Raw genomic sequence first — 144,179 nt, forward strand, 5'->3', positions numbered from 1 at the left:
AAAACGTAGATATGTATGAATGCAACATGTACTCAGCCTTGTAGTGTTCAAGTCATGTTAGTTTCGCTGTATGGATATGTTACTGCCAACTATAACTATTACATACAAAATGTAGGGTGTCTCGAGATGACTGTTACTGCTGAGACAAATTAACACTGTCAATGATGGGCATTCAGCTATATTGTGCATCAATCCAATTCATTCAGCAATATTGTATTCATGAATAATTATTCGTATTCGCTACCTTAATATTCGATACGTATCATATCTGCAGAATATAGTGGCCTGTTGTTACAGCCCTCAGTGATGATACAACCCTAAGTCTTCCAAAGTGCATCTACTTCTAGAAAATCACTAATGATTCAATGTTGATGTCATATTGCAACCTGAGTGGAACCAAGATGGAAAATCATAGCACATGGACGGCAACATTACTTCTTAAAATGCTTATCTAACAAAATTCTCCATTGTTTTTTGGCTTTTAGATTTTACACTTTTAAATTTTCTCTTAGGTTATCACGCTCTATTAGGGCATGTAGTAGGTCACTTCATCAAATGAATATTTTTGCCTTTTCAGTAAAATGTAGCTCCAGCTTTGTAACAATGGGATCAGTTCAACAGTTTGTCCAAGGAAAATCCTTTCATTGAGATGATATTTTGTACAAATATTATGAATTGGGCTCATTATAATACAGCTGCTCTTGTTTAACGTGGTTCAAGATGATTGGTATAGTCCCACGCAGCCAAAAAGCCTTATGTCAAGAAGCTACCGGTTCCTAGAAATATTAGTGGCTTCGGTGCATCTGCAACAGAAGTGCCGCATGTGACACTCTTGTGACTGAGCCTTCAGCGTGGAAGAAAAGATATTGGCATTAAGGTTCTGCAGATTTCACTGATTTTCCAAAGGTCTAGCACCATCTCCCACTTTCCCTGGTAGACAACCAGCTTAGGTGAAGACAGCCTCACTGGCCATGGAGCCAAAATTACATCTAATTATTTTATACAGAATGGTTGAGATCTATGCCGGATTTGTCAGCAGTAAGGTCTTCTGTTTTCGCATGCCTGGTCCGTTCGTCTGAATTCCGACATACATTTCATAAGCTCAATTGTCCTCCATTTTCAAATCAATATGGTTTAGCCACAGTTAACAAAACCCGACAAATCCGAGACATCGCTGTCGAAGGCTGAAAAACGCAGCAACTGAAGCAAAAGATACATAAAGTCATCGGTTGAAGCGGCTTGGGAAAGTCCAAATTAACATTACAGAATTATGTATAGATGAGGTAAGAGCTGAATTTTGCTATTAAACCATTAGCGAAACATAATCAAGAGGAAAACTACAGGGGTTGGTGTAAATAATCGAGCAGAGGCTGATATTTCAATCTGGTCGCAACGTCATTTAAAAATTCCTGATTTGGAATTTATAATTTCCCTATTCAACAATAACGCACCTTAATCTAAATGTTCCTTTTTATTCCTTTATTTAAACATTTATGTTTGGTAATTGTAACCGCCAGGTTTCTTTTGATAGGTGTATCCTATACCGTTAATTTTATTTTCGCATTGTGGTTTATCTTGTAACTTCCATTGATAACAAGACCAACGAATTGCAAGTGCGTTTTTAATACTTTCTCCTTGTTGTAGTATTGATTGAATAAGGGACAGTGGGGTAGCCTAGTGGTTAAAGCGCTCACCTGGCCTCACAACTAGAGACCTGGGTTGACCTTCACATTCTCATGGGTACAATGTGTGAAGCCAATTTCTAGTGTCCCCAGTCAAGATATTGCTGATATATTGCTAAAAGCTAAATTACAAAACTAAACTCACACATTGAATAAATCTCAATATACAATGTTAGCCCAAATTTTTAGCAAAATATGAAATTGCGGAAAAATATCACAATTTTGAACAAAGTATAATCTTCCTTTTCCAAGTTACCTGTCAGGATGTTTCCTTTAACTAGATACAAGATGCATTGTAAGTCATTTACAAATTCTAATTGGACATGTTTTTCTTTTAAAGGGAGGTAATTCTATTTTTCTTGGATTTGAGTAAGTGGTGATCAATAATATTTTGTTTCCTGGTTTGTCTAATTATTTCAGATACCATTATATTGTCTCTAGCATTGTGTGTTCAAGATCAGACATAAAACGATTTAACTATTATATTGTTCTCTGCATTGTGTTTAAGATCAGACAAATTACATTTGTTCCTGTAAGCAGTTAAACCCATGGATGAAACCGCTTAATAAGCATAATTTGGAGTTTGCTTTGCATTATTCTCAGTACAAGATGAGTTCTAATAATGAAGGAAAAGCAAATGGGAGCTCTAGTGCTTTTGCTGGCCGCTTACTAATCGCTGTGATGTGTGAAGCCAATTGTCCTCCAGTGTAAGAACTGCTGGAATATTGCTGAAAGTGTCTTCATAATTGCCCCTTTGTGACACATTCAAGTGCGTTTCCATTCACTCAAATCTTCTGTCTTTCTTCAGTTTGCAGGTGAGGATTCACTTAACCAACAAAAGTTTCATTTCGTGATCGAAGAAGAGAAGGTAGTGCTGGATGGAGAGGAGGTTCAGATTGACATCCTAGACACTGCCGGATTGCGGTTAGACTCACGCGAGCAACGGGATAATTACTTTCGTGAGTGGATAAGGCTTTCTCTGTGTCTCTTTCTATCATGGAAAGCAAGAATCTTTCAAGCCACGGCAGAATTTAGGTAGAAGGCGCTTGAAATACATTGTGCTTTGTCTCAGTGTCACATTGAACGTAGGTTGCCCAGTATCTAAGATGCTGTGCAGTGTTGTGTGTCTCATTTTACTGTTGTTGATGGTTCATCATGTTCATATCCCTCATTTTCAGTAATTATTTTCTGTCAGTCCATGAGCTTGGTTGGCGGTATGTCATACCTTCTTTTATTGTAAGATCTGACCCTCCAGTGTACAAAATAATGGTACACACGGTCAAATCTGGAGGCGACAGTAATTGGATGGATGATTTTGTTCCGGGCATTGCTTCAGAGTTTCAAGGGCTTAAGAGTAACTTGTCTCTCCCGGTAAGGCAAGCTCTCATCCTTCACTAAATGGGTACCCGTAGGATGGGATGATAGTGTGGCTCTTGACTCTGTACCTGCGCACGCCGCAGCTCTGGTTGTATACTTGGAAGAGTTCTTTTGTTTGAAATTGCTGAGAATATTGCTTGCTGCTATGCCTGGTGTGACAAATTCCCTCATTAGCTTCTCTGCAACACTGACCACGTATGTGGAAATATAACTTCATGCTTACACAACATCTTCATTCTCAAACCCTACATGGTATGTCCCCAATTTGAAGGTGTCACAGGTATTAGATGTAAACTTTGTTCATCACACTAGTTCATAAGACATATTACCAGTGACACAGCTTTCATATCAATGTCATCGATAGATGTGATTATTATTATATTTTGAGTATCCCCGATGATTTGTGATACATTTTTAGAAAATGTTTGTGATCACCTTCTAAGTACCACAATATTTTAGCAGATGTCAGTCATGTAACTGAATAAACTTGAATGAATGCTAAATCAAATGACTTGTCTATAAGAAATACCCCAAAATTATAAAAAAAAACACAGTATGAAAGGGCAGTTTAAGATTAATGTTTAAAAGCGACATCGCATTGACACGCATTTGAAGACCGGGTTGATTCCCCACATGGGTACAATGTGTGAAGCCCATTTCTGCATTGTCCTCTGATCGTAATATTGCTAAAAGTGGTGTAAAACCACACTCACTCACTCACTCACTACAGTATAGGAAGCGGTGCTAAGTATAGACATCAAATTTAGGCAAAGTGATGAAAGTAAATGTTTATGGTCTCATGTGAATCCCTTGAAAGTAAAAGGTTGAAAAAATATATTAAAAAGTCTCTCCATGGAATAACAAGAGTTCATGTTCACTCAAATAGAAAATTGTCATTCACACAAACTTTTAAACTGTCAATTTTAACTTCTTCAGGTCAGTGAATTTGTAAAAGCATTTGTTAAACTGTTATTAGTAAACATGGTACACAAGTTCAGTGAGTAAGTCAGAAAAGAATGAGATTGCGTTTCAAGCTGTCAGTTACTCACCAGTGGGCAGTAGACTGTGTAACCTTATCTATTTCCTTGTCCTCCAGCTCATGCTGCAGGTACTTGTACACTTTACTCAGTGGGAAATAATAACTGCTCAGCTCCACGCAATAGATATCCTTGTCGTAGCCTAAGGCGAACCTCTGATGTGCAAGGTCCTGATGAATAAAAAGTCGTTTCTGGTGAGGTGTTACATACTTGAAAATGAAATTAATATTCAATCAATAAAAGCACTACTTGAAGGTATCACTCTTGTGATCTCTGGCTGTTGCTGAAATATAAAAAATTGTTCTTTTAAAAGACTAGTCCAGATTGCTGGGAGTGATTTTTTAGCAGTCTCTGATATTGTAGGTACTTTATGCTTTAACAAGACAAAAAAACCCTAATGATTATACTGTGCGTTGGTTTCGTGAAGTTCCAGTTTCTTGTAGCAAAAATTCTTTAATGCTGGATCTGGACTCAGAAATTGTAGCCTTCAAAATGGTGTTAGTAAGTGAAAACTTCGCATCCATTGCATATTTATCTGTCCTGGAGCACAATTCTAGTAGTTCTGGGCCAGGCTGGACAGATCAGCTTAATGGCTTAATGTGAATATTGAGGGTTGTGTTATAGTCGATAACGTATGCCGACATGACTGCTGTACGAGTCAGGCTGAGTAGAATAGACCTGGCACTTTTTCCATTTGTGACTTGTGACCATTTGTAATCCGTGATTGTTGGACTGTTGTGCCAAAGGTGTTTGGGTACAGCTATATGAGTATAGTTGAGCCCCAGGCCAAAATAATCCACCAATTGATACATTTTGGCGTACAGGAATTTGCATTGATGTGGAAAGAATATTCAATGTTAAAATGAATTACTGTCAAAGCATTAATGTCAAAGATGCTTTGGTCGAATCTCTGGTGCTAAAAGAGATTAAAACATTTGGTGAATTCTTTGGCTGACAGTCAGCGCCTTTTGAAAAATTTGAAGTGCACTCCAGACACCTCTGAACTTTTGACTGTCATGTTGAGGCATATTCTGATGTGATTGATATCACAGACCAGTGGATTCCTAAGCGGCAGACCTAGGACTAACGCACTTTAGTCTCTTGATATATATAATTCAGCAGCATAAACCAAACTCACTCGGCCATGCCCAGGTGCATGCAATTTTGCATTTTAATCCTGTCATTCGGGATCTTCTATAGTGATGTCTAGTGTGCAGTTTAACTCTTTGACAGGATCTTCATAATCATGTGTACTGCATTTCTGCATAATTTATTGCACAGACAACGAGTGAAAACTGATTTCGTGTGGACTGACCCCTACAGAAAAAATTGTGGTGTGTCAGCTTCAAGCAAAAATCCAGAAGTTTAACCCCTCTGGCCATAAGGTCACAGGGTGAATGTGTAATGTGTAACTCTCTACAAGGTCTTCCAGGATGGGATTCAGGTTTGATGCTGGAAAGTCCTTACTACAATAGCTCGTAGCGCCATACATTAACATTAATCTCACTTCATTGTCTTAGCTTCTATGAGAGCTTCGAAAATCTAGGGCCCAGGTGTGTATCACCTCAATGCCTCTGCTGCATGTTTCTGATTACTATTGACATGATGGATGGAGATACTCAAGCTAGAATAGGTCTCCACATGTCGGGTTAAATCTGGCTGGGGATTAGGGAGCCAGTGGGACTCTGTGGGATACCAAGTTAGGAATAGGGTCTCCATATGTCTGTTGTAACCATTGGGGCATTGGGTATGCAGTGGACTTTCTAGAGACACCAGGCCAGAGCAGGTCGCTATGTCGGGTTGTAACTATTGGGGCATTGGGAGGTAGTGGACTTGTGGGAGATACCTCAGGTTAGAATTGTAGGTCTCTAAGGTCGGTTGGAACCATTGGGGCATTGGGAGGTAAGTGGACGGTCAGGAGATACCCATGGCTAGAATAGGTCTGTATTGTCTGCTTGAACCATTGGGGCATTGGGAGTAGTGGACTTGTGGAGATACCTGCCAGCTAGAATAGGTCGCCAGGGGTCGGGTTGGAACCATTGGGGCATTGGGAGGCAGTGGACTTGTGGAGATACCAGGTTAGAGCAGGGTCTCTATGTCGGTTGTGTAACCTATTGGGCATTGGGAGGCAGTGGGATCTGCAGGGAGATACCCAGTTAGAAGCTAGGTCCCCCATGCCTGCTGGATCTATTGTCATCTTGTGGGAGGTAGTGGATCTCAGGAGACACCAGGTTAGGAATAGGTCTGGTATGGGTCGGGTTGGAACCATTGTAAGTATTGGGAGGCATTTTGGACCGGTGGAGATACCTTGTGTTTAGGAATAGGTCCCCTAAAGTGGCTCGGCTTGGAACCATTGGGGCATTGGGAGGTATTGACCTGTGGGAGATACCCAGGTTAGAATGGGGTCTCTATATCTAAGCTTGTAACTATTGGGTATTGGGAGGTAGTGGACTTGTGGAGATACTCAGGTTGTAATAATAGGGTCTCTATGTCGGGTTGTAAATCCATTGGGGTATTGGGGAGGCAGTGGACTTGTGGAGGATACCTACAGGTTAGAATAGGTCTCTATGTCGGTTGGATCTATTGGGGTATTGGGAGGTAGTGGACTTTGTGGATATGCAGAGGTTAGAATGGGTCTCTATGCTCTCGGTTGTAACTACTGGGGGTATTACAAGATAGTGGACTCTGTGGGAGATACCCAAAGTTATAAATAGGTCTTCATGCCGGTTGGAGCCATTGGGGTATTGGGAGGTAGGTGGACTTGTGGAGATACCCAGGTTGCACAGGGTCTCTGTGGGGTTGTAACTATTGGGGTATTGGGAGGTGAGTGGACTAGGTGGAGGATACCAGGGTTAGAATAGGTCTGTATAACGGTTCTGCTGAACCATTGGGGTATTGGGAGGTAGTGGACTTGTGGAGATACCAAGTTAGAATAGGTCTCTATGTCGGTTGGAACCATTGGGAGGTAGTGGACTGTAGGAGATACTCCAGGGTTAAAATAGGTCTCCATGGGGTCGGTTGTAACTATTGGGGTATTGGGAGGCAGTGGACTTGTGGAGATACCAGGTTAAAATAGGTCTCTAATGTCGGGTTGTAACTATTGGGGTGCATGGGAGGTAGTGGACTTGTGGAGATACCAGGTTAGAATAGGTCTCTGTGGTCGGTTGAAACCATTGGGGGTATTGGGAGGTAGTGGACTTGTGGATGATACCCAAGCTAGAATAGGTCTCTATGTCGGGTTGTAACCATTGGGGTATTGGGAGGTGGTGGACTTTGGGTGGAGATACCAGGTTAGAATAGGTCTCTAAGGTCGGGTTGTAACCATTGGGCATTGGGAGGTAGTGGACCTGTGGAGATACCAGGTTAGAATAGGTCTCTGTCGGGTTGAAAAACTATTGGGGTATTGGGAGGTAAGTGGACTTTGGTGGAGATACAAGTTAGAATAGGTCTCTATGCTCTGGTTGTAACTATTGGGGTATTGGGAGGTAGTGGACTTTGTGGAGATACCAGGTTAGGAATCAGGTCTCTATGTCGGGTTGTAACCATTAAAGGGGTATTGGGAGGTAGTGGACTCTTGTGGAGACACCAGGTTAGAATAGGTCTCTATGTCGGGTTGTAACTATTACTTGGGGTATTGGGAGGTAGGTGGACTTCCAGTGGAGATACCCAGGTTAAAATAGGTCTCTGCGTCTGTTGTAACTATTGGGGTATTGGGAGGTAGTGGACTTGTGGAGATATTTCCAGGTTAGGAATAGGTCTCTGTGTCGGTTGAAACCATTGGGGGTATTGGGAGGTAGTGGACTTGTGGAGATACCAAGTTAGAATAGGTCTCCCATGTCGGGGTTGTAACTATTTGGCATTGGGAGGTAGTAGTGGACTTAGTGGAGATACCTACAGGTTAGAATAGGTCTCTATGTCTAGTTGTAGGTATTGGGAGGTAGTGGACTCTGGTGGAGATACCAGGTTAGAATAACAGCTCTGTGTCGGTTGAAACCATTGGGGTATTGGGAGTTAGTGGACTCTGTGGGAGATACCTGCCAGAATAGGTCTCTAATGCTCCATTGTAACTATTGGGGTATTGGGAGGTAGTGGACTAGTGGAGATACCAGGTTAGGAATAGGTCTCATGTCGGTTGTAAACCATTGGGGCATTGGGAGGACTAGTAGGAGATACCAGGTTAAAATAGGTCTCTATGTCGGGTTGTAAACCATTGGGGTATTGGGAGGTAGTGGACTTTGGTGGAGACTACCTAGGTTAGAATAGGTCTCCTATGTCGGGTTGAAACCATTGGGGTATTGGGAGGTAGTGGACTTGGTGGAGATACCAAGTTAGAATAGGTCTCTATGTCGGTTGTAACCATTAAAGTATTGGGAGGCAGTGGACTTGTGGAGATACCCAGGGTTAGAATAGGTCTCTAAAAGGTTGAAACCATTGGGCATTGGGAGGTAGTGGACTTGTGGAGATACCAGGTTAAAATAGGGTCTCTATGTCCAGTTGGATCTATTGGGGTATTGGGAGGTAGTGGACTTGTGGAGATACCTGGTTAGAATAGGTCCTATGTCGGGTTGAAACCATTGGGCTATTGGGAGGCATTGACCTGTGGAGATACCCAGGTTAGAATAGGTCTCTATGTCGGCTGGAACCATTGGGGGCATTGGGAGGCAGTGGACCTGTGGAGATACACCAGGCTAGAATAGGTCCCTATGTCGGTTGTAACTATTGGGCATTGGGAGGTAGTGGACTCTGTGGAGATACCAGGTTAGAATAGGTCTCATGTCGGTTGTAACTATTGGGGTATTGGGAGGTAGTGGACTTGTGGAGATACCAGGTTAGAATAGGTCTCTATAATGTCGGTTGGATCCATTGGGGTATTGGGAGGTAGTGGACTTGTGGAGATACCCAGGTTAGGAATAGGTCTCTAAGGTCGGTTGTAACTATTGGGGTATTGGGAGGTAGTGGACTTGTGGAGATACCTGATTAGAATAGGTCTCTATGTCGGGTTGGAACTATTAGGGGTATTGGGAGGTAGTGGACTTGTGGAGATACCAAGCTAGGAATAGGTCTCTATGTCGGTTGAAACCATTGGGGTATTGGGAGGTAGTGGACCTTGTGGGAGATACCAGGTTAGAATAGGTCTCTATGTCGGGTTGGATCTATTGGGGTATTGGGAGGTAGTGGACTTGTGGGAGATCACTACAGGTTAGAATAGGTCTCTATAGTGTCGTGAAACTATTGTGGGCATTGGGAGGTAGTGGACTCTGTGGAGATACCAGGTTAGAATAGGCCCCTATGTCCTGCTGAAACTATTGGGGCATTGGGAGGTAGTGGACTTGTGTGGAGATACCTGGCTAGAATAGGTCTCTATGTCGGTTGAAACCATTGGGGTATTGGGAGGTAGTGGACTTGTAGGAGATACCTGGTTAGAATAGGTCTCTATGTCGGTTGGAACCATTGGGGTATTGGGGAGGTAGTGGACTGTGGAGATACCTGGTAAAGAATAGGTCTCTATGCGTCGGGTTGAAACTATTGGGGTATTGGGAGGTAGTGGACTTGTGGAGATACTCCAGGCTAGGAATAGGTCTCTATGTCAGAGCTGAAACTATTGGGGTATTGGGAGGTAGTGGACTTGTGGAGATACCTGGTTAGAATAGGTCTCTATGTCGGCTGAAACCATTGGGCATTGGGAGGTAGCGGACTTGGTGGGAGATACAACCTGGTTAGAATAGGTCTCTGCTGCGTGGGTTTGAACTATTGGGGTATTGGGAGGCAGTGGACTTGTGGAGATACCCAGGTTAAAATAGGTCTCTATGTCGGTTGGAACTATTGGGACATTGGGAGGTAGTGGACTTGTGGAGATACCAAGTTAGAATAGGTCTCTATGTCGGGTTTGGAACTATTGGGGCATTGGGAGGTAGTGGACTCTGTGGAGATACCTGGCTAAAATAGGGTCTCTATGTCAGGTTGTAACTATTGGGGTATTGGGAGGTAGTGGACTTGTGGAGATACCAAGTTAGAATAGGGTCTCTGCAGTCGGCTGGAACCATTGGGGTATTGGGAGGTAGTGGACCTTGTGGAGATACCAAGCCAGAATAGGTCTCTATGTCGGCTGGATCTATTGGGGTATTGGGAGGTAGTGGACTTGTGTGGAGATACCAGGTTAGAATAGGTCTCTAATGTCGGGTTGGATCTATTGGGGTATTGGGAGGTAGTGGACTTGTGGAGATACCAGGTTAGAATAGGTCTCTAAGTGTCGGGTTGAAACTATTGGGGCATTGGGAGTGCAGTGGACTTGTGGAGATACCCAGGTTAGAATAGGTCTCTAAGTGTCGGGTTGAAACTATTGGGGTATTGGGAGGTAGTGGACTTGTGGGAGATACCTGGTTAGAATAGGTCTCTATGTGTCGTGGTTGAAACCATTGGGGTATTGGGAGGTAGTGGACTTGTGGAGATACCTGGTTAGAATAGGTCTCTATGTCGGTTGGAACTATTGGGGCATTGGGAGGTAGTGGACTTGTGGAGATACCTGGTTAGAATAGGTCTCTATGTCGGTTGAAACCATTGGGGCATTGGGAGGTAGTGGACTTGTGGAGATACCCAGGTTAGGAATAGGTCTCTATGTCGGTTGAAACTATTGGGGTATTGGGAGGTAGTGGACTTGTGGGAGATACCTTGGTTAGAATAGGTCTCTATGTCGGTTTGAAACTATTGGGGTATTGGGAGGTAGTGGACTTGTGGAGATACCTGGTTAGAATAGGTCTCTATGTCGGTTTGAACTATTGGGGTATTGGGAGGCAGTGGACTTGTGGAGATACCAGGTTAGAATAGGTCTCTATGTCGGTTGGAACCATTGGGGTATTGGGAGGTAGTGGACTTGTGGAGATACCCAGGTTAAAATAGGTCTCTATGTCGGTTGAACCATTGGGATATTGGGAGTGGTAGAAGGACTTGTGGAGCTACCAAGTTAGAATAGGTCTCTATGTCGGTTGGAACTATTGGGGTATTGGGAGGTAGTGGACTTGTGGAGATACCTGGTTAAAATAGGTCTCTATGTCGGTTGTAACTATTGGGGTATTGGGAGGTAGTGGACTCTGGTGGAGATACCAAGCTAGAATATAGGTCTCTATGTCCTGTTGGAACCATTGGGGGTATTGGGAGGTAGTGGACTTGTGGAGATACCAAGCTAGAATAGGTCTCTATGTCGGGTTGGATCTATTGGGGTATTGGGAGGTAGTGGACTTGTGGAGATACCAGGTTAGAATAGGTCTCTATGTCGGGTTGAAACTATTGGGGTATTGGGAGGTAGTGGACTTGTGGAGATACCTGGTTAGAATAGGTCTCTATGTCGGTTGGAACTATTGGGCATTGGGAGGTAGTGGACTTGTGGAGATACCTGGTTAGAATAGGTCTCTCAAGTCGGTTGAAACTATTGGGGTATTGGGAGGTAGTGGACTCTGTGGAGATACCAGGTTAGAATAGGTCTCTATGTCGGCTGAAACTATTGGGGTATTGGGAGGTATTGGACTTGTGGGAGATACCCTGGTTAGAATAGGTCTCTATGTCGGGCTGAAACTATTGGGGTATTGGGAGGTAGTGGACTTGTGGAGATACCAGGTTAGAATAGGTCTCTATGTCGGGTTGAAACTATTGGGGTATTGGGAGGTAGTGGACTTGTGGAGATACCTGGTTTTAGAATAGGTCTCTATGTCTGCTGAAACTATTGGGGTATTGGGAGGTAAAGGACTTGTGGAGATACCTGGTTAGGAATAGGTCTCTATGTCGGGTTTGAACCATTGGGGTATTGGGAGGTAGTGGACTTGTGGAGATACCCAGGTTAGAATAGGTCTCTATGTCTGGTTGTAACTATTGGGGTATTGGGAGGTAGTGGACTCTGTGGAGATACCAGGTTAAAATAGGTCTCTATGTCGGTTGGAACTATTGGGATATTGGGAGGTATGGACTTGTGGAGATACCTGCCAGAATAGGTCTCTATGTCGGTTGGAACTATTGGGGTATTGGGAGGTAGTGGACTTGTGGAGATACCTGGTTAAAATAGGTCTCTATGTGGGTTGTAACTATTGGGGTATTGGGAGGTAGTGGACTTGTGGAGATACAAGTTAGAATAGGTCTCTATGTCGGTTGGAACTATTGGGGTATTGGGAGGTAGTGGACTTGTGGAGATACCAAGTTAGAATAGGTCTCTATGTGGGTTGGATCTATTGGGGTATTGGGAGGTAGTGGACTCTGTGGAGATACCAGGTTAGAATAGGTCTCTATGTCGGTTGAAACTATTGGGGTATTGGGAGGTAGTGGACTTGTGGAGATACCTGGTTAGAATAGGTCTCTATGTCGGGTTGGAACTATTGGGGCATTGGGAGGTAGTGGACTTGTGGAGATACCTGGTTAGAATAGGTCTCTATGTCGTAGGTTGAAACTATTGGGGTATTGGGAGGTAGTGGACTTGTGGAGATACCAGGTTAGAATAGGTCTCTATGTCGGTTGAAACTATTGGGGTATTGGGAGGTATTGGACTTGTGGAGATACCAGGTTAGAATAGGTCTCTATGTCGGGTTGAAACTATTGGGGTATTGGGAGGTAGTGGACTTGTGGAGATACCTGGTTAGAATAGGTCTCTATGTGGGTTGAAACTATTGGGGTATTGGGGGTATGGACTTGTGGGAGATACCTGGTTAGAATAGGTCTCTATGTCGGGTTTGAACTATTGGGGTATTGGGAGGTAGTGGACTTGTGGAGATACCAGGTTAGAATAGGTCTCTATGTCGGTTGTAACTATTGGGGTATTGGGAGGTAGTGGACTTGTGGAGATACCAGGTTAAAATAGGTCTCTATGTCGGTTGGAACTATTGGGATATTGGGAGGTAGCGGACTTGTGGAGATACCAAGCTAGAATAGGTCTCTATGTCGGTTGGAACTATTGGGGTATTGGGAGGTAGTGGACTTTGTGGAGATACCTGGTTAAAATAGGTCTCTATGTCGGTTGTAACTATTGGGGTATTGGGAGGTAGTGGACTTGTGGAGATACCAGGTTAGAATAGGTCTCTATGTCCGGTTGAAACTATTGGGGTATTGGGAGGTAGTGGACTTGTGGAATACCAAGTTAGAATAGGTCTCTATGTCGGGTTGTAACTATTGGGGTATTGGGAGGTAGTGGACTTGTGGAGATACCAGGTTAGAATAGGTCTCTATGTCGGTTGAAACTATTGGGGTATTGGGAGGTAGTGGACTTGTGGAGATACCAGGTTAAAATAGGTCTCTATGTCGGTTGGATCTATTGGGGTATTGGGAGGTAGTGGACTTGTGGAGATACCTGGTTAAAAATAGGTCTCTATGTCGGTTGTAACTATTGGGCATTGGGAGGTATTGGACTTGTGGAGATACCCAGGTTAGAATAGGTCTCTATGTCGGGTTGTAACTATTGGGGTATTGGGAGGTAGTGGACTTGTGGAGATACCAGGTTAGAATAGGTCTCTATGTCGTTTGAACTATTGGGGTATTGGGAGGTAGTGGACTTGTGGAGATACCCAAGTTAGAATAGGTCTCTATGCCGGTTGGAACTATTGGGGTATTGGGAGGTATTGGACTTGTGGAGATACCCAGGTTAGAATAGGTCTCTATGTTGGTTGTAACTATTGGGCATTGGGAGGTAGTGGACTTGTGGAGATACCAGGTTAGAATAGGTCTCTATGTCTGGTTGAAACTATTGGGGTATTGGGAGGTAGTGGACTTGTGGAGATACCTGGTTAGAATAGGTCTCTATGTCGGGTTGAAACTATTGGGGTATTGGGAGGTAGCGGACTTGTGGAGATACCAGGTTAGAATAGGGTCTCTATCTGGCTTTGAACTATTGGGGTATTGGGAGGTAGTGGACTTGTGGAGATACCAGGTTAGAATAGGTCTCTATGTCGGGTTGTAACCATTGGGGTATTGGGAGGTAGTGGACTTGTGGAGATACCAGGTTAAAATAGGTCTCTAAGCGTCGGTTGGAACTATTGGGATATTATTGGGAGGTAGCCGGACTTGTGGAGATACTCAAGTTAGAATAGGTCTCTATGTGGGGTTGGAACTATTGGGGTATTGGGAGGTAGTGGACTTGTGGAGAGCATACCTGGTTAAAATAGGTCTCTCTATGTCGGTTGTAACTCATTGGGCATTGGGAGGTAGTGGACTTGTGGAGATACCAAGTTAGAATAGGGTCTCTCATGTCGGTTGGAACCATTGGGGTATTGGGAGTAGTGGACTTGTGGAGATACTAAGCTAGAATAGGTCTCTAGGCTCTATAGGTTGGATCTATTGGGGTATTGGGAGGTAGTGGACTCTGTGGGAGATACCAGGTTAGAATAGGTCTCTATGTCGGTTGAAACTATTGGGGGTATTGGGAGGTAGTGGACTTGTGGAGATACCGGTTGGTTAGAATAGGTCTCTATGTCGTGTTGGAACTATTGGGTATTGGGAGGTAGTGGACTTGTGGAGATACCTGGTTAGAATAGGTCTCTATGTCGGTTGAAACTATTGGGGTATTGGGAGGTAGTGGACTTGTGGAGATACCAGGTTAGAATAGTCTCTATGTCGGTTGAAACTATTAGGGGTATTGGGAGGTATTGGACTTGTGGAGATACCAGGTTAGAATAGGTCTCTATGTCAGGTTGAAACTATTGGGGTATTGGGAGGTAGTGGACTTGTGGGAGATACCTGGTTAGGAATAGGTCTCTATGTCGGTTGAAACTATTGGGGTATTGGGAGGTAGCTGGACTTGTGGGAGATACCTGGTTAGAATAGAGTCTCTATGTCGGTTTGAACTATTGGGTATTGGGAGGTAGTGGACTGTGGGAGATAAACCAGCTTAGGAATAGGGTCCTATGCTCTGGTTCGTAACCATTGGGTATTGGGAGGTAGTGGACTTGGTGGGAGATACCCAGGTTAAAATAGGTCTCTATGTCGGTTGGAACCATTGGGATATTGGGGAGGTTATGGACTTGTGGGGATACCAAGCTAGAATAGGTCTCTATGCTGGCTTTTGAACTATTGGGGTATCAGGGGTATTGACTCTTGTGGAGATACCTGGTTAAAAAATAGGTCCCCATGCTGTCGGAACTGTAAACCGCTGGGGTATTGAGGTAGTGGACTCTGTGGAGATACCAGGTTAGAATATGGGTTCTACATGGTTGAAACTATTTCAGTACCTGGGAGGTAGTGGACTCTGTGGGATGACAAGTTAGAATAGGTCTCTCATAACGGTTGTAACTCCATTGGGGCATTGGGAGGTAGTGGACCTTGTGGAGATACCAGGTTGTGAATAGGTCTCCTGCTCTAAGTTGAAACCATTTGGGGTATTGGGAGGTAGTGGACTCTGTGGAGATACCAGGTCTGCACAGGGTCTCTATGTCGGGTTGGATCTATTGGGCATTGGGAGGTAGTGGACTCTGTGGAGATACCTGGTTAAAAATAGGTCCTATATGGGGTTGTAACTATTGGGGTATTGGGAGGTATTGGACTTGTGGAGATACCAGGTTAGAATAGGTCCCTATGTCGGTTTGTAACCATTGGGGTATTGGGAGGTAGTGGACTCGTGGAGATACCCAGGTTAAAATAGGTCTCTATGTCGGTTGAACTATTGGGGTATTGGGAGGTAGTGGACTTGTGGAGATACCAAGTTGCCAGAATAGGTCTCTATGCCTATTGAACCATTGGCATTGATAGGCATTAGGACTTGTGCGGAGATACCCAGGCTAGAATAGGGTCCCTATGTTGGTTGTAACTATTGGGGTATTGGGAGGTAGTGGACTCTGTGGAGATACCAGGCTAGAATAGGTCTCTATGTCGGGTTGAAACCATTGGGGTATTGGGAGGTAGTGGACTCTGTGGAGATACCCAGGTTAGAATAGGTCCTCTAATGTCGGTTGGAACCATTGGGGTATTGGGAGGTAGTGGACTTGTGGAGATCTATTCCAGGTTAGAATAGGTCTCTATGGTCGGCTGAAACTATTGGGATATTGGGAGGTAGTGGACTCTGTGGAGATACCAATTTGTTAATAGGTCTCTAATGTCGGTGGTTGAAACCATTGGGGCATTGGGAGGTAGTGGACTTGTGGAGATACCCAGGTTAGAATAGGTCTCTCTATGTCGGTTGGATCTATTGGGGTATTGGGAGGTAGGTGGACTTGGTGGAGATACCAGGTTAGAATAGGGTCTCTATGTCGGGTTGAAACCATTGGGGTATTGGGAGGTAGTGGACTTATAGGAGATACCTGAAGTTAGAAATAGGTCTCTAAGTGTCATAGGTTGAAACTATTGGGGCATTGGGAGGTAGTGGACTTGTGGAGATATTGAATACATCTCTATGGGGGTAGGTAGTGGACTTGTGGAATGGACCTTGGTGGATTGGGGAGGTACCCAGGTTAGAATAGGTCTCTCTATGTCGGTTGAAACCATTGGGGCATTGGGAGGTAGTGGACTTGTGGAGATACCAGGCCAGAATAGGTCTCTATGTCGGGTTGGAACTATTGGGGTATTGGGAGGTAGTGGACCTGTGGAGATACCAGGTTAGAATAGGATCCTCAAGGTGGGGTTGGAACCATTATTGGCATTGGGAGGTAGTGGACTTGTGGAGATACCCAGGTTAGAATAGGTCTCTATGCTGGTTGTAACTATTGTGGGTATTGGGAGGTAGTGGACTCTGTGGAGATACCCTATAGGTTAGATTGGGGTATAGGTGGACCTCTGGGAATGCCCGGTTGATAACCATTGGGAACTATTATTGGGTAGGCAGGACTGGACTTGTGGAGATTACCCAGGTTAGAATAGGTCTCTAGCGTCGGGTTGAAACCATTGGGGTATTGGGAGGTAGTGGACTTGTGGGGATACCTGGTTAGGAATAGGTCTCTATGTCGGCTTGAACCATTGGGGTATTGGGAGGTAGGTGGACTTGTGGATGAATACCAGGTTAAGCATAGGTCTTTATGTCGGTTGAAACCATTGGGGTAATTGGGAGGCAGTGGACTCAGGAGATACCCAGGTTAGAATAGGTCTCTATGCCGGCTTGGAACTATTAGGGTATTGGGAGGTAGTGCAGACTTGTGGAGATACCCAGGTTAGAATAGGTCTCTACGTCGGCTGGAACCATTGAAGGATATTAGGAGGTAATGGACTCCAGTGGATATACCCAGGTTAGAATAGGTCTCTATGCGTCTATTGTAACTATTGGGGTATTGGGAGGTAGTGGACCTGTGGATGATACCTGGTTAATAGAATAGGTCTCTATAGGCTGAAACTATTGGGGCATTGGGAGGTAGTGGACTTGTGGCGATACCAGATTAGAATAGGTCTCTAATGCCGGTTGTAACTATTGTGGGGTATTGGGAGGTAGCGGACTCTGTGGGAGATACCTGGTTAGAATAGATACTCTATGTCGGTTGAAACCAGTATTGTATTGGAAAGTAGGACCTCCAGGAGATACCCAGGCCAGAATAGAATCCCCTATGGTCGGCTGAAACCATTGCACAGATGTACGGACTCAGTGGAATTTGATGACATACTCTGGTTAGTAATAGGTCCCTACGTCGGCTCTGAACCATTGGGGCATTGGGAGGTAGTGGACCTTGTGGAGATTACCCAGGCCAGGAATATATCTCCTAAGTGTCTGTGAATCCATTGGGGTATTGGGAGGTAGGACCTGTGATGATACCTGTCAGAATAGGTCTCTACACGGCTGAAACCATTGGGACATTGGGAGGTAGCCGGACCTGTGGATGATTCCGGTTAGAATAGGTCTCCATGTCGGTTTGAACCATTGGGGCATTGGGAGGCAGTGGACCAGTGGAGACACCCAGGTTAAAACAGGTCCCCATCTATGGGTTGTAACCATTGGGCATTGGGAGGTAGTGGACTCCAGAGAGATACCAGGCCAGAATAGGTCCCTATGCCCATGGAACTATTGAGGTACTGTGATACAGTGGACTGGTGGAGATATCCCATGTCTGGCCAGGTCAGCATAGATGCGGATCCAGGACACCAGGCCAGAATATCCCTGGGTCGAAACCATTGCATTGGGATAAGAAGTGACCTCGAGGACACCCACAGAATATATCCCTATGTCGGTTGGAATCCATTGGGGTATTGGGAGCAGTAGTGGACTCTGTGGAGATACCTGCCAGAATAGGTCTCTATGCCGCGCTGAAACTATTGGGGTATTGGGAGGTAGTTGACCTGTGGAGATACCAGGTTGTGAATAGGTCTCTATGTTGGCTTGAAACCATTGGGCATTGGGAGGTAGTGGACTCTGTGGGAGACACCAGGCTGTGAATAGGTCTCCTATGTCGGTTGAAACCATTAGTATTGGGAGGTAGTGGACCTGTGGAGATACCTGGTTAGAATAGGTCCCTATGTCCTGCTGAAACCATTGGGGCATTGGGAGGTAGCTGGACTTGTGGAGATACCTGGCTTAGGAATAGGTCTCTATGGTCGGTTTGAACTATTGGGCATTGGGAGGCAGTGGACTCTGTGGAGATGTCTTCAGGTTAGAATAGGTCTCTATGTCGTATTGTAAATCTATTGGGTACATTGGGAGGTAGTGGACCTGGTGGAGATACCAGGTTAAAATAGGTCTCTAAGTGTCGGGTTGGAACCATTGGGATATTGGGAGGTAGCTTTGACTTGGTGGAGATACCTAGTTAGAATAGGTCTCTAAGTGTCGGTTGAACTATTGGGGCATTGGGAGGTAGTGGACTCTGTGGAGATACCTGGTTAAAATAGGTCTCTAAGTCGGTTGCAATCTAGCTTGGGCATTGGGAGGTAGTGGACTTGTGGAGATAAATTGCCAGAATATAGGCCCCTATGTCCATTTCGGAACTTATTGGGGCATTGGGAGGTAGTGGACTCTGTGGAGACAAATTCAAGTTAGAATAGGTCTCTACGTCGGCTGTAACTATTGGGGTATTGGGAGGTAGTGGACTTGTGGAGATACCCAGGTTAGAATATCAGGTCTCTGCTGTCCGTTGAAACCATTGGGGCATTGGGAGCAGAAGTGGACTCTATGGAGATACCAGCCAGAACAGGGTCTCTACAAGGCCCGGCTGGATCCATTGGGCATTGGGAGGTAGTGGACTTGTGATACCTGGTGGAAAATAGGGTCTCATGTCGGTTGTAACCATTGGGCAATGGGAGGTCCTACGACCGGTGCCTGTACCCAGGTTAGAATAGGTCTCTATGTCAGTTGTAAATCCATTAAGTATTGGAGCAGTAGTGGACTTGTGGAGATACCAGGTTGCCGAGGTCATGTCTCCAGTTGAAAACCATTGGGGCATTGGGAGGTATGGACCTGTGGAGATACCTTGCCAGAATAGTTTATATCCTGGCGCCGGTTGAACTATTGGGCATTGGGAGGTATTGACTCTGTGGATACCAGGCTAGAACAGGTCTCATGTTGCCAACTATTGGGCATTGGGAGGTAAAGTGGACTGTGACACCAGGCCAGAATAGTCCTATGCTCTGTTGAAACTATTGGGCATTGGGAGGCAGTGGATCAGGATACTTCCGAACAGGTCCTGCGTCTGTTGGTGAACTACTGGGGCGCCAGAGGCAGTGACTGGTGAGACACCAGGCTAGAACAGGTCTCTATGCCTGCCTGTAAATCCATTAAAGTATTGGGAGCAGTGGACCTGTGGACATCTGCTGTGAATAGGTCCTGCTGTCGCAGTTGAACCATTTCGGGATATTGTGATATAGTGGACTCTGTGGAGACAAATTCAATTCCAGCATAGGTCCTCTAAGGCTCCATTGAAACCATTGTGGCACAGATGACTCTGTGATATTTACCAACTTCCAGCACAGGCCTCTACGTCGGCTGGATCTATTGGGTGCATTGGGAGGTAGTGGACTTGTGGAGATGTCTGCGTTAGAATATAATCATGTCGCTGGTTATTGGGCATTGGGGAGGCAGTGGACCGGTGGAGATACCTTGGTACAGAATATGGTCCCTGTCAAGCCGAAACCACTGGGGCATTGGGATGTAGCGGGATCAGGAGATACCTGGTTAGAATAGGTCCCTGCGTCGGCTAAACCATTGGGGCATTGGAGGTAGTGGACTTGCGGAGACACCGCCAGAATAGGTCCTACGTCGGGTTGAACCATTGGGGCATTGGGATGAGTGGACTTGTGACATTTCACCTTGGTAATAGAATAGGTCCGCTGGCCGAAACCACAAGTACTGGGATAGCAGTGGACTCCGTGGAGACATTACCTGTACAGAATATAACTCTACGTCGCCGGAAAACCATTGCATTGGGATATGGACTCTGTGGAGATGTCTGGTGGCCAGAACAGGTCCTGCCGCTGTAACCATTGCATTGGGAGGCAGGACCTGTGGACATGTCTGCGGCTGAATTGTAGTCCTCATGTCGGTCGAAACCATTGTACTGGGAGGCAGCGGACCTTGTGACATTACCCTGGCCAGGAATAGGTCCCTACGCTCCGCTGAAACCATTGGGCATTGAGCAGTGGACTCCAGGACATTTACCCGGTTAGAATATATCCTATGTCGGCTCTGAACCATTGGGGTATTGAGGCAGGACCTGGTGGAGACATTACCTGGTGGCCAGAACAGTCCTACGGCTCTGGCTGTAATCCATTGGGTATTTCGGGAGGCAGCGGACTGGTGGAGATACCATGTCAAAACAGGTCTCTAGCGCCGGTTGAACCATTAGATAGTATTGGGAGGCAGGACTCGGTGGAGATACCATATATTAAAACACAGGTCTCTTGCGTCGGCTGAACTATTGGACATTGGAGGTAGCGGACTCCAGGAGATGGCGGCCAGAATAGGTCCCGCGTCGGCTGAACCATTGGGCATTGGGAGGCAGTGACTCTGTGGAGACACCTATTAAATAGGTCCTATGCTGCTGAACCATTAATAGAGGTAGCGGACCTGTGGGATACCTGCCAGAATAGGTCCCTATACCTATTGAACCATTGCATTGGGAGGTAGTGGACTTGCAGAGACAAATGCCAGGAATAGGTCCCCATGCGCTTCCATTGTAACCATTGGGCATTGGGAGGAAGACCCAGGAGATACCAGGTTAGAATAGGTCCTCCCTAAGGCTCATTGAACCATTGGGCATTGGGATACAGGACCTGGTGGAGATACCCTGCCAGAATATGGTCTCATGCCGGTTGAACCATTGGGGCATTGGGAGAGCTTCCAGGACTCAGGAGATTACCAGGCTGAACAGGTCTCTAAGGCTCTGGTTGTAACCATTGGGCATTGGGAGGTAGCGGACTCAGGAGACACTACAACAGGTCCTCATGCCGGGTTGAACCATTGCGGTCAGATATAGTGGATCCTGCGGATACCAAGCAAGAATAATATAACTTCTATGTCGGTCGGAAACCTATTCGGGGCATTGGGAGGCAGTGGACTCCAGGACACCTGGTTGAATAGGTCCTAAGGTCGGCTTCGAAACCATTGGGGCATTGGGGAGGAAATGACTCAGGAGATTACCCGGTTATAAATAGGGCCCCGTCGGCTCTGAACCATTGGGCATTGGGAGGTGGCGGACTCTGCGGGACACCTGGTGCTAAATTATATCCTTATATCGGGTTCGTAACCATTGGCATTGGGAGGCAGTGGACCTGCGGGAGACACTGGTGTCAGTAACAGGTCCCCTATGCCGGCCGGGAAACCATTGAGGCATTGGGAGGCAGGACTCTGTGACACCAGGTTAAAATATGGTCTGAAGGCTCCGCTTTGAACCATTGGGACATTGGGAGGTAGCCGACCTGGTGGAGATACCATGCCAGAATTATATCCTCTATGTCGGCTGAACCATTGGGCATTTCGAGGACTTGGTGGAGATACCCAAGTTAAAATATATCTCTCATGTCGGCTTGAACCATTGGGGCATTGGGAGGTAGTGTGGACTTGTGGAGGATACCTTGCCAGGAATATATCCTATGCTCCGGTTGAACCATTGTGGGCATTGGGAGGCAGTGGACCTGGTGGAGATACCCTGCCAGAACAGGTCTCTATGTCGGGCTGTAACCATTGGGCATTGCTGGGAGGCAGTGGACTCTGGTGGAGACAACCAGGCCAGAATAGGTCTCTCATGGCGCCTGGTTGAACCATTGGGGCATTGGGATGGCAGTGGACTCCAGGTATACATGCCGGGTTGAACAGGGTCCTCATGCCCAGTTGGAATCCATTGGGGTATTGGGAGTGTGTGGACCTGTGGAGATACCAGGTTAGAATACCAGGTCCTCTGTGTCTCAGTTTGTAACTATTTGGGCATTGGGAGGTAGTGGACTTGTGGAGATACCAAGTTAGAACAGGGCCAGACCTGCGCCGTTGAACCATTGGGTATTGGGAGGTAGTGGACTCTGTGGAGATACCCAAGCAAGAATAGGTCTCTATAGGTCGGGTTGAACCATTGGGTATTGGGAGGTGAGTGGACTTGTGGAGATACCACCAGGTTTCAGAATAGGTCTCTATGTAGGTGCTGGATCTATTGGGCATTGGGAGGTAGTGGACTTGTGGAGATACCAGGAATTCTGAATGTAGGTCCTCTATTGGGAGTGAGGGTTGGATCCAGTTAGAATAGGTCTCTATGTCGGTTGGATCTATTGGGAGGAGGAGTGGACTCGTGGGAGATGCCAGGTTGTGAACCAGGTCTCTATGTCGGTTTGGATCTATTTGGGGTATTTGGAGGTAGTGGACTTGTGGAAGATACCAGGTTAGAATAGGTCTCTATGTCGGTTGGATCTATTGGGGTATTTGGAGGTCTGCAGGTGTAAAGGGGGCATGGTTTGGATGCAGATGCTTGTGCAGTTCCACAGCTGATGCAGCATGCCAGAGGTGTGATTAGTGTAGGTACAGAAAGGGCAAAGTCTCCTGAATGCTTCACTTGCAGCTTACTTCTCACTTGTATGTCAGGTGCATTCATGGGATGTCTTCAGCTGAGTGATGGTAACACATGTGGGTGTGTAATGTGCAGATGGTCAGTGCAAGGTCAGCATCGTGTGGAACCCATTAGGTGTTTGATGGCAGGTGTAGTCAGTAAGGTGGAGGCATTGTTTCAGTTTGGATGAGGGATGCAGATTCAGTACATAACATTGGCGATGAGTCTCTCATTGAGGAATACCTGGTGGTGGTGTCCATGATAATGTTGAAGAAATGGCAGTGACATCATCATGATGTAAACATTGGGACTAATGGGGATGGTGAGTGTGATGATGAGGAAGTTGTCTCATGGTGATGGTGATGGTGGTGATGAGGAAGTTGTCTCACGTGTGATGGTGATGATGGTGATGAGGAAGTTGTCTCGATGATGGTGAGTGATGAGGAAGTTGCCCCTCATGGTGATGTGTGATGGTGATGAGGAAGTTGTCTCACACGGTGATGGTGATGATGGTGATGAGGAAGTTGTCTCATGGTGATGGTGGTGATGGTGATGAAGAAGTTGTCTCATGGGGGATGATGATGATGATGAAGTTGTCTCATGGTGATGGTGGTGATGGTGATGAGGAAGTTGTCTCATGGTGGTGATGGTGATGGTGATGAGGAAGTTGTCTCATGGTGATGGTGATGGTGATGATGAGGAAGTTGTTTCATGGTGATGATGATGGTGATGATGAGGAGGAAGTTGTCTCATGGTGATGGTGATGATGGTGATGAGGGAAGTTGTCTCATGGTGATGGTGATGAGGGAGGAGGAAGTTGTCTCATGGTGATGATGATGATGATGAGGAAGTTGTTTCATGGTGATGATGATGAGGAAGTTGTTTCATGGTGATGATGATGAGGGAAGTTGTCTCATGGTGATGGTGATGATGATGAGGGAAGTTGTTTTCATGGTGATGATGATGAGGAAGTTGTTTCATGGTGATGATGATGAGGAAGTTGTCTCATGGTGATGGTGATGATGATGAGGAAGTTGTTTCATGGTGATGATTATGGTGATGATGATGAAGAAGTCTCATGGTGATGGTGATGGTGATGAGGAGGAAGTTGTCTCATGGTGATGATGATGGTGATGATGAGGAAGTTGTCTCATGGTGATGATGATGATGAGGAAGTTGTCTCATGGTGGTGATGATGTGATGATGATAAGGAAGTTGTTTCATGATGATGGTGATGGTGATGATGATGATGAAGTTGTCTCATGATGATGGTGATGAGGAGGAGGAAGTTGTCTCATGGTGATGATGGTGATGATGAGGAAGTTGTCTCATGGTGATGGTGATGATGATGATGAAGTTGTCTCATGGTGATGATGATGGTGATGATGATGAGGAAGTTGTCTCATGGTGATGATGATGATGAGGAGGAAGTTGTCTCCACAGGTGATGGTGATGAGGAAGTTGTCTCATGGTGATGGTGATGGTGAAGAGAAGCTGTCTCATGGTGATGGTGATGAGGAAGTTGTCTCATATGGTGGTGATGATGATGATGGTGATGATGAGGAAGTTGTCTCATGGTGATGGTGATGATGATGATGAGGAAGTTTGTCTCATGGTGATGGTGATGATGAGGAGGAGGAGGAAGTTGTCTCATGGTGATGATGATGATGATTGTGATGATGAAATTGTCTCCTGATGATTGTGATGGTGATGAAATTGTCTCCTGATGATTGTGATGATGAAATTGTCTCCTGATGATTGTGATGATGAAATTGTCTCCTGATGATTGTGATGGTGATGAAATTGTCTCCTGATGATTGTGATGAGGAAATTGTCTCCTGATGATTGTGATGATGAAATTGTCTCCTGATGATTGTGATGGTGAGGAAATTGTCTCCTGATGATGATGATGATGATGCAGAGTAATTTGGGGAGAATGTAGATCATAGATGCAGTGTGAGACTTCTTTACTTGTTTGCCACCCTAAACGGTTTTGTTGTCCTTTCCTAAAGTCTAGTTATTATGAGATGTGTTATAGTTAGAGAGGACCAAAGGGTCTGAGAAGATCATCAAGTCTGAATCGGTTTGAAGTCACTCAGAAACCATTATGTCTCTTCTCAACAATATCATGTATCTCTTTAATCTGGACTGATGATTGCACTAGCCTTGTTCGGATTCCATTAATCAAATAAATATTGATAGCATTGACCAGATAAGTATGCATATCCAAGGCAATTCAATTTTCTTCAACTATAAAATTCCTCATTGCTTAGTGTCCAAATAAATAGATTGCCTGTATTAACTGTAAATGTACAGCATCACATGATACCTCCATAACTGACCTGAATACACAGTTTTCTCTGACTGGTGTACACAAGCTGATATGCATATTTATAATGTTATTACATCTCTACTTATATGTGTGTGGGCTAATATACCACAGCTATTAATGTTCCTGTGTACATTCTTGAGATTGTCTGTGTGATGTTAACAGCTGGACCGGTATTTCTCATTTTATTTTTTTCACACATCGACATTCAGAGATGAATGTTTTATCTTGATATGTTAAATTCCAACCCACCCTCATACAAATAGTTGAAATATCAAGCTCTGGCGTTGTATATATTGTATTTCTATCTGGCTAAGTATATCGTGTTGCTTGTGTAATGCGTGTGGAAGTTTCTGGGATGAGGGAATAAATTATCCCTGTATCAGCAGTTTCATATCCATTTGAAGGAAGCGGTTAAAGAATTTATGAAATATGCTTCCACGATTTATTCAGGGCTGTGGGGTAGCCTAGTGGTTTAGCGTTAAGCTCACCGCCTTGAACTCGGAGGTGATTCCCCAGATGGGTACAATATGTGAAACCCATTTCTGGTGTTTCGACTAAGAAATTGCTGGAATATTGCTAAATGCAGCAAAAGCTAAAACTCACTCACTCATGATTGATTGATTCTAGTTCGAAATAGCAAAGGGTGTTTATTGGAAAAATATTGTGGCAATATAGACCGGAGTCCTATACATACAGGTCCTGTTTTCTACATGCTGATGTAAATACTCTTGAACAAGAGATATTGATGCTGATTTTATGACAGTTTGTACCTTTTTGTACCAGGTTGCACTTTGTATTTGAAAGTGCAACGGTTGAAAAATTCAATTTTTGTGTTGTCAATGAAGTTGATATGGCCATCTCCCACATTGAAGCCACATAGGGCTTTGATTTAAAGAAATGAAACTTCATCAACCTCGGATAATAACCTCCTTGTATTGGACAGGGAGGGTAGCCTAATAATGGTTAAAGCGTTGCTAATTCGTCATGCTGAAGACCCGGGTTCAATCCCCACATGGGTACAATGTGTGAAGCTCCATTCTGGTGTCCCCTTGCACTGATGTAGCTGGAATATTGCTAAAAGCCGTCAGTAAAACCAAACTCAGTCAGTCAGTTGTATTGGACAAAAACAGGATTCACCTTTGCTTGATATAGAATTATATGTAAGTAACAGTCACTCAATCACTGGCTGTCTTCATCAGAGTCACTGCTCCAAGCCCTATCATTCTGTTTTCCTGCTTAAATCTCTATTCTTTGAACAGGGAAATGTTAGCGTCCGCAATGGTGCAATGTATATATATATGAGGTTGCATTTTTGCACTTTTAGGTTGCACCCAGTGCAAGTTCTACATGTTTAAGCTGAGTTCGGGACATAAGTTCCTCAGAGCTACAGATAACTTTTGGGTCATGGAGTAATGTACTCGATTGTATTCATCTCTATTGGGTATCCTTATTTCCTTTGAGTAACCAAATAAATTGTACTCACCTCACTCAAACCTCAATTGGGTATGTTGTCATTTTCATTAATTTTGCAAAAAATATAATAAAGTTTGAATGTTTGTGTTTGTCATTTATATTTGATCTGTAACATGAGAAACTATAAGAAGGACTTTCATGTCCTGAAATAGAACCTCTGAATATACCTTTTCTCAGTTATTTTATCTATCCACCCCGGTACGCTAAGCTGAGATTTGACAATTTTGTGTAGCACGTAAAGATCACATTTATTGAGTATTTACAAAAATCAAGCATACTTGGTAATGCTTAATAGACCCTAATAGGAATTGAGTTTGCACATAAAATTTGCGTAATTTACGCAGATACGCAGCTTATCTGTACCTCTGAGTTCTGTTGTTTGTACATATGGAGTGAGGTGTGTATAGCGAGAGACAGTGTTGAAAATATAATAAAGTTTGAATGTTTGTGTTTGTCATTTATATTTGATCTGTAACATGAGAAACTATAAGGAAGGACTTTCATGTCCTGAAATAGAACCTCTGAATATACCTTTCTCAGTTATTTTATCTATCCAATCCGTACGCCAAGCTGAGATTTGACAATTTTGTGTACGCATGTAAGATCACATTTATTGAGTATTTACAAAATCAAGCATACTTGTGCACGCAATAGACTTAATAGGAATTGAGTTTGCACATAAAATTTTGCGTAATTTACGCGCAGATACGCAGCTTATCTGTACCTCTGAGTTCTGTTGTTTGTACATATGGAGTGAGGTGTGTATAGCGAGAGACAGTGTTACTGGGTGCAGCAGCAGCAGCCATTGTGATGAGAGATGGTGTAAGACACTGACCCCATTCCACACACCTGATGCTTCTCAGTGGCAGCTTCACTCATGGCCCAGTACAGGGTTGGGTGGAAAGATTATAGTCCTGATCCCTATCCTACACTGGCAACAAGTGTCAAAACCCGGGATACATTCTCACCCACAGCCTAGGATATTACTAGTCGCTTACAGTCCCTGAACCACATTACTTCCCCTACTGCCTTGGCATTCCCGTAATGCTTAGCCCTATATGAAGCAAGTCAGGTTCCCATGTCACTGGGGCTCCTTTTCAATTTCAATTGGTTTATTTGTTACTGTCAAAATTATATATTCAGATACTAAGGGTTTGTCTATCTCACATTGTTACTAGTCTATCTCAGAGTCCTTGAACCACATTATTTCCCCCTCCATGCGTTCCCGCAATGCTTAGCCCTAAATGAAGCAAGTCTAATCTGCCATCTCAGTGTGGCTCCTTTGTAATTTAAATGGGATTATTTGTTACTATCAAAATTCTATATATTCAGAGTGTTAGCCTAAGGATGTTCTATGCACCAGGGTTTGAAGGTAATGATCTGGTACAGTGGCTATCTAAGTAATGGTGAAGTGGTTGTTCACAAGGTCAAGTCTTACTGAGGTTCGATTGCTGAGTTGAGACTTCATGGGTTCTTTGGGTCCTTGACCTCAGGGCCTATATTTTCGAAGCTCTCTTAGCGCTAAGATAGTCATAAGTTAATGTTAATGTATGGCACCTACAACTATCTTAAGCTAAAGAGGCTTTAATCTAGAGCTCAGCTCCAATCATTACTTGACACACAGGACCCTTCAATCTCTAAGCAGGCAGCATTTAAAATTCATGCTGGTCCCTCTAGCCTGTGACTACTAAATTGTAATGAGGACAAGTAATAACTGAATCAAGGCTGCCCTCACTATTTTTAGTAGCATTTGTGACTATTGTTTTCAACCAGTTCTCAATAATTCAATTTTGCTGATGTATACAAACTGCAAAGTAAAAGATTTTTTTCTTGTTCAAAATTGTAGCTAGTGTAGAACTAGTTAAGAATTGTGAAGGCTTTATTCTAGTCCCATTGACATTTCAATTTCGCTGGCCTGTGCTTTGCTTCCTACAGTTCGCGGTGATATTGTTGTAACTGTTGTAATGGTCCTGACAGTCAGTATTAGTGCTAGTGGTCCCCAGTAACCCATGCTTTCAGTGTCCCTGTCCCGTACTTCACTTCCTACAGCTTGTGGTGATATTGTTGTAACTGTTGTTATGGTCTGACAGTCAGTATTAGTGCTAGTGGTCCCCAGTAACCCATGCTTTCAGTGTCCCTGGCCCGTACTTTACTTCCTACAGCTCGCGGTGATATTGTTGTAACTGTTATAATGGTCTGACAGTCAGTATTAGTGCTAGTGGTCCCCAGTAACCCATGCTTTCAGTGTCCTGGCCTGTACTTCACTTCCTACAGCTCGTGGTGATATTGTTGTAACTGTTATAATGGTCTGACAGTCAGTATTAGTGCTAGTGGTCCCCAGTAACCCATGCTTTCAGTGTCCCTGGCCCGTACTTCACTTCCTACAGCAGCTCGTGGTGATATTGTTGGTACTGTTATAATGGTCTGACAGTCAGTATTAGTGCTAGTGGTCCCCAGTAACCCATGCTTTCAGTGTCCCTGGCCCGTACTTCACTTCCTACAGCTCGTGGTGATATTGTTGGTACTGTTATAATGGTCTGACAGTCAGTATTAGTGCTAGTGGTCCCCAGTAACCCATGCTTTCAGTGTCCCTGGCCCGTGACTTCACTTCCTACAGCTCGTGGTGATATTGTTGTAACTGTTGTAATGGCCTGACAGTCAGTATTAGTGCTAGTGGTCCCCAGTAACCCATGCTTTCAGTGTCCCTGTCCTGTACTTTACTTCCTACAGCTCGTGGTGATATTGTTGGTACTGTTGTAATGGTCTGACAGTCAGTATTAGTGCTAGTGGTCCCCAGTAACCCATGCTCTGTGAAAGGCAAGCAGATGGTTCTGTGGTCAGGCTGAGTGAGTTGCTTCATTGCATGTCATTGCTCCCATACACTGTGAAATATTTGGTATAATATCAACCGGGCGGGTAGCCTTGTACTTAAAAGCGTTTGGTTCATCCGCCCGAAGACCAGGGTTCGAATCCCCACATGATACAATGTGTGAATCCATTTCTGGAGTCACTGCTGTCTTATTGGTGGAATATTGCTAAAAATGGCATCATGCCATACTCTTTTCAATTTAAATATTCTATATTATATATATTCAGAGACTAAGCATTAATCTACTCTCTGTATTACATATTCATATCCAGCCTCATGTAAGAATGTCGAGTTTGATTGGTTCACGTGACTCTGATAAAATACCATGTAAACCCGTCACGATCCGCGAGCAGGGAGTACAAACGTCATATTATCCCGCCACGCCTCGGTGACCACGCGAAGTGAGAAAAGCGTGCATCGCCAAGCCTTTAGTTACGTGCGCTGCATTGAGGTCAATTGATCAGCTGTTGTCAACATGGCATCTCACATAAATAAAAACAAGTTGATTCGATGTGTATTGTTTTCTTTTGATTTAGTAAAAACATTCGGCTAGATATATGTGTTATCACATCGTGTCGAGGGAAATACGGGGTTTTATCAGTCCCTCGTAAGTTTGTATACAACCTTACTCGGGACTGATAAACTCTGTATTTCCCTCGACACGATGTGATCACTTATATTAGTCTATGGTTCTCAAATGCCTAACACACCTGTGGTGACATGACTACTGAAATCATTAGTGGTAACTAAATCTGATCTTGTTCCTACACTGCAATAGTTGCTTTTGACTAATTCATGAATCGGCCATAGTCAAAATATTCCCTCATTACCAGCTGGGTTATGAAATATAAATCAGATGTGTTTCAGGTAGGTGTATATTTTTGTCAAATGTCACACTGACCTTACAGTTGGAGGCTGTAGGTATTGTGTCAGCATTGTTTGAATTTATTTGTGAAGTGACCACAAGCCTTTCATATTGTTTTGTACAGGATAAGGACGTTAGTGAAGCGCATGATCTGAAACTAAAATGACACCTAAAAATATCGTTGATCGTAGCATGTCTTTTATGTTGGCTTTATGTAAAAATGCTTAAAAGTCATCATCAAGTGTAACAAGTAGACTTCCAGACCTGAAGTACAAATGTGTTTCAAGTCACTTAGGTTTCACAGGTATCTGAGTATAGTGATTGATAATCACCTCTACTGATGAACAAGGCCAAATGCTAGAATAGTTGTCTTCCAATGAATAAGTATGACTCTATACTGAACTGGACTGCATATACATAATTGGCAAAAATTATTCTTTTAAACAAATCATCTTACATTTACATATTTGTGTTGTTCAGTTACAATGAAGACCCTTTTGCAATACTGGGTTAAAGTATGTCAGCATAAACCTGTGCTATTCTACGAGACCATTAAATGGTTTAGATGGTCCAACTCAATGACTTACTCTAGTGAATATCATCGTACCTTGACAGCAGTGGACATTCCTCTTGTGATCACAGGTTTGTTTGGCTCAGAGTCAGTATTTAGTACTATTTACAGGGGACGGTGGGGTAGTCTAGCGGTTAAGACGTTCACTCATCATGCCGAAGACCTGGTTTGATTCCCCATATAGATACAATATGTGAAGCCCATTTCTGTGTCCCTCCTCTGTGATATTGCTGGAATAAAGCAGCATAAAACCTCACTTACTCACTATTATTTACAGGTCACTGTACCGGCTTATGTTAGCGATAGACATTTGTCCATTAATCCGAGGTGAATAAGATCTTAACGGACCTGTTCATTTCTCCCACATAAAAACATTTACATAAACTTTTTTTTAAATGAGCTGGAGATCTATTTATCTATCTATCTATACAAATATTTGTAGAGCACTAGGATCTGGTAGAATCACTCAAAAGCGCTATACTGAGCTAGGAACTGGCAGTTGAAAGACTTGATGGCACAGATTTGTCCAATAGAGTCTACCCCTGCAAATAGCTATATACTGGTGACATCAAACGAGAAACACAAGAGTTCCAATAGGCTGTAGTCTGTTGCACCATGTTGACATCTAGCTGCAGCAGCATGTATATGTGTCATGAAACTGTACACAGAGTTCCACTGAAGAACTAGGCTGTAGTCTGTTGCACCATGTTGACATCTAGCTGTAGCAGCATGTATATGTGTCATGAAACTGTACACAAACATGTTCCCTGCTAGGACACGTGACAAAGTGTCCGCCAGACTACCATGTGCAGGACCAGGAAAAGATGCCACGGTCAGCAGTGATGAGGCTGTATGATCACTCCCGGCCACTGCAGATCAATGACTGCCCACCACCACCTGCCTGTACCACCAGGTCATTGCAGGTCGCTGTGACATGGCAGGCTAAGTGTCATCCATCATTTGGGGTTTCAAATCAAAATAACCACCTCTGATTGAAATACTCATTTTGACAACTCCACCACTGCATCACTCTCTCTGTCATTGTTGTGAGGCACTTTTCATTTTTTTATAATTATGGCTAGAATTATTCAGAGTTTCAATATTCAAAGTATGTCTAGCAATAGATTGTGGAGAAAAAAAAATCGTCTGAGAAATACTTCAAGGTAATATATTCTATATATGTTTAAACCGGGTTAAATTCCTAAAATCACCACATTTGAAATATATTGATTTGCTCCCTCCATTCACTCTTGGATAAAGTTCTAACCATGCCAAGAACAAATTTGGGGGATTAACTCATTCACCACCGCGAGAGGCCTAATAATTGGCCACAACTTTGTGAGTCCCCAGACACGGAGGCGATTAATCGGTGAGGCAGTAGTCACATCAAAATGAGACATAATTTTAGGAACCTACCTGACTTATGATTCATATATTAAGTCTATCACATTTCACAATGTCTGAAAACACTTATTTAATTACAATTGATCATATATATTTTACAAGCTTATAATTTCCTTCATAAACATAGGCTTCATCTATGACCTTAGAGTATCTGGGAACTTGGTGTCATGGCAGTAAATGCCTCTGGTTGACTGGTGTTGAAAGAGTTAACAGGTTTTAGTGTGTAAATAGTTAACCAATTCAGTAAAATTAACCATGAAGTTGACGGGTATATTTTCGACAATTTCAGTTGCTGGTTAAAATGGAGGGATTGAGATAGTTAAAACAAACCTCATGGACTCCAGAACCCCCATAAGTCTGTACACTAAATGTGAAATAACTTAATCAAGATTCTGAATATTTGTTACAAATAAGGATATTGTCAATTGTGTCAGTTGATATCTGTGTTAAACAGTGGGAGCGGATACACAACTGATGTATGTGTGGGCGTCAATACAAACACTACATCCTGGTTAGAACTGGACTTCATTAACACCATGCTTGTCGCTGTTGGCAGACTGCTGCCATACTATTGCAGCATGTTCCTGAATATTTGTTACAAATAAGGATGTTGTTATTGTGTCAGTAGATATCTGTGTTACACAGTGGGAGCGGATACACAACTGATGTATGTGTGGGCGTCAATACAAACACTACATCCTCGTTAGAACTGGAGGGGCGGTGGGGTAGCCTAATGGTTAAAGCGTTGACTCGTCACGCCGAAGACCCGGGTTTGAATGCCCACATGGGTACAATGTGTGAAGCCAATTTCTGGTGTCCTCCGCCGTGATGTTGCTGGAATATTGCTAAAAGCGGAGTAAAACCAAACTCAGTCAGTCAGTCGTTAGAACTGGACTTCAGCAACGCACTGCCACTGGAATATTGCTGAGTGTGGCATTAAACCGCAAACAAACAAACAAACAAAACAAACGTAATAAGCCAATAGTAGAATCTGGTGGTCAGGCTTGCTGGCTTTGTTGTACATGACATGGTATCCCCAAAAGATAGGTGCTCATTATGTCAATCATGAGATTGGTTGGTCCCGACTTGATTATTTACACACTGCCATCATATAGCTGTGGCATTAAACAACAAAGTAGTTGTTATTGTGTCAGTAGAGATGTATGTTACAGTGTAAGTGTAGTGATGTACAGTTGTTGTAAGTGTGGGCGTGCGGAGGAAAGCCATGTCTACACACAGTACCTCCATTGGTTGGAGGCAGTATTGCTTATTGGATGACTTGGATTGTCACGATGTCAGTGTAGCTTCAAATTAGCGTCAGCAAAAAGCTGACAATCTTGTGGTATGCAAAAATGCATGTTTGAAGGTGTGGGTGAGTTAAGGTCCAGGGTTTGATTGTTTTCAGGGATCCATGTTCATCGTTAAGGTAATGTTTGAAGGTGTGGTTAAATATGTTTAATGCTGAGTCAGCAGTATTCCAGCTGTGTCACTGTGGCCTGTTAATAAAACCAGGGCCTTGTAAACCAGTGACTGAAGTCATGAGCATGTATGTCAGTAATACAGGGGATGTCATAAAGCAATCAGACCTGTCACAGAGCCTGGTCGAGACTAATGCTAGAAATATATGATTTTAACTCAAGCCATCTATATTAAGTCAAAAAGAAACCCAGTGAGATTGGCTTATTCAGAAACTGTGGAAAATCTCGACTTGTTTCATTGAGAGATATAGCATGACAATTAGGGCAGGATGGACGGGGAAATAATGTAGTGGAATGTGTGTAGCCTACCATCCAGTACACATTTTTGTGGATCCTTATAGAGGCGGTGGGTAGCCTAGTGGTTAAAGCGCTGGCTGCCACGCCCGAGGATCCGGTTCGATTCCCCACATGGGCACAATGTGTGAAGCTCATTTCTGGTGTCCCCCGCCATTGATGTTGCTGGAATATTGCTAAAAGCGCGTAAAACTAAACTCAGTCAGTCAGTGGATCCTTATAACAATCATGATGTACTGTTGGCCTACAGTTTGTACTCACCTGGGGGTGAGAATTATGGCAAAAACACTGACAATGGCCCTCCGAGGGTTTGTGTTAGCATTTAGGAAAATACACTGTTTTCTCTAGGATCATCTAAAGGTTTAACACATTCATATACCAAACATATTTCGGCAGTGTCTACAGGCCCTTCAGGAACTACACCAACCTGAGGGCCACTTACAGAATGCAACATTGCCTAGAATACACAACTTGAGTTCAATATGTTCCTGTTTTGTGGAAGCACGGGTTACTGAAGCATTGCCTGCTGGAAACAACAATAATTCCCGCATTTGGTTGCAGGATGCAAAGCGACCTCAGTGGCCTTGTACCAAAATTTGATAGTGCCTCAATGGAGTGAAGCTGTTTGTTTAGCTGGATGATACTGAAGGTTAGGGCTGGGGGTCGGTTTGGAGGAGGAAGAGGGATGTGGTACACGGACAAGAGTAATTCTAGCTACGGAGTCCCTTCCCTACCTCACTGCCCGATAAACAAGTCCTTCTGTTGATAACATAGCCATAAACTGCGTCTAAATACTGGTAACTCCAGCCTCTCTCTCTTCTTAATATTCCAATTGTTAGTGTCATTGTTTGTCTTTGGGACACTCAGGATTTCGGTTGTTGATCTTTTACTCATAAATAGTTTGTATATTGAGATGTATTTGGTAAACTGTGTATGTGTTGAGTATGGCTGAGTTTACTTGTTCGCCTGTAAACCTGGTTAGCTTGGATGGAGATAGGGCTGAAGGATGGTGGTGGTGTTATCTAGCCACTATCTGGTAATTCAGTTTGTGGGAGGGGGTGCAGCATGCACTGAGGAAGGCCTACACACTGCTCCTGTCTGGTCCCAATGAGATTAGTTGTAGCCACGCAGTATGTTGGTGTTATTTGGCATGGCTATGTTGATTAAGGCTTTAAGTAGGAAGTGTAGGTGTATCTTGTTTACAACTATCCTTTGTTTTGTGCACATTCAAAATCCATGGGCAGGGGAAGGCAACGGGTGAGAGGGGTAGATGAGGGGGTGAGAGGGTGAGAGTGGAAGGTGAGGGGTGGTAGGGTGAGAGGGGAGGGAGGGTGGTAGGGTGAGAATGGAAGGCGAGGGGTGGTAGGGTGAAAGTAGAAGGTGAGAGTGGGAAGGCAAGGGGTGAGGGTGGAAGTGAGGGGTGAGGGTGGAATCTCACGAGGGGTGAGGGGTGGAATCTGAGGGGTGAGGGTGGGAGGAGAAGGGTGGTAGGGTGAAAGTAGAAGGTGAGAGTGGAAGGCAAAGGGGGTGAGGGTGGAAGAGGAAGGGTGAGAGCGGAAGGCAAGGTGTGAGAGTGGAAGAGGGAGGGGTGAGAGGCGGAAGGGGAGGGGTGAGGAGTGGAAGGGGAGGGTGAAAGGTGGAGGATGGAAGCACACATGGACCACATGAACACATGACTGACAGGACACCACGAGAAAGAACCACATGACCTGGCTCCCAGTGAACCCCAGGACTGAACCTCACAGGACACATGGATCACATCAGACACAGACACCACAGGACCACATGGAGAGGACACATGGACCCACACAGGACACACCAGACAGCACAGGAAAACACAGAATGGAGACCGACCAGAAAGGAGGCATGACACATGAAAGCCACATGGAGGACACAGACAAGGAAACACAACATGGAGGAACGATGACAGCTGCAGTGGACGAGACCACGAAGGAAGGACCAAACCACATGGACAGACACAGGAAGGACCGGACAGGAAAGAAATGGAGGACCACAGAATGGCTGACAACCCCAGGAAAACAGACTGAGACAGACCACACAGGAGGACAGGGATGGACACAGGAGACACACGATCCCAGACATGGACAGGACATGGAGGCACAAATACAGACACAGAGGCAGGACCAGTGACAGACCAGGAGGAAACCATGGAATGGAGGACCAGACACACGAACACGAGCCGAGACACGAGACAGAGAACCAAGGGAATGTATTAAATAGGGCCTCACTCAAGTTAGGGGTGGAAATAACTTTAAAATTGCTAGTGTACTCCGGTACAGTGGCACATGTAAAATCACTTGCCCTGATAATTTTTCCACTATACCGTCCGTTTTCTTGTTGATTTTTTAAATAAACAACGTAATTAACGTTGGAATATCAACTGGACACCGGTACAGTGTGATATACAAATTTGCTTGCCCGACAGAAAAAACCACTGGACTCGGGCGTCGGGCAATGGGTTATTTCCACCCCTGCAAGTCTAGAATGATCTGGCACGTCAAGTTAACCTCAGCTCTAGAAATTAGGTATTTTTTTGTTTGCTCTATTGGATTTCTTTTGTTCATAAATATTTAACAAATCATTTTTAAATAAGATATCGTTCTGGCACTAAGTGTCAGTCCATCTCTTGTCTATACGTTTCTCGCCAACAATAACCCAACTGAAATTGATGCACCTGCAAGAAGGAAGAAAATCAACTCAAGAAATAAATATACTGTTAAGGGACACTGGATCCGTGAAGATCCTGGTTAGAATTGATCTTCAGTAACCCATGCTTATCGTAAGAGGCGACTGTCTGGATCTGGTGGTCAGGCTCGCTGACTTGGCTGACACATGTCTCAATTGCATAGCTCATGCTGTTAATCACCGGATTGTCTGGTCCAGACTCGATTATTTACAGATCGCTGCCTCATAGCTGGACAATTGTTTAGTGGGGTGTTAAAAAAACAAACAAAACAAATGGAATTTGTGCCTGACTAACACTTACTTGTCACTCAACATCAGTCTGAACAAACTAACTAATTCCTGTGTTGTCTCGGGTTCAATAATACATGACAGTCATCAAAGGTCTATGATTTGACATACTGTTGCATCTGTGTTTGGACCGCCTCCGTGGTGTAGTGGTTAGAGCGTCCGCCCGGAGAGCGGAAGGTCGTGGGTTCGATCCCCGACCGCGTCATACCAAAAGACGTTAAAATATGGTACTTGTTGGTCCCTGCCTGGCGCTCGGCATTAATGGGTACAACAAGGACTGGTCGGCTCGGAGTCAGTATAATGTGTCTGAGTGGGGTATTCATGCTTCACTGCGGCATGGTATCTCAGTGGGCTAGCACTATAAAACCAGCTTAAGTCTGGGCTAGTACAAGCAGCCGCACATACACATGCACATACACATACACACGCATGCACGTCGTCATATGAGCGAAATATTCTCAAGTACGACGTAAAGCCCAATTTCACCTCACCTCACCTGCATCTGTGTTTTAACTTTGATACATCATGTTTGATATATCATATGTGACCAGGGTGCATTCTGCTTTAGTATGGTACAGCTTGGTTTTTACATCAGCATGCAACTGGTGCAGGTTATATCATGTTCCTTACATCCATCCCTGCTGAGTTATCTTGCAGGACTGGTGCTGTCTTTGTTCATGAGTCTTTGAGATTTTAACTAGCCTCGGCAATCAGGCCAGCATGTATCCAACATGTCAAAATGTTTGAGCTGCCTGATCAGACTTGGGTCATGGTATGGCTTTCAGTACATTGTAGTCTTGATATAGGGATTATCATAAGCTCAGCTAACTCGACCCAATAGAATATTGTCAGACTCTGGCTTTGGACTTGTGGCATGGCCACCGAGTGCCCTCATGAGACTCGTTCTGGAGAACTTTGTGGAGAACCTTGTGGAAAACTTGGAGAACTTTCTGGAGAACTTTCCATAGCCCTGATTGACACAAAACTTGAACTTAAAACTAAAGAAACGTATTTCATATACTGGACATTTTCATGTATTCAAACTTGAATTAAAGAAAATTGAAAGATTCAGGAGAGAGGTTGGAATATTTTGATAGGGTTTTACACAATTTAGAAAAGTGCATCCAGTATGCACAAAATATCTTTACAGAATTGATGCTGACAAATGATATATGCTCATATTACAAACTTCATGAACAGATTTATAAAAGTCTTGTAATTATTATAAAATTATTTATTATCCAAACTTTCTGTACAATATTCTACTCAGGATGACCTGTGGCATCATGGAGGGAATTACTTTGCTTCGTCAGTTCTGGGGAGGAGAATCTCTTGACCAGACTAATCAAATATTGCTTATCAACTTTGTCATGAGTGTAACCATGCCAGCATTACAGGAACATTTCCAGAACCTGAATCCCTTGTCATCAGATGAAGATTTGGGATTAATAAAGATGACCGACTGGCTGAATATGGTTTTACGCTGTTTTTAGCAATAATCCAGCAATATCACGGCGGGGGACACCAGAAATGGGCTTCACAAGTTGTACCCTTGTGGGGAATCGAACCCGGGCCTTCGGCGTGACAAGCGAATGCTTTAACCACAAGGCTACCCCACCGCCCCTAATGAAGATGAAGATGGTGACACCACAACATAACACTTGCTTGTTACAGTGGGAATTAGGGTAACATGGTCACTCATTTTCTCATAGTATATAACACATGCGAATATGTGTTCAATTTTCTTTCTTTCTTTCAGAGAACAAATTTTACGAGTGAAAAATGACGAAAACATTCCATTCCTGTTGGTTGGGAACAAGTGTGACTTAGAGGAGAAGCGACAAGTTAGTAATGACGAAGCCACAAAACGGGCCCAGGAATGGAAGGTGGTGTACGTGGAAACCTCAGCAAAGACCAGGACGAACGTAGACAAGGTAAAATAAACCATCAACTCCTGTTTTTCACTGTTTCGTTGGCTGATTTTGGACACTAAATTGTAATCGTTTTAGTTCTGATGGTGTTGCATTCTGGGAAGAATGTCAGCCATATTTGATATTTTTACTTCTTGCATGAATTTTGCTAACATTCTTAATAATTGCATTAATTTGATCCTGTTTTCTTTGAGCATTGTTGTTGTCTTTGTTTTACCACATAAATATCAACATATTCTGTAACAGTGATGGATGAACTTACATGCTTTTCGTTTGAGGGCAGTAACATGTTGGTGTCTGCAATTTCTGAATGACATACATTTGAGATGAATTTTCAGCCCATTTTCAGTAATCATATATACAACCCTGGAAGTGGTAATATCCCAAGTGTCTGGACACGTTGTGTGAAGGCTTCAGGCTGATGAATTATGGTCGAAGCCACTTTTTGTATAATTGATGAGTCGGAACAATTCCCTAAGCTGTGAGTCCAGAGCGTGTGAGGCCCCTTCTCCTTATGTCGTTAAGACAGCGACGTTGCCTACTACTTAATTAACGGGCTAGGTAGTAGGAATACCTATAACGACCCCTGAATACCTATAATGACCCCTGACCACTTTCTGACTGCCTTAGGGTCTGGCATTAATGCTCTTAGTGGGGTAGAGCTTCACAGGGACAATTGGGATTCTTCCACAGATAGGTTACTAGAGTTTTGTCACTGGTAAGATTGATGATGGTTTGAAACATTTCACATGGTCACGGTGGGGGGGAGAGGGAATTTGTGCTTATTTTTGTTTGTTTTTAGTATTGTGAAATGTTTCAATCCATGGGTAATGATGACACAAACAACAAGGTCGTCGAGTCTGAGGTTCTGATCCATTCAGTGCATGACTCCCTGTTTCAATCAGGAAATGTTGGGGATCTTTTAAGACCTATTTTACCTGAAGATGTTGTTGATTGGAAATATTAGTTTTGAGATTGATTAGTAATAAAATTAGTCTTTCTTAATTGATATAGATATACATTACCTATGTAGGTGTTCTATTAATCAATGTTAAATAGGATGACCAATAGGATGTTTCAAGTTGAATTTTGGCCAATTCATAGAATATATTTATTATGCTAATCTAATAATGTAAACATTTCTGAAGCAGTGAATTATTAATTTTTTTATCGATATTCATAAATGTATTTCAGTATGGAATTAGTAACAGTGATATATTGTGATATATGATGCTGTGGCTAGTTTTATCTTCACTGTGGAGATTATAAACTAACTGAGTAGAGTGTTTATAGAAACAGCTGTTGAATATTCAGGACTTGAGTTATAAATATGCTGGTAGTGTTTGACAATTGTAGCGTGTTTCTTATTGTCGTTAATAGCTGCTAAGTTGACATGAAACATCGTTGACTCTCACAGCTTGGACTGAAGTAGTTCCTGGTTAGCTCTCTCAGGATAAGAGAGTGTGACGATGAGGAAGAGAAACATCCGACTGCCTGGTCTGCCTGCATTCACATGCACCATTTCCTGTCAACTGTGCTGGAAGGCGTGTGCTTAAGGCGGTCCGTGGTGCTTCTCATGCAGGCTTTTATCAGAAAAACTCACCAGTTGAAGGTGGCAGCAGAGTCGAGGGATCTGTGTCAAAACCTGAATTTTATAAGGTTAAACATCACGGGTCCTTAACATTCAATTACCACAGTTGAGTGAGTGAGTGAGTTTAGTTTTACGCCGCAATATCCCGGCTATATGGCGGCGGTCTGTAAATAATCGAGTCTGGACCAGACAATCCAGTGATCAACAGCATGAGCATCGATCTGCGCAATTGGGAACCGATGACATGTGTCAACCAAGTCAGCGAAACTGACCACCCGATCCTGTTAGTCACCTCTTACGACAAGCACAGTTGATCTCAAGGAGCACCAGACTGTCCTTGAGGTGGCGGGGTAGCCTAGTGGTTAAAGTGTTCACACCAAAGACCTGGGTTTGATTCCCCACATGGGTACAATGTGTGACACCCATTTATGGTGTCCCCCAATATTGCTGGAATATTGCTTCAAATACTGCAAATTTCTGTGTTGACCAGTTTGTGATACATTCCTGAGACTGCAAGAAACTGTGAGATGAGTTGAGGTGAAACAGTGTCATGGTCAGATTGTGATTTTGCTGGAATATTGCAGAAAGTGGTCTAAAACCAGACTCACTCACTCACTCTATTGATGCATGACATAGCCTGGGGATTGATCCACTGAGCTTCCACTTCAGGAAGAGCCTGTATCTTTCAGGTCGTACGCTTGCATTCATTCCACTGGCAGCATTGTGGTAAAGTGACTGCTTCCCGAACCTGGAGTATTTGACATAGCAGTATGATAGACAGTCCACCTACCCACTAGTCAGTGTAATTAGTCGACTATCAGGAGAGCTGTGGATACCTCTGGCTTATCGCTGATGGTCTGTGTGCTCCTGTGGTGGAGCTTTCAGATCCCAGGTTTTATTGTAATTGTGCCCAGTAATTTCTGATGGACTCATAGATTAGAGAGGAAGGTTGGGATTACAGTTGAAGTAGGACTGTTTGAAGTGATGGAGGTAGTATCAGAGTATGCTCAGATAAGAGTCTGTGATGATGATGTTTTGAAATGAAGATTTGTGTTGCTGCCATGCCATGTTTAGTCAGTCTGAGCACTTTGAGAACATGATGCAAACGTGGCTCTGAGCATCAGTTTTAGTGGAGTTTAATGTCACTGTATGAAGTGTTATCAGCTGAGTTTATTAGATAGGCCAGAATTTTGCTAAGGCATTGGCTTCAGCCTTGGGGCTATAATTCTAAACTGATAATGTATACTCATCAAAAGAAGTTAAGGATCACCTGGAATATTAATATTTGTATTAATATAATTATTAATATCTGTAATAAGTTGAAGGATCAGCAGGTGTTCTGTATCTTCTTTTGACCAGTATATACAGACTCAAGGTTTCAGTTTTGATTCTACCTTAAGGGGTTGGATAGTTTTATGTGCTTTGATAAAGCCTGGTATTAGGATTCTTTTTGTAAAGATCTGAAAATGGTTGATGTCTGTGTAAGCCTTGAATTCAGATTTTTCTCAGAGGCTTTGGATAGGGTTCATGTGCCTGCTCATCTCACCAAAGGGACCCCTCCCCTAGTGTAGTGGACAGAATGTCTGTAGCAGGGCGTGGATTCATCCCACAGTTGACATCCTTACCTTATCAACTTGCTGACGGGGTTAACCTTGGTCATGTGGACAAGGCGTCTGAATTCTGATCAGAAGGTCTGTGGTTCGAATAACAGCACGGGACTCGGAAATTTTATGGCCGCGACAAGTCTACCCAGAGAGCTTGAGGTAGGGGTTTGAACATCAGTCACATCATACCTAAAGTCGTTAGTTGGTACTTTTTGTTTCCCTGTCTGGTAATCAGCATTTATGGGATAAAACGAGGGCTAGTTGGCTGGGTGTCTGTGTACTATAGCTGAATTTGGTTTCCATGTTAAACTGCTCTGTTGTATCTCTACGTAATGGTATAAAAGTGCGATTAGTCCAGATTAGAACATGCAGCTGCACATACACATATACAGTTGTGCATGTATGAGTGCAGTAATCTTGAACTCCATTTCACCTCTCATCTTACTGATGGCCAAGTTTGAAGTTTCTTCAGTGTATATCTGCATTCCCATTTAGATAGGAATAGATATCTTTGGATCCAGAATTTCTTCTAATGAATCCAATAACTGTAAACCTTGGGGATATTTATTTCAAGAGGCAACTGATTATGTCTTTGAGACAAGGATTTATGGATAAAATATTTAGGATAAAAGGTCTGGCAAATGTTCAACTATACCACTCAAATAGAAGCTGTTCTTGTGGTGTAATTACAGATGGGCTTGTGTATGTTGACCGCAGACGCAGGTAATCAGAGTTATTTCAGTGACCACATTACTGGGCGGTCTGACGTACATGGGAGCGGAGACTACATTCCAGACACTGGAAATACACCTGTAGGAATTGGCCTCATGTTTTCATAAATGTAGCCTTGAGTTGTCAGGGTATAGGTCGGTAAGGTCAGCGTGCCAAACTCACTCACCTGTCACAACAAAACAACAGCAGACAATTTGCCCGTCTGCTGCTTTAGCCACTTGTCCAAAACTGAGTATGTAACGCATCCTCTGTTATGAACAACTGATGATTTTCTATACTATGATATGCTTGTGAAGATCAGACTTACTATTGGTATTCATTACCCATGTTTTGCACAAGAGGCAACTTAGAGTGGATTATAAGCTACGGGATTTATCGGAAAGATTTGCTTCAGCTGAAAATGAACCCATGATAACTCTTGCTTCTTGTTTGAGGTGACTTTAGGATCAACCAGGTCACAGTCTTCAGATTGGGCGGATACATTATGAGCTAGGGCTTATCGGAGAGATTTGCTTGAGCTGAAAATGAACCCATGATAACCCTTGTTAAAATTTGTCTTCACCAACCCATGCTTCTTGTATCAAGTGACTTTTGGGATCAACCAGGTCACACTTATAACATATGCTATATTTGGGATTACACTTTCTTAGGAAAGTACAGTTTCTAGCACTTTTGTTGGGTTGGGTCCCATCCGGGATTCAAACCCACACCCTCAGAGTCAGGCACCTAATCGCCAGCACACAACGTGAGATGCCTCATGGCTTCCACTACAGTTTGCAAAAATGGAAGCTGGACAACTGGTAGACCATGGACTTTGTGTACCCCTCCGATAGGTGACTCTTGCTACCTCAACAGTTTGAAAACCTGAGGTGAGGTGAGGTGAAATCGGGTTTAACATAGTGCTTGAGAATATTTCGCTCATATGACGACGTGCATGTGTGTGTATGTGTATGTGCGGCTGCTTGTACTAGCCCAGACTTAAGCTGGTTTTATAGTGCTAGCCCACTGAGATACCATGCGCAGTGAAGCATGAATACCCCACTCGGACACATTATACTCCGAGCCGACCAGTCCTTGTACCCATTAATGCCGAGCACCAGGCAGGGACCAACAAGTACCATATTTTAACGTCTTTTGGTATGACGGTGGTCAGGGATCGAACCCGCGACCTTCCGCTCTCCGGGCGGAAGCTCTAACCACTACACCACGGAGGCGGTCTGAAAACCTGAGAAGATCAGGTAAAAAATCGATCTTCACGAAACGATGCTTGTCCTGAAAGGTGACTTCTGGGATCAAAAGTGAGACTCGCTGACTTGGTTGATGCATGTCACTGTGTCCCAATTGTGTTGATCGATGCTCATAATGTCAATCACTGGATTGTCTGGTCAGCCTTGATTATTGTTAGATGACTTGTATTTTTGGACTAGTCACATTCAAACTCCATGCAAACAAACTACACAACACCAAAATCAAACGAACTGAAACCAAACATTCAATATGGACTAGAGGGCACAGAAGTATTTGGCACAGACAGGTTATTTTGTAAAATATGAGGTCGTCGTGAATAATGTGGACATATATTAACACGTCCAACAATACTGACGCTGTTTATTCCACGCCCGTGGTTCTGGTGGTCTGGAATATTCTACAACTGGGGAAGGGATTTGTGGAAACTATCAACATTCTTCCATTTGCTTTAGTTATTTTGTGTTGGAAGACACTGAGCTGTCAAATTACCTGAGACAAAGGAGAAACGTATCATGCTACTTGCCTGCCGCACGGGATAGCTTCACAGGTAGTGTACAGAAGACATTCAGCAAGCTGAGGAAATATTGCATCATCTGAATTTGTTAGATTGAATATTAATTCAGTTTGTTTCAGTGTAAGTCTCGCCATTTTGTGCTTCTCATAACTAATTTAAGATGGGTTGGGTTTTTCATTATATATTTTTTCAACAAAAATGCAATAATGAGTGAGTGAGTGAGTTTAGTTTTACGCCGCACTCAGCAATATCCCAGCTATATGGCGGCGGTCTGTAAATAATCGAGTCTGGACCAGAGAATCCAGTGATCAACATCATGAGCATCAATCTGTGCAATTGGGAACCGATGACATGTGTCAACCAAGTCAGCGAAACTGACCACCCGATCCCGTTAGTCGCCTCTTACGACAAGCATAGTCGCCTTTTATGGCAAGCACATGGGTTGCTGAAGACCTGTTCTACCCCTGATCTTCACGGGTCCATATAGATATGTAAAAAGCGATGTACAAATATGCAATAAATGTACCGATCGTAATCATATACAGTATATACACACTTTATGGCCAATCATTAATTAGAAGAGAATCTGCATGAACTGGATCTTGAAGAGCTTCTGTCATTATTCCCAGGTTTTTACATCAATATAAACTGTAATGTATTGATACAGGAATTGTAAAGTGATGTATTGTTAGCTTTGTATCGTGATGAAATCGTGAAGCCCATTTCTGGTGTCCCCCGCCGTGATGTTGCTGGAATATTGCTAAAAAAAAGCGGCGTAAAACCATACTCAGTCAGTCAGTCGTGATGAAATACTGCACACAGCCCAGCTTAACAATTTTGACTAACGATTAGTCTCTGAGTATATATAATTTTGACCGAAAGACACACTTCATTTTAAATTGAAAAGAGAACCAGATTGGAGATTCAGAACCTGAAGAAATCCAGACTTGCTTTATTTAGGGCTTGAACATTGCAGAAAGGGTGGGTAGAAGGGAAATGATATTTTTCAGGGACTGTGAGACAGACTAGGTTGCACGGGTGCAAATGGTTATATTTTCTTGAATGGAGCCCTGATTGCCATATCGTTACAGCACTGCTAGTCCCAGTGCCAGCAGAGGCTGTGGGACTAATAGAGATAGTATATGGCAGGCAGCATGTCAGGAATGTCTACTCAGCCGTGACAGGCAAACCACTTTGGTTTCCACTGATCAATCTTTGATGTACTTCCACATGGAGTACTCTGAATGTTAGCATCGATAGTGTATCTGTTAGATGTAGGCCACCGTATCTCGGATGGTCTGTTGCTTCAAGCTGACCCCATAGCCGTCTTCATGGTTTAAGGAGACACTTGATTTAAGCTGTACACCTGAGGTATTTGCTGGGTTGTATTCATGCTGTGTGGGCTTAATAGTAACAGCCTGGCCTGTAAGTTAATGTAACTTCAAACATACCTGAGGTGCATTGGGGTGCATTTTAACACTTGTTACTCTTCGTAAGGGAATTCTTCTGTTTTTGTTGGATGGATATCTGTAAGTTTGGATGTTGATGGGTACTGGGCTGAAAGATTCAGGCTTTGTCAAGAAGTAATATCATCCCTGGACTCATTGAACAGCTTTGACAGTAGACCGTGGAAAAGTTACACATATATTTTGTCAGTTAAGCTTACCTAGTCTGTAGATTCCAACCTGTCTTAGCAAGAGAAATTGTTATTTTGGTCAAGTTTGTCAGTGAAACATAAGTTACTTGTACAAGGCATAAAATATGGTATTAGTCCTATTACTATATGTCATGAAGAGGGAAAATTGAAATGCCAATTTGGGAAGTTTTTCTGACATTTGCAAACTTAGGACTGAAGTGTGATCTGAATATCAGCCTCTGAACAGGTTGTTGTTGGCTGTGTGAAGAGTTTTGAAAACCAATTTTGAATATCAACTTGTCCATGTGAGTGAGTGAGTGAATACTTTTATATTCCTCATCAGCAATTCTGCAGCTATTTGTGATGAAGGGTAAATGTCCAAATTCTCATGTTAAAAGGTGAAGATAAAGTGAGTCCCAATATTGATTTACCACAGACCCTCTTAGTATTGAACACTCACTGGCTGGGGGAGTGATTATTTTTTCAGTTTTCTGAGTAAATATAAAATCAGTTTTCCACTCGAGAACCGTATACACTAAACAATGGTTATGTTGAACACACAGGGACCACTAATTATTGAGTTTGGTTTAATGCACTTTTAACAATATTCCAGGAACATCAGGGGACACCAGAAATGGGCTTCAAAGTAACACAATAGTAACAGGACATGTCCTGTAGTAACAGGATTAAGTACCAGATGTCTGCCTGACCCATTGAAAATTCACAGGACCCATAGAATAAAACTTATAACCACTCAGATTTAACATTTCTTATAATTGGCATTGGTTAACAAACATAAGATTTTGAACACAAACAAGTGACATATCACTATAACAACTTATCAAAGTTGTTGAGACAGTCAGTGCATTTTGGAATGCATTTTGACTGCAATATTCAGATTTGTCAGGGTCAGACACTATTCATGGAGAGAGCTAAAACAGCTCCTATATCTCAGTTCATTATAAGAGTGTTTATTTTAAACATAGTACTGTATTTCAATATCAGCATGATAAGTAGTATTACCACAGTTATTACATGTTTTTGAACAAACTGAAACCATTTTTGAGGATCATATACAAGTTCTGTTGCTATTTTGACCAAGCATTATTTCTTGTAGCAGGGTGACCCGAAGGATCTGGTTCCAGATGAAGAAACTCTTGGGCACATCATGTAATTTGATGTCCCTAGGTTTGAGTTGTGGAAGGGTGGGGACTTCAAGTTGTTTGTTTTATTCTGTAAAAAGCAGGCTTGCACTGCTGGAATGTTTTCACTGAGTTAAAACCAATTACAAAATCTGTGATGCAGCATTTCACTTAGGAGTGATTGAGTGGAATGCCTCTGGACCATTGTTCAACCCTCCTTTATGGTCTTTAAGATGTCACAGAAAGAAGCATACTGCAATGTGCCTTGAGCTTGTTACAAGAGAGTGAGGCCAGTGTTTGGCATTGACAAGAGCCTCAGTCAAGACTCTGAAGAAGATACATGCGCTCAAGACTAACCCTTCATTTATGTATAAAACCAAAATTGATAAAAACAAGCCTCTAAATCTAAATTGAAAAGGGAGCCCACGACAGATGGGATGAAATCTGCAGAAAATCTACACTTTGCATTGCAGTAAGGGCTGGGCGGAAGGGGATGAATCGGGACTGTGAGACAGACAGATGATTCTCCGGTGTAGGAAATTAAGCATGAAAGTCAAGGAGTCCTTGTCAGAACTGATGAAACTTCACAATTAACCGTCCTGAGATTCAAATCCTGGAGCAGAAAAACTCATCACTCCAGCAACCACTTTCATTTTGGAAACATTCATGACACTGTGTTTCAATGATTTATGAAAGTTTCTATGTTAGAGCATGGCTCAACTCCAGTGGTCACTTCCAACCATAGGGCCCCTTGGGTAGCCTTGTAGTTAGGGCTTTCACTTTCACTCTCACTGATCAACCTGAAGGCATGGGTTCGATTCCCCACATGGGTACAGTGTGTGAAGCCCATTTCTGGTGCCCCCGCCAGGATATTGCTGCAATATTTTGCTAAAAGCCTTGTACAACCAGACACACTCACTCACTCCAACCATAGCTATGTTGTAGTGGTGGTAATCATGTTTATAATGTTGATGTTTTCTTCTTCCATGTCCAGGCAGTGGAGTAGCCTAGTGGTTAAAGCGTTTGCTCATCTGGTGTCCCCTGCCGCTGGAATATTGCCGAAGACCCGGGTTCGATTCCCCACATGGGTACAGTGTGTGAAGCCCATTTCTGGTGTCCCCCGCCGTGATATTGCTGGAATATTGCTAAAAGCGTTGTACAACCAGACACACTATCTCATTCACTCTTCCATATTTGAGGGGCGGTGGGGTAGCCTAGTGGTTAAAGCGTTGGCTCATGACGCCGAAGACCCGAGTTTGATTCCCTACATGGGTACAATGTGTGAAGGCCATTTCTGGTGTCCCTGGAATATTGCTAAAAGCATTGTACAACCAGACACACTCTCTCATTCACTCTTCCATGTTTGACTGAATATGTGTCAAAAGAGAACAAATATTTCATTTCATATTTCGCCAGCCCCAACTCTGCATGGATCTGCTGTAAGATCCATCATTATTCTGTCATCTGCTCATCACTTACAATAAGTTTAATCAGTTTCTTCCTTTATATTCATTCTGAAGAAAGAGGTTTCATACATGGTTCATATGCGTTGTGGTTTAGTGCTAACTTGACTGTACACAAATAACCCGCTTCATTGCGGAAAAAACCCAGATTCGCTCCTCATGTAATCTTCATGATTCATTTTATAGCCCAAAAAATGGGCTTCTTTATCGCTGCCATGCAGAAATAAACAGAGAGGCATTTGATGCCTGGAACATCTGATAGCTTTTAGAACAGGGAGGAACCCCACGTGCCAAGCCGCGATGTTGATAAATGTAATGCGTTCACTCAAGCAACTGTTCACTTTCTTTGAATTTCCTATCAACTCTATGTATGTGTCATTGTTCCTCATTAAAATATCAATTTATCTGACTGCAGAATGTCAGAAGTTAGAATACTATTATTGTAAGTAATGCTTGAGCAAACTAGATTTTATCTGATGTAAGTGTCAGGAATATAGAAGCAGTTTGTTGTGGTGTTGCAATGTTGACTACCGCTGGTTTCGGGACATAGACAGGAAATGTGGCGTCTTTTAGAGTGAGAGTGAGTTTGGTTTTATGCCACACTGCAATATTCCAGCTATATCGTGGTGGTCTGTAAATAATCGTGTATGGACCAGCCAATCCAGTGATCAACAGCATAAGCATTGATCTACTCAATTGGGATGCATGGTCTGTGTCAACCCAGTCAGCGAGCTTGACCTCCCAATCCTGTTAGTTACCTCCTACGACAAGCATGGGCTGATGAAGATCAATTCTATCCTGGATCTTCACTTCTCGGAGTCTTTTAGATCAATGACATGGAAGGAGTGTCGTCTTCATCTTCATATCTTGCTCATTTAGGGTATAGGTTGTTTGTTTGGTGTTTAATGCCACACTCAGCAATATTCCAGCTATATGGCGGCAGTCTGTAAATAATTGAGTCTGAACCAGAAAATCCAGTGATCAACAGCATGATCATTTATCTACTCAATTTGAATACATTGTCTGTGTCAACCCAGTCAGCGAGCCTGACCACTCAATGCTGCTAGTTACCTCCTACGACAAGCATGGGCTGCTGAACATCAATTTTCTTTAGATCAATGACATGGAAGGAGTGTCATCTTCGTGTCTTGCTCATTTAGGGTATAGGTTGTTTGTTTGGTGTTTAATGCCGCACTCAGCAATATTCGAGCTATATGCTTGATGACTGTAGATAATGGAACCTGGATCTTCATGGAGTAGGGTATAGATCTGATGGTGATACAGAGCTCCAGATAAGATTTAGCTCATGTTGGTACTGTACCCACTGTAATTTTTGGAGTGGGTATTATGAATGTTGAGTTGGTATTTCATTTTCCGTTACCCACTGCTTTCAAATATGTGCGTATTTCAGTAATTTTACTCACCTAAGTATTATGTCATTGAGTAAGTTTACTAAGCAGGTATGTTCTGCCTTATGTCATACCTAATCAAAACCAACTTTAATATAATGGAAATGATTTCATAAAAAATCACTCATCCTATACTGACAGTACAACACTTGTCCTATACTAACAGTACAACTTGATAGCAATCGATGTCTTTTTCATTACACAAGCGATTTTTATAAATACATTCCGTACGCATTTGTTTTAAACTTTTTGCGTATCTAACATTTTAAATGCATAATTGGTACGCAACAATTATTTTTTCAATGCGTAATTGGAAATTTTCTATGCGTATTTTACCCGGATACGCAGCTTATCTGGGCCTTTGGTGATAGGTTGAAACTGATTGATGACGATTGGGCCAACCTGGTAGTGTCACTCAGTGTTTGAAGTAATAGGTCCTTAGATAAGTTAGAAGTTGTAGGTTCTGACTAAACATTCAAAACCTTCCTGGTGACAGATAAGTCAGATTTACTGCAGGCCATTAGGATCTATACAAATTTTAAACTGCTTGCCCAACCGGAGATCCACCTTGGATAGGCCTGAGGGCAGGCGTTTTTCATCGAACTGGCCAGACTCCATTATTGCTGAGTGCCTCATGAAACAGCAAACAAACATAACATTAGTGTCGCAGTATCCCGATGCTGATGAATGTGCTCATACTATCAACCGCTAGTTTTCCCAACGTTTTTGTAGGTCACTGTTTTTGGTTTTTTCTAAAGACAGCTGCAATGCTTTTATTTGAATTATTATCTAACCCGAATATTCTCAGGCTGAAAATTACTGCAGTGTTCGAAACAAGGGGACTCCTGTATTGTCAACATTCCTTCAGATATGGAGACCAATTCTAACCCGGATCTTCATGGGTTTCGTGACTGAATATTTAACATTTGACTTCAGCGCCATGACAACAGCACAGCGACTGCCATATTCAATTTCAAACACTGACTGACTGGCATAAAACTATTCATGCCATTAACTTGGAAATAGTAGTGGTCGGCAACATCATAGTTTTCTGCATCAAGGCATGTACATGTTTAAGTACATATTTTGTGGTGATGTTGATATCAAGACTAACATAATTTCAGCCTTAAAAAATAAATTGAATTTACTTTTGCTGCATCTGTTCTCCTGCAGAGTGATGGTCTTATTAGAGAAACTTGGCATGAGTGAAGTTGAAGCTGGTTGGAGATCTTCTGCACGCAGTAACACAGGCAGTATTCATCTAATGACTTCCTCATTTGTGGAGGCACAGACAGTATACAATGTAGCATGTGGTGCCTAACTCTGCCTAATTGTTGATACTTTATATAAACTTGGGAGCTGGGATCTTCCCGCTTTGATCAACTGGTGCTGTTGAATGTTGGAGATGACCCAGTTAATTCAAGGATAATCACAGGTGAAACTTGGAGAAAGGTGCTAGATTTTGTCGTTAAGAGTTAAGTCCCTTGACAGTGACAGGATCAGCTGGCTGTGAGCTTGAATTGCCTCTTGTTTTGATTTTTAGTTTGTCATCCCCTTACCATCTCTGACATGTGAAGATCCGGGGTAGAATAGGTCTTCAGCAACCCATTCTTGTCATAAAAGGCGACTATGCTTGTCGTAAAAGTCGACTAACGGGATCGGGTGGTCAGGCTCGCTGACTTGGTTGACACATGTCATCGGTTCCCTATTGCGCAGATCGATGCTCATGCTGTTGATCACTGGATTGTCTGGTCCAGACTCGATTATTTACAGACCGCCGCCATATAGCTGGGATATTGCTGAGTGCGGCGTAAAACTAAACTCACTCACTCACTTACCAACTCTTGAGTGAACATCTGTGATCCACATCTAAACTTAAAAAGTCATATTTTTCTTTGAGCTTAAGCTTTGAGATTCCCTCTCACTTCAAACTGATGTGTTGTTTCAACCTTTTTGAATATAGCTTTGTCTCACTACAACCTACAATGTATGGGGTGCTTGCAACACAAGCACATTCAGTGATGCTGAAGGGGTCGTTTTCGGCACAGGTACTACAGATACGTACCCCAGGTATGTTTCTGTATACAGATATGTACCCTAAACAAAGTCAAAATACAGAAACCCGTACCCTAAAAGGCGGACGAGTCCATATTCCGCAATCCAAAACGGAAACTGTATGTAGTTGTTCCCGTTCAGCTGATTCCGAGTGGCATTATGCATCGCCCGTTACTGTGTATTCTCATTACATACATATAACACAATCAAATGTACCTAATACAACAGTATGACAGTTCCGATCAAGATTACGACACAATGGGAATGGAATCTTCCTAGGGTACGTTTCTGTATTCTCATTATGGCGAGTAGTGGTTAAAGCGTTCGCTCGTCACGCCGAAGACCCAGGTTCGATTCCTCACGTGGGTGCTATGTGTTAAGCCCATTTCTGGTGTCCCCCGCCGTGATATTGCTGGAATATTGCTTAAGCGGCGTAAAACTAAACTCACTCACTCACTCATTATGGCGAGGGTACGTTACTGTATACAGAAACGTACCTGGGATACATATCTGTAGTACCCGTGCGGACGACCCCTTCAGCTTCAGTGATAGTTTCTTACAACTGTTTAGGGACAAATTCTATAAGTGGTAGGTTCCTGAAATCTCATTTGCAGTTTGTAAATAATACTTCCCTACAGCTGTCAAAATGTCAGGCTAGCATAGGATAATGGTTGTATGTTCCTGTACAACAAGATCTGGTGTATGTCACTCAAGATGGCAACAAGTCAGGGCTTATCAAGTAGCTATGGAGGCGGAGTGAGCACACGTGGGGATGAACATTTAGTCAAAATACTGCACATATATGCCAGTGTGTATGTTTGTAGCCACCTGTATAAGTTTTCACTGATAGTTGTCGTGTGCTTGTCTGACCATGAAATGAAATGCCACTGTTTAATAACAGGAATCCCACTCAGGCACAGTATCCCGACTCCAAACCAAGGAGTCCTCATTGTGTCATCGTAATTCTGAACAAGGGTTGTGGGGCTGATTATTGGTTAAACCATTTGCTTGTCACGCAAAAACCTGGGTTCGATTGCCCTCATGGGTACAATATGTGATACCCATTTCTGATGTTTGACTACACTGTTGAATTCATGTTTTGGTATGAACTTGTAAGATATGTCTCTTTTGTTGTCTGTGAGCATCAGGTCAAGGGCATCCGACTTTTTAAAGATCCTAGAAGGGCGGTGGGGTAGCCTAGTGGTTGAAGCGTTCGCTCATCAAGCTGAAGAACTGGGTTCGATTTCCCATATGGGTACAATGTGTGAAGCCCATTTCTGGTGTTCCCTGCCGTGATATTGCTGGAATATTGCTAAAAGCGGCGTAAAACTAAACTCACTCACTCAATAATTCTAAACACCATGGCAACAACCAGGACCACATATGAAAGTCTGTTGGTATCGTGTGAGGATCAAACACAGTCCACTCTCAAGACAAACACAGCCTCCACTGGACCACGAGGAGGTCCATGTTAGTTACAAGACAAATAGCGATCGGGTCTAGTGTAGGATACTAGAGTTTTGTGGAGATAAATCTCTGTGGTTAAGGATGTATTTCATGGTCAAGAGTCATGACTGATTCTGGTTTTACAGTGCCTGCTTAACCATGAGATACCACGCCACAGCTCAAACACGGTATACTGACACAAAGAGAACCAATTCTTGCTTTTCCCATTTGCCGAATACTATCACTCAACTTAAACTGACAAAAAATGTTTTGTGTATAATGTTTTCAGTTGAAGTGATGTTTTATGGGAGGTAGCAAGAAGTACCTGCCACTGTACAGGGATGTTGCTGTCATCATGCCCGTGTTTCGAAAGAAAGGAAGGGGAAGCAGTAAACAACAACCTGACAGAGCAGTTGGTCATGAATGGAATGCTGCACAGGGGAGATATTTAATTTTTGTTGACTATTCATTTTCCCCATGACAGTATGTCACCAGTTGTGTAGAGTTACTGGTTGGCAGAGTTGTGTCTCTTTGGCCTGCCAAACTGTGACAGTCATGGGTTCAAATCCTCATTTTGATCTGATTCTTTTAGCACAAGTGTGTGCTTGAATCTCACCAAGGTCATGGACTTGATGGACTTAGTCCACATCATGGTGATCTGGGAATGGATCTTTACCCTCTCGTGTTGTTAAAGGTGGGTGGTCAGGGTGGTCAGGCTCGCTGACTTGGTTCATGTCAGTTAGAAAGTGGTAAATTTGGGATCAGAGGCCCAGATAAGCTGCGTATCTGGGTAAAATACGCATAGAAAATGTCCAATTACGCATTGAAAAATAATTGTTGCGTACCAATTACGCATTTAAAATGTTAGATACGCAAAATGTTTAAAACAAATGCGTACGGAATATATTTATAAAAATCCCTTGTGTAATGAAAAAAGACATCGATTGCTATCAAGTTGTACTGTTAGTATAGGACTAGTGTTGTACTGTCAGTATAGGATGAGGGATTTTTTATGAAATCATTTCCATTATATTTAAGTTGGTTTTGATTAGGTATGACATAAGGCAGAACATACCTGCTTAGTAAACTTACTCAATGACATAATACTTAGGTGAGTAAAATGACTGAAATACTCACATATTTGAAAGCAGTGGGTAACGGAAAATGAAATACCCACTCAACATTCATAATACCCAATCCAAAACAATACAGAGGGTACGGTACCCACATGAGCTAAATCTTATCTGGAGCTCTGTGGGATTACACTTTCTTTGTAAAGTACAGGTTGAGTCATACCATCAGAGTACCTGGCATTGTGTATCATAGCTTTTGGTCGTTGGAGCTCTGCCAATTTACACTTTTCAGAGGGGTAGACAAAGTCTGTGGTCTGGACTACCAGTTATCTGCCTTCCATTTTGTGGAATCTGCGGTGGCTGAGTGGGTTAGGTGGCTGACTTTGTGTGCTGGTGATTAGGTACATAATCCATTTGTGTCAGACAAGGGTCATAATGCCAATCACTGAATTGTCTGGTCCAGACTTGGTGAGTTAAGGACTGAATACAGCTTTGATATAACAAATAAAATCAGGCTCTCCTCTGCCATATGGTGATATATGCAGATGCATCCTGTAGAGCTCGTGTTAAAGCTAACGTAATCCATGTTAACAACAGGAACATCTCTGTAACAAAATAGAAGGGAAATGATTCCTCTGGAACACACGACCAGCTTCCTTTCCAGGGTGCGGACCGCCTCCGTGGTGTAGTGGTTAGAGTGTCCGCCTGGAGAGCGGTAGGTCGCAGGTTCGATCCCCGACCGCGTCATACCAAAAGACGTTAACATATGGTACTTGTTGGTCCCTGCCTGGCGCTCGGTATTAATGGGTACAACAAGGACTGGTCAGCTTGGAGTCAGTATAATGTGTCTGAGTGGGGTATTCATGCTTCACTGCGGCATGGTATCTCAGTGGGCTAGCACTATACAACCAGCTTAAGTCTGAGCTTGTACAAGCAGCCGCACATACACACACTCACACGCATGCACGTCGTCATATGAGCGAAATATTCTCAAGCACGATGTTAAACCCAATTTCACCTCACCTCACCTTTCCAGGGTGCCGTTGTACAAAGGAACCTTAGCACTATGCCAGTCGTAAGTCTATGTTATGGTATAGGAGTTACGATCACCTTAGTGGTAAGATCATTTTGTACAACGGCACCCTGGGACCTGTGAGTCACAGTACTTAAATCCTCATCTGTGTCAAACTTTTTTCCTGAACAAGATTAACACAGGCCACCTCTCCACTGGCTGGGTTTCCAGTGATGAAGCGCAGACGTATCTCCAGGATGAAGGTTCCCCACTGTTGTGATGACAGCTTGAGCTGCGAGACACACCTGTGACGGAGCCTCATCGGGGGCTGTGGCTTTGTTGCCATAGAATTAACAAGAAATATTGGCAGGTTTAAGGTTGTAGTTTTAATGCCAGGATTTTGTTCTTAACCTGACGGGGCGGTGGGGTAGCCTAATGGTTAAAGCGTTGACTCGTCACGCCGAAGACCCGGGTTCGAATCCCCACATGGGCACCATGTGTGAAGCCCATTTCTGGTGTCCCCCGCCACGATGTTCCTGGAATATTGCTAAAAGCGGCGTAAAACCAAACTCAGTAAGTCAGTCAGCCTGAACCTGACTGGAAAGAGTGATATGGATAGGTAGATGAGTGTTCCATTACTGTGTGCATCAGGGGGCTGTGGGGTAGCCTAGTGGTTAAAGCGTTGGCTCGACACGCCGAAGACCCGGGTTCGAATCCCCACATGGGCACAATGTGTGAAGCCCATTTCTGGTGTCCCCTGCCGCGATGTGGCTGGAATATTGCTAAAAGCGGCGTAAAACCTTAACTCAGTCAGTCAGTGTGCATCAGCGGGATAGCCTAATGGTTAAAGTATCTGCTTGCACACTGAAGACCCGGGTTTGATATCCTGCATGGGTACAATAAGCCCATTTCTGGTGTCCTCCGCCGTGATATTGCTGGAATATTGCTAAAACTAAAATTAGTGTAAAGCCATGCTGACTCATTTACTGACTATTTGAAAATCTCCTGTGACATTTCTGGAATTCTCCTGCTTCAGCATTAAACCAGGAGCCTCAGTAGAGTCCGTCTCCGCGCTGTTCTGCATCATGGGTCAACATGTTCTGTTCGTATCAGAGAAACAACTCAAGGTCAACCTGCTCCTTTCATTAAAAAACAATCTGATAAAGCTGTGTCACTGTTCAGGTTCCGAGGTGTATTGATTGTTCTCTCGACTTGTCTGAGTATCATCCACCAAGACTTTACTTCAGACCTGTCTGATTAATGGAGCCACAGTGGATATTTTCAGCTCACTTGCTGTTTGATACCAGTCTTTTGTGGCATTTCTTTGTCTCTGTAATCAGTAGGTGGATTTGTTGATGAGAAACTGGGTGAGTCAAGAATGATTGGCCCAGTGTGAGTCCTGGTTAGAATCAGTCCACAGCATTGGAATGGCTTGTCAGTCTGGGTGACTTGTTTGATAGCATGTCCGCCTTCCCCGGTGGTGTTGATCGATGCTTACAATATTGATCACTGGGTTGTCTTATCCAGATGCCATCATTTACAGGTTGTTGTCATATAACTGAAAAATTGTATGTGGTTAGTGTACATGCAAATAGATTGATCCCATAGACTGTAGATGTGTTGAGATCAATAATTTTGTTCACACTGTTCTAGATTATTCAAGCATTCCTACACTGGGATAGGGGAGTGGGGTAGCCTTGTGGTTAAAGCGTTCACTCATCATGCTGAAGACCTGGGTTCGATTCCCCACATGGGCACAATGTGTGAATCCCATTTCTGTTGTCCCCCACCATGATATTGCTGGAATATTGCTAAAATCGGCATAGAAAACCAACACGCTCACTCACTCCAACTCTGGGGCAAAACACACGAAGATTTAAGCCTCATTATCGGTCATGGTCTGCTGCCTAATAGTGAGAATCGGTGATGATTCCCGAACCGTACTCATATCATGAAGCAGATTCTATTAAAGACTTTCCACTCAGCCTAATGGACCTGAAGGATCAGTGACCTGGTTCGGGGGCATGTCATTATGTCACAGTGGCATGGAGCCAAGACCACAGAACAAGTAAGATCCGGGTTAGAATTGGTGTTCAGCAACCCATGCTTGTTGTAAGAGGTTGGGCTCGTGGACTTGGTTGATACATGCCATCGTATCCGAATTGCGTAGATCGATGCTCATGATGTTGACCACTGGATTGTCTGGTCCAGACTTGATAACTTACTGCCTGCTGCCATATAGCTGGAATTTGATAAAGCTAAACACCCAAATGAGAATTGTTGGTCAGTGACTATCTGGGACCTGTTGTGTGGTAAATAGTACACTCTGTGATACCCCCCAGTGTACGCATGAGTAAGTAGGGTTGATGCTATGCCCCACTTCTCCGCTCTGCCATTCATTTCCTACGGCTGTTCTGTTTCTGTACCAGCTGTCAACTGCTTGTCGGTCTTCTCCCCAGATTGGCCTCAGCTCCACACTCCAAAGATTGCTGTTAAGATTTTGGCTTTGGATATATTTTCATTCAATTGCTCTACAGTGTCGAGTTGTGATGACAAATTGGAAACTGTTGGAGCTGTTTGTGTAAGGAACTTGTTGTTAGGAGAATATCAGGTGTGAGCTACAATTGTTAACGTTAACGTCGGATTTAATCCCACAACTTACCTATGTTACAAGTGTATGGGTAGATGGGATTAGTTTTGTGGAAGATGTAAGCTAATTTGTCAGCTCTGTTCGCTCAGCCTGCTTGTATGTTTTCATTACCAAACCATCCAGGAAAAATAGGAATGTTTTACATTGCGTTCTGGAAACTGAATTCAGTGAAATGGAAGATGTGATTTTTGTCTGAATCTTTTCAAATATCATACATGAGATGACATACATTAAAAGTTGTCCCTGTTGTTTTGCCTGTGGGCATTCCCTGTGGAGATTCCCTGTGAAAATCTGTCTCCAGCAACTGGGTTATTTGCTGAAGGCAATGTGTCAAAGCTGGTGACTTGTTGCTCATCATATCAATCATTGGTTTGTGTGGTCCTGATTCGGGCAGGTTGCCAAGACACTGCTGGAATATTGCCAGCTTCATCATTGATAATGGATGACAAACTCTTTCAGATAGTGAAATGCTGATTGGATTCCGAGTCTGTTATTGTGTAGAAAGCCAACATGTGATACATCTTGTACACCTTTAGAAGACTGTATCATCCTGACTGCATGCTGCTTGTCTTAAGCTTTTGGTACATACTCGGATAAAAACACATGGATCTTGAACATTTCAGTCATGTTTTTGCCATATTTCTCACTCTGACAGAAAGAAACAAAATGTTTCCATATGTAGTTTTCTGTTGGAGGTATAAAAAAAATGTGACCTAATTTGGGGTGTTTTTTTGGTGGTATTTTGTCAGTTTAAGTGTCTAGGGTGTTAAGGTATCTCATCTACGAAACTGACATTCACCTGGATTAGTACAGTCACAAAGACCCGTGAAGATCCGTGTTAGAATTGGTCTTGAAGATCCGGGTTAGAATTGGTCTTCAGTAACCCATGCTTGTCGTAAGAGGTGACTAACGGGTTCGGGTGGTCAGGCTCGTTGACTTGGTTGACACATGTCACTGTATCCCAATTGCGTAGCTCATAATGTTGATATCTAGATTGTCTGATACAAACTTGCCGCCATATAACTGGAATATCTTACAGCCTTAAACTACAAACCAAACAAGCAGTCACAAAGACAAAACATGCACGTCGCTGTGTGAGTGCAATAATCTTGAAGACCATTTCTCGCCACCTGAACAGCCTGTGTGAGGAATGTTCAGGTCTGTCCACGGATGAAGAAAGAACCAGGCCGATATTACTGGATGTTGACGTCTGCTGGTTTCTCAAGTCATGCATGAAGCAGATCAAACATGTTTACGGTTTTCAAGATCACAGACTGAACAAAGAAAATTGATTTCCGTGCTATCCCTGGTATAGTGAACAATAGACCTGAAGACGTAGGTATGATGGGTCTACACATGGTATCTGAGGTTCGACTGACACCATGACATGTTACAGTAATCTGTCAGTGGTGTCATGTTTCTGGGAAGTTATGTCATGGTTCTCGCCTGTACCTGTCAACTGTTGACTGAGGAAACATTCTCCACATGTTTCTCATGCTTGCTGACTCACTCAATCACTGGCCTGATATTGGAGTGCTCCGATTCATCACGTCCATATTTCCTTGTGGACTCCATTCAGTATAATCTCGTCAGTAGTCTCCTGCTGTTATTGCTTCTGTTCTGTTTATGTTCATTGTTGTCCCTCACCTGAACATAAGTTTAATTAGTTTCCAAGCCCTGTAGCGATGTAGGGTTAGAACAAGTCACCAGCTTCTTATGCTTCTTGTACCTTATAGATTGGGAGGTCAGACAGGGATTTGGTGGATTGGGTGGTCAGACACAGATGTGGTGGATTGGGTGGTCAGACAGGGATTTGGTGGATTGGGTGGTCAGACACGGATTTGGTGGATTGGGTGGTCAGACAGGGATTTGGTGGATTGGGAGGTCAGATAGGGATTTGGTGGATTGGGTGGTCAGACAGGGATTGGTGGATTGGGTGGTCAGACTGATTAGTTGGATTGGGAGGTCAGACTGTGATTAGGTGGTCAGATAGTGATTAGGTGGATTGGAGGGTCAAACAGTGATTAGGTGGATTGGAAGGTCAAACAGTGATTAGGTGGATTGGAAGGTCAAACAGTGATTAGGTGGATTGGGAGGTCAGACAGTCATTAGGTGGTCAGATAGTGATTAGGTGGATTGGAAGGTCAAACAGTGATTAGGTGGATTGGGAGGTCAGACAGTCATTAGGTGGTCAGATAGTGATTAGGTGGATTGGAAGGTCAGACAGTGATTAGGTGGATTGGGAGGTCAGGCGGTGATTAGGTGGATTGGATGGTCAGACAGTGATTAGGTGGATTGGATGGTCGGACAGTGATTAGGTGGATTGGGAGGTCAGACAGTCATTAGGTGGTCAGATAGTGATTAGGTGGATTGGAAGGTCAAACAGTGATTAGGTGGATTGGGAGGTCAGACAGTCATTAGGTGGTCAGATAGTGATTAGGTGGATTGGAAGGTCAGACAGTGATTAGGTGGATTGGGAGGTCAGGCGGTGATTAGGTGGATTGGATGGTCGGACAGTGATTTGGTGGATTGGATGGTGAGACAGTGGTTATGTGGATTAGATGGTGAGACAGTGATTTGTAGGATTAGGTGGTCAGACAGTGATTTGGTGGATTGAGGTTTGGCTGTAGCCTTACAAATACCCCATTGCTCATAAGGTCATCCACTGAGTCCGCTTGTCCATGACTTGATAATAAAACCACTGAGATGGTTTACCTTTCTTTCAGACTGCAGTGTTTAACCACAAACCAGCATGTCAGACAGAAGACATTGTCTATGTTTATCATTTCTGGCAGCACATGCTTAAAATAAAGTTTTCTACAAATGTATTTATTTACAATAACATATGGTTGTAAGCAGATTGTCCATTGCATTCTAATTGAAAATTGTGGCCTAAATATATTTATCTGTCAACTGAAAAACAGAGAAGAGCCGTACTTATAAATATAACCTTCTAAATCGTGCAGAGGGATGGTATAACTTCCTGTTTCTTGACGGTACAAGCCGATACAGTACTGGCACCAGCAGTTACTTAATGTTCCTTGGAATGGAATAATCTGCTTTTTACACTAAAACCCAGCTGAAGTTGGATAAGGTGAGGCGTCAAGACGCAGTACCTCATGAAGACATGCTTTTGGTACATACCAGGGGGATGAACAGGGACTGCACTTTGTGTTGGTTGTTATCTTGTAGATACTCACACCAAACCTGCTGATTTCAAATGGCAAGGTTAGGGAGTGGAGGTCTGCATGCTAGGAATGAGTAATTACATTTACAGCCACTAGCCCCAAGCCATGGTCTTGTCAGATTTCTTTCATTCTAGTAAGCTGGAGAAAATTCCTTATATCAACACGATCTGTGCTGAAAATGATGTCAGGTGATAAGGTCAGGCCACTTGACTGAAAAGATATGGCCTACTTTATATGCCAACCCATATGATGCAGTATGAACATTTTCTCATAGTATTCTATTAGTCTTCAGCAGCCCATGCTTGTCGTAAGAGGTGACTAACAGGATCATGTGGTCAGGCTCACTGACTTTGTTGACACATGTCATCGTATCACAATTCTGTAGATTGACACTCATGCTGTTGATCACTGGATTGAATATAGCTGTTTGCTGTGGTAAACCTCAAACAAACTAAACTAAACTAGTTAGTAGGACCAGCTGAGGCAGTCCTTGTTATACCCATCATGATGAGGTTGTGCGTCGCCTTGTGGTTAGAGCGTTTGCCCGTCACACCGAAGACCCGGGTTCGATTCCCCACATGGGTACAATGTGTGAAGCCCATTTCTGGTGTCCCCCGCCGTGATGTAGCTGGAAAATTGCTAAAAGTGGCGTAAAACTAAACTCACTCACTCACCTTACAGGGTTAGTTTTTTAGGGTTCTGTGGAGGTAAACCAATGAGCACCATGCCGAGCACCAGACAGAGTTACCTAGACTACCATATATCTTTGTGTGTTTCTGTAGGACACTGTGGGGAGAGAACCACTGACCTTACCTTCTCGGGGCAGACAAACTATCCTGTAGACCACAGAGGTGGCAGCTGTCAAACGTTAAAGACCCTTCCTTTACTTTGTTATCTGTGAGGTAACAGATTTCCCAGGTTAATTACTGTCCTTGTGAGCCCTATCTGTTGTGTGTTAGCGGAGGGTCAGCTCCCAAACCTCTCTCCAACTGATAGTGGAGGAAACGTCATTAAATCATAGGTGTGTCAGTGTTGATGTCTGTGGCTTACATCCTCATGAACCTGAACACTTCGAGCCTTTTGAGGGTATGGAAATATACAAATATAACAGATTGTATTCCATCATTGTCATGCAGTCATTGTATAGTGGCATTATTTGATTAATGTATTTTTCAGACATTATTCACTTGATTGTTCAGATAGTAGGTATAAAAACATTGTGTCATTGTGCCAAATATTGTGCAGCAGTGTTTGTGTACAGAAACACTACCTTTGGTGATTTGAGTTAAGATATCTCTTCAGCAACCCATGCTTATCATAAGAGGCGACTTATGGGATCTGGTGGATAAGGCGATGCTCATGATGTCAATCACTGGATTGTGTGGTCCAGATTCAAGTGCCTTGTAAGCTTTTCCAGAGGTGATGAAAAGTCCCAAATGTTCAGAGAACTATTTGTTCGAAAGTCCAGTGCTCATTTCTTGTCAAGATCTGGCCCTAATTTCTCGAAACAAACTTAAGTCTGAATTTTGTGAATTTTGACTTATAGAGTTAGAGTTTTACTAAAATTTGAAAAAATGCATTTCCCAGAATGAACTAAAATTGATATTAAACTCAAACATAGCAGACAATTTGAGTTTGGTGGATAGATTACTCAAGTTGTTTGGGCTTTTTATTTTAAAAATGCAATTGAGTTAAAAATTCAGCTGTTTCAAATTGTCAAACTCAATTTGAAATTTGAGAAAAAACTTGTTTGTTTCGAGAAATCGGGGCCTGGACATATTAACAAGTGTTTTGTGTGAAATATCAATATGGTCAGTATATAATTGAAGGCACAATTGTTACCGCAGTGTCTTCCCTCGACTCACAAACATGGGTGTCCCAGAGACCCTGATTATTAGTTTTAGTGTCCTTGCCAACAGGACCCTCTGATGTACGAGGGTCCTGTTAAGTAACAGTTTAGATATCTGTATATTTGATCATTTCTTTAAAGCCTGGAATGAATCATTGATCATGTGGACTGAGGGATGAAATGATGCAAGTAGCCGCTCTCAAAGAAACAACCAAACATTTAGCAAAATCAGAGATGTGCTGTCCATACAGTGAATGATAATGTGCGTCCCTTTGGATGCAGTTAATTTTTTTCTGCGTCCATTCTCTACATTTGTGTGTACTGGATGCACATTTGCGTGTCGTGTCAAACCCTGGTTAACTGCACGCTCAATGAACAGCAACAGTTTGAAATCGACAAAACCTGTGGTGTTGAGTCAGACCTGCTATGACTGCCAATTCCACCACATCGTCGCCCCCATTCAAGTTTCACCAGCATTGTGTCACAACAATATTGATCGGGCTATTTTGTTTTATTTCCAGTGTAACGTTCCATCCTTGTTGCAGATATATTGTGACAGTTCTCTTGCAGACGTTTTATAACCTACTCCGCACCATGAACAAGTACAAACAAGAAAGGCGCTTCGGTAAAAGTAGTGCTGGGGCCAGTAAACAGAAGGCCGAGAAAAAGACTGCTGACAAAAAGCAAACTAAGCCTAAGAAAAAGAAGAAATCAAAATGTGTTCTTATGTAACACTACCACTTTCGGACAGATGCCATGTAACTCATATTTTGGTATCCCTTAAACTCACCCTTTCCCAAATTCTGCATATCCCCTCACTAGCGGAAATCGGTAACACTTTTCTATCATAACCAACTCTCAATAACTGTAAATTTTTAACTTTAAAGTGTAATTATATTGCTCTAATATTTATGGAATTAAAGAATAATTTAGATAATTTATTTTGATTTTCATGTTAAATTTTTTTTTTCAACTCCTTGATTGAAGTTATTTGAGAACCTGTAATATTTAAATTCCAGACAACGATGATGATAACGAGGCACTTGCCATACCTACTCCTGGAACTGACCTGACCAGTCATAACTCCCACTGCTGTCAGGGTTTCCTTAACAAATCTTACCCTGTTTGACATAACACATCCCACTGGTATACCTTGCACACTAACTGGTGAATGCTACAAGACTTTGTTTTTCAGATGCTCTTCAGAATTTTCAATTTTTCCTATGTGTATTTGAAATATTGATAGAATATTTTACAATGCTTCTTCAAGCAGAATGTTTTAGTATTCTTGTATGCAAGAACTATGCAGACAAGAAATTATGGATAACAATTGATCTGTTTTTCTGTAAGAACAGTGTTTTTGCATTGTTCCTTATACTGTTGTCACAGTGGTCCTTTGTTGACAACTCCCTGCCTGGCAACTATGTAGACTGTTCTTTAATGCAGTGTAATAAGGAAATTGTTCTCCATAATTGTTTTATCTACTTTGTCGTCTTTTAAGTAATGAATATGGAACAATTTATTCTGGAGAAGGAAAGTTTGTCCTTCGGCTTGGCAGTTAGTTGTAGCAATATGGTAGAAGAGGGCATCTTAACTTCTTAGAGGAGTACATGTCGTAAAGATTTTTGAGGATACAGCTATCAGTCACTAGAATTTCCACAATTTGCTGTGAAGAGTTGTGTCCCTTGTGTGATCCAGGATCAAACTTTGACCCAGGTTATGATCCTTGGGCTTGTGTGGCCCAGGTTATGATGCTTGGGCTTGTGTAGTCCAGGATCCAACATTGACCCAGGTTATGATCCTTGGGCTTGTGTAGTCCAGGATCCAACATTGACCCAGGTTATGATCCTTTGGCTTCTGTAGTCCAGGATCCAACATGGACCCAGGTTATGATCCGTGGGCTTGTGTAGTCCAGGATCCAACATTGTCCCAGGTTATGATCATTGGGCTTGTGTAGTCCAGGATCCAACATTGACCCAGGTTATGATCCTTGGGCTTGTGTAGTCCAGGATCCAACATTGACCCAGGTTATGATCCTTTGGCTTGTGTAGTCCAGGATCCAACATTGACCCAGGTTATGATCCTTGGGCTTGTGTAGTCGAGGATCCAACATGGACCCAGGTTATGATCCGTGGGCTTGTGTAGTCCAGGTTATGATGCTTGGGCTTGTGTAGTCCAGGATCCAACATTGACCCAGGTTATGATCCTTTAGCTTGTGTAGTCCAGGATCCAACATTGACCCAGGTTATGATCCTTGGGCTTCTGTAGTCCAGGATCCAACATGGACCCAGGTTATGATGCTTGGGCTTGTGTAGTCCAGGATCCAACATTGACCCAGGTTATGATCCTTGGGCTTGTGTAGTCCAGGATCCAACATTGACCCAGGTTATGATCCTTGGGCTTGTGTAGTCCAGGATCCAAAATTGACCCAGGTTATGATCCTTGGGCTTGTGTAGTCCAGGATCCAACATGGACCCAGGTTATGATCCGTGGGCTTGTGTAGTCCAGGTTATGATCCTTTGGCTTGTGTAGTCCAGGATCCAACATTGACCCAGGTTATGATCCTTTGGCTTGTGTAGTCCAGGATCCAACATTGACCCAGGTTATGATCCTTGGGCTTGTGTAGTCCAGGATCCAACATTGACCCAGGTTATGATCCTTGGGCTTGTGTAGTCCAGGATCCAACATTGACCCAGGTTATGATCCTTGGGCTTGTGTAGTCCAGGATCCAACATTGACCCAGGTTATGATCCTTGGGCTTGTGTAGTCCAGGATCCAACATGGACCCAGGTTATGATCCGTGGGCTTGTGTAGTCCAGGTTATGATCCTTTGGCTAGTGTAGTCCAGGATCCAACACTGGCCCAGGTTATGATCCTTGGGCTTGTGTAGTCCAGGATCCAACATTGACCCAGGTTATGATCCTTTGACTTGTGTAGTCCATGATCCAACACTGGCCCAGGTTATGATCCTTGGGCTTGTGTGGTCCAGGATCCAACATTGACCCAGGTTATGATCCTTGGGCTTGTGTGGTCCAGGATCCAACACTGGCCCAGGTTATGATCCTTGGGCTTGTTTATTTCACTGAAGTGGTAAATGTCTAGGACCTGGATGACATGCTGTTCAAACTGGCATTAAACCACATCATTATGTTTTTTTACTAACACACTTGTTTGTGAAAATATGTACCCTTCAATCATGTATATTTATCAAAAAATTGTTTCATTTTGATTGATAATTCTGATTATAAAAGCATCAAATTATTATTTTTTTCATCTGGCCAAATAATTAACAACCAAATTGCTGGACAAAATATTCCTTTCTCAGTAGATCTGTTTGTGTGGTTCAATAATTTTACTTATAACATGTTCTGGCTGTGGAGGACAAGGTAGTTGTCTCCACACAGCAAAACGGTTATCTATTTGTGCAAGGGGTTGTTTAGTAGGGAATAACCTTATACTGGAAATCTTTTAAACCTGAAGCCTTGAATCTTTATCTTGGTTCTAAAATTATAAGTTCAACTTCGATCTCGATCAGTTGAATAACGGGCAGCCATATTGATTGACGGGTTGGAAATAGCTATTTGTGGTCAATAGCAATTACCCTTGAGCTAACATTTCCAGGTCTTCCAGTGAGGCAGACTGTTTCCGATCCAAGTCAGTGCCCAGTGTCTTCGTATATTGAATTTCAAGGTTCCCATGAAGCCCCACTTAACACTTCCCATGAAAATATGGTCATATTGACCTTCACCTTTGATTCTGGACCTGAACTGGGAAGTCCAAATTGAATTGACTTTTTTCTTTGGGAACCATTGGGTGTTGACTGCTTGGTGTTTGTCTCTAAGATAATGTTAGTCTGTAATTGTGGACATTAGAGGCAAGCAAATGTGGTCCATTAATCTTCTTCTTAGAATAGTTCGTCTTGGCTGAATATATACTCCTCAAAAGAAGGCTGAGGTGATTTAACTACAATGAATCTTACAGATTATCTTGAATTCTGTTATTTATCTTATGTAAATATGTTAATATAACTGTATGAAAAAGTCAGGTCCTCATTGCCATGACAGAGTTATTTAATCATTAAAGAATTGAGTTGTTTTCAACCCTTTTTGATTGGTGTATTTCAGTAAATACATTTGAAACAAACACTATTGATACTTTCGCTATATTTCAAGCTTTTGGGCAAAAGTGTTAAAATTTATTTGGTTCAATATTTTTAATTAAAGGATTAAATTATTAACATTTTTTAGATTCAAATTGAAAAAAGATTTTAGAAAAGAATGTATATAATCTGTAAAACCATTTGAATCATCATTCCTAATTGTTTATACTAACAAAAGGAGCACTGTTTCAGGATATTTCCATTGATTTTATGGAATGAGAATAAACAAAATTGGCATCTGGATACATTTACACTGCCACTTGAATCCAATTTCAGTTAGTCTTATAAAGAAAAGGGGACATCCCCCAAAATAATTCTCAAGTCAAACCAGTGTGTTCATGTGGCAGATCTGACTGTTTGAATGGCAAAATGGACATAACCAACAATTATTTTCCTTTCTTGTCACCTGTATAGTGATTGGTCAGGTTGCATGTCTGTGTGTTCTGTGAGCTGATGTGCTGGAAACAGAAAGGGGAGATAACCAATCATGGCATTCCTCCATCATTGCACCTGTATTGATGTGTTAGGGTTAGACTATCTGTGAGTGATGCTGCTATCACCAGTAGTCGCAGTGTTCACGAATAGCGTCTGACCCTCTGACAAATCCGGCAGATTCGCCAACTGTGCGATAGAAGTCTACAACCTGCCAGCTCCAGTGTCCGACTGTATATTTCACAATGACTTTGACTGAATTTGTTATGTATGTCATGTGCCAATTGTTTGCTGATTATAAATCTTATGTATGTTAATAATTTCAGTGCCAATTATAAGGAATATTAAATCTGAAATGTCTGTTGAATTTTGTTCTATGGGTCCTGTGCATTTTCAATGGGTCAGAACCTAATGTCCTGTTACTTTTAAACACCATTCGTGAACACTGTAGCCTGTACTTCGGAGCCTCAGTTTGAAAGTCCATCGGTGTACTGAAGCCACCATCGGTGTACTGAAGCCACCATCGGTGTACTGAAGCCACCATTGGTGTACTGAAGCCACCATCGGTGTACTGAAGCCACCATCGGTGTACTGAAGCCACCATCGGTGTACTGAAGCCACCATCGGTGTACTGAAGCCACCATTGGTGTAGCCACCATCGGTGTACCATCGGTGTACTGAAACCACCATCGGTATGCTGAACTGAAGCCACCATCGGTGTACTGAAGCCACCATCGGTGTACTGAAGCCACCATCGGTGTACTGAAGCCACCATCGGTGTACTGAAGCCACCATCGGTGTACTGAAGCCACCATCGGTGTACTGAAGCCACCATCGGTGTACTGAAGCCACCATCGGTGTACTGAAGCCACCATCGGTGTACTGAAGCCACCATCGGTGTACTGAAGCTGTACAGCTGTTTTACTTTCCTCCAAGAATCCCCAAACAAAACCCCATCATTTCACCACCTGCCAGCAACACTGGACTTGATCCCCACTTGTTGCACATCTCCCGTTGCACTTACACACAGTTGCAATGTATATAGAACTCTTATGTAATATTCATGCACTAAATTTGGGCCTTGTATCTGTTTCTGCCTACTTTTATATGCTATTTTGGTATGCTTCTGTGGGCTGCTAAAAGGTTGTTCTGTGAAATATTTAAGATGTGATTACTTTGTGTTAATGTTTTCTATGTTGCATTTCTAAAATCAAGAATGTTTAAATAATAAAATAATCGTTATGATATATGTTCATATTGCAATAATAGTACAATATTGTATTTTCTTCACAACTGTTGATTACAAAGTAATTATTTCAGGTCATTTGGAGAAAAATTCCTCTTGAAATGTTTTTGTAATCTCTAGTAGATAGTAGTGATAATGTACATTTTCATCATAGTATGAAGGTAAGGACAGGAAGTGGTTATTAACTTCGGATAATTCACTTCTGTATTGTCTTGACCAGTGCTGGAATTATACTCAAAATAGAAATTGATGTCATGATGTCATGACCAGACAATCCAGTGACTCATTTGTGATACAATGACAAGCATCAACCAAGTCAGCAAGTCTGACCACCCAGTCCTGTTGATGACCTCCTGTGGTAAGCATGGGTGATCTTGCTGGATCTAAGTCTTTGTAATGGTTAATGATGGCTTTTTTATGTTTCAGGTATTCTACGATTTGATGAGGGAGATTCGCTCACGGAAGATGGAAGCAAGTCGACAGAATAATGGCAAACAGAAGAAAAAGAAAGACAGTCGCAAAAAGAAATGTGTCATTTTGTAACAAACACCCCTCGTTATAACTCTCCCCAACTGTGCAAAGACATCTCCACATCAACGCCCAAACTAGGGGCTCGGAAATCAGCCACGCTGTGTCCAGCCAAGTTGACTGGACAGGGTTAGAGAAAGACTTAGGATGGATGTCACCAGTTGGCAGATGTCCCAGGACTCTCCCTAACCAAGGCATCCGTTCACAGACAGCGTCACTTTTTTCAGGAACAGTTTCTGAACATTTGGAAACAACGATGTGTTTCGATATTTAGAGAAAAGCTGTGGGGTCTTTGGAAACAGCATGTCAGGATTCATGCTAACATGTATGTTTTGATAATGTTTCATCAAAATTTGAGTGTAAGATCCAGATTTTCAGGTTTGAAATTGTTACATTTGTTTTTGTGTGTTGATAATTACTGATTAACGAATAGAAAGATGGAAAGGTAAAAAGAAAAACCTGAAGAACATTTTATATGCTTCATTGTATATGATAGGACCAAAAGTGTACTTTTCAATATCCAATGTACGCAACCTATTCAATCATTGTGCTGCTTGCATGGAATGCAATGTATGGCTTGTAGTGTAAGGGAGGTAACTCTTCATGCAGAGCTGCTACCAGTTGCAGCAACAAGGCTTTTGAAATCCTTCAACTCAGAATTTAAATGTTTAAAATCATTTTTGCAAATCAAATGCCATGTGTAAATGTACTTGTACAAATATTCTTGTATTGAATTATGTATGACATTTTGAGATTGAAACTAAAATGATGCACTCTTGCTCTATAATATCGCTATGAAAATTTCGACACCTGTTTCAGCTTCATGGTATTTTGGTTGCATGGACAGCCTCATTGTTTTGAATAAATATGTCACATGTCCGTAGATTGTCACGAGGAATATTCAGAATACCATGTCTTAATGGACCCTTTAAAAAGATTGATTTGACTACACTGTTGAATTCATGTTTTGGTATAAACTTGTAAGATATGCCTCTTTTGTTGTCTGTGAGCATCAGGTCAAGGGCTCCGACTTTTTAAAGATAATAGATGGGACGGTGGTGTAGCCTAGTGGTTAAAGCGTTCGCTCATCAAGCTGAAGAACTGGGTTCGATTTCCAATATGGGTACAATGTGTGAAGCCCATTTCTGGTGTTCCCTGCCTCGATATTGCTGGAATATAAAACTGAACTCACTCACTCACAGATGATAGAGATTTCACACTTTCATCAGCAGTCCTTCCTGAAGTTGTCTGTGATTCTGTAGGAATCAACCATATCAACACACTGAGATAGGTCCTTTTTGTTACTTAAAGTTAAAAGTTTAATATTTTGATGTCCAGAGATTTCTATACAATAGAGGGGCAGTGGGGTAGCCTAATGGTTAAAGCGTTGGCTCGTCACGCCGAAGACCCGGGTTCGAATCCCCACATGGGTACAATGTGTGAAGCTCATTTCTGGTGTCCCCCGCCGTGATGTTGCTGGAATATTGCTAAAAGCGGCGTAAAACCAAACTCAGTCAGTCAGTCAGTCTATACAATAGACGACCTCAACACCCTTTCATGGCAATCACAGCTTCGATACGAACTGACTGATTAGGTTAAATGCTGCTCAAAAGAAGTGAAAGAACAAGAAATTATTTCACAATAGTTAATCTGTCAGTCTCATGGGTAGTGGTGATTTTCTTTCATTTGTTTTGAGTAGTTTATATGTGGTGTTCATCTAAACACAGTTTTATTAACGATCTCTGAACTCGCACTAGATCTCTGTTACAGTAAAACAGCCATAACACATCTGATTGTCAGTAGCAAGTGTTTGCTAGAATTTCAAGCGTAATATCTCTTGCTTTGAGCAGAGCAAGTTTCTCCAATCAGCAATAGCGTTACATTGTAGTATCTCGCTAGTAGGAAGGTATATTTAAGGTGTCTTTTGTAAGAATACATTTATCCTGATAGTTTTGTTAATAATTCCTCTGTAGGAAGTTTTAAAGGGATTTAGTTTTGAAACTGTACTGTAAAAGGGGGCTTAGTGTAGCCTAGTGGTTAAAGAATTGATTCATAATGCTGAAGATGAAGGTTCTATTCCCAGGGGTACAAGACGTCCACTGTTGATGGTTGGCTGTAGGTTGTGGCAGGGGTTTTGTTGATGGGTTTAATGCTGTACACATGTACTCCACTCAACAGAGATGGATGTATGTGGGGAACAATGCAAGTGGGTGGTTTTTTTTTAGATGATGCATTTGAAACTAAAATGTTACAAAACATTTACCCTGTCCAAAAGCTTACAAAGATGTTTCCTCACAGACTGGCTTTCAGTTTCGACAGTTGAGTCATGGTGCAGATTGTTATTGGGCTGAAGCTTTGTGATGATTTGCCATGTCATGCTTTAGGACTTTCCTGTTTACATAATGCAGCCTTGTCCCAAATATAACCCAAGTCGTCCTACATCAATTGTTTATTATTTTTGTTTTTGTGAAATAATACTGCGTAATAAGATTTCATAATGCACACAAGTTGGGAGGACATTTTTTGTCCAAGTTCCAAATCTTCAAAATTCATGATGGTCTGATAGCCCGAGACTACTGAATTGTGCTACAGACAAGTGAAAATCCAGTGATGGGTGTCCTCATTGACTAATTCCAAACGTTTTTGCGAAATGAACATTAAATCAAACCTCACAGCATTTTTCCAGTGCTAACGTTTTGTTCTTTATCCTGAGGCGAAAAAAATAAAAACGTCCATAAGTCACAATAATGAATTGTTTTACACAAATAATAATTAATAATTAATAAGTCTAATGTTTAATATACAGAAGCTCATGGAAGCAGGTCCGGAAACATGACATCACATTGACCTTTGTCTTGTAGGTTCTGTCTTCAGAAGAAAATAGTTCTGAATGGTAACAAATGGGTCGCAGTGACTGTGATTTGGAATATGATCTGCTGAGACTATTTATTAAGTGGACATTTGGCCTTGTATTAAATGTTATTTATTAGTCTGGTGTAAATTTCTCTATTATCAATAGACTAGCATCTTGTACCAAATGTATTTAGACCAATGCTCATTTTGTATGTACTCCTATAGACCTTCCTATTAGCATGCTATTGATAGGAGATGAGCTTTGTTTTACTTGTGTACACAGACAACCATCCTCGACCATGCAGGGTGTTTTAATGGTTGATGTTATCATAAACACCCTGGACGGATTCACCATGGCAGCACCAGCTAAATCTCTCCTGTTTGGAGACTTCAGATGGAATTTCTTTCACCGATGAGAGTAATTTGATTGGATTGCTATTTCTAGTGCTGTGCCATTTCAGTTGGTCTCAATCTGAGCTATGGTAGTGAATGGTCAAGGATATTTTCAGAAGAATGGAGTGTAGAACATGGGAAAATTGAGGGTGGCAAGGAAGTGTTTCATGGGGCTGCTCAGAGTTGTCTCCCCTGGAGCCATAATGTTAGTCAATGCTTAGATAGCACAACCAGGATGTACATTCTGCTAGGAGAATAAAATGACTTCAGAGTTGTACATCCTCAAGTAGAAAACATTCTTAAGTGCTGGATATTATGTTACAAATCAGTATTGTATGTGATGAGGTTTGTGCAGATATTTCAAGCAGTTAGTCAATTATTTGGTTTGAAAGACAAACCCTCATGTTACGATTTTGGACGTAATTCTACCATGTTTGGCATACATGCCCAGGGTATAAAACTATTTTTTTCATTTTCATTTTCAAAGATCACTTGGGCTTTTTTTTAAGAATCAACTTTTGACTAAAAGTATCATGAAATGTAATGAGAATATTATAAAATATAGTTAGATAAAAATATTAAATAAATGTTATAAAATGAAGAATATAAAATTCTCATGCAAATTGACTCTGTACATGCTTCCTTCATAAAGAAGTGAAGTTTTGAAGAGATTAGGTGGTGGACCAGGGCATTTATTATGTTGAATATGGTTTAGTCGAGCATAGAGCTGATGATGAGGCATTTCAATCCTTTACTGAGCATCATCTGAGATTTCAGCATTGTGTGAGGTTTCAGTAAGGTTTCAGCATTGTGTGAGGTTTCAGTGGAGCTGCTGAAGCATTCATCAATCTCTGCACTGAAACCTGGTCCTAGACGACCCACAAATATTGAACAGCGAAGAGCTTGAGTATCTCCGTCGAATCACATGATAAATCAGGGTGACTTTTCTCAAACTTGTGTGAATATGTCAGAACATTCTCTGTAATCAGCATTTTGATATTCCAATTCTCTACAATGGTGCTATGTCATCCTTTTTACCTGATAACAATGTTAATAAAATAAGTTCTAATTGAAGTGAATATCTCAGTCTGGACTTAATATTGCAACTGGTTTCAGTTGTTAAGATTTGTCAGATGCAAGTAGGCAAAGTCTTGCATCCCTGGTTTTGATTCTCATACAAGGGTGTGGGTGGTACAGTACGCTTTGTTTCTTTAATTAATTAGGAACCCAGTATGGCTGCAAGGTCTTTCAAACACACTCAGAAAACATGTCTGTTCTCTTTGAGCAGCTACCAAGGGAGGTAACTCTAATAAAAACAGGGTCTTAATTCCATGGTTTTTGAGTACTGTTTAAGATTTATTCAAATAGGGAGAAAACATGAAAAGCAAACATTTTAGTCAGTTGCTGTTATTATTATTTGCTAATCCATTGTGCTCAGTGTACAGATGAATTGTATGATGCTCTTATACTGTACAGTAAAGCTTTGTGTACCCTGCTTCATGCTTTTGTACACTTGCTTCACCAGCCACTGTTTCAGCCAACATGTCTGTGATGTTTCGGCACTGGTAATCAGTTATTGTGCATGTTTAGACCACGATAAAGTAGTTAGTAGATGTTCATCCCACTATGCTTTACTACCAAAGGGGCAGAGTGGTAGCCTAGTGGTTAAAGGGGTCGCTCGTCACACTCGAAGACCTGTGTTCAATTTCCTACATGGGTACAAATATGAAGCCCATTTGTGCTGCCCCCTGCCGAGATATTGATGGAATATTGCTTAAAAATGGCACAAAACCATACTCACTCACTCACTCACTACCAAACCTACTGCTATACATCTGTTTAATGTCCACAAGTAGATGAAGGAAATAGAAAACAAATCTTGGTATTCACACCACACTTTACCTGAATAAATATATCAGTGCGAAATGATCTTAGCAGTAAGGTGACTATACCTGAACGCAGAACTTCAAGTCGTAGCGCTGTGGTTGTTTTGTACAAGAACTCCTTTACAAATTGTAATACTGAACACTGTGAATCACATTTAAATATTTTGTCAGCTGAAATATTCGAAAAACAAATGGTTCCCTCGTCACATTTTAAGAATTGGGGTGAATACATAAATACCTGTTTATTGTGAGCTATGGCCTCTCTACAGTTTTCTAAACATGCCATTTTTCTGTGCTACAAGGGGCGGTGGGGTAGCCTAGTGGTTGAATACGGGTTCGATTCCCTACATGGGTACAACTGTGAAGCCCATTTCTGGTGTCGTGATATTGCTGGAATATTGCTAAAAGGTAAAACTAAAACTCACTCACTCTGTGCTACAATGAATACTCATGAACTTCCATGTCTTAATAGTAAGGAAACCCGAACTAAGTGAGTCTAGGTGATTCCTGGTATTTTTGGTCTTGGGAAACATTCCTAAATTTGATAGCTCCATGTGTTTTTTTGATGATTTATTTGGTTAGTGGCTAAGAACAATTCTATGTCTGATTTAATGAGTACAACTTGTCTGTTGTATCAATTATGGGATGGACTGATTTTAAATATTGCCAGCCAAGTTGACTCTGTGTCATGGCACTTTGCTCTTAGTATCCACTGTTTGTCTGGCCTTGGCCAGATTAATTAGTTTGACATGAGCTGGAATATTGCTGAACGTTAAAACCCAGCTAACAAATTCAAAACTGTATTTTTCTATATGCTACATTTTAGGGGGCGAAAGTTTGATACTTATGGAAAACCAATAAATTGTTCAGGGGTGAATTAGGGTAGCTGGATGGTTAAAGCATTTGCTCATGAGTACGACCCGGTTCGATTCCCCACATGGGAACACAATTTCTGGTGTCCCCCGAAATGATAATGCTGAAATATTGCTAAAGGCGGCGAAAAACCATACTCAGTTTTGTTTGATCCAGTATATCCAGTGATGATTGTCTGGTCTAGACTAAATTATTCCTAGACTGCCACCATATAGCTGGAATATTGCTGAGAGTGGCGTAAACAACACACAAATAAATATTATCTCCTTCATGTGATGTATAATATGTTGAATTTCATAGGAGCACTAAACAGATTCCATGTCAGTAAATAATTCATTCTAGTAAATAAATCTCATCTCATTCTGGAGGAATGACACCACATTTCTGAATATGTATGCAAATTGTCTTTTCAAATTGAAATTCCAGTACAGATTGCATGATTTCTTTGTCCAGTGCTACTAGAGAGTTCTCATTGAGGAGTTCAGCGAGTGTTGTATTCATGATTAATATCCATAGTCAGTGTAGAATATTTTGTGGAAGGATTTCAGTTTGAAGAGACCGACACGTTGACAAGGAGACCTGGGTTCCTTGTCATGGGGATTAGATGTTACATTTGGTCAATTATGCCATTTGTTTTATACAACTTTTAACATTTGTTTGTCAACTGAAACTGTTTCTATTTAAACATGTATCGATTATTGCCTTTGTCAATGCCCAGTAATTTCATTAAATACTGCATCTTTTTTCACGCTTGTTATGTTCTTTTTGATAATTGTAATGATAATGTATGTACTTCAACTGTGTACAGTTTTCACTAGATTGTTTCAATTCTCAGTGAATAGACACATTATTCTTTCGGTCTGGAAAACATCAGAAATTGTACCAGTTCCTAAAAAGACAACCTAAAGAACTCAACGACTACAGGCCAGTTGCTCTCACATCTATGGCAATGAAGTCGCTGGAACGCATCTTGTTGAGACATCTCCGTCAGGAAGTTTCCGACATACTGGACCCGCTTCAGTTCGCCTACAGGTCAAGGAGAGGAGTTGTTGATGCCACACTGTCTCTCCTGAATAATGTCTATAAACATCTAGAGACACCTAAGTCATACATCAGGATCCTCTTCGTTGACTTTTCATCTACGTTCAACACTATCCAGCCACATATCATGATACAGAAACTGTTAGACATGGGCGTTAACTCATACCTCATCAAGTGGATTGAAAACTTTCTTGTGGACAGACAGCAGTACCTGAAAGTTAACGGGCTGTATCGAGTAAACGGACCACCAACACTGGCGCACCACAAGGCTGTGTAATATCTCCTGTTCTTTTCACCCTCTACACTAATGATTGTGCAAGCTCGAATTCAACCTGTTCAACTGTAAAGTTCGCAGATGATGCAGCAATTGTCGGCAAACTGAACGACACTGATTCTGAAGAACTGTATAAAGAGGACATTAATCATTTTACGACTTGGTGTGCAGAAAACCACCTATTCTTAAATGTCACAAAAACAAAGGAACTGATAATTGACTTTCGGAGTAAACCCACAGAAATGCTTCCAGTGATAATCAACGGTGAACGTGTTGAGACAGTGTCGGAGTATAAGTATCTGGGAACCTTCATTGACTCTAAGGTGAACTGGAACTCTAACACTGAAACCCTATACAAAAAATGTCAACAACGTCTTCATCTCATGCGTAAACTGAGATCTTTTAATGTTAACCCATCTGTGATGTCATCTTTTTATGTAGCATTTATTCAGAGTATTTTAACATTTTCCTTCCATTGTTGGTACGGGTCTCTCTCAGTTCATCTCAAATCTAAAATAGACAAAATTGTTAACACTGCAAGTAAAATCGCTGGAGTCAGATTTGAATGTTTATCATCAATATATGAGCGGCAAATCGTGAATCAAGCTGTCAAAATCATATCTGACCGTACTCACTACTATAATTCGGAATACAACCTTCTCCCTTCAGGCCGCCGCTACAAAGTTCCAATTGTGAAAACTAAGAGAGCCCGTACATCCTTTATTCCAAGTACCATATCTCTCTTAAACAAATGTGAAGATACCTAAATCAATGAATTTGATAAATATGTTTGGTATCTCTCTAATGTGTTAGTAGCTCTGCTGATGTAACACAAATTCCTGAAAAGGCATTAAAGTATTATTCTATTCTATTCTATTCTATTCTATTCTATTCTATTCTATTCTATTCTATTCTATTCTATTCTATTCTATTCTATTCTATTCTATTCTATTCTATTCTATTCTATTCTGCTTGCTTGAAAACAGTTGGCTGAAGATCCGGGTTTGATTTCCCATACGGGTACGTTGGGTGAAGCCCATTAATGGTGTTCCCCCGCCATGATATTGCTGGAATATTTGAAAAAAAGCATGACGTAAAAGTACACTCATTCACTCCAAAGTTGCTTGGTAAGTGCACCTGATTTTAATACTCAGCTCCCTGAGGAGAATCCAAGCTGCTTTGTCAATTGCAAGAAGTAGACACATTCATTTCATTCTTCAAGGTACTCAACTTCTTGGTAAACATTAATATGTTTGACAAAGACATTTGCTAATGGAGAATCATATGCTTCAGTACCGAATCCGTAGAATCCTTTACCAGGATTCTTCAGCTTACATTTATTTGTTACCTCCAAGTACTTCTGGTTAAAGAGTTGGTTCGTCAGGGTTCGAATATACAATGTGTGAAGCCCATTTCTGGTGTCCCCCGCCGTGATGTTGCTGGAATATTGCTAAAAGCGGCGTAAAACCAAACTCAGTCAGTCAGGCAGTCTGGGTCCGAGTTGGTGAGTGTCTATACTTGTGACAAGTGAAACCCATGTTAACAGTTGTAGTAGTGCATGTGTCAACAGGTTACCACACTGGGAAGGATAGGGAACCTTGTGGTTAAGGTGTTGGCTTGTCATGGAAGACCAGGATTTCGAATTCCCACATGCCTGGATATTGCAGAAAACTTGCTGGAAGCACTCTAAAACCATACTCAGTACAGGCAGGACATGCATGAGATATATTTTAATTCATTTGCTCAGGTTCAAACTAAGTCCCACACTGAGCATAACCACTGCCACCATGGATAGAGCGGTTCGTCGGTAGTTTGATCCTGGGTGGAAAAAACCGTTGTTGCTACGCTTTCTGTCACTCATTATTGGGGAAAAGTGGCTGGTAATTTCGTCCGAGTATCAATTTGCTCTACTTTTGTTGCCAATTTCAGAGAGAGATTAATTCAGAATATTGGTTGGAAAGTATGTGAATGTCCAAGAAATCACACGCTTGGTATTCCATTTTGAACACAAACCTTTTCGGGGCGTGGCCCCAGGGAACGCTGCAACATGAGAAACGTTTTCATTGGCTGATATTCGATTCTTAACAGCTACACTCATACTGTTTCTGCATCTTTTGAGGCTTAAGCATATAAAATGTACACAATTGCATACGTTCTTGAAGACCGCCTCCGTGGTGTAGTGGTTAGAGCGTCCGCCCGGAGTGCGGAAGGTCGCGGATTCGATCCCCGACCGCGTCATACCAAAAGACGTTAAAATATGGTACTTGTTGGTCCCTCCCTGGCGCTCGGCATTAATGGGTACAACAAGGACTGGTCGGCTCGGAGTCAGTATAATGTGTCTGAGTAGGGTATTCATGCTTCACTGCGGCATGGTTTCTCAGTGGGCTAGCACTATAAAACCAGCTTAAGTCTGGGCTAGTACAAGCAGCCGCACATACACATACACACGCATGCACGTTGTCATATGAGCCAAATATTCTCCAGCGCGACGTTAAACCCAATTCCACCACCACCACCACGTTCTTGAATGCATGAAACGACATCTTTGATCTTCATATAGTGACTATCTAAATACATAACTAATAGTCTGTCACTAACTCTTGCCTGCAATATAAAGGTTAAAGCGTTTGCTGAAGACCCGGGTTCGATTCCCCACATGGGTACAATGTGTGACGCCCATTTCTGGTGTTCCCCCGCCGTGATATTGCTGGAATATTGCTAAAAGCGGCGTAAAATCATTCTCACTCACTCTAACTCAGGGTTCCTCTGCCCATGTTAATGGGTTTCACTAACGTGGCTAACGCTCGAGGCCTGTATCACGTCAGGCTTTCGTAAATCCATGGCAAAACAGGCTATACGACCACGAGTCATTCCTGTGTATATTTAAAAAAAATATAGGTTCAAATACTCCATTGATACTTAAATGTCATTTCCAATATTATGACGTTTCTTTTGTCTTTCGGGGCGGTGGGTAGCCTAATGGTTAAAGCATTCACTCGTCACGCCGAAGGCCCTGGTTCGATTCCCTACATGGGTACAATGTGTGACGGCCATTTCTGGTGTCCCCCGCCGTGATATTGCTGGAATATTGCTAAAAGCGGCGTAAAACCTTACTCAGTCAGTCTTTTGCCATTCAGTGCATGTAAAACACTATTATAAGTGGAATAATGTTCAAATCACCGTCATGTCCACTCAAACCAGAAAGTGTTACAGGACATGAGAACACTCTACATGTTTTAAGCATTTTATTCAGTTTGCTGCAACTAACGACATGAATATATACTAAAAAGTGATGCCTTTGGGATGAGACTACGATGGACCACAGACAAGGAGGTCTCACAATACTTAATGGCTTGGTTGAGTGGCAATCGGGGGAAACTGAGATGAAAAAAACATCGAAGTGTGGCGACATAAATTTGGAGAAAATCGTCTTTGGCGATTTTATGTGAACAAGTCCTTTACATGATGGACAGTAAACCTATTTAGATATTGGTAAAGTATTGTTATAATGTTTTAGGTATTTATTTTTTATCTTTTTTTGTTTGCTCGCAGAATGAATCATGAAGTTTGAAAAGGAAAGGCTGGTTTTCATTTGATAGTTCTGTGATACAGACACCTTTATGGCTCTTTCTTCACAGCATGATGCTTGAGAGACCAGTCCAGGACAACTCCATTCTTGGAGCACGCTTTCTTGGATTGGTCACACGTGTAACCATTCCGACAACAATGGCGTCCGTCTTGGCAACACGTAGCATTTTGGTACGGACAGCATCCCCAGTCTCCACTCGTCAGCTTACAGCAGGTCTGTTCCTGGGTACAGGAAGCGGTTGCATTGCAGGGTACCAAACCATCTCCAGCTGGTGCTCCAGAATCAGTTTGTGTTCCTGTTCCAAATCCTGATCCAGCTCTCTTTGCCGCTAGAAATCCGGATCTTGCTTTACTTCCGGGTCTGGTTCTTATTCTGACTTGTTGATTGAAGAAGAAGACAGCAGCTGAAGATGTCGCTCCTAGGAGACTGGTTTCTGAGTCGGATGAAGCAGATGTTGGAAATGAAGGTGCTATACACTGGTCATTCACGCAGCCGGACCCTGCTCTGCAGCAGTGGAGGCCGTTCATGCAGCAGGAGGCATTAGGCACTGGGCAGCATCTCAACCCGATAGGGGAACGACAGATTGTCTGTTGAGGAAGACAGAACCCAGCTTCGTCTTGAGTAGCGTATTGTAACGTGGCTTCAACGTTGTCGCCTAACGACGCCAGGCCACCTCTGTCTTGGACGTCACCTGTCATTTGCCCCTTTTTCTGGTCTCCAACTTTGAGAGCTGGTTGAAGAACGTTCTTTCCCGTGGGTCCTCTGTAATCGATTCGTTCCTTGTTAAAGTTTGTCTGTCCCCCAGCAGAAGCCTTTGAGAGTAAAGGCCTCGCAATATGACACGTCATTGGTGGTGTGCCACAGACCATCCCCGGCGGGCAACAATAAAAGCCGATAGAGCTTTTACAGCACTTGAACGTGTCTGGGCAGGAAAATGTTGGACTGCAGTTGACAAAATCTGGAGGGCCGCCTTGAGTGAGGACTTCATTCTGTTTGGATTTCTCAAGACGTTCAAGCAGCGAGAATAACCAGGAAATCTCACCAGATCCTTCTACCACCACGGCCACCGTAACCAGCACCGACAACCACTTCACCTGTGGACAAATACAACGATAGTCAGTCATGCACGCAATACTATGTAATACAGATTATGTTTGTTTCTGAAGAGACGGTAAAAAACTTGATATTTTATTTGTTTGGGGAGGCGGTGGGGTAACCTAGTGGTTAAAACGTCGGCTCGTCACGCTGAAGACCCGGATTCGATTCCCCACATGGGTACAATGTGTGAAGCCCATTTCTGGTGTCCCCCGCCTTGATATTGCTGGAGTATTGCTAAAAGCGGCGTAAAACCTTACTCATCAGTCTTTTGCCTTTCAGTGCATGTATAACACTATTATAAGTGGAATAATGTTCAAAGCACCGTCATGTCCACTCAAACCCGAAAGTGTTACAGGACATGAGAACACTCTACATGTTCCAATATTATGACGTTTCTTTGTCTTTCGGGGCGGCTGGGTAGCCTAGTGGTTAAAGCGTTCGCTCGTCATGCCGAAGGCCCGGGTTCGATTCCCTACTTGGGTACAATGTGTGAAGCCCATTTCTGGTTTCCCCCGCCGTGATATTGCTGGAATATTGCTAAAAGCGGCGTAAAACCACACTTACTCACTCACTCACTTATTTGTTTGGCGTCGGTTTATTGTCGGTCATGTTCGACGATGTATTTGATTTGGTTGTTTCAAACCCTCATTAGCAATAATATTTAAACCCAAATGTTCAATTGAATTTTTAATTTGTCATATGTAAGTGACTCCATTAAAATGGGCTGTAATTACTCAATTTTGCTTTGCGGCACTGAGCGGAACACGAAGCCAGCTGACGTCCAGGTACCATGAGGTTGACAGTAGGTTTAGTTTGTTGTTTAACGCCACGCTCAGCTATATTCCAGCTGTATAACAGCGGTCTAAATGTAATCGAGTCTGGACCAGACAATCCAGTGATCAACGGAATGAACATTCATCTACGCAACTCATAACATGACATATGTCAACCAAGTCAGCGAGCCTGACCACCCGATCCAGTTAGCTGCTTCTTACCACAATCATGGAGTGCTGAAGATCAATTCTTGCCCGGATCTTCATGAGTATGTATACTAACATCAAGTTCTGATACTTCAAGTTCTGATACTTCCAAGTAATGATACTTCAAGTTCTGATAATGATACTTCAAGTTCTGATACTTCAAGTTCTGATACTTCAAGTAATGATACTTCAAGTTCTGATACTTCAAAGTTCTGATACTTCAAGTAATGATACTTCAATAAATGATACTTCAATAAATGATACTTCAAGTAATGATACTTGAAGAAATGATACTTCAAGTGAGAGACTCCATCAACGTGCCATTAAAGTTTGACATCCTTCTTAACTGTTCCATGGTTACGTTTCAGAAAACGATCACTTTCTTCTTCGTGTGATCTGCCCATGATGTGCCTTCAGAAATAGCAGAACCAAATGTTGCAAGTGGTGATTGGAATTGTTGCGAGACAGATCTGCGTTGTTTTAGTATCGGATGATCATTTGACCCATACAGTTATGAAATTAAGCGCAATGATAAATCATGTTTTGTTTGAGTGAGTGAGTTGAGTTTTACGCCGTACTTAGCAATATTCCAGCTATATGGTGGCGGTCTGTAAATAATCGAGTCTGGACCAGACAGTCCAGTGATCAACAGCATGAGCATCGATCTGCGCAATTGGGAACCGATGACATGTGTCAACCAAGTCAGCGAGCCTGACCACCAGATCCCGTTAGTTGCCTCTTACCACAAGCATGGGTTACTGAAGATCAATATTCTAACCCGGATCTTCACGGGTAGTTTTATTTGAATTCACTAGTTTCACTAATCCACGTGACAATCACATTAAATAACACAATCTCGCGGTTGTTGGGGCCCCTTTATTCTTGGTGCTCGATATCAAATTGTATACCAAATATCTATTAACCATCAAGCATAAACTCCTCTACAAAAGTGCATATTATGGGTTATCCTTGAACAAATTACCATGTATGCTCGGTGCACGGCCGTACACCGCCAAAACAGGGTATAGATATTTGCGATTTCTACCCCGCCCCATGGAAAAACATGCATCCACGGCAGTCAGTGAACCGTGAACCAGTGGTTCGGATCGACTTGTCAGTACCATGTTGTAAAATATATGATTTAATTTCAGTTAGTTGTAATGTTATATTTAAATAATGAGAGATTTAAACATTCGGTAAGATAATTTCCTTGTAGCATTCGGGGTATACAGGGTTTTATGCGTCCCTGCGGCTCGGTGCATAAAACCTAACACAGGAAGCATAAAATCCCGTATACCCCCCATCACAATGCTACAACTTATAATATGCGCCCTCGGTGGATAAAAAATCGCTGAAAATCTGTTAATTTCTTTCTCCGAAAAACAGAATGTGCGGCTCCACGTTTTGAGACGAAAAGCTCTAGAGCTGTGACGAGAAAAATAATCTGTCTCTTATGAGAAAAAGAGAGACACACGTCTTAGTAGTTTACCATTAAATGCGAAGGGTACTGTGCGTACAACCCAAGGATCCTGACACGATTAAGGGAGGCAACTCTAAATCTGACCATAGTGTACTGTGAGTTTAGCGCTGGTACAAACCAAGTTATACTCACCATTAGCATCCTGGAGGAACCTTCCTGCCCAGAACCAGAGCCACACAGTGACCCCTGCCACCTTATGGTCCCTTTATACCCGTTGTTATCTTCCTCTCACACTTAAAAAACATCCTGTCAGATCGGATCTTATTCCTTGTTCGGAAATGTTTCCTCACTGAATTGTATTGGTTTATTTTTCCTGCTATTCTTCCATTGTCCTTTGTCGTGCATGGGTACCATTTATTTGATTAAGTATCACTGGCAATGAATGTGATTTGACATTTTCCTTGTGTCTGGAAGTTTGCAAAATATTTTCACAAAGACTGGCGTTTTGGCGCACTTTGTTATCATCAACGAGAGATTGTCATGGGCCAGTGAGTGATTGTGTTTGGTTTTATGTAAACTAACGTTTAGTCCCTGAATGCATATAATTTTGATAGTAGCAAATAAACCCATTTAAATTGAAAAGGAGCCCCAGTGAGACCAGAGATTCAGACTTGCTTCATTTAGGGCTTCAGCACTGCAGGGAGAGCTAAGCATTGGGGAAAATAATGTGGTTCAGGGACTGTGAGACAGACTAGGTTGTATGTTGCCTTTAACCATATTCCAGCAGTATCACGACGGGTCATGAGAAATTTGCTTTACACCTTGTACTCATCTGGGAATAGAGCACCGGTTTTCGGGTGGGGAGCGAATGCTTTAACTACCTAACTACTCTCATGGTTCATTGTCTCTCAACCGTGGAGATCCGAGTTAGAGTGGGTCTTCAGTAACCCATGCTTGTAAGAGGCGTCTAACGGGATCGGGTGGTCAGGCTCGCTGACTTGGTTGGCATATATCACCGGTTCCCAACTGCGCAGATCGATGCTCATGTTGTTGATCACTGGATTGTCTGGTTCAAACTCGGTTATTAACAAACCGCCGCCATATTGCTGGAATATTGCTGAGTGTGGCGTGAAACTAAACTCACTCACTCACTCACTCACACACACAATAGAAAAGTGAACTTTAATATCTGTCGCGTCCTGGTTCAGTTTGTGATGACTTTGTTCGTGACCTACTGTAATTCAACATGTCAACTAACGGGCCTTGTCTCCGAACAATAGTGTGTACAAGATAGAGAGTTAAAGGCACCATGTCACACCACATTTGTCTAAAAATACATAATGCATTTCTCTCAATGATACTAACTATCAGCCCTCAGGGAAGCTACCATATAATTTATTGCCCAAAACATTACGTATTTAGATTACAATTAAATTAAAAAGTTCGAATGAATTAATGCAACGTTGCATTAAATCGACTATCGCGCCCTCAACCGGCCGAACATTATTTCAATCGAACCCCATAGAGTTATGTCCCTTGGATCGCTCTTTACGACTATCCCACGCACAACTTGTGATTGAAACCAGTTCAACAACACCGAGAACACCGCGTGCGACAGGTTTCTATGTACAGAGAAATTGTTTACATTCCATATATGGCAAGTGACTGACTGAGTTTAGTTTTACGCCGCTTTTAGCAATATTCCAGCTACATCAAGGCGGGGGAACACCAGAAATGGGCTTCACACATTGTACCCATGTCGGGATTCGAACCCAGGTCTTCGGCGTGACGAGCCAACGCTTTAACCAATAGGCTACCCCACCGCCCCTATATATATGGCAAGTGTTATCTGTTTGGAAGCTGTTTGTCTCGAAGTTTCAGCTATCGATTTCAGGCAAGTCGTAAGGGATAATAATTCTTTTATTGTATCAGTAGGAAGCTAAAGTGCATATTTCCTTGTTAACAGGAAAGGTTTGGCAACAATGATGGGCCTTGTGCTGCAAATGAAATGTATTCAAGATTCATGTGTCGAATATGCAATCCTTGCATGATGATTCATGCGCCAAAAATGCAATCTGCCAAAGAACCATGTGCAGAAAATACAGCCCATTATGATGAGAAGGCAATCTGTTAATGAAATGAAATCTATTCATAAGAACTCATGTCCCGAAAATGCAATATATTCATCATTAAAATGAAATATATACATAATGATATATTACCGAAAATGCGTGGGTGGGTGAGTGGTTGAGTGAGTGGTTGAGTGAGTGAGTGGGAGAGTGAAAGATTTGGGTTTTACGGGTTTTTTAAGACAACTCTACACACTTCTGAGTAACCCCTGACCTTTGAATACTTGATTAGCGATTGTATATAGCAAACAGTAGACACGTGCCAATCATGAAGACATGCACTCTGAGAGCTCAGAAAGGCCGTGTGTCCACTATCATGTCATGGTCTACCTGGCACCCCCTCTCCTTGGACAAAATGAGATATCCCACATTGGGGAATATTAGGCCAATCATATTGTCAATGGTTTGTGATAACAATGAAGCTTTAAATCATGAATATAGCATGAAAGCTCCTGTAATCACAGGGGCTAGTGGTTAAAGCGTTCGCTCGTCACGCCGAAGACCCGGGTTCGATTCCCCACATGGGTACAATGTGTGAAGCCCATTTCTGATGTCCCCCGTTGTGATATTGCTTGAATAGGCTAAAAGCGGCCTTAAACCAAACACACTCACTCACCGACCCGCATAATCTCACTTTGATGATACCCAGGTGCGCTAACACAGTGTAAACCTCTGAACACCAGTGTATGTTTAACCCAATATTTGATCTTTTATACTTTGAATAATACTGTCAGAATTACTTGTGTTATCTCACTTTAAAGTTAGAAGATGAAATTTACGAAGATACACCTATACGTTTCTTTTTGGGAAGAGTATATATAAATGTCACGTGACCTACATAAATATTGTCACGTGACCTACAGATGCTGTCTCGTGACCACGAAGTTCCTTTGTCGTTTTGAAATTTCCCTTTAACTTAAAACGTATAGCACAAGTTGAGTTTGAAACTAACACATGCAAAGGATGAAACAGCGTGGAATTATTTTATTATAATAGAATATTTTGCGCACATATCCACGAGCTAGTGCATGCTCAAGGCGCTGGTATTTTCCCCCTCGATCATGTGATCAATATGCCCTCGTGATACCTTTGATATGAGGAAAATATTGTTTGCAACAATTAACAAAGGCTGTTTTACGAAAATAAACCGCCACTGTTCGTTAAGATATTTATAGATTTATGGAAATCTGATACCATGCTCGTCGGGATGAAAATACTGTTAACACTGATACACTGACGAGCAAAATAAACTACCCAAAACTAATTTGTTAGAATCTGGATTCAAACACGGTTTTTATCTTCCCGAAACCTGGAGCTAAAAATATTGAGGCCATGTACAGTGACATTCTCTAAAAATGGAACGATTCTTGATGAATGAATGAATACACGTGGAATAATAATGGCACAGTGCACGTGAAGTAAGGACGTCAACTGGATCGTCCCATGTATCGGCATGTATGCGACTATCGTTAAACAGCCAATCATTCGTGAATGTGTGAGTGAGTTTAGTTTTATGCCGCACTCAGCAATACTTCAGCTATATGGCGGCGGTCTGTAAATGATGGAGTCTGGACCAGACAATCCAGTGATCAACAGCATGAGCATCAATCTACGCAATTGAGAACCGATGAAGTACACTGACGATGCAGTGACGATGATCAACCCGGTCAACCCGGTCATTCGTACTTAGGGGAGACCAGGGGCAATTGTAACACGGGTCAATTGTAACAAGGGCGATTACTCTAAAGGTTTTCGTTCCAGCATAGTGTAGGTGAGTGGAGTTACTTCTCTTTGTTTTCTTGCTGTACACGTCCTATCGTTAATTAACTGACCATTCGTACTTGCGATTCTGATAAGCAGTTGATCATTCGTACTTAGGACTACGCTAAATAGCCGACATTGGATTTTCAAAAAAGAAAGAAAGAAAATAGAAAACAGTACCCTGTTGTCAGAAATGCTGGAGAAACGGAGTTTGTCATCAGTTTATAAAATGTAATCGTTCACTCAACGTGATATATGTTCTGAAAAATAATGTGTTATTAGTACCCCTAAAGGGCTTCTTCCAGAAGAAAGTTTCTAACCTGTTGAAGAGCCGAATGTTAGTCCAGGAGTATTGAGGGGCGGTGGGGTAGCCGGGTGGATAACGCGTTGGTCATCACTTCGGAGACCCGAGTTCGATTCACCACATGGTGTCAAGCACAATCAAAGTGTCCACCACCGCGATATTCCTGGAATATTGTTAAAATTGGCGTAAAACCACACTCACTTACTCACTCCCTGAACATTCAACGGCCTCATGCTAAACGGTAAATACGGGAGTAGATTGTCGGTTCAGATACACGTTCAATTCAAAGCAAGAGATAAAAAAAATGGATTTTTACTAAAATATAAAACTAAATATACTCATGCCAATAATGGTTGTCACCCCCCTCCCCACCCCAACCCCACATACACCTCAAACACACACCCCACACCCCCTCTCCAATTAACAAAATTGAAGGGGGTGACAATCATTATTGGCATGAGTATATGTAAATAAAAGCGACAAAACCCAGCAATAAGCCTCAACACAACGGAGATCTTCCGTGACACCAAGAGTTTCCTACGTACTAAAATATACTGAGAGAAACAAATAAAGGAACACAGGAAAATTCTAATAATTAATATTTTCCTGTTTTCATCACAGCTATGAACAGCACTGTGGGAGGAAATCTGAGAATAGACAAAAGAACACTGCCATGAAGTGGTGTTCCCTTATTTGTTTCCCTCAGTATATACATGTCAACTTCGTCTAATTGATTCTCAAGATTATGGAAGTCAGTTTAACCTGACAATTAGCCTAGATGGTCAGCCTTCGATAATGTAACCGATAAGCTGCATTGTCAGTTTGTCTAGCCTCACAAAGCAAACTGACTCAAAGGGTGAGGTGAGGTGAAATTGGGTTTAACGTCGTGCTTGAGAATATTTCGCTCATATGACGACGTGCTTGCGTGTGTATGTGTATGTGCGGCTGCTTGTACTAGCCCAGACTGAAGCTGGTTTTATAGTGCTAGCCCACTGAGATACCATGCCGCAGTGATGCATGAATACCCCACTCAGACACATTATACTGACTCCGAGCCGACCAGTCCTTGTTGTACCCATTAATGCCGAGCGCCAGGCAGGGACCAACAAGTACCATATTTTAACGTCTTTTGGTATGACGCGGTCGGGGATCGAACCCGCGACCTTCCGTTCTCGACTCAAGGGAGTAAATCGTTAGTTACAATGACTAGTCATATGATCCCACATACAAAGTTTGACTAGTTTCATAAGTCTAAGTTAAAAATCAAAGTTTTCATAATTGCAATGAAATAATCAAAGTGAATCATCTGTTCTGACAAAGAGACTCTTTACTTGGGTTAGGTTGAGTTAAACACTGAATCGTTGCATTAGTTACTAGCCGTATTAGTTGGTAACAAAACTGATTTGTCATAATGAAAATCGTCACTGGTCATATTATTCAAACAGACTTGACTCTTAGTCCATTTAACTCGTTCTGTCAGTCGAAGTGACAAGTCTCATTGCTCGAACTAGCCAATCCCATCTGTCAAACAGACTTGTTCCACTATTACACCACTCAAACTGATTTGTCCCTTTGTAAGTGAGAATTCCCATGTGACTGTGAGATTGACATGTGACTGTGAGACCGACATGTGACTGTGAGATCGACATGTGACTGTGTGACCGACATGTGACTGTGTGACCGACATGTGACTTCGAGGCCGACATGTGACTGTGTGACCGACATGTGACTGTGTGACTCACATGTGACTGTGAGATCGACATGCGACTGAGACTCACATGACACTGTGAGGCGGACATGTGACTGTGTGACGGACATGTGACTGTGAGGCGGACATGTGACTGTGTGACCGACGCGTGACTGTGTGACGGACATGTGACTGTGAGACTCACATGTGACTCTGTGACAGACATGTGACTGAGTGATCGACATGTGACTGTGTGATCGACATGTGACTGAGTGACCGACATGTGACTGTGTAACGGACATGTGACTGTGTGGCCGACATGTGACTGTGTGACCGACATGTGACTGTGTGACCGACATGTGACTGTGTGACTCACATGTGACTGTGTGACCGACATGTGACTGAGTGACCGACATGTGACTGTGTGACAGACATGTGGCTGAGTGACCGACATGTGACTGTGCAACGGACATTTCACTGAGTGACCGACATGTGACTGTGTGATCGACATGTGACTTTGTTACCGACATGTGACTGTGTGACCGATATGTGACTGTGTGGTGGACATGTGACTGTGTGGTGGACATGTGACTGTGTGACCGACATGTGAATGAGTGACCGATATGTGACTGTGTGACCGACATGTGACTGAGTGACCGACATGTGACTGAGTGACCGACATATGACTGTGTAACGGACATGTGACTGTGTGACCGACATGTGACTGTGTAACGGACATGTGACTGAGTGACCGACATGTGACTGTGTAACGGACATGTGACTGTGTGACGGACATGTGACTGTGTGACGGACATGTGACTGAGTGACCGACATGTGACTGTGTGACCGACATGTGACTGTGTGACCGACATGTGACTGTGTGACCGACATGTGACTGTGTGACCGACATGTGACTGTGTGACCGACATGTGACTGTGTAACGGACATGTGACTGTGTGACCGACATGTGACTGTGTGACCGACATGTGAGTGTGTAACAGACATGTGACTGAGTGACCGACATGTGACTGAGTGACCGACATGTGAGTGTGTAACAGACATGTGACTGAGTGACCGACATGTTACTGTATAACTGACATTTGACTGTCTGACCGACATGTGACTGTTATGTTATTCACATAACATAGGGGCGGTGGGGTAGCCTAGTGGTCAAGCGTTAGCTCGTCACGTCTAGGTTCGACTCACACATGGGTACACTGTGTGGAGCCCATTTCTGGTGTCCCTTGCTGTGATGTTGTTGGAATATTGCTAAAGGCGGCCTAAAATCCAACTCACTCACATAACGTGATAACAACACCTTACATAACATGACGCCATCTCCGGCTCAAGCAGCCAACTGTGCTTCTTTTTACAGCAGGGAGTGCAAATGTGTTCCTTTGGCTTTTGCGAGGGAGGTTCGCAGGGGTGGCGAGTGTGGTGTGAGCATGCATGTGTGTGTCTGCATGCGGTAGAGTGTTCATACGTGTATGATATATGACTGTGAGGCCGACATGTGACTGTGTGACCGACATGTGACTGAGAGGCCGACATGTGACTGTGAGACTCACAGGTGACTGTGAGGCTCACATGTGACTGTGTGACCGACATGTGACTGTGATCGACATGTGACTGAGTGACCGACATGTGACTGTGTGACCGACATGTGAATGTGTGGTGGACATGCGACTGTGAGACTCACATGTGACAGTGAGATCGACATGCGACTGTGAGACTCACATGTGACTGTGTTGCGGACATGCGACTGTGAGACTCACATGAGACTGTGAGATCGACATGCGACTATGAGACTCACATGACACTGTGAGATCGACATGTGATTGTGAGACTCACATGACACTGTGAGATCGACATGAGACTGTGATCGAGATGTGACTGAGTGACCGACATGTGACTGTGTGACCGACATGTGAATGTGTGGTGGACATGCGACTGTGAGACTCACATGTGACAGTGAGATCGACATGCGACTGTGAGACTCACATGTGACTGTGTGGCGGACATGCGACTGTGAGACTCACATGAGACTGTGAGATCGACATGCGACTGTGAGATCACATGACACTGTGAGATCGACATGTGATTGTGAGACTCACATGACACTGTGAGATCGACATGAGACTGTGAGGCCGACATGTGACTGTGTGGCAGACATGCGACTGTGAGACTCACATGACACTGTGAGATCGACATGTGATTGTGAGACTCACATGACACTGTGAGATCGACATGTGATTGTGAGACTCACATGACACTGTGAGATCGACATGAGACTGTGAGGCCGACATGTGACTGTGAGATCGACATGCGACTGTGAGACTCACATGACACTGTGAGATCGACATGAGACTGTGAGACTCACATGACACTGTGAGATTGACACGAGACTGTGAGGCCGACACGTGACTGTGATACTGACATGCGACTGTGAGACTCACATGACACTGTGAGATCGATATGTGACTGTGATACCAACATATAACTGTGTAGTGGACATGTGACTGTGATACTGACATGTGACTGTGAGACTCACATGTGAGTGTGAGACCGACATGTTACTGTGGGACTCACATGTGACTGTGTTGCGGACATGTAACTGTAATATGACTGTGAAGCCCAATATGCTTGCTGCCCTACCAGCTCGTGAAAATGTGACCATAGTCTTCGAAATATTGTGTGGAACACGTATTTCACATGTGCTTGTCAGTATGCTAGGGTTTGATGGCCTGTTTGGACCGACTGTTGAAATTTGCTCTTGAATTCAGGTGGTGCTTAATTCATGCTCATGTGTATACATTTGGTCATAAGGAAAAGATTACATTACATAGGCGGAACCAGAGTATTGAAAGTTTATTGCACGACCATTGATACATTGAAAATGAAGCGTGCAAACCAATACCACCCCCTACATCCCCACCCACCTCCTCAAAGAGCTGTCATTAGGTAATAATATGACTACAAAATCTACTATCTCAAATAAGCGCCCTTTACAATCTAGGATCTGTAATCTTCATGAGGAAATTATTTTGATTAATGAGGAAATAATATAATGATAATCCGGAATATCTGTAATATTCACATAACATAGGGGCGGTGGGGTGGCCTAGTGGTCAAGCGTTCGCTCGTCACGTCTAGGTTCGACTCCCACATGGGTACAATGTGTGAAGCCCATTTCTGGTGTCCCTTGCTGTGATGTTGCTGGAATATTGCTAAAGGCGGCCTAAAATCCAACTCACTCACATAACGTGATAACAACACCTTACATAACATGACGCCATCTCCGGCTCAAGCCGCCAACTGTGCTTCTTTTTACAGCAGGGAGTGCAAATGTGTTCCTTTGGCTTTTGCGAGAGAGGTTCGCAGGGGTGACCAGTGTGCGTGCGAGCATGCGTGTGTGTGTCTGCATGCGGTAGAGTGTTCATACGTGTATGATATAATCTTGAGTGAGTAAAATGGACCTCACACATTGTACCCAGATGGAGAATCCACGAAACTACCCCATCACCCGATGTAATCTTTAACTCGTTGTTACACCCCACCTCACTCCCAAATTACAAAATGTTTGATGAAAATCACGCCCTTCTCATGCTGTAACGTGATTCAACTATGAAATATGATCTCCTCGAGGTCTTCTGCTTGCCAGGTCGTAAGTTTTCCTTGACATTTAACTCTTTTTAAAATTAAAGCTTCCGTACAGTTTCCTGCCGATGCGCGCTCCAGCGGTTTTATTAGACATCGAGAGGTTGTAAGTCACTCACACAGAATCTTGGGTTTCCCTCGGCTGATAACACCACGAGATATGACGGGGGTGGGGCATCGGGTTGTCTCGTAAGTCTTCTCCCCAGCAGGAAGTGCTCACATTTTAATGTTTTTTAAAAAAAGCTATTTGTTTGCACTCACTAAATGTAATGCGACAGTTTGTTTCAATCAGTCCTATGTAGACAAGCAGTGACAGTGATGATTGCGTGCCATTCAGTCGACGTTGATCATTGCTCAGAATTATGATGATGATGGTGATGATTATGCTGGTTGCAAGCTCCTCGAACAAAATGGTAGACAGGCAGTGACAGTGATGACTGCATGCAATCCAGTCGACGTTGACCATTGATCAGAAATCCAAAGATTAGGGAAAAATAGTCCTCAGGGAAATGTCGGGTGTGTGCGTGTGGGGTGTGGGGTTGGTGGGGTGGGGGTGGGGGAGAGATATCAAACCCCTCTGGATCCGCCACTGAGAAAGAAGACTAACTGACTGAGTTTAGTTTTACGCCGCTTTTAGCAATATTCCAGCAACATCACGGCGGGGGCTTCACACATTGTACCCATGTGGGGATTCGAACCCGGGTCTTCGGCGTGACGAGCGAACGCTTTAACCACTAGGCTACCCCACCGCCCCTGAGAAAGAAGAAGAGTACATACAGAGTAAACATAATCACGATCAAGAGCATTATTCCAGCTTTGATAGCCATGCTACCTAATGCATTTGTCATTTACTTCGTGTTACAACCATCAACGTTACAGCATGCGTGTTATGATGGAATTAACAATATTTGACAAACATAGGTTCATGCGTAACGCACGTAGCCTGAAACCCTGTGAAGCGCCTGGAAAATATATCAGTGACCCTGCCTTCAGCCGTAGTGAATTCTCCCACCTTCTGCGCAATCAGTGTGCACGCATTGCGCTGATAAGAATTATTTGTCAACAGTTTGTAAACAAACTTTGTTGATTTGTTGTTTAACGCCCAGCAATATTCTCCAGCAAGCTATTCTATATATTCTATATAGCTATTCTATATATTCTATATAGCTATTCTAAATATTCTATATAGCTATTCTATATATTCTATATAGCTATTCTATATATTCTATATAGCTATATGGCGTAAGCCTCGGTCTACGCAACTCGGACACGATGGAGTACATGGTCAACGAGCCCTGACCGCCCGATACCTTAAGTCGTCTACAGCCATGTATATATCTGATTCTGTTGAATATCTATCGATGTCTACCGAAAATAAAACCACCAGTCCTGCCTAAACTGATCTATGGTTTTCACGAGAGATGAATATTTTATGTACACAGGTGAAAACAAGAGCGACTATAGTTTGAAGCGTTCAATCCGCACGTCAACACGCCGGTCATTTCATTTTACGTACATGGCTGCCTTTTGTCCATCTTGATGTTGGAAGAAGCAAGTTCTGTCGCTACGATTCTGACAAATTTGAAGAATGAAATTTCAAATATTTTTGTTAAAAATATTTACTAACAGGAGAAATTAATGAAATTAGTACTGATTTCATACATGTCTAGATTGAAGAATGAGGACTATTTTTAAGGATATACAACTGTATAAGTGACGTTTCGACACAGATAATAATGTCGTTGTCAAGCAAGTGGTCACTAAAACAACCACCTGCTTGGCAACGACATTAGAATCTATGTCGAAACGTCGCCTATACAGAATACAGAAGTTGTACATCCTTAAAACTAGTCCTCGTTCTTCATCTACTCAACTTCAAGAATGCCAATCAAAGAAGTCATGCCGAGAATGATAATTTCCAACTCGACATCAGTAAACAATCCGGACTTAAATATGTTAGTATTGGCTTGTTTGGTATTTAATTCCACTCTCCACAATGTTTACCACCACTCCACCACCCGATCCCGTTAGTCTGACAAGCGTGAGCTGCTGAAGATCAATTCTAACCCTGATCTTCACGGGTATATCGTTGAGGAGACTGACTACCTATACCTACGAAGAGGCCACCCAATACACTTGAGGAGACTGGCAGGCCACCCAATATCCAGGAGGAAAACTTTCACTGAAATATAGGTCTAATGTGACACATTACTCTGAAAAGGAATAGGAATGTTCTGACTGAAGACTAATGTTAATTGTATTCACTATATTTATAGTGGATTTCTACTAGTGTTGCACACACAAAAATAAAGAAAAAACATGTAGTAATTTGGTTTTCTTGCAAATTGCATAAAGTCCATTTGCAAAGTTTGCATATTTAAATGATCATTAGTATGTTAGGAACACACATTTCCTTGATTCTTTAAGATAAATTCAATCATGACGTGGAACGAGCTTGTAGTGCTTATGAAATGTAAATTTAAGGACACAGACAAAACCATCCTTGTGAAAAATATTGTTAATGCAAACAAGTGTTCCAAGATCGGTCGTGTTCGATTACGAGAAAGCATGTTCGATTGCGAGCAATCTTCGATTATTTCAGTTAATCGGACCACCACTAATTTCTACAAAGTAGAAATATTTAGGGTGATTTCATGAATATATATATATATTCAGCGATGTGCGACTATATATATATGTATATAAAAATTAAGAATCAAAACATTGATCTGAAGCAATCCGACACTTAACTTCATCACCCGTTAAGGTCCGGGTTAGAATGAACCTTCAGTAACCCATGCTTGTCGTACGAGGCGACTAACGGGTTCGGGTGGTCAGGCTCACTGGCTTGTTTGACACATGTCATCGGTTCCCTATTGCGCAAATCGATGCTCATGCTGTTGACCACTGGATTGTGTGGTCCAGACTCGATTATTTACAGACTGCCGCCATATAGCTGAGATATTTCTGAGTCCGGCGTAAAACTAAACTCACTCACTCACTTAACTTCATGGGTGCACAAGATTAGGTCATGCCTGAGTTATGTCCCTTGTGGGTTGCCAGTGTTTTCATTGATCACAAGGAATTATTACTGAAATCGATGAAACTTGGCACGGGTTTTTTCGTGACTCGAATGTATTATTAGATGTTTGGTCACATGGGACTTTATGTGTTTTGGGGGGTCCCAGTTCCCTTCCTGATTGGATCAGTCAAGTCTAATTGAATAATCCTCCCGAAAAACAATGTACTGCAAGATGCGCTCATAAATATCTTACTGCGGCTCAGCATGTGACGTGTCCTGCACAACTCTAGTTTGCTGATGTGGGGCAGTCATATGAAAAGTTGATCGTAGATGTTGATGGCTATTGCGTAATTCTGGAATACAAAACAACTATGAAGGAATGAATGAACGAACGAACAACGAACGAACGGGCTCCGGGCTGTCCACCCATATTAAACTCAGATTAAACTGTTCAGTACGTCGTTAAATCTAACTCACTCACTCACTCACTCAAAGCAGTGCTGGGCCATTGCGTCAGCCAGTGAACTCGTTTTGTGTGTTTGTTTGTTGCTTAACGACGCACTCAGCGGTCTGTAATTAATTGAGTCTGGAGCAAACAATCTAGTGACCAACAGCATGAGCATCGATCTCCGCAACTCGGATACGGTGACATGTGTCAACCAAGTCAGCGAGCTTAGTTAACTCTATGATCAGCAACATCCAGCTGTAGGCTGTAGCTAAACTTCATATAACAGAGTCAGCAAAAACCAGTGGTTGATACTATGAGTACCGTGGGTGAACGTTTTGAACGCGAATCCTTCGGAGTAATGTACCATCTGATCCTTTATGATATGTTTCTCTGAGCGATCTGATTGTTAAGCTGAGTATTATGAAGATATTTTGTTGTCAACCAAGTCCAAGAAGAAAAGGGAAATCGGGAATACACCATTGTCCAAAATCAAAAAGGGACGAATTAAAACTAAATTTTTGGATTCCAGGTAAGACTATAATATGTCCACCAAAATCTATTCCTGTCGTAAGAAACAACTAACCTACCAAATGATCATATGTCTAGTAGTTGCATGTCATCATCTATAGGGGCAGTGGGGTAGCCTAATGGTTAAAGCGTTGGTTCGTCACGCCGAAGACCCTGGTTCGAATCCCCACATGGGTACTATGTGTGAAGCCCATTTCTGGTGTCCCCCACCGTGATGTTGCTGGAATATTGCTAAAAGCGGCGTAAAACCAAACTCAGTCAGTAAGTCAGTCATTATCTATACATCTCCTCGATCGATGCTCCTTATTGATTACGTATAGTCCCTCATCATATAGGTGAAACATAGCTGGGTAGGGCGTTTAAACAAAACGAATGAAAGAAACAAATCATCAATCGTGATTTCTTAACCTTGAAATATTCACCTTCCGATTTCCGTTGCAATAGTGTATATGGGAGACTATATGTGTAGTTCTGGAACTTTTGACCACGAGTACATTTGCATCACGTTAATCCCATCAGTCGATACCACAGAAACAATACAGAAATGGTAACATGAGTAAACACGACGGGCAATCGCTCATACCAAGCAAACTGAATTATATTCCAACAGAGACTGTCAACGTATCCAATTTGGGAGGGCCGGAGTGTCTGTAGCTGTCATGCTGGTAACAAATGCCTGTTTAAAGAGGTATGTTTTCTCACTTGTGAGCTCCATGTTAATTCCATGTCGCGACAGATTAAGTTTGTGCAACACATACAGTCTGTTTGGCTCAAAAGCGGACCGATGAATTGCAATCTAACTCGATAACTAATACACATAACATACTCAATGAAACGCTGATCATAACCAAAACATCATACCCACTCTGTGAGTTTTTTTGCAGAATTTTTGTCCTAAAAATAATAAAGTTGTTTAACAAACTATCATTAAAATATTGACACAGTTCACTGTTTGTTACGAGTGAGGAGGAGGTGCAGAGAAAGGGACAGCCAGGTGTTCGAGAAGCACGTTCACAGACAAAGTTATTTATTCATTAACCTGTGCTGTGCCGTCTCCATCCGTTCACGAACACCTGGCTGTCCCTTTCTCTGCACTCCTCCCTCGTAACAAATACGACTATAGACGGCAACAGAAGATGCAGATCCTGAGTGAGAACTGGATCTTCCTTCATGGCACGTGTCACATACGTTTGGTACATGGAACGTTGTGGCGCATGGAACATTGTGGCGCCATGATGTCTAATTACAGCGTATATGTGTATGTACGACTATCCACCAGCGTTGGTGCATTCGAGAATATGCTGAGATTTCTTAAGATCGATTGTCCAATTGATGGACACTTGTGGGTGAGATTTGTTTAATGTTCTTGTACGTCCAATTGTTTCCCCTGCGAAAGTTTAATGTTTTGCGCCTCGTTATGTTGTTTTGAATGTTTAATTGTTTCCTGTGCCAATGTAGAAAGTTTTAGTTACGCCATGGTTCTTGATACTTGTATTGGACGTTCAGTTGTTTCCATTCTAATGTTGAATGTTTTGATTTGATAGAGGTGAGGTGAAATTGGGTTTAACGTCGTGCTTGAGAATATTTCGCTCATATGACGACGTGCATGCGTGTGTATGTGTATGTGCGGCTGCTTGTACTAGCCCAGACTGAAGCTGGTTTTATAGTGCTAGCCCACTGAGATACCATGCCGCAGTGAAGCACGAATACCCCACTCAGACACATTATACTGACTCCGAGCCGACCAGTCCTTGTTGTACCCATTAATGCCGAGCGCCAGGCAGGGATCAACAAGTACCATATTTTAACGTCTTTTGGTATGACGCTCTCGGGGATCGAACCCGCGACCTTCCGCTCTCCTGGCGGACGCTCTAACCACTACACCACAGAGGCGGTATGATTTGATAGAAGGTGAGAGAGAGATGTTTAGTCAGTAAACGAGGCCAGAACCCATGTTACAATACATTCGTTCTTGCAGGTGAGTCCCGTGAAGATCCGGGTTAGAATTGATCTTCAGCAACCCATGCTTGTCGTAAGAGGCGACTAACGGAATCGGGTGGTCAGGCTCGCTGACTTGGTTGACACGTCATCGGTTCCCAGTTGCGTAGATCGATGCTCATGCTGTTGATCACTGGATTATCTGGTCCACACACGATTATTTACATATCGCCGCCATATATAGCTGGAATATTGCCGAGTGTGGCGTAAAATTAAACTCATTTATTCTTGCAGGTGATAAGCTGCGCCATATGGATATATGAGAATACAGCATACATCAGTAATATTCTGGGACAATGATATTATATAAATCACACAGACAAGAAGTTAATTCTTTTCTTAAGGGCTAGTAAAGAAAACTTGGCCACGCAATTTAGACTAAAACTGTTATTAGAAGTAAGCAGAAAAAAAATACATATTTTTTTAGGGATATTCCGAAAAAAGATGTGGGAGAATATTACTTCTCGGGAGGGATTGAATCCCCAAATTTGATGCGCAGTGTTACTCGATACTTGTGTTGAATGTTCAATTGTTCCCCATGGCAGTGTTGAATGTATCCCGTACACGATGCTTAACGACTCGTGTCCAGTGGCCTCTCGTTCCAATACGACTCGTAGAGCGGAATAGCTGATGGCCGTTTTTCTTCAACATCTCCTAAACTCGTACAAAGGTCATTCTAGGCAGCTACTCTCTTTGGCTTCAAGAGAAGACGGTTAATTGAGGCAGTGAACATACCCGACCCTAAAATAACGAACACCATATCTCACCCATCTCCAGCCAAAGGAAAGGGTAGGATTCTTCAGAGCATTCCAAGATATATTCGCACACGCGCGCACGCATGATCGAAAACAGGCCTATCATACACGATCGCTTTAATACAAGGACGTATAGTTTATAAAAGTAATACTTGGTCCTTGTGTGTTCGTTATATTTTAACATGCTGTCATACGAACCACAACCTTTCGATGTAAAACTGATATTAGCCATACATTACGAGAAATGATAGATTATTTCAGTCTATTCGTGCAATCATTGTATGAATAAAACAACAGCCATTCCTCTTCGTGACATTTAAAAACCAGTATTAATAACACAGATAACCCGCAACGTGATAGAGAGATTCACAGTGTGTGCTGTGGCGGAGGAAATTAGATAACTAGCGAGACGCCACCTACTGCCTGTGGCTGTGAAGTATCCACGACACTGGGTGTTAAATATTTAATGGATCAACATGAACCTATCTAGATTAAAATGGAAATATCATCGATGGTGTAGATATGAATAAAACAGGTCAGATGAAGGTTTTGACGACAAATATCGGTTGCTATGTATTTCCGAAGCTGGTATAGGGTCAGCCTGACATATCCAATTTCTCACAGCGCCATCATGTCACTATTTGCCGTAAATAGATTTCATAGATGTGTCGGTAAAATCATCTCCAGGATTGCGAGACTGCTTTGAAAGTCATTCAGAGCTTTAGAAATGGTGAGAGTCATTGCGCGACAAGCACGGTGTAGGAGTAAGTGAGTGACTGTAGTTTTACGCCGCACTCAGCAATACTCCAGCTATATGGCGGCGGTCTGTAAATAATCGAGTCTGGACCAGACAATCTAGTGATCAACAGCATGAGCATCAATCTACGCAATTAAGAACCGATGAAGTACACTGACGATGCCATGTAGTGTAGGTAGAGTCTGTGTCTAGATGTTAAGATACAAGAGGTCATTTAGAAAACAATTATCATATTCAAATCATGAAAAAACCCAACATATTTTCATTACACAACCAAGGAGCAGAACATATGCTAGTGATATTACATCTGCTGTAACCAAGAGGCAAGTTGACATGCTCCACATCTGTCACACAGTGAGGGAGTGAGTTAGTTTGGTTTTATGCCGCTTTTTGCAATATTCCAGCAATATCACGGCGGGGGACACCAGAGATGGGCTTCACACATTGTACCCATGTGGGGATTCGAACCCGGGTCTTCGATGTGACGAGCGAACGCTTTAACCACTAGGCTACCCCGCCGCTCCTCTGTCTCACAGACATAAGAGAATACGTATAAAGAGGAATGCAAATCTGCATAAATTTGCATTTAATCATGCATTATTATAGGCTCTGCTGGAACTGTATTTTCTACTGTGTAGATATATTTTCCAAAAAAGTTAATATGTTTTGGGAACTAGATGTTAATCTAAATCATGATGAGTTCCACTCTGGTCGTGTTTGTAGTCAGCGTACAAGCGCCATTCATCTGATCAGAGGTTTGAATCAAGCCCACACCACCGTCTTAAAGTCACATGAATGACGTTTCAACCCTTTGACTCTCCTTGCTGTTTATATCTATAAGCGGTCTTTCCTAATGGGTTCTCGGTACTGTTGACGGCCCTTCCCTTTCAAAGCAGTGCAGTCACTTTCGACCATGTGCTTCAAAGAACCTGCATGTTTTTGTCACTGAGGTCATCCGTCATCCTTAGCGACGTTCCATTATGTAACAGAGACAGGAACCCATTTGTTATGTATTGGATCCTGACGCCAAAGACCGGGTTCGATTCCCACGGGGGAAATATGTTGAGCCCATTACTGGAGACCCATGCTCCTATAATGCCGAATCGGAGAAAACATCTTTGTAATCACTCACATTGAAATAAACGGACATTGAAATAAACGGCTTACGTGATGTTTTCTATCTCTGATTTTGTTTGTTGATTTGTTTGCAACGGTGCGGTGAGAGAGTCGGACTAGGTGACGGCGGCCTGTACAGAATCGAATCTGGACCAGACAATCAAATGATTGGCACCATGAGCATCACCATGGTTACTTGTGTACAATGACATGCATCTACCAAGACAACGGTTTCCATTTACTAACAACATGGGTTGTAGAGGCACAATTCTAACCTGGATCTTTGTCGTTTGAGATCATGATGAACCATCGGTCATTTTTATCTTTCGACTGAAGTGGCTTGTTCTGTTCCAACCATCACTACAACAAAGTTTCGATCATGGAATATAGCTAAATATCAAGGTAATGGGTAACGTAGTAAAATATCATTCGTTTATTTCTTCTTTTGTCTTATTCTGGCAGTTATTGCACCTGTTCTATTCTTGAAGTCAAAGGGTATGGCTGATCCAATAATAGGCGCCACACTTGCATGTGCAGGGTTGCGTCCCCAGTGTGTGCCAGGATCCTGTGATAGTGACTTATTATAACCGTGAGTGTGTTTTAGGTGTGCCAGGATCCGGTGATAGTGACTTATAATCACCGTGAGTTTTAGGTGTGCCAGGATCCGTCGATACTGGCTTATAATCACCGTGAGTGTGTTTTATGTGTGCCAGGATCCGTCGATACTGGCTTATAATCAGCGTGAGTGTGTTTTAGGTGTGCCAGGATCCTGTGATAGTAACTTATAATCAGCGTGAGTGTGTTTTAGGTGTGCCAGGATCCTGTGATAGTGACTTATAATCACCGTGAGTGTATCTTAGGTGTGCCAGGATCCGGTGATAGTAAACTTATAATCACCGTGAGTTTATCTTAGGTGTGCCAGGATCCGGTGATAGTAACTTATAATCACCGTGAGTTTATCTTAGGTGTGCCAGGATCCTGTGATAGTGACTTATTATCACCGTGAGTGAGTGTGCCAGGATCCGGTGATAGTGATTTATAATCACCGTGAGTTTTAGGTGTGTCAGGATCCGGTGTGGCTTATAATGAGCGTGAGGTTTTATGTGTCAGGATCCGGTGATAGTAATTGTAATCACCGTGAGTTTATCTTAGGTGTGCCAGGATCCGGTGATAGTAACTTATAATCACCGTGAGTTTATTTAGGTGTGCCAGGATCCGGTGATAGTGACTTATAATCACCGTGAGTGTGTTTTAGGTGTGCCAGGATCCGGTGATAGTGATTTATAATCACCGTGAGATTTAGGTGTGTCAGGATCCGGTGATACTGGCTTATAATGAGCGTGTGTTTTATGTGTCAGGATCCGGTGATAGTAATTGTAATCACCGTGAGTTTATCTTAGGTGTGCCAGGATCCTGTGATAGTGACTTATAATCACCGTGAGTGTGTTTTAGGTGTGCCAGGATCCTGTGATAGTGACTTATAATCACCGTGAGTGTGTTTTAGGTGTGCCAGGATCCGGTGATAGTAACTTATAATCACCGTGAGTTTTAGGTGTGCCAGGATCCGGTGATACTGACTTATAATCAGCGTGAGTGTGTTTTATGTGTGCGAGGATCCGGTGATAGTAACTTATAATCACCGTGAGTTTTAGGTGTGCCAGGATCCGTCGATACAGGCTTATAATCAGCGTGAGTGTGTTTTAGGTGTGCCAGGATCCGGTGATAGTAACTTATAATCACCGTGAGTTTTAGGTGTGCCAGGATCCTGTGATACTGACTTATAATCAGCGTGAGTGTGTTTTATGTGTGCGAGGATCCTGTGATAGTAACTTATAATCACCGTGAGTTTTAGGTGTGCCAGGATCCGGTGATAGTGACTTATAATCACCGTGAGTGTGTTTTAGGTGTGCCAGATCCTGTGATAGTGGACTTATAATCACCGTGAGTGTGTTTTAGATGTGCCAGATCCTGTGATAGTGACTTATAATCACCGTGAGTGTGTTTTAGGTGTGCCAGATCCTGTGATAGTGACTTATAATCACCGTGAGTGTGGTTTTAGGTGTGCCAGGATCCTGTGATAGTGACTTATAATCACCGTGAGTGTGTTTTAGGTGTGCCAGATCCGGTGATAGTGACTTATAATCACCGTCGAGTGTGTTTTAGGTGTGCCAGGATCCTGTGATAGTGACTTATAATCACCGTGAGTGTGTTTTATGTGTGCCAGGATCCTGTGATAGTGACTTATAATCACCGTGAGTGTGTTTTAGGTGTGCCAGGATCCTGTGATAGTGACTGATAATTACCGTGAGTGTGTTTAGGTGTGCCAGGATCCGGTGATAGTGACATAATCACCGTGAGTGTGTTTTAGGTGCGCAGGATCCTGTGATAGTGACTTATAATCACCGTGAGTGTGTTTTAGGTGTGCCAGGATCCCGTGATAGTGACTCATAATCACCGTGAGTGTGTTTTAGGTGTGCCAGGATCCCTGTGATAGTGACTTATAATCACCGTGAGTGTGTTTTAGGTGTGCAGGATCCGGTGATAGTGACTTATAATCACCGTGAGTGTGTTTTAGGTGTGCCAGGATCCGGTGATAGTGACTTATAATCACCGTGAGTGTGTTTTAGGTGTGCCAGGATCCTGTGATAGTGACTTATAATCACCGTGAGTGTGTTTTAGGTGTGCCAGGATCCGGTGATAGTGACTTATAATCACCGTGAGTGTGTTTTAGGTGTGCCAGGATCCTGTGATAGTGACTTATAATCACCGTGAGTGTGTTTTAGGTGTGCCAGGATCCGGTGATAGTAACTTATAATCACCGTGAGTTTTAGGTGTGCCAGGATCCGGTGATACTGGCTTATAATCACCGTGAGTGTGTTTTATGTGTGTCAGGATCCGTCGATACTGGCTTATAATCAGCGTGAGTGTGTTTTATGTGTGCGAGGATCCGGTGATAGTAACTTATAATCACCGTGAGTTTTAGGTGTGCCAGGATCCGGTGATAGTAATTTATAATCACCGTGAGTGTGTTTTAGGTGTGCCAGGATCCTGTGATAGTGACTTATAATCACCGTGAGTGTGTTTTAGGTGTGCCAGGATCCGGTGATACTGGCTTATAATCACCGTGAGTGTGTTTTAGGTGTGCCAGGATCCTGTGATAGTGACTTCTAATCAGCGTGTGTTTTATGTGTGTCAGGATCCGGTGATAGTGACTTATAATCAGCGTGAGTGTGTTTTATGTGTGCGAGGATCCGGTGATAGTAACTTATAATCACCGTGAGATTTAGGTGTGCCAGGATCCGGTGATACTGACTTATAATCACCGTGAGTGTGTTTTAGGTGTGCCAGGATCCTGTGATAGTGACTTATTATCAGCGTGAGTTTTAGGTCTGCCAGGATCCGGTGATACTGGCTTATAATCACCGTGAGTGTGTTTTAGGTGTGCCAGGATCCTGTGATAGTAACTTATAATCACCGTGAGTGTGTTTTATGTGTGCGAGGATCCGGTGATAGTAACTTATAATCACCGTGAGTTTTAGGTGTGCCACGATCCGTCGATACTGGCTTATAATCAGCGTGAGTGTGTTTTAGGTGTGCCAGGATCCGGTGATAGTAACTTATAATCACCGTGTGTTTTAGGTGTGCCAGGATCCGGTGATACTGACTTATAATCACCGTGAGTGTGTTTTATGTGTGAGAGGATCCGGTGATAGTAACTTATAATCACCGTGAGTTTTAGGTGTGCCAGGATCCGGTGATAGTGACTTATAATCACCGTGAGTGTGTTTTAGGTGTGCCAGGATCCTGTGATAGTGACTTATAATCACCGTGAGTGTGTTTTAGATGTGCCAGGATCCTGTGATAGTGACTTATAATCACCGTGAGTGTGTTTTAGGTGTGCCAGGATCCGGTGATAGTGACTTATAATCACCGTGAGTGTGTTTTAGGTGTGCCAGGATCCTGTGATAGTGACTTATAATCACCGTGAGTGTTTTAGGTGTGCCAGGATCCGGTGATAGTAACTTATAATCACCGTGAGTTTTAGGTGTGCCAGGATCCGGTGATACTGGCTTATAATCACCGTGAGTGTGTTTTATGTGTGTCAGGATCCGTCGATACTGGCTTATAATCAGCGTGAGTGTGTTTTATGTGTGCGAGGATCCGGTGATAGTAACTTATAATCACCGTGAGTTTTAGGTGTGCCAGGATCCGGTGATAGTAATTTATAATCACCGTGAGTGTGTTTTAGGTGTGCCAGGATCCTGTGATAGTGACTTATAATCACCGTGAGTGTGTTTTAGGTGTGCCAGGATCCGGTGATACTGGCTTATGATCACCGTGAGTGTGTTTTAGGTGTGCCAGGATCCTGTGATAGTGACTTCTAATCAGCGTGTGTTTTATGTGTGTCAGGATCCGGTGATAGTGACTTATAATCAGCGTGAGTGTGTTTTATGTGTGCGAGGATCCGGTGATAGTAACTTATAATCACCGTGAGTTTTAGGTGTGCCAGGATCCGGTGATACTGACTTATAATCACCGTGAGTGTGTTTTAGGTGTGCCAGGATCCTGTGATAGTGACTTATAATCAGCGTGAGTTTTAGGTCTGCCAGGATCCGGTGATACTGGCTTATAATCACCGTGAGTGTGTTTTAGGTGTGCCAGGATCCTGTGATAGTGACTTATAATCACCGTGAGTGTGTTTTATGTGTGCGAGGATCCGGTGATAGTAACTTATAATCACCGTGAGTTTTAGGTGCCACGATCCGTCGATACTGGCTTATAATCATCAGCGTGAGTGTGTTTTAGGTGTGCAGGATCCGGTGATAGTAACTTATAATCACCGTGTTTTAGGTGCCAGGATCCGGTGATACTGACTTATAATCAGCGTGAGTGTGTTTTATGTGTGCGAGGATCCGGTGATAGTAACTTATAATCACCGTGAGTTTTAGGTGTGCCAGGATCCGGTGATAGTGACTTATAATCAGCGTGAGTGTGTTTTAGGTGTGCCAGGATCCTGTGATAGTGACTTATAATCACCGTGAGTGTGTTTTAGATGTGCCAGGATCCTGTGATAGTGACTTATAATCACCGTGAGTGTGTTTTAGGTGTGCCAGGATCCTGTGATAGTGACTTATAATCACCGTGAGTGTGTTTTAGGTGTGCCAGGATCCTGTGATAGTGACTTATAATCACCGTGAGTGTGTTTTAGGTGTGCCAGGATCCGGTGATAGTGACTTACAATCACCGTGAGTGCTTTTAGAGTGTGCCAGGATCCTGTGATAGTGACTTATAATCACCGTGAGTGTGTTTTAGGTGTGCCAGGATCCGGTGATAGTGACTTATTATCACCGTGAGTGTGTTTTAGGTGTGCCAGGATCCGGTGATAGTGATTTATAATCACCGTGAGTTTTAGGTGTGTCAGGATCCGGTGATACTGGCTTATAATGAGCGTGTGTTTTAAGTGTCAGGATCCGGTGATAGTAATTGTAATCACCGTGAGTTTATCTTAGGCGTGCCAGGATCCTGTGATAGTGACTTATAATCACCGTGAGTGTGTTTTAGGTGTGCCAGGATCCTGTGATACTGGCTTATAATCAGCGTGAGTGTGTTTTAGGTGTGCCAGGATCCGGTCGATACTGGCTTATAATCACCGTGAGTGTGTTTTATGTGTGCGAGGATCCGGTGATAGTAACTTATAATCACCGTGAGTGTGTTTTAGGTGTGTCCTGTGATAGTAACTTATAATCACCGTGAGTTTTAGGTGTGCCAGGATCCTGTGATACTGGCTTATAATCACGGTATAGTGTGAGTGTTATAATCACCGTGAGTGTGTTTTAGGTGTGCCAGGATCCGGTGATAGTGACTTATAATCACCGTGAGTGTGTTTTAGGTGTGCCAGGATCCGGTGATAGTGACTTATAATCACCGTGAGTGTGTTTTAGGTGTGCCAGGATCCTGTGATAGTGACTTATAATCACCGTGAGTTTATCTTAGGTAAAAGCAGGATCCGGTGATAGTGACTTATAATCACCGTGAGTTTATCTTAGGTGTGCCAGGATCCTGTGATAGTGACTTATAATCACCGTGAGTGTGTTTTAGGTGTGCCAGGATCCGGTGATAGTGACTTATAATCACCGTGAGTGAGTGTTTTAGGTGTGCCAGGATCCGGTGATAGTGACTTATAATCACCGTGAGTGTGTTTTAGGTGTGCCAGGATCCTGTGATAGTGACTTATAATCAGCGTGAGTGTGTTTTAGGTGTGCCAGGATCCGGTGATAGTGACTTATAATCACCGTGAGTGTAAACGTTTAGGGTGCCAGGATCCTGTGATAGTGACTTATAATCACCGTGAGTGTGTTTTAGGTGCCAGGATCCTGTGATAGTGACTTATAATCACCGTGAGTGTGTTTTAGGTGTGCCAGGATCCTGTGATAGTGACTTATAATCACCGTGAGTGTGTTTTAGGTGCCAGGATCCGGTGATAGTGACTTATAATCACCGTGAGTGTGTTTTAGGTGCCAGGATCCGGTGATAGTGACTTATAATCACCGTGAGTGTTTAGGTGTGATAGTGACCAGGATCTGCGAGGATAGTGACTTATAATCAGCGCAGGAGTGTGTTTTAGGTGTGCCAGGATCCGGTGATAGTGACTTATAATCACCGTGAGTGTGTTTTAGGTGTGCCAGGATCCTGTGATAGTGACTTATAATCACCGTGAGTGTGTTTTAGGTGTGCCAGGATCCGGTGATAGTGACTTATAATCACCGTGTGAGTGTTTTAGGTGTGCCAGGATCCGGTGATAGTGACTTATAATCACCGTGAGAGTGTGTTTTAGGGTGTGCCAGGATCCGGTGATAGTGACTTATAATCACCGTGAGTGTGTTTTAGGTGTTGCAGGATCCGGTGATAGTGACTTATAATCACCGTGAGTGTGTTTTAGGTGTGCCAGGATCCTGTGATAGTGACTTATAATCACCGTGAGTGTGTTTTAGTGTGCTTAGGATCCTGTGATAGTGACTTATAATCACCGTGAGTGTGTTTAGGTGTGCCAGGATCCTGTGATAGTGACTTATAATCACCGTGAGGTGTGTTTTAGGGTGCCAGGATCCTGTGATAGTGACTTATAATCACCGTGAGGTGTTTAGGTGTGCCAGGATCCTGTGATAGTGACTTATAATCACCGTGAGTGTGTTTTAGGTGTTGCCAGGATCCGGTGATAGTGACTTATAATCACCGTGAGTGTGTTTTAAGGTGTGCCAGGATCCGGTGATAGTGACTTATAATCACCGTGAGTGTTTTAGGTGTGCCAGGATCCGGTGATAGTGACTTATAATCACCGTGAGTGTGTTTTAGGTGTGCCAGGATCCGGTGATAGTGACTTATAATCACCGTGAGTGTGTTTTTAGGTGTGCCAGGATCCGGTGATAGTGACTTATAATCACCGTGAGTGTGTTTTAGGTGTGCCAGGATCCTGTGATAGTGACTTATAATCACCGTGAGTGTGTTTTAGGTGCCAGGATCCTGTGAAGTGACTTATAATCACCGTGAGTTTATCTTAGGTGTGCCAGGATCCGGTGATAGTGACTTATAATCACCGTGAGGTTATCTTTAGGTGTGCCAGGATCCGGGTGATAGTGACTTATAATCACCGTGAGTGTGTTTTAGGTTGCCAGGATCCGGTGATAGTGACTTATAATCACCGTGAGTGTGTTTTAGGTGTGCCAGGATCCGGTGATAGTGACTTTATAATCACCGTGAGTGTGTTTTAGGTGTGCCAGGATCCGGTGATAGTGACTTATAATCACCGTGAGTGTGTTTTAGGTGTGCCAGGATCCGGTGATAGTGACTTATAATCACCGTGTGAGTTTGTCTTAGGGTGCGCCATGGATCCTGTGATAGTGACTTATAATCACCGTGAGAGTGTTTTAGAGTGATGCCAGGATCCTGTGATAGTGACTTATAATCACCGTGAGTGTTTTTAGGTGTGCCAGGATCCTGTGATAGCGACTTATAATCAGCGTGAGTGTGTTTTAGGTGTGCCAGGATCCGGGTGATAGTGACTTATAATCACCGTGAGTGTGTTTTAGGTGTGCCAGGATCCGGTGATAGTGACTTATAATCACCGTGAGTGTGTTTTAGGTGCGCCAGATCCGGTGATAGTGGACTTATAATCACCGTGAGTGTGTTTTTAGGTAGGTGCCAGGATCCGGTGATAGTGACTTATAATCACCGTGAGTGTGTTTTAGGTGTGCGAGGATCCGGTGATAGTGACTTATAATCACCGTGAGTGTGTTTTGCCGGTGTGCCAGGATCCTGTGATAGTGACTCATAATCACCGTGAGTGTGTAACACCGTTAGGTGTGCCAGGATCCGGTGATAGTGACTTATAATCACCGTGAGTGTGTTTTAGGTGTGCCAGGATCCTGTGATAGTGACTTTATAATCACCGTGAGTGTGTTTTAGGTGGTGACAGGATCCGGTGATAGTGACTTATAATCACCGTGGTGTGTTTTAGGTGTGCCAGGATCCTGTGATAGTGACTTATAATCAGCGTGAGTGTGTTTTAGGTGTGCCAGGATCCGGTGATAGTGACTTATAATCACCGTGAGTGTGTTTTAGGTGTGCCAGGATCCGGTGATAGTGACTTATAATCACCGTGAGTGTGTTTTAGGTGTGCCAGGATCCTGTGATAGTAACTTATAATCACCGTGAGTTTTAGGTGTGCCAGGATCCTGTGATACTGGCTTATAATCACCGTGAGTGTGGTTTAGGTGTGCCAGGATCCTGTGATAGTGACTTATAATCACCGTGAGTGTGTTTTAGGTGTGCCAGGATCCTGTGATAGTGACTTATAATCACCGTGAGTGTGTTTTAGGTGTGCCAGGATCCGGTGATAGTGACTTATAATCACCGTGAGTGTGTTTTAGGTGTGCCAGGATCCTGTGATAGTGACTTATAATCACCGTGAGTGTGTTTTAGGAGTGCCAGGATCCGGTGATAGTGACTTATAATCACCGTGAGTGTGTTTTAGGTGCCAGGATCCTGTGATAGTGACTTATAATCACAGTGAGTGTGTTTTAGGTGTGCCAGGATCCGGTGATAGTGACTTATAATCACCGTGAGTGTTTTAGGTGTGCCAGTGATCCGGTGATAGTGACTTATAATCACCGTGAGTGTGTTTTAGGTGTGCCAGGATCCGGTGATAGTGACTTATAATCACCGTGAGTGTGTTTTAGGTGTGCCAGGATCCTGTGATAGTGACTTATAATCACCGTGAGTGTGTTTTAGGTGTGCCAGGATCCGGTGATAGTGACTTATAATCACCGTGAGTGTGTTTAGATTGTGCCAGGATCCTGTGATAGTGACTTATAATCACCGTGAGTGTGTTTTAGGTGTGCCAGGATCCTGTGATAGTGACTTATAATCAGCGTGAGTGTGTTTTAGGTGTGCCAGGATCCGGTGATAGTGACTTATAATCAGCGTGAGTGTGTTTTAGGTGTGCCAGGATCCTGTGATAGTGACTTATAATCACCGTGAGTGTGTTTTAGGTGTGCCAGGATCCTGTGATAGTGACTTATAATCACCGTGAGTGTGTTTTAGGTGTGCCAGGATCCGGTGATAGTGACTTATAATCACCGTGAGTGTGTTTTAGGTGTGCCAGGATCCTGTGATAGTGACTTATAACCACCGTGAGTGTGTTTTAGGTGTGCCAGGATCCTGTGATAGTGACTTATAATCACCGTGAGTGTGTTTTAGGTGTGCCAGGATCCGGTGATAGTGACTTATAATCACCGTGAGTGTGTTTTAGGTGTGCCAGGATCCTGTGATAGTGACTTATAATCACCGTGAGTGTGTTTTAGGTGTGCCAGGATCCTGTGATAGTGACTTATAATCACCGTGAGTTTATCTTAGGTGTGCCAGGATCCGGTGATAGTGACTTATAATCACCGTGAGTTTATCTTAGGTATTGCCAGGATCCTGTGATAGTGACTTATAAGCACCGTGAGTGTGTGTTTTAGGTGTGCCAGGATCCGGTGATAGTGACTTATAATCACCGTGAGGTTTTAGGTGTGCCAGGATCCGGTGATAGTGACTTATAATCACCGTGAGTGTGTTTAGGTGTGCCAGGATCCGGTGATAGTGACTTATAATCACCGTGAGTGTGTTTTAGGTGTGCCAGGATCCTGTGATAGTGACTTATAATCACCGTGAGTGTGTTTTAGGGTGCCAGGATCCTGTGATAGTGACTTATTATCACCGTGAGTGTGTTTTAGGTGTGCCAGGATCCGGTGATAGTGACTTATAATCACCGTGAGTGTGTTTTAGGTGTGCCAGGATCCTGTGATAGTGACTTATAATCAGCGTGAGTGTGTTTTAGGTGTGCCAGGATCCGGTGATAGTGACTTATAATCACCGTGAGTGTGTTTTAGGTGTGCCAGGATCCTGTGATAGTGACTTATAATCACCGTGAGTGTGTTTTAGGTGTGCCAGGATCCGGTGATAGTGACTTATAATCACCGTGAGTGTGTTTTAGGTGTGCCAGGATCCGGTGATAGTGACTTATAATCACCGTGAGTGTGTTTTAGGTGTGCCAGGATCCGGTGATAGTGACTTATAATCACCGTGAGTGTGTTTTAGGTGTGCCAGGATCCTGTGATAGTGACTTATAATCACCGTGAGTGTGTTTTGATAGTGACTTATAATCACCGTGAGTGTGTTTTAGGTGTGCCAGGATCCTGTGATAGTGACTTATAATCACCGTGAGTGTGTTTTAGGTGTGCCAGGATCCGGTGATAGTGACTCATAATCACCGTGAGTGTGTTTTAGGTGTGCCAGGATCCGGTGATAGTGACTTATAATCACCGTGAGTTTATCTTAGGTGTGCCAGGATCCGGTGATAGTGACTTATAATCACCGTGAGTTTATCTTAGGTGTGCCAGGATCCGGTGATAGTGACTTATAATCACCGTGAGTGTGTTTTAGGTGTGCCAGGATCCTGTGATAGTGACTTATAATCACCGTGAGTGTGTTTTAGGTGTGCCAGGATCCGGTGATAGTGACTTATAATCAGCGTGAGTGTGTTTTAGGTGTGCCAGGATCCGGTGATAGTGACTTATAATCACCGTGAGTGTGTTTTAGGTGTGCCAGGATCCTGTGATAGTGACTTATAATCACCGTGAGTGTGTTTTAGGTGTGCCAGGATCCTGTGATAGTGACTTATAATCACCGTGAGTGTGTTTTAGGTGTGCCAGGATCCTGTGATAGTGACTTATAATCACCGTGAGTGTGTTTTAGGTGTGCCAGGATCCTGTGATAGTGACTTATAATCAGCGTGAGTGTGTTTTAGGTGTGCCAGGATCCGGTGATAGTGACTTATAATCACCGTGAGTGTGTTTTAGGTGTGCCAGGATCCTGTGATAGTGACTTATAATCAACGTGAGTGTGTTTTAGGTGTGCCAGGATCCGGTGATAGTGACTTATAATCACCGTGAGTGTGTTTTAGGTGTGCCAGGATCCGGTGATAGTGACTTATAATCACCGTGAGTGTGTTTTAGGTGTGCCAGGATCCGGTGATAGTGACTTATAATCACCGTGAGTGTGTTTTAGGTGTGCCAGGATCCTGTGATAGTGACTCATAATCACCGTGAGTGTGTTTTAGGTGTGCCAGGATCCGGTGATAGTGACTTATAATCACCGTGAGTGTGTTTTAGGTGTGCCAGGATCCTGTGATAGTGACTTATAATCACCGTGAGTGTGTTTTAGGTGTGCCAGGATCCTGTGATAGTGACTTATAATCACCGTGAGTTTATCTTAGGTGTGCCAGGATCCGGTGATAGTGACTTATAATCACCGTGAGTTTATCTTAGGTGTGCCAGGATCCGGTGATAGTGACTTATAAGCACCGTGATCATGTTTTACGTGTGTCGGCATCATATTCGTTCACGACGCTTTCACCAAAGTGGTAGGCGTCTTAGACCTGCAGGACTTCGTGTCTCCCTCCCACATCAAGCGGACACATCGTGATATAACTGGGATAACGTTCTGGATATCGTCGGTTGCTCAACATTGATTATACGTCATTGATTTTATGACTGAGAATTCTCAGAACAATCAGAACCTTTACTCCGATAGGACCATCACTGCGTCAAGATCTGGAAGTGTCGTCATGTCACGTTTGTAATCAGCCAATCGGCTCTGAGCCTTTCTAACCTCTGGAAAAAGTGGAGAAGCTTTCACACCAACATATCTGTTTTCTGTATCTCGAAAACAGCGAAAAGGAAACATACCTAGTGCTGATGAAAAACACCTCGTGGAGAGTTGGTTGTGGATACTTGTCACAGTCTGTCGTTTTCAGCTTCAAGGCCTCTACACGCGACACCCAAAGAACACCCCCCCCCAAAAAAAAACAACAACAAAAAAACACCAACAAACAATGAAACAAAACAAAAAACACCAACAAACAAATACAGCAACCCCCAACAAAAAAAAAATAAATAAATAATAATAAATAAATAAAAAAAATAAAAAAATAAAAATACAAACAAAACAAAAACAATCAAACATGAGCAAAACCAAACCCAGAACAAAACAAAACGCAACCAAACAAAAACGCCAAAGAGATAAAACAAAACAAAACAAAACAAAATGTAACAAAATAAATCAAACATATTTACATTTAACGGTGATACATTTGGTAGCGGCGTTCGAGAGCTTTGCCATACAGGAACTATTTTGAATCTCCATACTGAAAGAATAAAATAAACTACTACTCACTCAATCTAAGTACTTCATTGCACTGAAAACGTTTTAAACATCCGTATTTCAACAATTTAGTGATATTAAAAACAATGCTATCCACCAGGACACTCACAAAACCCAATCAAGTAACTTTTAACCAAACATTGTATCCATGCGTTGTCTCTAAAGACTCAGGGGTGGTGGGCTAGCCTAGTGGTTAAAGCGTTCGTCACGCCAAACACCCGGGTTCGATTCCTCATATTGCTGCAAAGTGTGAGGACAATTTGGGTGTCCCCAGCAGTGATATAAAATAGTGCTAAAAGCGGCGTTAAACTATATTCACTCACTCAATCTGAAGACTTCTTTGAGCAGAATACGCCTTTAAAATCCGTTATTTTAAGAATTACGTAATATTATGAACATATTTTTCCTCAAGAACTCTCACAAAACTCTTTTTAGTCCTATTGCGTGATATTTACACAATATGAATGATAATGATCCCAGTGCGACGCCGTATCTTTCATATTTCCTCTTTTGATAACATCCGGGCATTATGGGGACTGACAACTCCACCTAATGCCTAACAGGATTGTTTTGTTAAATCTATTTTTTCCTAGATTTTATCACAAAATTATATATAATATCCTTTGACTAGCTTTCAATTACTGTTTTGTTAAAACCTTTTTGACAGGTAATGACTGGAAAACACGTAGGTTGATATTGTTTCAGCATTTTCTGCAGCCTATCCATTAACAATGGGGCTGTGTTACAGGCAACGCAAGACCAATTTGCTGTACAGAGTTGCGTCCCTTAGGTATGACATGATTCGATTCTGGTTGGCTCGAATCCCACATTCGCTCTGAATGTAGTGTTTGGTTTGTTGACACAATATCCGTGCACGTGAGAGAGAGAGAGAGAGAGAGAGAGAGAGAGAGAGAGAGAGAGAGAGAGAGAGAGAGAGAGAGAGAGAGAGAGAGAGAGAGAGAGAGAGAGAGAGAGAGAGAGAGAGAGAGAGAGAGAGAGAGAGAGAGAGAGAGAGAGAGAGAGAGAGAGAGACACACACACGCACACCATACACATTTTCGCTGTAGCCAGTGAAATTAAGGTTGGCACAGATAAACCACATACCTTACTGACCCCCGTAGAATGGAGAGGTTTTAATCCCTACTCTTGATCTCGATAACAGATGTAGGTGTTAACAAATCAGCTGTCCGAGCGATTATTACGGCGAATACGGTATCCCATAGTTTTAGACTCCACTAGGCCTGCGATCAAATCGAGATGAAGGAAATAACAACGTCTGTGACATGCCTGTTATGACATATGTGTCACATTAAGCTGACTACTGAATTATATTTGTACACCGTCCATCTCTCTTATAAAGAAAAATAGATATCGTTCACATTTCCAGACAGAAACATCCATTGACAAACGAAGCCCCTGCCTTACCTTATTACCAACCCAATTGGTATTATCCCGCGGGTTAATAGTAGCTACGTGGACATAATAGTGACATTTACCCACAATGAAGGCATTTAGCTCAGCTCAGCCGCCCCCACGAACGTCACTTACGACAGTCCCGCTTGTCTCTCATCGATCCAGCCTCGCCAACTGTTTCTTGATCAAAGGGCTGACTCCAAGCTTCCTTGAGCGATTACAGAGACATGGTGAAGCGTGTGCGTGGATTACTAACAGCTTTCCGTCAATGTATAGATCTACTGCTGTGGAAGTGTCCTTTCCTTATATATACTGACGAGCAAAAGAAACGTTACCAAACTGAAATTATGACATGGTGTAAATGGTAGAGAATCAAGAGGCAAAACGCAAGATAACAATTTGTTGCCTTATGTATGTTCTTCGGCACCCAGATCAGTGGAATTTGAGTTTAAAGTTAAAATGTAGCTGTCTTGCAACAATATTTTATAAGGTTAGTTTGGTTGTTGTGTATCACTGCACTCAGCAATATCCCAGCTGTATGACGGTTGTCTGTATATAATCGAGAATCCAGTGATCAATAGCACGAGCATCGATGCGATGACATGTGTCAACCAAGTCCGCAAACCTGATCACGCGATCCTCTTACGACAAGCATATGTTGCTGGTGCGCGATTTTATTCTAATCCGCACAAAACCAGTTTACAATGCCCAGATTAACACTACAAGTGAAACAAGATGGTGTAATGGGTCAAAGAGCAACGTGTGACTACGTTGGAAGAGGTTTTGGCTGTAACAGGATGACAGCCACCAGGGTCACGGTCCTTTACAGGCAGACTGGGGCGTGGGACAGCACTGTCAGGCCTCTTGTCACCACTACCTAGAATGACCGCTTGATACGTATCTACCATCTAAGCATTCGGTTTCGACGTCAGAGGTCTAAATGGTGATGTGAAATTGGGGTTAACGTCGTGCTTGAGAATATTTCGCTCATATGACGACGTGCATGCGTGTGTATGTGTATGTGCGGTTGCTTGTACTAGCCCAGACTAGCTGGTTTTATAGTGCTAGCCCACTGAGATACCACGGAGCAGTCAAGCATGAATACCCCACTCAGACACATTATACTGACTCCGAGCCGACCAGTCGTTGTTGTACCCATTAATGCTGAGCGCTAGGCAGGGTCCAACAAGTACCATATTTTAAGGTCTTTAGGTATGACGCGGTCGGGGATTAAATCCGCGACCTTCCGCTCTCCGGGCGGACGCTCTAACCACTAAGTACGGGGGCGGTCGGTCTTAATGGTGACTGGACCATGTGCTGAGTGACCAGTTTGAGACATTACGCTTAGGCCTGAACGCTGACGCCGAAGAGTGAGTGAGTGAGTTTAGTTTTACGCCACACTCAGCAATATTCCAGCTATATGGCAGCGGTCTGTAAATATTCGAGGCTGGACAAGACAACCCAGTGATCAACAGCATGAGCATCGATCTGCGGAATTGGGAACCGTTGACATGTGTCAACCAAGTCAGCGAGCCTGACCACCCGATCCCGTTAGTCGCCTCTTAAAAAAAAGTCGCCTTTTGTGGCAAGCATGGGTTGCTGAAAACCTATTCTACCCCGGGTCTTCACGGGGCCTGACGCCGAAGACATCAATGACTTCGAACAATGTGACAGTTACAGGAACTATCAACGAGACATGATTGCAGAAGACAGCAGTCGTTTGGAGGTGGTGGTAACATGGTTTTAGAAGGAGTCTGTGTCCTTGTCAAGGCAGATCTAGTGATTTTCGAAATATCACAGTCACACAAACCAATTTCTCAGCCCTGTTGTGCTACCGTACTTACAATACCACGGACCCTATTGCTGGCTTGGAACAAAGCTGTACAATAACCATTTTCTAAATACTTTCTGGAACCAGCTTAATTTATTCTTGCCTTATTGTTAATCAGTCAGCCCTGAGTACTACCGTTCTTACGACAATACCATGGATCCTGTTTTAGCGAGATACTGTCAGGTCGCATACAACATGTCTTGTAAGAGATCACCGGACTTATCACCTACAAAACACTTGTTCAACCTTGTAACGCGGGATCAGTTATAGCACAGGGACTCAGACGTCTCACAACATATGTCCGTTGTCGAGCTGGGTCATGCATTGACTCCCGTGGTGGATATACGTCAAGATACTGACAGACAAGTTGGACATTCTGAAGGGTTGAAGGGAGGTTCACTAAGCGCACTAATATTGCTGGAATAAAAGATGTGAGAAACGTATTGGAAAGAACCCTCAAACTTTCCAATAAAAGATATACATTCAAACACACACAGACAGAGATATACATGTACGTATCTGACATTCATGCATTCCATTCAAACACACACTCTTAGCCAACATATTACCCAACACTTTCCTTTCTGGAAGGTAGCAACTGGGTTCAGTTAGAATTATTACAAGAAATTAGCAAAAAATTATCACAGTCACAATCATCAAATATTTATTTCTTTATTAGGAGGTTTCAAGACAATGCTGTTTTTAAAAAATAAATAAAATTAAATTATATTCCATTTCAATTCTCAAATAAATGACATATGACATAAAAGACAATATATATGACATCATTGGGGTTTTGCAGGGTTAAACAGAAATAGATACATGGTTGCGCATGACAGGGATGTAACGTGTTTCTGCCGGTCTCCGTCAACCCAGGGAAAATCCTATCAATCATTGAAATACAACTGAGTTTTGTGACAAAATTATTGAACAACTGTACACGTGGGGGACTAAATTACACAACGTGAGACTCATTTCCACATCATAAATACATTTTTCACTTCAATTCCGAAAATGACTGAATCGGGACGGACGACAAGATCCACATCATCAATGGAGGATGTTGTTCACGCCTCAGAGAAGAGACTCGCGGATTTGATACTGACCGTGAAATCTGATTTACAACGAACAATGGATTTGATAAAAGTTGAAATCACGGAAATTAGAGGGCAGGTAAATCCTGTTGAACTTGATGTGTCAATTCACACGACAGAAATTTCAAAGCTACGTGAAGCACTCGAAGAAGAACGAAAGTCACGACTCTTCTATAAAAACCAGGTAACCCTGAAGGACATGCACGACAGGAATGCCAACTGATTGTTTTATGGAATACCCGAGTCCCCTCAGGAGGATACAGAACAAGTGTTGAGAGACTTTCTCGTCAAATCGCTCAACTTCCCCCCCAAAAACAGGGTAGATAAGATAACGTTCAAAGTTGTTCATAGACTCCCCCTGTCCGAGACTAGAGGCAGAATAATCCTTCTGCAGTGCGGAGCATAATTGCTACCTTCTTGTATATGCCAGACCGTGAAGCAGTTTTTGCTGAGCGTAAACTACTGAAAAACTCGGGGATCAGCATACAAACCGATCTCTCCCCGATGCTCAAGAAACGACGTGCAATTCTGAGTTGCAAAGCCAGCTCAATACGAGAGAAGACGATCTGGACAAGAGTTCGCGTTTTTGACGCCGAGGTAATTCTGTAGACAAGAGATCCCAAGACAGCAGGATCTAGGTAGGAGAAAGTCGAAGGATCTGTTGGAAATAACATAAACAATAACACCAGGGTATAGAGGAGTCATTCCCTAACGACTGTCCACAAGGGACAATATTCAAACACTTTATAAGTCATGAAAGCAGGAGGATATTTAGATAGAGTAAAATAGTTAAAAATGAAAGCATTATCTAAAATAGACTAAACCGAGTTTCTTGTATAAATACTGTTTATGGTCAACAATAATATTACCACGTTATTTCATCGCAAGAAGTTGTCCCCATTGGCCTTTAGTTCTATTCTTAGTAAGCACGCGGTTGTCGGGCAAAGCGGGTCATCGAGTGCAAACACGTGGCGTAGTGAGAGGGAAAATATAATTTTGTGTTGTGATTTGTGATTTGTGTTTTCTGCTTGGAATATATAGTATGGAGTTTTCATAATGGTGGAAAACCGTAGGTAAGTCTTTGCTATGAATGTATGATTACCGTTGATAAATTGTCATTCTAAGATTTTACATACAATATTTACTTATGCTATCATTTCCTTGGGAGTAGCGGGACCCAAATCCAATGACTGTGCTGGATATGGAACTTTGATTTTTGCATCCCCACCCACTATGACATTACCCCAAACTAATCCAACGTAACCCCATTATTGATCTAAAAAATGGCTGATTCTGTAAAAAATATTTCACAAAACTGCAGAGGCATTAACGATAAGAATAAACGTAGAGATTTGTTTACCTTCCTAAAACGAAAACGAGCACAGATATATTGTTTACAGGACGTACACTTTACTAAAGATATGGAACAAAGTATTCGAGAAGAATGGGGCAATAACAAATGTTACTTTCGATGCGATCAGAAATGAAATAAGTAAAGTTTACAATATCGAGAGAACACATGCCATCTCTTCTTGTAATTTTACCAAATTTGTTGGATTTTGGTCTGATTGTCACCAATTGTTTGATTAATACTAACGTACAACCGATCCATTTCCCTACAATGTCATTTTTTATAATATGCTTGCCAAACTGGGGCGGTTGGGTAGCCTAGTGGTTAAAGCGTTCGCTCGTCACGCCGAAGGCCCGGGTTCGATTCCCTACATGGGTACAACTTGTGAAGCCCATTTCTGGTGTCCCCCGCCGTTATATTGCTGGAATATTGCTAAAAACGGCGTAAAGCCATACTCAGCCAGCTAGCTTGCCAAACTCTGTATACAAACGCATGGTTATATTTGACTGTTACTTGATGTCATGGTTTTGTACCTAAAAAAAGCTGAATAAATCTTTTTAATTTTAAATGTTGCTTTAGTCCATTCAAAAGTAACTCAAGGGGGTAGCTATCTTGGGGTCAAAAGACTTTGACTTCCAAATCAAGAAAGAGCAAAGAGATCCTACTGGTAATAAACTGATAATAGAAATGAGGATAGAAGACTATACTTTAGCTATAATAACTGTATACGGACCCAATAATGACAACCCAACATTTATTGAAGAACTTGATTCGGATTTAAAAACCCTAAAGAGTAATCATATCGTTCTTTGTGGTGACTGGAATATTATCCAGAATTATGCCCTAGATACTTATAACTATAAAACTACACACAATCCAAAAGCTAGGTAACAACTGCTAAAACTAAAGGATGAGATAGACCAAGTCGACCCTTGAGATCAAAACCCCTTTACAAAACGTTTTACTTGGAGACAGCCAACACCTTTGAAGCAGGCAAGACTAGATTACTTTCTCGTTTCACACAATATGATCTCATCTATAACTAAAACTGAAATTGAACCAAGTTATAAATCTGACCACTCCCTTATGCCCATAAGCTTTAAACTATCTGAACTACTGCGAGGAAAAGGGTTTTGGAAATTTAACAACTCTCTTTTAAAGGATCCAGATTATGTGCAGTTAGTTAAAAGCATCACAAAGGAAACTATAGATCAATACACATGTGGTGATGATGTTAGCATAAACGACCAACTCTTATTTGACATGATAACGTTGAGTATAGGGGGTAAAACAATTGAGTACCCTGCTAACAAGGAAAGAGAACGCGAAAAATAGGAAAAAGAAATACAAACTAAATTAGAGAATGCCAGTCAAGATTTAGACAAAACTGACGATAAATATGCGAAAGTTAATATTTTGACGTGTCCAACATAAACTTAAATATATTACTTGATAAGTTTAACGTTCCTAAACTGTCACAAGATATTTCTCAGATATTAGAGGGCGAACTTGTCTATGATGAGGTACTAGAAGCTGCAAAACTTCTTAAACATGGTAAAAGCCCGGGATCTGACGGATTTACTGCCGAATTCGTTAAGTTTTTTTTGAAGGACATTGGAAAATACTTCATTAACTCTCTCAACTTTGCACATACAAGCGGCCAACTATCAATATCACAAAGAAGGGGCCTCATAACGTGTATTCCAAAAGAAAACAAACCGAAACAATTTTTGAAAAATTGGCGCCCAATTTCGCTTTTATCAATCTTTTATAAAATTGCCTCTATTGCCATTTCCCATAGAAATTAAAAACGTACTAGAACTGCTTATAAACGAAGATCAGAAAGGATTTATGTCTGGCCGATACATCGGAGAAATAACTGGGCAGATATATGATATGATTCAACACACGGAAAACTATCAAATCCCTGGCCTATTACTCATGGTAGACTTGGAAAAAGCATTCAAGATACAGTTGATTGGAATTATATTGAAAAAGCACTGTCCTCTTTCGGTTTTGGAGACTCAATAAAAAGATGGATACATACTTTCTATAATGGAATAGAATCATGCATTCTAGTCAACGGTTTTGGATCAAAATTCTTTACCATATCCAGAGGATGTCGTCAGGGAGATCCATTATCTCCTTATATATTTCTTCTTTGTGTAGAAATTTTAGCAATACTTATTCGGAATAACAAAGACATAAAAGGTATTCAAATTGGAAACATGGAATATCTTCTTTCTCAGTATGCCGATGACACAACTTGCGCATTCGATGGGTCTGAAAGATGCCTCTACGCAGTACTTCAAACTTTAACTTTTTTTGCTCGTTTCTATGGCTTAAAAGTAAACACTGATAAAACAAAACTTATATGGTTAGGTTCAAAGAAAAGATCAAAATTGAAACTATGTCAAGAATGGAACCTAGATTGGAAACAAGAACCTTTTAAATGCTTGGTATTAAGTTTTCCTTGGATTTAAATGAAATAATCGACATGAATTATGAAAGCAAACTTAGACAATGTAAAACATTAATGGCAATATGGTCCGCGCGTAACTTAACTCCTATAGGTAAAAACACCATTCTTAAATCACTGATACTTCCAAAACTTAATCACCTGTTTTCTTCACTTCCAAACCCACCTGACAGTGTTATTGACAAATTTCAAAGGAAATGTTTTAACTTCATTTGGAGTAATAAACCTGACAAGATAAAACGGTCTCAAATCATTTGTGATAAAGCCGATGGGGGAATAAAATGCCCTAAAATAAGAGAGACTATATACTCTCAGAAAATAGCTATTTTACGACGCGCCTTTACTACGAACGCTAAGTGGAAACACTTGTTCTTTTTAAATACCCCTTGTGTCAAAAAACAGTGTGTGTATGAAATCATGAGTAAACAACAAAACGAACGTCTCCTTTCCAACATAAATAATCAGTTTTACAAAGATCTAATGCAAGGTTGGTGGTTGTTCATTGATGAACAAAGGGACTTTAATACTTTACACCTATAGTTTGGTTTTTTGCAACATACCTAAACAATTTCCATCGTCATAAACTACTTAGATTATTTGGGCATTATACAGTCTATTTGCAAGCTAAACAATATTGTAAAAAGAAAATATAATATAAAATAAACGATATTGTACGAAACAAAATATAATAAAAATGAACAAACTTGCGTATCCTCTACTACCGTTTCACATTGCTCATTTATTGAAAACTCAGAAAGGTTCACAATATTTCTACAAAACACTGATACAAAAGCATCAATGTAAAAACCAAAATTTCGCGAAATGGGAACATATAGTATCTCATGATATCAATGACAGAGAACGCACAAGCTATAATTTATTAGTGTTTCAATGCCCACATTCAAACAAATTTCAATGGTTCCAATATCAGATTTTGCACAATATCTTACCCACAAATACTCGTCTTTATAAAATGGGATACGTTGAAAGCGATTTATGCAGCCATTGTTCTATAGAAAAGGACTCTGTATTCCATTTGTTCTGGGGATGCAATTATATACGCTCCATTTGGAATGATTTGAAAAATTGGCTGCTATCAGAAGCTCAGATAAATATATATATATATCAAAAGAAATTGTTCTTCTTGGCTATACCGAAAGAAATAATAACCCACTTAACATCATCACATTAATAACAAAACAGTGTATATTCACCAGAAGATCACAAAAGAAAATGCCAGAATTCAAAGAAATCCAAATGGAGCTAACTGCCTATTATAGACTAACTAAATATGCAGCCTCCATAAAAATTCAAATATCGACGCCTTTCATAAGTACTGGTCAAGTTGCCATCTACCTTATCGTTAGTTATTATCAATGGTAACGAGTATGCGCTACTGTGAAATGCAACAAAATACAAAATTAAAAAAAAAATAATGGATACATAAAATATCGTTAAAGTTCAGGTAGATACGATTGAAGGAATAAGCTTTAACAGTTGTGATTGTAGTGAGTGGAAATATCAATTGATATTTTAAGAGCGCTTCAATGCTCAGTACATAAAGCAAAACAACACAATGTTCATCAACACATCATAATGTGAACACAACAAACACCAGTAAGAGGGCAACATTGATAAAGAAATGTCAGGAGTCAAAGTGCATCTCATGTTTGCTTGAAATTCAAGAATAAATGGGAAGATTGTATGCTTGCTGAACTTGAATGGGAAACGTTTTTGTACAACCGTTAAAGACCACAGTGGATGCTAAACTGCGATGGCTGCAGTTCAGAATTATACATGGTACTCTATCAACTGATTCTTTCCTATTCAACATCAACCGCCTCCGTGGTGTAGTGGTTAGAGCGTCCGCCCGGAGAGCGGAAGGTCGCTGGTTCGATCCCCGACCGCGTCATACCAAAAGACGTTCGTCATACAAAAAGTACGTGCCTCGTAATGGGGGTACAAGAAAGACTGGTTGGCTCGGAGTCAGTATAATGTGTCTGAGTGGGGTATTCATGCTTCACTGCGGCATGGTATCTCAGTGGGCTAGCACTATAAAACCAGCTTAAGTCTGGGCTAGTACAAGCAGCCGCACACACATACACACGCATGCACGTCACCATATGAGCGAAGTATTCTCAAGCACGACGATAAACCCAATTTCACCTTCACCTCACCTCACCTCACCTCACCTCAACATCAAGTTAGCTGAAAACAATATATGTACTTTTTGCCAATGTGAAGTTGAGACTACAACACATGTTCAGGCCTTTGGGCAATGTTTTCTAAAATTAATGAATGAAAAATGTTCACAACATGAACTTTGATCTACAACGTATTGTGTTTGGAATGAGAAAAAAATATATACTGATAATGTGATTTTATCTATTATTATTGTTAGCTAATTTGTTCATAGATTAATGTAAAGTATTAAAAATGCTCTTAGTTTTAAACACTTTAGACAATATGTACATACTAGATATCTTATTGAAAATAATATATCGTTCAGTAAAAGCCAAGAAGATAAGTTTTATGAAAAGTGGATGTTATACCGTGATTTTGCAAATAAAGTGGTCTTTCTTAATTCTTTCTTCTTGCCCTTGATGATCATGTGATTAGTTTTGATAATGTTGGACCCCAAAATTGTATTGTAATAATGTTTGAACATTCTGTGAGTGATTGGTGAGTGGATGTGTTGTAGTGTCTTTTCTTTTTAAATTTTTTTTCTGTATTCCACTTTTCAAACTCACCTCCATAACGAGTCTACAGTCTCCTGCCTTTATCGCCGTATTTTGTAGCAGGAAGTCAGGAAAAAAATCAATTATGAAAGAAATATTGTTGGGATATTGCTAAAAGCGGCGAAAAACCATATTCACCCATTCTTCATTCTGTGCCTCATATGTTCATACGTTATTGCACAGCTGCACCACAAACAATTGAGTACCCTGCTAACAAGGAAAGAGAACGCGAAAAATAGGAAAAAGAAATACAAACTAAATTAGAGAATACCAGTCAAGATTTAGACAAAACTGACGATAAATATGCGAAAGTTAATATTTTGACGTGTCCAACATAAACTTAAATATATTACTTGATAAGTTTAACGTTCCTAAACTGTCACAAGATATTTCTCAGATATTAGAGGGCGAACTTGTCTATGATGAGGTACTAGAAGCTGCAAAACTTCTTAAACATGGTAAAAGCCCGGGATCTGACGGATTTACTGCCGAATTCGTTAATTTTTTTTGAAGGACATTGGAAAATACTTCATTAACTCTCTCAACTTTGCACATACAAGCGGCCAACTATCAATATCACAAAGAAGGGGCCTCATAACGTGTATTCCAAAAGAAAACAAACCGAAACAATTTTTGAAAAATTGGCGCCCAATTTCATAGATTAATGTAAAGTATTAAAAATGCTCTTAGTTTTAAACACTTTAGACAATATGTACATACTAGATATCTTATTGAAAATAATATATCGTTCAGTAAAAGCCAAGAAGATAAGTTTTATGAAAAGTGGATGTTATACCGTGATTTTGCAAATAAAGTGGTCTACAGTCTCCTGCCTTTATCGCCGTATTTTGTAGCAGGAAGTCAGGNCTTTTCTTTTAAAAAAAAAAATCAATTATGAAAGAAATATTGTTGGGATATTGCTAAAAGCGGCGAAAAACCATATTCACCCATTCTTCATTCTGTGCCTCATATGTTCATACGTTATTGCACAGCTGCACCACAGCACTGTATGATAGCCATTTCCATATTCGCAAGGTGACTGATGGACGACGGATTCCTTATTCTCGCCTTTGTTTTTATCTAACATCCTCCAAGAAGCCAATAGATAATAACCATTTTAATAATGCATGTACTTGAGTCAGTTCTCAGAGTCAACAGTGTGAGGAAACACGCGCAAGCCTACTTGGATAAGTCAGGGATAAGCTACAACATGTATAGTCTCCCTGGATAAGTAAACCATGACAGGTAGCTCATATCTTTTCATGGAATATTATCACAATTGTTTCAGTCATACAGGGCGTGCTGTTTAAACGTTATCGAATTTTAATGACAACAAGCAATAGTTGTGGTTAAGTCGGTTAGATTCTAATAGGTTCCAGATTTCTAAAACGTTCCGGTAATTGTTCGGACTTTAACGGAAGTGTTATGTTTTTGTCATTAGCATGTCGCCATGGCTGTCCACGAGCATATTTGGATCATGTTAAAATCCCAAGAAAATAACAACAGCAACAGCAACAAAAATAGCAGCAACGGTCACCCGATCATTAACTGAATGATGTTGGTGACAACCATTCAATGTTATTCCTGGCCTTTCCAAAATTGTAACTATTTTGAGAACTGTGCAGTGTTTCCACGTAAAGGTCCTTGCTTCGCTAGAGTTGAAAGTGTTAGTTCCACTTAAGTTATCCTTGCTAATATTTGAATTCCGTATCTCATAATAGATGTTCGATATCAATACTTTGCCATCCCTTGTCCAATGTTTACATCCAAAACCAAGCCTCAGATCCTAAATATTCACCTGTATTCTTCCCCAGTCGGCCCCGAGATCAAACGTATTGGTGGTCCTCGTTATTCAACATCAAAGGAAGCCGACGAACACAAGGTAAATCGATCGATTGACTAAATATTAGGTAGGGAGTTTAATTTCGGTATTCAATTAAGAGAGCATCATGCTGCAAGGCTCCTGTCTTTGGTGAAATATTCTCTTCCTCTTATAGCTCCCCTAATTGAGTGCCGAAACATCATCAGTATCGACAGGGCACTTGTTACAGCACTATAGAATCATTAATGGTAAAACCGATAGCATACCATGCTATTATTCCTCATATGAAATAAAAACATGATTATCAATAGATGTATTCAAATATGGAGCCTTTTGTGATGAAAGTTAACAGAACTTTGAAAAATATCTTGCATGAATAGAGAGGATGATGTGCCCTCAGGTTTCTCGTGTGTTTTGTGTTTCGTTTAAACACATACATTCAGATGCATGTTTATACTGGTAACTAGCAAAAATCTAATTTGAACAAGATCGAAAGAACTACCATTAACGCTGGCGACACGCATCTGGTAAAATCGCCAGGAGTAAAATAATTTCTCATAATCAGTGTGGAGAACTGATTCATGATATATCACCAAGCGGCAAATGGCTAATATCAGATGGCATTAAAATCATAAACGTTTAACAAAATTATACAAAAAGAAATACATGTAAGAACATGGATGATGTCGTGAAAAAAATGTGTTGCGTAAGAAATTGAAAAGTTACTGCATGTTTCTGAAACAGTAATGGCTTCACCTCATCTATCGCCGCGTGAGATTGTAGAGGTGATGAATGTCTAAGAATGCTGCATTACTTTCACCTTTCCTCACACATAAAACACTACTCAAACACGCTTTAAATCATTCTCAGGTTATTGTATAATTGTTTTGTATTTAGAGAGTCAATGGGTTCACGCCGAGCAATATTCTAGCAACATAACGGCGGGGGACACCAGAAAAGTGCTTCACACATTGTACCATGCGGGGAATCGAACCCGGGTCTTCGGCGCGAGGAGCGAACCACTAGGCTACCCCACCGCCCCTTTTCATGTTTAACCCACTTGAAGATCTGTACACGTACAGCTCCATATTGATAGATGATTCACTGATATGAACAAATCACAAGCATATACAGGGTATACTTGTTGTTTCCTTGCCTCAGCAAGAGGATAACATATGGACTGGATGGACTGGACTTCTGCCATTTTCCCGGCATCAAACGATAAACAGTAAACGTTAAGCCTGATACCTGTGATTGGAACCACATCCAATAGGCACTGAACGAAACTCACTGACAACACCGTGAAACAACACTGCTATGATCTCCGGTGATGATCCAAGGTGCAACAGGTTCATCGCACCTCGTACTTGCCGGGAGATTAGTTTAACGGTTGTTTTCTTTGCCCATACACCTGTATCACCATTTGCAGTGATCCATTCATGTAATTTCAACCGTTTTGCCCTCAGCGCCCTGTGGAATTTGTTTCAGTGGAGACTTAAGACTGGAATATAAAGGAACCAAGGCCTTTACTGACTGTGTCGAAAACCTATTGGCGGTCGTGAGAGACCTGTAATATTGGTAACTTAGCTTAAACAATAATTTAGCTCTCACGACCCAGGGCAGAACTAGTCATGGCAATCAGTACGGTAATTGTGTGGGGAGCTGATTGGCCTTCGTGAGAAGTGGATTGAATAACTTGGAAGAATAACCAAAGGGGGTGGCCACTTATAAAACACAAATACACAAATGAGCAAGAATTGACTTCTGGGAACCTAAATCGTAAATTAAAGTGAGAAACGCCATTACATAGGTAGTTATCTTTGTTTGCCTAACTGTGGCTCTGTAGGATTTATCGTACTTTGTACAAATTAAATCAGACAAATTTCCTTCGGTAAAAAGCAAACAATATTCTGTTTAAATTGTAATTCACGTACAGTTATGCCTTGTTAAATGACTTCGTTACGAATCTATGCATTTAAAATCAAATCAAATTCAAGTTGCGTGTAAACATCTCCCTAACTCGTAGGTTCATGAATACAAAGAATGCCTCTATTTTCCATGTTTATTAAAAATAAATAAATTCTATTACGTGAAAACCCGTTTCCAATATCAATATATTTTAAAAGTCTAAATTGAAGTTAAACACCCAACCGTTTACAAAAGGAAGACAATGAGACAAAGCCGTGATTGAGTTTCGTTTTCTCAAACAGAGACATCCAAACTGGTCTGGTAATACTTGCAATTATCATTTGCCGCCTTTGCTGCTTAAGGTCAATAGAAAAGCAAAGAGTTGATCTTTTCATTTGTCCGATCTGATATGTGACATCGTCAAATCGCTAATTCGATTAGCACAGCGTTGTGTTATTTCCAGTGTATATGTACCAAACCTGTTTCCTTGTTACTGCGCTGAACCCTTGGGGAGGCTTCAGTTTGAGAAAGTTTCCTTGTAAACAATCTCTCATTGATCGTGCTCCCTATAGGTCCTCAGTATAGTTTAGCGAGGGAGATGGCACCAGATACCTTGCACCGGTTCCGTGAAAAGTCCCCAAACGCACTAAACTTGGACCTTAGACGAAAAATACTGATTATTAAACGATGCATTACTCCGAAAAATAGAATTGAATCGTTTCTGAACGATTTAGAGATGATAATGAACCTTGTTTTCTCAAATGCCTATGCAGGATGGTACATATGAAATAGTGCTTGCTATTTTCTTTCCTTTTCTAGGACGAGGTTCCTCTTTCTAAAATCATAATCATCTTAAAATGTCATTAAACGTTTTTGTCTCTTTTACGTTTTAGTGTTTTCAGAATTTTAGGCTTTAAACAGGCAATGCATTTCTTGATAGACAAGCTGCACTCATAGACATTACCAATTATAAATTACAAAGAATCTAAGTTGCCATCACTTGCGGGAAATGATTATTTCACAAATGGTTTGTAAAAAACCTTGTCAGGTACAAAGACTAAACGCCATTGTTGGTTATGAACTATTGCACCAATCTTGATACACTCTTACACCAGATCCAAGAGTCTGCCGTTCTCAGTTCATCCTGATTATCTTGTTGTTATATTCTTTCTTTAGATCAGATCCTTCTAAACCGTTTTTAATGGAGGTCGTAACCTGTGTCCAAGACAATCAAATTGCTGTCATTAACATCGTTGCTTGGGCACCCATGATGTTTTTACCAAAACATGGTGAATCAGACTTTGTTCCTATGACCACCAGGCCATCAATACATATGCCATAGATAATCACAACATGTGTGTCAAAGCATCAGAAGTGTGTCACACACCGGAAGACCAGACTTGGGCTTGACACGTTTCCAAGAGCACAAGACGTGTTTGCTTGAAGGCTAAACCCAAACAATCCTGTGTTCTTGATGATAAGAGCATGTTTCTTGGTCCATCAAAGCCAGTACCATGGACACGGTACTCTGGGCCATCAGCATCGGTGCCCTGTACCTTCAGAAGCTACAGGGGCGGTAGGGTGGCCTAGTGGTTAAAGCGTTCGCTCTTCACACCGAAGACCCGGGTTCAATTCCGCTCATGGGTACAATGTGTGAAGCCTATTTCTGGTGTCCCCCACCAAGATATTGCTGGAATATCGCTAAAAGCGGAGTAAAATCATACTCACTACTTCACTCACTCAGAAGCTGCACCCTAGATATGGCATTATAAACCTCTTAAAGTCATATGAGATGCGCAAAATATGTACACTATATCTTTTCCTGGCAGTCAAATTATATCAGCATCGTAGAGCCCTCGTAGATCCGATTACAATGAACGTGGAATTGTATCAACCAGATGTTTAATACTTTCGTAGGACACCTGATCTCACAGATACATAATGGTCTGACGACAGTTGACCGCCTCCGTGGTGTAGTGGTTAGAGCGTCCGCCTGGAGAGCGGAAGGTCGCGGGTTCGATCCCGACCGCGTCATACCAAAGACGTTAAAATATGGTACTTGTTGGTCCCTGCCTGGTGCTCGGCATTAATGGGTACAACAAGGACCTGTCGGCTCGGAGTCAGTATAATGTGTCTGAGTAGGGTATTCATGCTTCACTGCGGCATGGTATCTCAGTGGGCTAGCACTATAAAACCAGCTTCAGTCTGGGCTAGTACAAGCAGCCGCACATACACATACACACGCATGCACGTCGTCATATGAGCGAAATATTCTCAAGCACGACGTTAAACCCAATTTCACCTCACCTCACCTGAAGACAATCGTTGGTTCGTTATCACTATTGTGTATTGTTGTCCCGAAACTAAAAAGAAAAAGAAGAATCAAAGAATGCTGTTTACATTCAAAAACAAACTAATGAATGCGTTTTGTTGTCACAAAGTACACCATCACCATTTGATAAGTTCACACCAGTCAATATACTGACTGACCACCTGCGCCAGTGACCACGTTGGAGCATAACATTTCATTTTCAGGCTCTGAGGTCTTTAACTCGAGCAAATAATTTGTGTAAAGAAACCTCAGTCAAGCGTTAACAGTACTTTTAAGTGTTTCATGCTTAATTCGATTTATTTTTAATCACTACCGTTAGTTGTTAAAATGTTTTCATTAATTACATAAAAAGAATAACAGAACGATATCTTGTGAGAAAAAAAGGAGTCATTCCATCAGAAAAAGTGTGCACATAATGCTTCATGCCAAAAAAGAAGACGATATATTTTCGCTAGCAGATTTTTTGGAACATCGTTAGAAATGCCTTGTGATATGGAACGTTCGAAGCGTAATTGATTAAACGTGTTTTGATTTGTTATTCTACCGTTTGGTTAAAACATCAGTTTCTGTTAATGTCTTTACTCTGTTGTGATGGCTTAACTTTCATACAATCGCCAACAGCTGAAGGGATGGTATAAATCCAGCTAGGGTCCATGCAGGTAGCAAAGGTACTGTAAGTCCCCATGGTCCCCAGTATGGTGATCTACCTTCGGTTGCTGGCGACCTGTAGCCCGTTTTTTATATTGTATTGTCCTAATTTGAAATCCAGTTTTAGAGATAGATACTAGTTTTATTTCTTGAGACTGTTAGTGATTTACATGTATTTATGATGAAGTTAAAACTGTTTTAGTCACGATATGCCTGAAATATTGCCGATGTGACTTTAAATTTTAACTCACTCACTCACTACTCTGTTGTGATGGCGGTGGGGCGGATGTTGCTGAAAAGGGCCGTGATGGGCATTATGACCATCCGTCTATGTAAATGGGATTCTGGCCTTTTCAAACAATACAGATATACTCATGGAAACAAATAAGGGAACACATGAAAGTACAAGTGTTCCTATATTCTTTTCCAGGTTTCTTCACAAGGTATGTATTGCACTGTGTGTGAAATTCTGGAAATAAATAAATTAACACTTGTACTTTCATGTGTTCCCTTATTACTTTCCATGAGTGTGTGATAACAAAAGATATGAAAAGGTAAACTGTTGAGACAAAAAACAACTATGGATCTCAATACCACAACGCTTTCAGGCTTAATACGTTAAATTCACGTTACATAACGGCACTTCCGGGTTAGAATTGGTCTTCAGTAACCCATGCTTGTCATAAGAGGCGATTAACGGGATCGGGTGGTCAGGCTCGCTGTTTTGGTTGACATATGTCATCGTTTTTCAGTCGCATTGACCGATGCTTATGCTGTTGATCACAGGATTGTCTGGTCCAGAATCGATTATTTACAGACCACCGCAATATAGCTGCGAGCGGCGTATTGCAACAAACCAACAACCAACATAATGGCACTTTCACATGACCACGACTGCCATTTTCACGAGATTAGTGCGGATTATCGAGGTTCCATTACACACAGGTATAATGTGATAATATATGTATGCTTGCTCCTGCATTAGGTGAGAGCAAGCGTACACTCCAAAACGTTGTGTTATTCACAATAAGGAAGTTGATATCCATAAATCTTGCTTTTCTTATGCTTTCCACTTTAAAGTGCCCTTCAAAGATTTGATAAGCAGAGTAATTGTGCAAATACTTAATCAAATATCGTGATCATTTTTTCAAAATAAATCAACCTTTACATCATCTAACATATTATTTGGTACTGTTCCACATAACAAATGTAAAGGTATTGACAACGAGCCAAAATTGAAAGCAAATCCGTTCACAGCCCACAACACCTAAAATTGAGCATCTTACCAGACCCTGATTCGAATTCTGTCTCTACAAAGCAACGACTTTTTACAAAAGAGGAACGAGAGGGAAATAACTCTCATTGCAGCACGTCACTTGAAATTAAAGTACAAGTGCCAACCACTAAATCATTTGGCTACAGAAGAAACTAAATTGATTCTAACAATTCGATGACGACAGCAGCTAAAGTTGGAGAGAGAACCGTTAGACGACTGAATGCGTCAATACTCTCAGCCTTGGGCATTGAATGGTGTTTCCCGTGTTCTCCTGTCTGTTCGCTACTTCATGAGTATCAGACATCAATAAAGTTACCGATATTTGATACTTGTGTCGAATGCGTGGAACGGGGATGTAGGGATGGGGCTTAAGTTTGGCAGAGGTCTTGACTTAGATGTTATCGATCGTTTCATTCCGACAAGAATTTTTAAATGCAATAGATTTATGGGTTACAATTTGCATTCCATGTCAGATATAAATTCATTTGGATTGTCCTGTTTGACATTCTTTATGTTATATATAGTTTACATATTATGCGTGTGATTCATGGACAGAACTAGGTGTAAATAGTTGTAGGGAACTGGGACATTTATCATTTTCAAATCTGATTTATCAAAGAGATTGCCAAGCGAATTCCTGGGACGAAAATATCCTAGATATTCATGTCTAGTGGACAGAACGTCCAGTTCGGGGATCGGCAGGTGAATTGGGTATCATCTGTCTGAATGGGGTATCCATGTTTAACTGTATCATATTACCATATAGTGGGCTCGAACAAAAATAGTTCCTGGGCTGTGCCAACGGAAACACAAACTCGCTTTATGAATGCAGCAATATTCATAAACGAATATGAGACATAGCATGCATGATTTATTACACACTTCATATGACATCAAGCTTAAAACCCAATCTTAGATTTTTAAAAGAATCCTTATTTTACAACTCTCTATTTTACATCGATTTAAATAATTCATTTGACACAATGAATGACAAGACCAAACATGTTTGTCTCAAACCCCGGTTTTCAGAACTAGCGAAAAGAAGCTGAACAAAACCTAAATCTTTCTTACCTTTGTAGTTAGTATGGCATGAGTGAGTGAGTGACCTTTTAGTTTTACGCTGCTTTTAGCAATATTCCAGCAATATCATGGCAGGGGACACTAGAAATGGGCTTCACATATTGTACCCATGTGGGGAATCGAACCCGGGTCTTCAGTGTGACGAGCGAGCGCATTAACAAGTAGGCTACCCCACCGCCCAGTATGACATGACAGATCAACTTTTGTGACATGAAAGAATTGAGTGTTCTTAGTCGCCTTTCGAGTAGAACACGTTACAAGATAGTGTGCTATAGTTATTCTTCCAGATTATATTGGAAACGACGTGAAATGGCATACACCACTGATGTGCCTCGCCTATTAAAACACTTAAATGGGACCAATTCTTGAAATTCTAAAAGCAAAGCATGTGAAGTTCATGTTTTCAAGAAATGATATTTAACATGAGTTCCACAACAGAATCTGTTAAACTTCCTTTTTTCATATTCCTGAAGAACACATTCAGGTTCAATATTCTGTAAACGAAAAGATCGAAGTCCGTGCACCAAAGTGACACCATTTACATTAAGTCCAATTCCCTGCAGTCAAACGTCATGAGTCAAAATCACCCAAGTCCCACAGAAAAAGTGAAATCCTGTACGATTGAAGTTCAAAATACTGATTAACCTCGGAAGTTCGAGTGTTATTTCTATCAATCAGTTTGAAAGGCAGCCGTCAGTGTGAGTTATGGACAAGCTGAGAAAACGAGAGTTATTTATTATTCCTTGGTCTGTACTATTTTTTAGAAATCGACATGCTTCGAGTGCCGTGTACCAGCTGTTTCTGTCATGGTCACTCTATAGGTCAAAGCGTCATGGACAGGAATCCATGTCCATTAGGCTTCGAGACCACTGCACATGAAGCCACCCAGCTGATCATATGGACTGTTGCAAGCCTGCAGTGGAGGAGAGAAATTCAATTTCACATAATTTCAAACTATTATGTCTTTCCTTGGTAGTATGCAGTAGTTTTTATTGTGATGCAATAAATTTTGGAGGTAATGTAGCATAGAGAAGTATTATTGTCACGGTAGAAAATGACCGGTGGATTTGTCATATATGTTCTCTGAATCGCCAGGCTTTAAATGACGTGTATCAACTATTTATATCATGGTGACTCCAAAGGTCAAAGTGTTTTAGGACAATCATTCATTTTAACGTATATTGTTTCTTTTGTTGCTTGTTAGTAAATTTGTGTTATATCAGGGGTGAGACAAGGTATTTCACATCATTTAACACATTAATTCCTTTCTTTGAAAGAATACGATCACTGATTACAGAGATCTGATTCGTCCTGAATATTCCACTGTGCCCTGTAACTGCAGAAACACGTTTCTGATCAGTATCATTATGTACGAGAAAATACCGTACAGCAACCACAACATGGTTTCAAATGTAAAACAGGAAATGAATTGAAACCAGTAAGGTTAATATTGTTTTAAAGATGGTTATGTTTTTCTTAGATATTTGAGGAATATAATTTATTGTAATTCTACGAACAAAGAGTTTGAAGCATGTCATCAAACGTTTTCTTGGGGAAGTGGAAGATAAAAGTTCCATAAATCAGCTGGTTTGTTTGTGAAGGATGTGCTTTACTTCTTGATTAATACACTTCAGTGAGAACAAAGGAGAATGGGGTACCCGAGCGTGAAATTGGATTCACCGATAGCGTTTGTAAAATTGACAATAAAAGCGGACAAACGTCATTTCTCGGACAAGCAGACAATATGAACGCATTTTGAAGATCTCATGAGTATGGCAGTAATGTCAAATAAAAATATATTAATCAATTCCATGAATATTAACTTTGTGTTTATTGTTTATTTATAGTGCTTGTGTGACGTATCGCCATGATATTGAGTGGAACATTAATGGACATATAAAATTACATGTTAGCATTAACACCGTGGGAAAAAGCTTGCTCGAAACTAGGAAAACAACTGGGAGTTAGACCGGTCATTCATGGATAAGAACACACGTGTGTGTAAAAGTTATTGCCATGTATGGTGCTGGAGATGAAACGATAAACACAGAACCTGTAGCTGACAGAGGTGGCATGTGCTGGAATTACAGTTCCAGCCCAAACAAAACAGCCTCAAAGGAGTATCGAGTCTTTACCATTTCACCTACATTGGTTTTATTGATTTTCAGTGATCTTTTTGAAGTTCCCCAGATATTTGCCATTGTGGCCACAGATAATCAAGACTAGTTGTTAATATATTGCATGAATTTTGCCCGGTTCTGTAGGAATGCCATTGCTGGCATGATAGATAACGTCTATGATAGTGCTGACTCTGCTTAATTAATTTACCTCACACGGACTCAAAACAAAACTAGTCATGGAAATCAGTACCGAAACCTACAGACACTCTATGTGGAGTTTATTGGCGTTCCTGAGAACTCATAAAGAGATTTCCCAGTTTTAAAATGCCATACAATATTAAGTGCAAAACACCATTACATGGGTCGTACTTGAACTAGCCCTGTCGGCTTGTCAAACGGTGTACAAATTGAATCTGACAAATTTCCCACACTTACCAGAAAACATGATACTCTGTACATTTTAATGAACAGACAGTTGTGTCAGTTTACTTTGCTCAAATGACTTCGTTACAATTCTATGCATTTACAGTCAAATTCAAGTTGCGTGTCAACATCCCCAAAAACAGATACGTTCACGAATACAAAGGACGCTGCTAATTTCCATGTTTTGCAATGAGTTTCTAAAAAATCACATTACTGTGTTTTGCTTTTAAATGTATGGTAATGTTAAAAAGTACTATGTTACCACAAGAAAATAATCTGACAAAGCCGTGATTGTAAGTTGTCATCTGTTAAAAGGTACTATTTTACCAAAAGAAAATAATCTGACAAAGCCGTGATTGTAAGTTGTCATCTGTTAAAAGGTACTATTTATCAAAAGAAAATAATCTGACAAAGCCGTGATTGTAAGTTGTCATCTGTTATGGGAGTGTATTATTCCTGTGATATTATGCTTGGAATTATTCATGTGTAAAATGCGTTATGGATAGAATATCCCACATGGCGTGGTTGGTTATGAATTATTACATCAATCCTGATCCACATGGACTGGTTAACCGTATTGAATCATGTCAGTTTTATGATGGGAATGGGAACACACCCATGGAAGAGGCAGTCGACCTCAGTTCATCGCGATTATCTGGTTGTTTTTCCCAACCGTTTGTTTCATTGGGCATCGGGTCATATAAGCTATTTCTAGCAGAGGCCGTATCTGGTGTCCAACAACAATAGATCATATGTCTGTCATTACAATCTGCGTCCTGGGCACTCAGATGGTGTTGCCAAGACATGGTAAATCAAACAATGATCGCAAGACCACCAGACCATTAAGTCATGTGCCCCTAGATCAACACAACCTGTTCACCAAAGCGTCCGGAAATGTGTCCGTAAATGTGTTCAACAGAATGGACATTTTGACTGTCCAGAAATTCCTAAGACCACAAGGCTATGTTTGCTTGGAGGACAAACCATTAGTGATAGACTGTTAGATACTAGGTCATTAGAGCGTGTTTCCTAGTCTATCATGACCGGTGACCTGGACACGTTGCCCAGGACCAACATCTGTAAAACAAGAGGCACTGTAAAGGTTACACAAACCAAATGTTTTCCTATAGACCACCTGGGCATTTCTGGCCATTGCATGTACATATATATACAGTATGCCCTTAGAGCTGCAATAAAAATTTAACCAATTCCTTTCCAGAGTACAGGAAGCTGAAGACACCAACAACAATTCCGCACCAAATGTCACCTACTTGAAAATATCGTTTCACACATTCAGCATAAGTCATCGTGTTAAAAAAGGCAGCACCAGATATTGAAAAGTATGGTCAGTTTTAATTACTGGATGGATGTACATTTAAAAAAACATAAAACCTTACATAATTTATTCCAATCACAGCTGTCACATTCCTCCATCAGAGCTGAAGTTTACGAACGATACTCGGTCAGGTAGCAACTGATGTTTATTTAGTGTAGTAGAACCTAAACAACACCACAGACCTTTAACGTCATATGGAATGCACAGAGAAAATTGTGTATCCTTTTGTAAACGCACTTGATCTTTCTCTTAGTCGAATTATGACAGCGCACGGGTTGTTTTTATGATCTTAAAACCCTCCGAAATCTGATTTCAAATGAACCCTGAATTTATGAACCACAAGTTAGATGCTTGTTTTTTAAAAGGAATATCGAAAACTGAAAGGAATGCCACGGATTCTTTGTTGATGAATGAAGTACAACACCACCATTTGAAGAGCTGTCTCGCTGGAGCATAACACTTCATATCTCAGGCTCTGTGAAATTGATATCGACGAAATTTGTGTAAAGGGACATCAGTCATGCGTTGCTCAATGCATTTAAGTGTTTCATGTTTAATTTGATTCACTTTGTTCACAACAGTTTACTCGTTAACTTACATACGAGAAAAATACAATGATATATTGTAAGAAAAGAGGTTGTATTTCCATCAGAAAAAGTGTGAACATATCATCTTATGCCAAAAAAGGAAAACGCTATATCTCCAAATGAGATTCACGGGAACATCATTTGACAAGTGTTGTTATCGGAAATGATTACAACGGAATTGATAAAACGTTTCGTGATATTTTTAAGTGGCTCTTTTATCATTTGTTATTAATTATATAACGTACTGTGCAGTGATATTCTGGGCGGATGTGGCTTAAATAGTGTTGAGTGAAGCATTATCAAATGTAATGTAATTATCGGATGCAGTAACTTTGGTTCAGACAATCCAGTGACTGACATCATGAGCATCTCTTATACAGTTGGGATGCGAGTTTTTTCAGACGATAAAGATATGGTGAGGAGGATAAAGATGTAAGCCTTCGGGACAGAGTACGAATATGGTACCCATGTCACAACGCTTTAAGGATTAGATATATTGTTCATTGACACGTTTTACATGGTCTCGTGACCATCACGTATCATGACAATCACCTTAGCGCAGATCATCAAGGTTCCGTGGCACATGGGTAAGAGCGGAACGGTGTATAAGCGTACTTACATCTTGTGAATATGTATTGCAAATTAGCCTTTACGTCAACAATCATACTACTTTAGGGAGCTCCGTGTGAAACGGAGAATGGCATGAACAGCAAGCAAGAACTGCAAGCAAGTACGTTCACGGTCCCCAGTACAAAAAGCAGATCGTCTCACCAGCCCCCGATTCGTCCTCTGTCTCCACAAAGCACGTTAACAAACTAACGCCTTTGCTAGAAAGAGGAAAGAGGGGGAATTACCTCCCACTGCAGCACGTCACTTGAATTAAATGACAAGTGCCAACCACTAACTCATCCAGCCAGAAAAGAACCTAAATTGATTCTAACAATTTGATGGCAGTGGCAAAATTTGAATCGTCAGACCGCTGAATGCGCCAATACTGCCAACCATGGGCATTGAATGGTGTTTCCCTTGCTCTCCTGTTTGGTACTTTGTGAGTATTAGACGTCAATAAAGTTGTCGATATTTGACACATGTGTCGAATGTGTGGAACGGAGGTGTAGGGACGACGGCTTAGGATTGGCAGAGGTCGTGACCTAATTGTGTTGAATCGTTTCAATCTGGCAAGCTTTTGTTATGTTATTGATTTATGCGGTACAATTTTCACTTCGTGTCAGAGATGAATTATTTTGTATTTCCTTGTTAGGTCAAAGCTCTGTTATATGTCATAGTTTGCACATAATGTGGCATGTGGCATGTGGCATGTGGCATGTATTTGGTGATGTGGGCTGTTCCAGAGCTAGGACTATTGGTCCTTCGTTCCAAACCTTTCAAACTAAGGCAGGCCGCATTTTCAATTTGTTGTGAAAAGACACCCAGCCTATAGAAATCAAAGAAGGAGACAAATCTATTCGATTTTATTTTTTAGTAGATTCTAAGTTAGATTTTATATTGTTGATAATTATTGAAGTATTACGTTAACATGCGCGGTCATGTTCAAGATCAGTGGATCCCAACTCTGAAGAAACCTCAAAAGTAACAACCGAGCGCCTTCACCATCAGAGCTGGGCTTTACACATTGTACCCTTGAAACCATACACTATTCGCAAAAGAACACACTTCATACTTTCCTGCTGTAACTTCGCGCCAAATATTTTTTCGACGTTAGAGTCGCATAACTCCCACAAAAAACGAAATCGCATGAGAATAAAAGTTTATTTATAATATAAATATATCCTCTTGTATGAAGGGAGATATCCTGATAAACTATGATCTCTAATTATAATATTGGAAGCTGCTCTAAGCAAGAAACAGCGCAGGTTACGCTAACATGGACACCAAGGAATCTTCACATCCTAAATGATCAGATGGATAGTTCTCCACTGAAGCGTGAAGTTCATCTGAGGGGAGGATCGGTGATTAACCTTGGAAGTGAGTGTTATTTCTATCAATCAGTTTGAAAGGCAGCTGTCAGTGTGAGTTATGGACAAGGTGGTAAGTGAGATAACGAGAGTTGTTTATTATTCGTAAGTCTGTAGTAGTATTTATTCTGATGTAACAAATGATGTTGGAGGTGTAGAAGTCTCATTGTCGCTGTTGATAAATGAGTGAGTGAGTGAGTTTAGTTTTACGCCGCACACAGCAATATTTGACCAGACAATCCAGTGAGCAACAGAGATCATCGATCTACGCAGTTGGGATACAATGACATGTGTTAACCAAGTCAGCTTGCCTCTTACGACAAGCATGGGTTACCTAAGATCAATTCTAACCCAGATCTTAACTGGTGCAATATTCAAGAAAAAAGGCCAGCCTGTGCATCTCTGGATCGTCTGCGATGTGTGATGACATCAGCAACTGACAAGTCTGGTAAAGATGCCTTCTCCCAGCATGTGAGGAGAGCCAGGTACCAAATAGCCATTTGGTACCAAGCAAGACCTTGGTGACCCCATGGACAATGGTTGGGTAGAAGCCCTGGGCCGTTCTCTGAAACCTGTGATTTTCACAAAGGACATAACCCCAACAGAACTGAGACATCTCACACACTTACATACTTTGTAGAAACCTTTACATATCTTGCCGTAAGTGATACTGTCCTAATAAGGCTTACACTTAATTCGTGTTCAGTGTGTCATGAACACAGGTGATTGATGGATTACAGCGCCTGTTGACTATGGGGTTGTTTCGAGATGCTTCCTAATAATGTTCTCAGGCAAAAATGACTCTTTCTTTGACATATCACAGAATAATTTGCCAAAAATGTATATAGGCGTGATCAGACAAAAGTTGTATTGGCAACTTACCCTAAAATGAAGTGCCCATAAAATAATCATGTTTTTCTTCTGTACCGATTACAATCAGATAGATTAACAAGTGTATCATAACTATTCTCAGTTTTATTGATAATTTTGTAAAATTAAAGGTTTTAGCAATCTAATGGTCACAATTGTACTCTTGTTTTTGTCAAATTTTCTTTCGGTGAGTTTTGAAAACACAATAATCTGTAACGTTAGCCACAATTTCATTTTGGTGAATAAAAAACTATTAAAACACTTTCCGAACACATATTTAATCTGAACAAAAGACCAAACCATGTCCGTGAATTTGTAACCACAACCTCACTTTTCCTAAAGGGTAGATATATACCATGATAAAATATTGGTTGTGCCTTGTTGTACCTCCGGTTGGGGTTCATCTCTCTGACGAGTTAGAAACCGCTGGTCGTGAATAACACATTTAAATCAGGGACGGATAAGCCAAGTAATGTACACGCTGAGAAGTTTCCAACCAGCATCTTCCGGAAAGGTGGATGTTTGGGACAAACAAGGTTGCGCTAATGGTGATTTACTATATATTGTATGCACATATTCGCAAGAATGGAACATCGATTAAAGCACAGCTACTGATTTACACCAAGGACCACTCATAAATCATAAATTAAATGAATTATACAGATAAATGCCATTGTGAAATGAGATTTCCTTTGAAAATTCGAAATTGATTTCCTGTGAAGTGTGTACTAGATTATGGATACAGTGTCGTAATTCATATTTAAACTTGTGAAGTGTTTTTCTAAGCAGAAGAAGAACCCTTTGAAATAATGTTTTGTTGTGTTCATGCATAGATCCTACTTAACACAAACAGAGAAGGGCTTAAGACACAACAACTGGTTATTCAGTGATGATGTTGGAATGGACATTTCAGTTGTTGTTGTTGGACATCATCATCGTCATCATCATCATCATCATTATTATCATAATTTTCATATTTCAGCTTTATCCTTAGAGTGAGGACGATTTTATGTTCCTCATGATCAAGAAAGGACTTCACATAATATGTACATGTTCACAATTGTACCCAGAATTCTGGCAAGGTAAAAACCTAAGTCGACAGAAAAGCACAACAAAAATGCTCTCCTAAACATATTGCTGGCAAGATGAATATATTGAAAACAGCTGAAAGACGAACATTGTTGTGTGTATAAAAACATTCAATTGTTCACTAGACGGCTTGATAAAAACATGCTGCTGGTGCGAAAGCAATTGCTTTTTCAGACAAAACAATTGTATGACTTGAGGCAATAAATAACAATATTCAGTTGTGTTTCTTTTTAAAAATACCGTTGTGTTTCTTTGAATATCAAGTCATTAGTTACCTTCCTTCCCAGAC

At 41.9% G+C, this 144,179-nt stretch overlaps 2 protein-coding genes across 2 annotated transcripts; one reads left to right on the forward strand and one right to left on the reverse strand.

Annotated features, from left to right (window-relative positions):
* Window positions 1–2,490: 2,490 nt before the first annotated feature.
* Window positions 2,491–71,176, forward strand: LOC124265773 (ras-related protein Ral-A-like; the record flags this gene model as incomplete). The annotated part of the gene is made up of 3 exons (XM_046700588.1): window positions 2,491–2,717; window positions 39,038–39,212; window positions 70,085–71,176. Coding segments are annotated over 3 exons (519 nt in total), but the record flags the coding sequence as incomplete, so codon positions are not given.
* Window positions 71,177–80,737: 9,561 nt separating this feature from the next.
* On the reverse strand, window positions 80,738–84,889 carry LOC124265774 (progranulin-like). Its single transcript, XM_046700589.1, has 2 exons — window positions 84,786–84,889; window positions 80,738–82,189 (listed from the first exon to the last, which is right to left on the reverse strand). Exons 1-2 carry the CDS (start codon window positions 84,792–84,794, stop codon window positions 81,125–81,127), a joined length of 1,074 nt encoding a protein of 357 aa, XP_046556545.1. The 5' UTR covers window positions 84,795–84,889; the 3' UTR covers window positions 80,738–81,124.
* Between the last annotated feature and the right edge of the window lie 59,290 nt (window positions 84,890–144,179).

The sequence above is a fragment of the Haliotis rubra genome, unplaced genomic scaffold, assembly GCF_003918875.1.
Source record: "Haliotis rubra isolate DU_JTF1 unplaced genomic scaffold, ASM391887v1 Scf994, whole genome shotgun sequence".
Classification (NCBI taxonomy): Eukaryota; Metazoa; Mollusca; class Gastropoda; order Lepetellida; family Haliotidae; genus Haliotis; species Haliotis rubra.